The 125,876-nt window shown below is 37.7% G+C and overlaps 8 protein-coding genes across 9 annotated transcripts; 3 read left to right on the top strand and 5 right to left on the bottom strand.

The window, feature by feature from the left end:
* The first annotated feature begins 17,483 nt into the window (after window positions 1–17,483).
* On the top strand, window positions 17,484–46,370 carry LOC146166808 (creatine kinase S-type, mitochondrial-like). 2 transcript variants are annotated; one of them, XM_083390945.1, is made up of 9 exons: window positions 17,484–17,551; window positions 18,195–18,360; window positions 37,586–37,784; window positions 39,644–39,765; window positions 40,598–40,793; window positions 42,510–42,683; window positions 43,390–43,560; window positions 44,172–44,297; window positions 44,829–46,370. In XM_083390945.1, the coding sequence occupies exons 2-9, from the start codon at window positions 18,227–18,229 to the stop codon at window positions 44,928–44,930; spliced, it is 1,224 nt and encodes a 407-aa protein (XP_083247071.1). In that variant the 5' UTR covers window positions 17,484–17,551; window positions 18,195–18,226; the 3' UTR covers window positions 44,931–46,370. The 2 variants fall into 2 exon arrangements, with proteins under 2 accessions (XP_083247071.1, XP_083247072.1); XM_083390946.1 differs by having other exon boundaries at window positions 17,548–17,598.
* Window positions 18,867–31,038, bottom strand: LOC146166809 (uncharacterized). The gene is made up of 8 exons (XM_083390948.1): window positions 30,760–31,038; window positions 29,996–30,057; window positions 29,233–29,341; window positions 26,874–27,033; window positions 24,687–24,817; window positions 24,047–24,276; window positions 21,664–21,741; window positions 18,867–20,696 (listed from the first exon to the last, which is right to left on the bottom strand). Exons 1-8 carry the CDS (start codon window positions 30,872–30,874, stop codon window positions 20,517–20,519), a joined length of 1,065 nt encoding a protein of 354 aa, XP_083247074.1. The 5' UTR covers window positions 30,875–31,038; the 3' UTR covers window positions 18,867–20,516.
* Window positions 46,371–47,797: 1,427 nt separating the features above from the next.
* Window positions 47,798–55,639, bottom strand: LOC146166807 (uncharacterized). The gene is made up of 7 exons (XM_083390947.1): window positions 54,051–55,639; window positions 53,370–53,431; window positions 52,029–52,137; window positions 51,317–51,458; window positions 50,671–50,759; window positions 49,850–50,022; window positions 47,798–48,238 (listed from the first exon to the last, which is right to left on the bottom strand). The coding sequence occupies exons 1-7, from the start codon at window positions 54,190–54,192 to the stop codon at window positions 48,143–48,145; spliced, it is 813 nt and encodes a 270-aa protein (XP_083247073.1). The 5' UTR covers window positions 54,193–55,639; the 3' UTR covers window positions 47,798–48,142.
* A 2,962-nt stretch (window positions 55,640–58,601) lies between these two features.
* LOC146166806 (tetratricopeptide repeat protein 37-like) lies at window positions 58,602–88,276 on the bottom strand. The gene is made up of 30 exons (XM_083385016.1): window positions 88,187–88,276; window positions 87,037–87,284; window positions 86,361–86,556; window positions 85,736–85,952; window positions 85,279–85,510; window positions 84,920–85,094; window positions 84,449–84,613; window positions 83,585–83,740; window positions 82,809–82,980; window positions 81,589–81,757; window positions 80,897–81,032; window positions 79,921–80,002; window positions 78,998–79,115; window positions 77,302–77,461; window positions 76,146–76,301; window positions 75,394–75,480; window positions 74,229–74,408; window positions 73,054–73,144; window positions 71,976–72,117; window positions 70,608–70,781; window positions 70,355–70,493; window positions 69,418–69,574; window positions 68,608–68,770; window positions 66,594–66,854; window positions 65,957–66,073; window positions 65,137–65,302; window positions 63,974–64,117; window positions 61,436–61,719; window positions 60,654–60,783; window positions 58,602–59,737 (listed from the first exon to the last, which is right to left on the bottom strand). The coding sequence occupies exons 1-30, from the start codon at window positions 88,274–88,276 to the stop codon at window positions 59,669–59,671; spliced, it is 4,776 nt and encodes a 1,591-aa protein (XP_083241142.1). The 3' UTR covers window positions 58,602–59,668.
* Window positions 88,277–91,405: 3,129 nt separating this feature from the next.
* On the top strand, window positions 91,406–92,718 carry LOC146166805 (uncharacterized). Its single transcript, XM_083385006.1, has 2 exons — window positions 91,406–91,471; window positions 92,149–92,718. Exons 1-2 carry the CDS (start codon window positions 91,406–91,408, stop codon window positions 92,716–92,718), a joined length of 636 nt encoding a protein of 211 aa, XP_083241132.1.
* An 8,120-nt stretch (window positions 92,719–100,838) lies between these two features.
* Window positions 100,839–102,151, top strand: LOC146166804 (uncharacterized). The gene is made up of 2 exons (XM_083384996.1): window positions 100,839–100,904; window positions 101,582–102,151. The coding sequence occupies exons 1-2, from the start codon at window positions 100,839–100,841 to the stop codon at window positions 102,149–102,151; spliced, it is 636 nt and encodes a 211-aa protein (XP_083241122.1).
* A 2,367-nt stretch (window positions 102,152–104,518) lies between these two features.
* Window positions 104,519–105,800, bottom strand: LOC146166803 (uncharacterized). The gene is made up of 2 exons (XM_083390961.1): window positions 105,785–105,800; window positions 104,519–105,107 (listed from the first exon to the last, which is right to left on the bottom strand). Exon 2 carries the CDS (start codon window positions 105,105–105,107, stop codon window positions 104,538–104,540), a length of 570 nt encoding a protein of 189 aa, XP_083247087.1. The 5' UTR covers window positions 105,785–105,800; the 3' UTR covers window positions 104,519–104,537.
* Window positions 105,801–113,743: 7,943 nt separating this feature from the next.
* On the bottom strand, window positions 113,744–115,003 carry LOC146166802 (uncharacterized). Its single transcript, XM_083384985.1, has 2 exons — window positions 114,991–115,003; window positions 113,744–114,313 (listed from the first exon to the last, which is right to left on the bottom strand). The coding sequence occupies exon 2, from the start codon at window positions 114,311–114,313 to the stop codon at window positions 113,744–113,746; it is 570 nt and encodes a 189-aa protein (XP_083241111.1). The 5' UTR covers window positions 114,991–115,003.
* Between the last annotated feature and the right edge of the window lie 10,873 nt (window positions 115,004–125,876).

Genomic DNA, 125,876 nt, shown 5'->3' with positions numbered 1-125,876 from the left:
AACCTAAGACTTAAGTAATTTCGACACTGCAAATCATTTGAATTGCAAAAAATATTTTTATTCAGATTTTAATAGGTTTTTTTCTATACTAAAGCCCACAATGTCTTTGCCAAAAACTTAAGTATAAAAAATGGCACTGCTTACTAAATAAACTTCAAATTATCACTGTTTTACTTTTAGGTATACAAGTTTAATCTTATTTGTTTTTTATTGTTGGTAATTTTAAGGTAAAAAGGGGCCATCATTCTGCTTCTATTTAGAAAACGCTCCAACTAGTTAAATGCATTAAGGACTGTAAATCAAGTCTGAATGCTTGTACAATTCGGTGAGTTTGCAATGGCTTTCGGGGCTTACCATGTGTGATATATACTTTTTTAATTGATAGATTCGATTTTTTTTTACAAAATGAAGTAACAATACCAACGAAAGAAAATGCCCCACCATGAATCTTGTATCCATCGGTCCAACCCATCTCCTCTATGAGGGTTTGCTTCACCCAATTCACCAAGTCATAGATGATGTCGAATCGTAAAATTTCAACGTTCGCCCGGCTTGCTCGCTTTTCCATTGCTTCGCTGGTGGCCATGTTGAAAACGACAATCGTACCTTACACGTAGAAACAAAAGTTTAGGAAGTGCAAGAATTGTTGACCGGGGTCAATAACCCAGCGGTGTTTAAAGTAATTTGACTTGAATGACAAATTTTGACCTTCGGCCTTTTCTGGCAGTGACATGGACAGAAAATAAATGCATGTTTGTGAAAAAGGCGCGACTTGGACTTAATCCGATTTGCTTAATACTGTGTTAATATGGCAACAAGGAAAAATAGATAGGTTTTGTCAGGCATGATATATCAGCATATATAGTAGAAAACGTCTAATACTTTGTAATTTATTCCTATACCAATATTGTCGGCAAAAATACAGTTCACTTTTTTATGTGTGCATACTAGCCTAGCACTCTATTACTCCACACAATATGCAACCTCTGCCAAATTATATAATTAACGCATTTTTGATTTTGGTGCAAATCTATAACGTCTTTGCAATATAAATGCAGTGTACAATTTTAGCGCGTCATACAAACTTTTTAGGTAATTTTGGCGCAGCCATTTCGCTGTAAATTTAATAGTGCCAATCTTTTTATGTGGCCAATGCATCAAGCCTCCTTCTGAGAAACATTTTGCGAAAAAAATTGAAACCAAATAAAGCATTTCGTTTCGATCTCAATTTCAATTGCAAAATTGCGCACCAGTTCATTGGAAATAGCACGATTATTAAGATTAAATAAACCATGACGTAAACTGTAACATATCTAAAAAGAGATATTATCGGACATCTCTAATGGCCGTCGTGAAAAATGAGGACTCCTAATGCGGCGGCCAAAAGCTAAAATCTTGTTGTGCAAAGGGGATGTTTTTAGGTTATTAGACCAAAACATGCTTTTGCGTCAGAAACCTCAGTTACTCTCAAGCTTCAACTGCTTATTTAATATGCTGTGAAAAACTTGGGTAAAAATTCTGCATTTAATTGTAAACCATAGCCGAAATGCCCGATCAATTTGGCACCGAATTGGCACTAATACAACCATTAGTATCATAAAGCTATACCGGTGGTTCTCAACCGGGGTGCTGGAGCGCCCTGGTGTGCCATTTCTAATACTCACAGGGCCGAGAGGTATTTAAGAATTTTAAGAATCTGATTTTTGCAGAATTGGTAAGCATCTTGATTCTTAAGACAGCTTTTTTTGAACGTTTTTATTTTTTATGTTAGTTATTTTACTTTGTTTTATTTAATTTTTAATGTTTCTGGCTTATTCTTATACTGTTGCGTTTGTTTTTATTCAGATATACTGACGATGCCTTGGTTGGCGAAATATATATATATCTTTTAAGATCTGTTTATTGTGTCTGACCGGAACTGCTAGCTTTGCTAAAGCATTTTGCTGTTACTGATGGGGAATTAAGGTCGACATTTATCTTGCAAGGGTCAAGGTGATTTCTATTATTTACATATTCTGTGCAACATTGTGTACGATTAGAGACCATTATATCAGATGCCATTTTCTTACATGTTTTAAGTTCATACCAGTTCCATTTATAGTGACATTTCAGTAAAATACCCTAAGAAAATTTCAGTCGGGTGCTGAAAACCTATTTATTATTTTTGAGGGGTGCCGTAAGCCATGAAAGGTTGAGAATCACTGAGCTATGCTGTTACTTGGCATCTGCTTAGAACCGATAATGCGGGTTATTACTGAATACTGCTATATAAGAGTACAGACACTTACCTTGAAGCAGCTCCGAGGTCACTATGTCGTTCTCTTTAACGCTACCGACCGACGCGTCGAGAATATGCAGCTTGCACTTCTTGTGTTTGTCGTACGAGTTCAACACATTCATTATTGCATCTAGTGAACCGTCAACATCGGCTATGCAAGAATATACGACATTAAACATCACTTCATCCAACTATTTACAAATTAATATGTCCTGGTTTTTCACTGTTCAAAATTTTCTTGAAAACTTAATCTAAAAAGTCGAATTCAACTATACACAGGAGAAAATGTCACCGGCCTTGACAAGGAGAAAACATCATGTCTATGTGTATACTTACAATCTATATTACAACAGAGGCTAGGACCTTATCTAATATCAATGTCGCACTTACATCCACCATTAGTTTATATCTTTCACATTTGTATAAAAAAAATGAATCAGAAATAAAAAGCACCTACTTTTTTAAATCTTTCCTAAGTTTGATTCGAAGAAAATTATTTCAAAACAACGCCAGCGTACGAAAGCAATCAGACTCGATAGATTACTATGCATATTACAATTCGGAACAATCCTTGAAAAATTGGCTTACATGGATGAAAAATTGGCTTACATGGAGTAATGTGTACAGAAATATTTTTTTACAAAGACCACATTAAAATTGCAAACACTATATTCATTTAGGTACCTTTTACAAGGATGTTTACTTGTGGAAAGTCAGTCTTGGTGCCATGCAATTCCTGTGAGGCCTCACCCAGCTTTAACCTTCTTTCTTTTTTGAACATTATTGCTTGCCGCGTTTCGTTGTATAAACTGCAGGGTAAACATAAGACATAGTCAACTACTTTCCTTAGTTTGCTTGATTCATAATATGCAGTATACCATGACAAGAATAAAAATCGACCTACCATGATTTTCTGATCAGAAGTTAAAAAGAACAGCATTTTGTCTCAAACCTCAAACTACGTCACCCGATCCGTAAAAATTAGTGCATTTCTAAGCAAAAAGGTTTACGACGGGTCGGCAACCTTTTTCTAGTCGCGGGCCAAAACCAAAGCCAGAAAGGTCTTTGCGGGCCGCACAAAATGTTAACTAAGAATTCTGTTTGAAATGTTAAAACAACTGTGAATCAGGCGAGCCATGGATATTTTTTGCACATACAATGTGTATAATTACATTTACAGAGGCAGTAAAGTGTAAAAAAAAAACGCAAAACGCGAGAAAAGGATTTGTTTGGTTTAAAATTCGAGTTTACACCTTTCATCCATAATAATAATAATGAAAAGTGTAATAAAACTACTTTGAGGGAACGCGATAACATTTAAAGTTTAATCTAGCTCAGTGTTTGTTAACCGTTTTAAGTCAAGGCATGCCTCCTGGCAAGCGAAGCGATCGCGATTTTTTTTGGTATAGCGCTATTTCTATAAATTTCTTGTTTTTATTACATTCCCGAAAAAAAAAATGTTGAAAAAATATATGTTCAATAGTTTTGAATACATTTTCAGTTTTTCCGCGACGCACTTGGCAGCCTTCCACGGCGCAACGATAATTAACCTCTGATCTAGTTGAAAAAGCAGCATTAAACCGTAAACGCGAAATTTTTCGCAATTACGTAGTTAAAATAGTCAAAAAGTATGTGAATAGGAGCTAGCTCTACTAATTGAGATTTATTACAGTTAATTAGAACGAAAAACTATTATAAATATTTCAAAGCATTTTGGGCAACTAATAATGTTGCTTTGGCTGCACAACAAATATAGCAGTGGCCAACCTTAATATTAACTGCAAAAAGCATAATTTTTTTTTAGGTACAAGGGTAATTAGCTTCATTTTATACATTTCACTTACTCTTTTTCCCGCTCACGAACTTCAGACACTTTGGTATATACTTCTTCATTTGTTTCTATCTTTTTTATATTTTCTCTCCACTTTACTACTTCTTTGGCTCGCGTCTAGATAAATTTTAGATTTTTTTTGTTAATATAAGTATGCTATTTTTCAATCATGATTATAAATAAAATACACTTTTTATTGTTGGATTTTTATTTCACAATACTATACTGCACTTGTAAAATAGGATCGCCCAAACAGTAATAGAATCAGGTTTATAACTTTTAACATGAATAATTTTGTTTTTAGGTGAGGTATTTAGGCAGGGTTTACTATTTATTTGTGTGAATACCTAAAACTATTGCAAAAGTAAAGTTCTAAGGGGAATAAGTGAAAAAAACTAAACGCATTTATATTGGAAAAATGCAATTAGTATTAGGATCAACTTCCACAAATCATTATTCTATAGAATTAAAAAATATTCACTAAAAAAACTGCCAAACCTATATTTATATTAGTTACTTCAATTGCAAATATGACAAATTGTACCATAGCTTGGGAACCACTGCCGTAGAGCAAACCAGTGCTGTAATGACTTAAGTGAAACCACGTTTGGACAAATGACTTGACTTGCACTTAAGTGATTGAGTCAAATAACTTGGGTTTTCATTTAAAGGTTTTTATTTAACATTTTATAATAAAATTGAGCTGTTTATCGCAAGTTTTGCAAACAAAACTCTTAGATTGCTACATGTCTTTTTTAGTTGAATCAATGTTTATAGTCGAACGAATTTACCTGTTTTCGTGGTTTATTGTTTTATTTTTATATTAGTGGTTTGACTTGGAGATGACTAACTGTAATAATGTCTTAACTGGGACTGGTCTTGAGCAACTGATCACTTGGACTGGGACTTGACTAGCTACTTTTTAAAAAGACTTGACTTGGACTTAAGTTATTTTAAAAATTATTAGACTCAGACTTCAGTAATGATGACTTGTTTACAACACTGGAGCAATAATAACTTACTTCACTTGGTACTTGAAGCATAACTTCACCAACACTGGGCAAAGAGCGCCACCCTGTGATGGTAACCGGCGTGGCAGGTGCTGCCGAATCCATCTTCTTATTGTTTTCGTCAAAGAGACCCCGGACTTTTGCGAATGCAGTTCCGGCAACAAGGTACTAAAACACAGATTTCTTGTTGGGTCTATATAACACACTAACTTAAGCATTGCCTTAAGCATTGCCACATAAAGCATTTAAATTTTGGTTGACCAAATTTGACCTTGTTATGGATTTGTTTAATAATGTACAAATTATATTGTTTAAATATCATAAATCAACAAGACGCTTCTTATTTTTTGATCCAAAGTTAATCTTAGTATTTTCTACTTTTCCTCATGAAAAGTATATAATCAATTAGTTAAGAATTTTACTTTTATAACAGTTTTAGGCAGAGCATTAGGTTATTTTATGTTGTGGCGTCATTCTGCAGGTTAAAATGGTAATTTAACAGTTAAGAATTATTAAAAAAAACTTTTCTCTTGGCCAAACAGTGAATTGTCATAAAGGCGCCCAACTTAAAAAAACCCTGAGCAGTATTGCTCATTAGTTTGACAAAAAAATGAGAGCTCTTAGATAACAGCTGTTGCCTGTTATTACTGGGCCAACCATTTCGCATTTTAAAACTTTATATTTTGTCACCTTTAGGCTAACAAATTTCCATTGAGTGGATAAAACAGAACAATAATTAAAACAAAATGCACAAAACATAAAAAACATAGTTTGGGGATTTTTTAGCCACGAGCCTAAATGGTAATTCAAGAAGGTTTTAAATACTTTTGGTTAACTGATACTGCGCTACAGAAATTATTTTGCACATTTGTTGATAACTTGGTCGAATTCCAGGGCGTTTCGACTCCCTACGGGAAATCCAGGGCGTCTAAAAACACTCTGCACACCCACAGAGTCTGTGCGTATGCATAGAAGACTTTAGAAGTATATCAGCAGTACCATGCCTTTCTTGAGTGTTCCTTCCTGCACAACGACGCTTGCCACAGCGCCTCTCTCTTGACTCACTTGCGACTCCACAATTACACCTTCCACCCTGCAAGTCGGGTCGGCCCGGATATCTAACAGTTCGGCCTGGAGAAGAATGGCGTCAATCAGTTCAGGAATACCTGAAAAAAGGCACATCAAGAATTTCTTTTCAAATGGGCTAAATTATAAGTGCAGCCCAGGATTAAACATTGACAAAGTACACTGTATGCAGCTTTAGCGATTTCTCAAAGCTGATGAGTCTGTATGTAAAGCCAATAACAAAACTTTGTTACTAGATAAAACAGTAAGTCTAATTTCAAAAAAAATTTCGTATTGCTAATTAACTGTTCTTATTAGTATTTTTTAGATTATACAAAGAACTTCAAAGACATAAAACAATTTTTATCGTTTTGTTTTGAAATCTAAAAAATAATTATAAACAATTTGTTACAAGTAAACTGTCTATGTCGATCAAGGTTCTGTTAGAAGCGCTTCAAGTATGTAGACAGTTAAATGGCTGTTTAATAGTTTACAACTAAGTTGCTAAGTCAGTGATTCCCAAACTGTGTGCCTCGAGAGATTGCCAAGTGTGCTGCGCAACTTTTTGTAATTTGGGAAAATAGAGTTTTGTATTACCAATAGGCATACACGCAAGCATTTTAGACTTCAATACGCACTACCCATTATAAATTAATAATATATAAGCTATTGCTACCAGGCATAATATCAGGTTTGTAGAGCTCTTCTGGCAAATGTAATTTTTATTCCGACGTTGTATAGGACGTCGAAACGTCGGAATAAAAATTACATTTGCCAGAAGAGCTCTACAAACCTGATAAATTAATAATATTCAGGCATTTACACCCAATTGTAGAATGACTCTATTTTTGTTCTGTTAAAAGTGTGCCGCGAAATACCTAAGATGTTTTTAGTGTGTCGCGAGCCAAACAAAGTTTGGGAACCACTGGTCTAAATAAAATATATTACCAAATCAAATACTTGGCGGTATATTTTTAATGAACAATGTCTGTATCGCTCGACTTTGGCAATTCAAAGTACTTCTAAATTTTTTCAACTAATTTAAACTTATAAAGCAGAACAAAGAGTTAACCTTGTCCAGTTTTGGCAGAGATTTTTACAACCTGGGTGTCACCGCCATCTTCCTCTGTTTCCAAGCCATACACGGGAAGCTGCTGATTGACTTCTCGCTGAAAAAACATTGTATTGACTAAGTAAACAATGCCCAACCTCAAACTATATTTTTTGCCAACTTTTACAATGTAGATTGTAGATCAGTGGTTCTCAACCGCGTCTCCGAGACCACATGCGGCTCCTAACCGTCTTCCATTAGGGTTAAAAAAATAAAATGATTTATTAGAAGCATTTGCTCAAGAGTTCGCTCAACAACAGTAGGTTTTTTTGGTTTAATTGTTTATTTAACCAACTTTGTGAGGTCACACCTGAAAATTTTCATGCCCCCTAAACAAAAATACTGGACCTACCCACTGCACATAACATATAACGCGATGTCAAAACAACTTTAGAAGAAAGCTTGCCTTTTTAAGCTAGAAAATATTTAGAGCAAATGAGAAGACAAGCATTTTGCCTTCTTTGATGTGGTTTGTTGTTATTAATTTAAAATTTATTTTTAATAAACTGCTTGATCTTTTTGCGGCTCTTTTTAAAATTGACATTTCAAATTTGGCTCAGATGCTTACAAAGGTTGAGAATCACTGATGTAGATGTAAAAACTTTTTACTTTTTTTGTCCATTTTAAGGAATCAATTCTGCCCAAAGCCTGGTCATTACAGAAAATCGTGCTTATTTTACACCTTGGCTAGAACATAAGTATAGCAAATTTCCATGAGCATGCTACAACCTAATATGCAATGTTGATAAAGAGTCCACAGCATTAAGGATTCTAACTCTTGTTTAACCACACAAAACCTAGGTAGATTTCACAAATTGTTGTGCTTATGTTGCAGTAAATTGACATCCCTCAGGCGAAGTGAGTGGTAATTTACCAGCTAGTACTAAACTGGTAAATACTCTTTTGAACCTGGACAACACAGCGATTTCGGCTAAAAAAATACGCCCAGTAGCACACATAAACCTAATTTTGAATTTATTTGGTTTAGACGTAGCAGAAGGTATTATATTTAACAATGCTTGAAAAATAGTGATCATGTGGGCTCCAGGAGACAACTGGATATTGAATTTTGTAAAAAAGCAACATTTACATTTTTTGCTTGCACACTTCCATGAAAAAAAGCGAAGTGCTAAAAAATGTGCTTAGTTGGAACACTGGATACCAGCAAACTTGAACCACCTCCTTGAACCAATCATGCTGTTTTTAGTAAAAAGGTATATTTTAGATAATTCTCAACCAAATTAGGTCCTACTTGGAAAAGAACTTTCATATGTGGTGGTTTTTATTTATGCACAGTAGAGCTTGCTTTTGAAAAATAAGATAAACTTATATTTAAAAAGTCATAAAACTAGTTAAAACAACCACGACTGACCCATTGCGCCATTTTGGAGTCACATTTGTTGATGGCCACAATGATTGGCACTTTGGCCTCTTTTGCCATATTTATTGATTCAATGGTCTGTTCCATTATTCCGTCATCTGCAGCCACAATCAGGACAACAATATCGGTCAACTAAAAAACATGACTTATAAACATTTCAGTAATGTTGTTTTAAAAGAAATATACAAAAAAGTAGACAGCTCACAAAGTATAATCAACCAGAAATATTTGGTGTTAAAAGTTACACAATAGATATCAGTGAATAAAAGTTATATTATTCTACTATAAATTTCAAATTTAACTAGACTTTTACAACTTTTTTCGACTTGGTTTTAAATGCATTGATTTCTCACAGCACCATGACAACTATATCTGAAAAAGTTGTTTAAAGCAAAAAAGTTATAACCTGTGCCCCTCTTTTTCGCATTGCTGAAAAGGCAGCATGGCCAGGAGTATCCAGAAATGTTATATGTTGATCCTTCACTGGAACTACAAAAATCGAAAATATTGTTACAGTTGTGAGTTGTGACCAACTCAGTTTGTTGTGTAAATGTTTTTTAGTACAGTAGATCATACCTAAGCCTTTAAAAATTGGTTGCAGGAAACGAATCAAAGGTAGTTTTTTATTGCCAACGGCAGTAAAGCAAATCTGGATACACCCTAAACCAGCGGTTATTAACTGGGAGGGCTCGCCCTCCCCCCCTAGTGGGTGCTGAGAAATTCATAGGGCGACGTGAGCTCTAAGTTAATATTTGAATTTTTTGAAATGATTCAATTTGTTTCCTTTGGGTTGTACATCACTCCTACAGCACTGTTCCAACCTTAATTTTTCCAACTTTTTTAACATTGAAACTGCAAAATATTTTCGCACTCCGAATCTTGTGTTTTCTACTTTTGTTGACTGCGTGTTAGCCCAAAGTCTCTTTGAGTGCCTTTGCATGTTTTCATATCATCATATTGTAACGGTCCTATTTAAATAAAATTTTGCTAACTTAGATAAACGATAAAAGTTATCCCCATTTGAACTATTTTGTTATCCATATTGTATATATGATACCAGGCTGTTAGGGGGGCGCAAGGCATAGGAAAATTACCAAAGGGGGGCGCGGATGAAAAAATGTTAAAAACCACTGCCCTGAACAGTAAGATTAAGTTTAAAACTTATTTTTAGGAAATATGTCTTTACTTTAAAATATACTAATGCTGCTCAATTTGCACTGAAAATTATAATTCATTAGGTTAATCAGTTTAAAACAGATTTGATTTCCTTAGAGAAATTAGGAGAACCTTTTCTATGTGTTTTCCAGATGTGAAAACTTCCCTAACGTTTATCCAGGCTGCTGTTTGGCTTATATTTCTCATTCTATGTTTTTTAATTACTTATTGCAAAAAAATAACAAAAAAACTTACCAGAAAATGCTCCAATTTTTTGTGTTATCCCACCAGCTTCACCTGCTGCAACTGAGGTATTTCTCAAACAATCAAGAAGTGTGGTTTTTCCGTGATCTACATGACCCATAATGGTGATAATCGGAGGCCGTACAGAATGTAAACTTTTGTCTCCCTGCAAACTAAAAGCAAATGCATTTTGATAGCTTAACAAAAATCGCACACCACTTATACTGATCCCTCTGTCAAAGCTTTGGTAATTGTTCTACAAAAAATTGTAAGTTTGGAAATGTAGGCATGTTGAAATTAATTTCCTTTTTAGTGCCACATTACTGGTTACATACTTAAACTGAAAAAAGTTACATAATTTTGTTGCTGTTCGCCTATAGTAAGTTTAATGACCTGCAGTTTAAGCATATGTCACAATTTCATGATGTAATCAACACAAAAAAAAAAATCGTTTAAATTTTGGTATTTGTGAATGGAATCCTGCATGTGTGTTAACAAGCTAGCTGACAAAAAATATAGTAAAGTGTTATTTTTTTAGTGAAAAACAAACCTTTTGTATTCATCTTTATCATCAAACAGAGTCTTTTTTAGCTTGTGATTTTTGCTCTGCATTTTCCATCGAAAGCCACAAGCTTCTACCAAGCGGCGAATAAACTTTATATTTACCAAGTCTGTAATAGGCATAATTATTGCACCAATTGAAGTTGGCAACAACTTATTTAACTGAACTAAATACTTTATACTTCATAATATTTTCATATATATATAAAAGGAAAAAAGATAGAAAAAAAACGTAATGCTTAATTTAACGTAATCAAAATCACAAAACATTTTTTTCTGGCCCATACAATAAACACAAGATAAACCTTAGAAGTTGTTTAAAGTGCCTTTAATAGAAGATCCATTGAATGTACATACATATTTTTGTTGGGTTAGCTGAATAACTGACTTAAAAGTCTAAAACTTGATAAGCCTGCCGGAGTAGTTGTGTTTGTTATAGCATGCACAGAAATTCTTAATATGTCAAATAGATCACCAAAAAAATAAAAAATATTACAAAATTTTAGTTTATTTATTGGAAGCAAAATAGTTTAATCAATTTTCCAAGTATAATAAACAAAATATGTTTGATAAATTTAATTTGACCATTAAAAATATATATATTCAAATGAGATGGATTAATGGAAACAAACCCAAATTAGGTGGTATAGGCCTTCCAAAAACTGCTACGACAGTTTCTTGCATGTCTTCTGAAAAAACATAGACAAAAGTTTAACCACTGGCATAAAACTACGGGCCTTTGATGTGAATAAACTGTTATTGGAGTTGCAACCCTTTATGGGTTTTGTATTTTTAGGCTGAATTTCCAGTTGCTTAAATATGCATGTATAATTTTGTTACAAATGGTAACCGCAAAAAGCTAAAATAACATTTTTGGTCTTGCATGTTAAGAAATGCAAAACACATTTACATATGGGACCTAAGGGCCTGAAGTTGTTGTTAAAACACAAGTTCTGCACCAGCCTTTTACAGAATTTAGCTCATATGCATAAAAATCACAGAATGTATTGAGCTATTATTAATAAGCACTTACCAACTGACTTGCCACAGTTGGTCGAAATCTCATTGAGACTCATTCCTGCAGTGATTTCCACAACTTGACTTTTTGGATTATCAACATATTTTTTCCTTGTTTTTAATTGGTCTTTGAGTCGCTGTAAACATAAGTGCTGGTTTAGCAAGCAATTAAAAGTAAGGAAGATAGGCTCCAATGCATTAAATACCTTGTAACCACTTCATAGTTTTTGTGCCATATATCTATATATATATATATACAATAAAGTTGGTCAGCTTATCAAATTTATTTAGTTAGATTATAGCTTTTGATGTTTTAATAAGGAATTTACACGTGTAGCTAAGTAATTTAAATCAATGCACAATCACCAATGGCCGAATGTTTTGGAAAATTAGATTTCTTTAGTTAGATTATATCTTTTGATGTTTTAATAAGGAATTTACATGTGTAGTTAAGTAATTTGAATCAATGCACAATCACAAATGGCTGAATATTTTTGAAAATTAAATTTATTAAATAAGATTATATTTTTTGATGTTTTAATAAGGAATTTACACGGATATATATATATATACAGCAGAAGGGGCAAAAATACAATAAGAAAAGGAACTCCAGTATGAACAATAAATAAGTGACATTATAAAGTTGCTATTACATTTGAGCGCTGGTCTAGAAACCTACCACAGCGTTGAAACAATTATTGAAGCAATGCACAAAATTTAGGTAAGGGTGTCGGTTGGTGTTTGGGTGAGGGTGGGTCAAGTATTATTATTTAATAATATTGCTAAACCTACCCAAACCCGAAGGCCAACCCACACCTTAACCCAAATAATGTTTGTAGTGGTAGGATTTTAGACCAGGGCCTATATTTGTGTTAAGATTTGCATACTACAGTAATTAAGGGTAATCAAAACATCCTACTTTTGTTCTTTGTTGATTTTGCTTAACTCCCCTTTTTTGAATGGCAAGACATCCCTGAAAATAAAGCATATTTTACATGTGCATAGAATCCAACACCTGCACACTTTAAAATTTGGCACTGTGCACCCAAGATCTCTGTGTGCCATGAAAATGCAGACTGACTACTAAATGCATAGCAGTTTTCAAAATGTATGATAGACTCGAGTTACACAATAATGGACTTTAGCATTGAACATATTTTGTCTTAAAACAACAAATCTATTATGTTGGCCCAATTTTGGAGGCACTCGTCTCGGGAGTTGGTATCAATTAGCCCGTCTGGAAAAGTATGGTGGATTTTGACTAATTTTGAGTGAAATGTTCTTGAATTATAAAGCAGACCAGTGCCAAGTTGGAAAGTCATGTAGCAGCTCTCTTAGTAAAAATCTCAGTGAAATTCATTCGTCTGCGAAAAATTCATTGTCTGCGAAAACTTTAGTAGTCTCACTTAAGAGTTTTTGTTGGTAATTGATTTACAGAGGCACAAGCAGCGTTATTTTAGACAAAACCATCTCTACCAGTACTACCACCAGACAAAATCCTCGGGAAGTTTCAAATCTGGAATAAATGCAAAATCCAAACCTATTCTTGGGCTCTTGTCTAATTATTTGGGGGACCATATCTAAGATTGATCAATCTAATTTCAAATCACACAACACGGCAAATTGTACTCACCCCTACATTCAGGAAGCAATGGGAGTCTAATTCTACAGTTGGTATGGTGTGTCTTCTGCTGTAGTAATTAATACTTACAATAGAACTATTAAAGGAAGATAAGGAAAATCGACACGAAAACCTTTCAAGCGACTTCCTTACGAAGTATCCGGCCATTACTGCAATTAACTATTTTCAGGGTATTGTCATTTTGTTTTTTATAACCTTCAAGTGAATCGCAGCCGGTTATTGTAATTGAAATGTAAACAACGTGAAGTTTGTTACTCGTGGTTCGTAATTTAGAAAAATGAACGCCATTTTGGTACAAATATTGTTTATGACGGTTTACAGGTGTGATATGGGTAATACTTTTTTATACAGGTAGAATAACTTAAAGGCCTGAAAATATAACACTTAATTAAATATACTTAAACAAAGAAAATATAAATTATTATGCCAAAAAAAAGAAACTGTTGTAAACTTTAAAAATTGCTGTTCAGTTAAAATTTTTATTATAATTTAGTTTAAAATTGAACTCACAGTATTTGAACTGTATTCAATGAACACATGCATACACTTATGTGTGTTAACAACTGTCACCTAGCCCTTCTGAAGCTGCAAAGATTCAGGTTACGTGTCATGAGTATGCACCGAAACCGAAAGCCATTGCAGACTCACCGAATCTGTCGTTCAATGATGCAAGCAGGCTAGAAAAACACTTGACCTGAGGTCGTGTGTTCGAACCTTACTGAAGGCCTGTTGTTTTTCTAGCTTGCCCTGCTTGCATCATTGATTAATGGCTTTCGGTGTATAATCAAAATAGACTCCCGCTTATAGGGCAAAGGGAAGGAGGGGGACCACTAAATTTTCATAGCCGAATTTTCAATAGTGCCTCTCGGGGTTTAATGAAATGATTCGAGTTGGTCAGACGACTCAGACCTCACTATAGTGGCCCTGTTGAAATCAGTTTTGCTTATTTTTCTTTCTTAAGTGTCGTGTTAAAGCTCTCTATATTTTCGATGAATAATATCTTGTGTGGTTTAGGACCCATTGCGTAGCTGTTGCCTATTTTGAAAAAAAGCATGATCCGACATTGTCTACATGTCTTTAGAAAGAAAATGTGACAGGACCGGTAGAATTACCTCCGCGGACAGTAGTAATGGCATGACAAAACAAAGCTTTGCCCGTTATCATTCAGGGTGGCCTGCTGCCTTATTGACGTTTCTTTAATGGGGCCATTAAAGGCCTAATTACTCCCAATCGAAAAATTCTGGCTGGATGATCCAGGTCTGGTTAATTGTGACATAATTTCAATTTGGAGAAATGTTTGAAAACGAGTGTCTAAGAGCAGGACGCCTACCAATGTTGTAAATCGTTTTCAATAATGTGGGATGTACCGTAGCCTATGTTTTCAATCCGGATGTTTTTATTGAGGCTGCCATTTCGACAGCAATCATACAGTATTATTACACATGACAACAAAGCGTTCAACATCACAAAAAATAGAATAAGGCTTCGCGCATCGAAGGCCGTACTATTTAGACAAAGTCGGGCACGATGACATCCCTCGCACAAACTGCGTTTTTGTCATCTCTGAAGATGAAAATAAAAAATCTAGTTTTGTTTTATCGTGTTTTGTTGACGTTTTTAACACAAAAGCGCTTTGAATACTTTCGCATATTTTCCTTCTAACAAAACTACTTACACATATCGTCGAAAGTAAACAGATCCTATTCAAATTACTGTTTTGCCAACTACGATAAGAGTGACCCCCTCCCTTACTATATTTATACATCTTTTATATAATATACCTACCGGATATAGCGCAATAAATCAGCCTTTTTGTGTGAGTGTTTAATGTTTGTGCAATTATATGCCTTGGTATGTAGACTTGTATTTTGGCGTGCCGTCACATCCGTTTAAACACGAATACTGCAATGGTTAATTTTTGTGGTTCGGGTGAAATTTTTACGTAGCATAGTTTCTGCAGCCCTACTATGAAGTCAATGTACTTTCAACATATTTGTCAAAATTACGAATATGAATCTTTTGTTATGTGCCCAAGCGTAATGTGTCTCCTGAATTGAAGTTTAGCAAATTCAAACCAAACAAACCCCAATATTTTCGCTGTCCGCGCCCTTAAAAATGAATTTAAGTATTTTTTGGTTGTCTCACTGATATGCACAGAATGGGATCATATCGAATTACTTATGGCAGGGTGGTGGAGCATATTATAAGTATTGCCGGCTACTAATTGTATACTGCCAGCTTATTTAGTTTATTTCACAAGAGAAGGTCGCATAATAGAAGGAAAGCAAAGAGATCAGCAAAGGAGGCTGTTCTGGCCTAAGGTATAGTGACGAAGGCGGTCTCTGGGAAGACAGTAGATAAATAAACATTCAGCAGAAGCTTGCCATTGTGATTTATATTTCCGTTTCCGTGATTCAATGATAACCAAGTATGATAACTAAAAAAGTTCGACACAAGATTTTACATCCTGTCAGCGATCGTTATAATCCTTACAGTTATTAGGACCGTCAACGTCAGGTCTTAAACTGATCTAGCCTCTTATTTGAAATAATGGTAACCCCTGGCTTACTGTATGATAATATCAGAAGAACGGAAGGCACAGGACAATTACCAAACGAGGCACGGTAGAGAAAAAAGTTGTAAACCACTGCTCTATGCTTTACATTTGTGATAGGGAACTGATATGTCGGCCTACCAACCTAAGTCTGCCTGTGGTTTAGGATATTCGGTGTCCACGGATTTGGTATTTGTCCAGACTAGCTCTGCGAGGTATTATTTCAAACGTGTGAACGAAATATTCAACGGGAAATCTGTTAATCATTCGTAGATCGTAGACTACAAGCGTTCATAAACTTATCCTACAAGTTTCTCTTCGTCAATTCATGCTATAAACGCATTTCTACCGTATAAACAAAGTTACGTCACACTTATGTCCCATATATAGTCGAAACAAAACATATGTCCATTACTTGGAAGTCAAAATATTTTTGTGAGCGGGGAATTGGTGGTATAGGAGCTTATACGTTTTAAAACAATAGGTTATTTTCGATAGCTACAAGCACGATTGTGTGCTTTAATAAATAACAACGTTTTTCAACAAAACGTTTTAGTGCGTCGTATTTATGTTATCGTTTAGCCTATATTCAATACTTGCATAGGTCATTACTAAACGTGTTAGCAATGCGCTGTAGAAACTGTTTGAAACCGTTCTTTATTAAGGCAGAAGAAAAGTGAGGCCCATCCAGACAGATGGAATACATAAAGACACATCTCGACTTGCCTTCGAACAATAGTAACCTAAGAGAAGGGACAAACAGTCCGGCAAAGCAAATTGTTTCTTGATGTGCCTACAAAGTGTTTGCCCCCATAAAATTATTTATCTAAAAACTTAAGGGTATATAACATTTTCTTTGGACCTAGAGTGTAACCCTTATCCGTTTTTATTTTGGATTGTCGGCTTGTTGTTCGGTTGTTACTACAAAAATATAGGATATTACTTCTATGGCAAATGACATACACAACATCTATTTACTTTACATAAGCACAGAGAAAAACAGTTTTTTAGTATTAGCTTTTTATTTACTCCATTGGCGACGTCATAAAAGACATTATAACGACACAAACTTCATCAAAACAGAAATGAAAAAAAAACTACCTTTTTATGAAAACTTGATTAACTGTTAGGGTTTTCTGTTCATTCTATTGCAGTTAAGTTTAGTTCGAAATCATCTCAGCTTGTTTATTATCGACTAAAAAGGTACGTGATAAGGTAGCCTTATCTATTGTGTACATTAAACGATTTTTGTGACTTAAATTTGCGCGATATGTTCAAAAACAGTATTTAGTGTCGGCGCGTTCATGGTGACAAATAATTATGTCTGAGATATCTCTGGTGACAAGCCTACATTAGAGGAACGCGTCAATTCTGCTAGTTTGTCACCTCTGAATCTAATCAAGGTCACTAGCAGGCGACACCTTTATGTCTTTCTGGATTGACAGCAACCTATAAAAAGGAGCAACGTTGGTTACACTGTCGCAAACTAGATATAGCTAAACGGTGGTTGGGCAGATCGCGGCTTGTCTAAAAAACAAAAGTAACTTGATAGCAGCGCGACTCTCTCGCACCAGGATAACCAGGGAATCAAACTGTTCTTCGCCCTGTTTTTCCAAAGGTCGTACGAAAGTTCTGCCAGTTGCGCAAGTCTGTTAGAGGTCAGCTCACTTCGCCTTCGTTACTTCAACTGCCAACAGCTCAAGGTAATTCGTTTTTTAGACGCAGCTGTGCGATCTCGTTGCTTTGAGAGGTACCTAAATTTGCAATAATGAGCTCGGTTAATGGCATCAACGTGCTGTTTATATATCTTTGTTGATCTAGCAGAAGATTTTAAGGCGGAGATTCGAATACTTTAACCTAAAAGCTGCAGAAACTTTTATAAACAAGGTTAACTGGCAATAAAATAAATTTTAGTCAAGAAACGTTCCAACAAGCTTTGTTGTGCTGTACTGTCTTTACGAAAACAGTTAATTGACATGGTTGATATTTATATATAACGCAACTTGTTCTAATTTTAAAGTAGAACAATTAAGAACTCATTTTCGGGACAGGGCCGCCGACTGTGACTGGAATTTTGTGAAGATTAAGATTAAACTAGTTAGAAATTTGCCAGTAAAAACATTTTTCTTCGGCATAAAAGTTTAATACCTAATCTACCAGTTTTGTTTCCACCCCAAAAATACTTATTTTAGCTTGGTTGAAACAGAACTTACTGAGATTATGGGTAAAGTTGAGAAATAAATGAAAGTTACCTGAATACTTAAAAACAAATAACTGCGTGTTTGCTACTTAGAACATTTTGATCGACGTTTCATCGCACATTCGATTAACGCCGTCTCGCCGCAGGTTTTCTAGCAATCCCGAAATCGCCAATCGAGATGTCGTTCTTTTCCTGGACTAAAGTGATTCCGGCCGCCGCTTTGGCGCTAGGTGGCGCAAGCACCTACATCTACAATCAGCAGGAAGCCCAGGCCCGTCTCCCCCCGACCCGCGCCCTCAAATTTCCCCCGAGGTAAGTGTTTATTTCGTGTTTACGTGTTGTTAGGTATGTACGACTTCTGTGGGCTGTTAAACTTGGCCAGCTGTTAAGTCTATTCCCGTGGCCAGCCAGACAAACTCAGAGCGACTTTTTTTACTTTGTTAACTGCGAGGAGGAACACTTTACAAATGGGTAGAAACGAATTTCATTTCGCTTAGCTAGATTACTTATAACTTAAACTAACTAATCGACATTTTACATCCCCTCAAAACAATTACAACATGGGCGTAAGAACCGCAAAAAAATGAAAAGCCGCAGCTGGGCCATACCTATTCTAATTATTTTTGGGGGGTTTATGAACATGTCGGTTTTGAGACGTATTTTGAAATCTGTAAGTTGTCCGTAGAGTCCATTTGTTGTCCAGTTCTGCCAATTTCGTACGAAATGAGCTTCATTTGCCCACTTAATAACGTTAAAAAATGCTTCCGATTCCATTCAAAACACACCCTCATTCATAAATACTACGACTTGTATATTGCACTAATAGAGAAAGTAAACAACACATTCAGTTGCCAGACACGCCAAAACACGACACAAAACGGAGAAAAGCGTATACGCAAATAATGTTAAACGGGTGAAAGAAATTGGCCGTAAATTTACACAAAACGCGAATGCTGTGTTCTGCGAGATAGGGCAAGCAGAAAAGAGTCAAAAACGACGAAAATTTGTTTTGGACAAAATTACGTACCCCGCTGCTGGCTGTCATCAACAAAGTCAACAATGATTACCATAAATAAACAAATGTCTGTAAATACCAAAACGGTCGAGAGAGAATAGATAAAACCTTATGGTACATGCCGCCATTGTGTGGTGCTGTTTTGGCCAAAAAAGGTAAAAAAAGTCGTCATTATATCGTGTAAATATAGAGTCCGCACATTCAATAATTGTGTTATCCTTTCGATTTGCAAGGCTAACTGCGAAAATTACGCAAGTGAAATATCATGCTGGTATCCGCTTAACTACAAAAGGCAATCTATGTTATTATAAAAATGTAGAATATGCTTGCAAAATATAAGGCGAAAATGCTTCAAAATACTTTAAAAGTTTTAAAAGCGATCAGGAATATACATGTTGGAAACAAATTCTGCAAAAAAAAACACAGTTTACGTTGAAAAAATCAAATGAGATAAGTAGAGTGGAACTCAATAAAGCGTTGCCGCGTTTACTTGAAAGTAACCGTGTAATATTTAGGCGGTCTATTATATAATGAATTAATGCTGTAGCCTATACTCGAGCTACTTAGACAAGCCTTACAATTTTTCAAACAAAACGAGTTTAATGCGTGCAACAGTTCTCACACAAGTACTCGGATTTAATGTCAACTGTCGAATATTTTTTTACCGCTGGTAAATGTTAAAATTGTCGTCGAAAATAAAAAGCAAAATACCGGGAAAAATTTCTGTTGAAATATGACAAAAAAAATCTTTTGAATAAGGACAATATGTGCCATACAGATAAACAGATTGAGAAGTTGTGGCATTTTAAACGTTTGCCATCTACAAAGCGAAAACGACAAGTAAATGAACGAAGAAAAATATGTTTTATTCGAAACAAGTCAATCAATGATGAAAACTATTCTACAAATTTCGAACTAAAGGCAAATTTTCGAGCTCGCTATACTGCACACCCGGCCGAGTCGGACATCTCTAACTATCTAAGTATATTGATAAATGTTTTATCTAAAGTAGTGGTTCACAATCGGGAAATACCCAAGATTGCCTAGAGGCCCCTAGATATAAGTGTCATTTTATTTATTTTTCGCCAAATTGGTGAGCGTCTAGCTACGGTAGATTGTATACGGCAAGCGTAAAAAAAGCAAGATATATTTTCCTACATTATGCACAGTTGATTTGTGCTGGTCGTAATAGGTTTATTGTGGAATACCAGTAAACCGCATGGCTGGAAATTGTTGGACAGTATATCTATAGTTACTGCAGAGGCATACGAGCCAATTGGGCTCGGGAGTCACTAAACAAAATCTAAAGAAAGGCATCTAGCATAACTTTGGTGCCGCACTTTGAACCTCTTGTCCAAACGAAAATGAGCATAAATCCCCATCAGAATGGCGCCTGCGTTTGGTGTGTTTGCCCCTAGTAGCAACGCAATTCTTCAGGCTAACGGCGCGAACCTTAGGCGGTTTTCTTCTTGCTGACGAACACGACAGACACCACTATTATCACGATCAGTACGAGCAGTACTGCGGCCAGGCAGATCCATAGCTTCTTGTTCCGTAGCCACATCTTGCGCCTGATCTCGATCGTTTTCTTCTCGAAGATGCTGGCGCTCTCTTTCAGCTTCTGCGACTTGTCCTGGGTATAGAAAATTTACGGTGGAACAGGTTTACCCCAAAATTACGGTGTGACGCGCTTTTTTTCGAACGCGTTTTTTGAGGCATGCAGAACGCAGACGAAATAAGGCAAAATAGTTTTTTTTTATCAATTTTCTGCTAAACATAGTTTTTGTCTTCTGATGAGCCTTATGGATCTACAGCATAAGGAAAGGTTACCACGGAGTCTTTAAATCTTTAAAAGTTTTTGAATGTCTTTGTATTGATTTGCGTATAAAAAATTCTTCGAAAAAAACCTCATGTTTTTTAAGCGTCTTTGAATAGTCTTTATTTTATATGCAGCTTTAAGGTATGTGTTAAGTACGGTTAAAAAAAATTGAAAAAATATTTTAAGAGGTGTTGAACAAGGCATTTATACCGTTAATTTTGGAATTAGATTCAAAAAAACATAGAGCGACCCAATTTTAGGTCTTTAAATACCTACAATTTTTTTAATGTCTTTGAATTTTTATTTTTGGAATTGTAAGGCAACCCTGATAACCATATCATTCCGAGGCTGATATCACCATAGTCTATAGCAGTGTTTCTTAAACAGGTGAATGGTTCACCTCAGGGTGAATAAACTTTTTGCGCGGGTGAACCAACCAAAAGGGGTGAATAAGGGTGAACCGTCAAAATTTTTTATCATATCATAAGACAAGGGTGAAGGAAATCTGGAGATAAATGCTAGGGATGAACAAAACTAAAAAAAGTTTAAGAAGCACTGGTCTATAGTATAAGTATCGGTAATTCGCCACATTTAAAATGCGCATTTTGGTTACCACAAAGCACCCAACGAAACTTTTTCAACCTGTAGATCGTTAAACTTTCCGAGCTAAAGTCGCTCTAAACGCCCCGAGTAAAGCACGGAATAAAACAAACTCTCCGCAACAACCGTTTCTTATTTTGCCCCAAATGCGAGTTCTTCAGAAAGCGCTATGTAGTCTTACCTGCAGGTTTTCCAGTTTGTCGCAGCGCTCGTTTAGCTTGCTGCTGTTGTCTTTCATGATGTCGACCACCTTTTGCACCTGAAATCAACACAGAGGCGGGTTATTGAAGGAAAAACTGACAAAGTTCGGGCTCCTTATATCAGGGGCGGATCTAGGGGGACACCAGACCACGGACCTGTAACGATATTTTCGGCCAAAACTTTAATTTTGTTTCTAGTATGACGTAGTAAGAATATCAAGGCCCATAGGCTACAGAAGTAGATAGCAATTTGAACGTATTTTGAATAACTCTTTTATTTATTTTCAACATAGAAAAATGTATAAAACTATATTGAAACTAACTATGTTGAAAATGAGTAAAGAGTATATGTTTGACGATTTAAGGAAATCTTTTCAGGTCAAAGGCGCCGTGCCCTTTATGGCTAATTGCGCCGTGTGAACTAATGTCATTAAGGAATTTCATAAAAGCCCCTATAATTTGTGCCTATAATGTGTCATGTCTCCGTTTGAAGTATGATATTTAAACACAATATATATACGCTTTTTTCCCCCGCTTTGCATAATTAGCCTTGTCTTGACACTTATAGTTTCGCACGGGATTTTTAGGATTAGTTATTTCATGACGAATTTTATACCGCCATGTGTGAAAAATTGTAATGCTTTTTCATACCCCTCAAAACCTAAATCTTGAAACCACCCCTAAAAACAGGAGACAGCATTGTGACATGACGAACGTTGTGTGGCAGTGAATGCAGCGAAACGTGTGTTGAGACGCGAGTTGTTTTGTTTGCGTACAGGAAAAAACGATGCGTGATTCGTGTTTACCAAATAAACCCAAAATCAAAATTAGACGTCGGGCTATTTTTGCGTAACACTGATTTAGCACATTTTTTTACGCAGTGGTTTTTTCGGAGATGAAATGATGTTCAGGGTTAGTCAATGTTTATTAATTGTCTTCCTAAAACTCTTTTAGACCGATTTGGCCTTGTTTCTAAGCGCAGTGATATTTGCGGAAAACAATGTCTGCAGTCCACGACCGGTCGCTGCTATCTTTTGTAACTATATTGCTCCCCTTCAACTCTTTTCGACCGACTTTCTTCACATTGTTACCCGATCAGCAATTGCCCACATCCGACGTTTAATACCCGACTGGGAAACGCCTCGCCAACTAAAGCTTTTAAGCTCATCGCACGTACGCAATATGCCTATGCTCTATGGCCATGGAACAATGGCACCAAATACTGTTCTGCAACGAACTTTTAAAGTACTGGTGTTTGATGGGTATGGTGTTACTGGTGTTTTTTTTTAACAGATCACTCAGACTCTTTGTGATCAACGCCAACATTTAAGTAGTGGAATCAGGTATAGCACTATGTTACTGCAAATTGTATTGAATTCTTGCTTTCGGACAACCATGCTTCATCAGGCCATTTTATACATTTTATACTTTGACCTGATAAAGCACGGTTGTGCGAAAACTTGCCGAGAAGTCAATACAATCTATCTTTACATAGTGCAATCTGATTCCTCTATTTATAGTTAGACAAATACGGCGATTTACAAAGAAACACTTAAGGAGGGTGCTCGGACAACAGGATACAGAATATAGGTTGATTTCGTTCTAAATGTTGGGTTAGGTTTAGCGTTGTAATACTTGCTTTACTTCATACTTCAGTGGTAACCTTCATTAAATTGCGGACATAGCGCTACGTAGGGATTCCCGATAGTGCCGGATCGTAGCCGATACCGATAAAAAGTGATATTATCGGTACTCGTCCGATATTCGGGTGGTATCGGCGCCGTTTCACGTTTTGCGGTCCGAAGCAGCAATTTCTGCTGTGAAAGTCAAGTTTATCAGAAATATTCAATTCCAAACCGAAAACAAATGGGTTTCCTAACGGCAAAGCACATCTGCACCTAATACACTGAAAAGCATTCACATTGAACAATTTTCCTTATTAGACCATAGTAATGCCTGTGTCGGATAATGGGATCGGATCAGGTCGCAATTATTGTCAACCAAAACATAGGGTTTCGGTAACGGAGTAAAGTTCCATGTATCGGACATTCCGAACGCCGTAAAAATGGTAAAACTTTTTGTTGTCTTTGTCTTTTATTTTTGAATTAGGTAGCTGCGAAAACCAAATTACCTTAATTATAGGGTATCGCATTTTCCTAAAAAAAATCATAAAAATAAAAAAAGGAAAGCAATCCCGGCACTGAAGTAAACCGTCCTTTGAAAAACACCAAGCAAAAAACAAAATCCCCATCGCAAATACCTTAATTGGCCACAAGAGCACACGAAGTTCGCAAAAAATATGCGAAATGTTAAAGTGGCAAGACACGTGTAGTAATGAGACGCCAAGACGCAGCTGATACTTACCGCCGCGTCCATCTGCTGAAGGTTCGCGTTACTGCTGCCGCCTCCGCTTCCACCAGCCTGCTGTTGCGCCGACGAAGCATGGCGACTGGTCGAGGGTGAAGGGTCGCAGCTCGGGGCCAGGGGTTGGGCGGGGTCGCTTGGGGTGCGACCTAGTTCCTCATGCTGATGCTGCGGCGTTGACGGCGCCTGTTTTGGTGGCATTGTGGCGAACACTGACGAGGGCTCCGGGTCTGATGAAATATATAAGATAAAATTCGCTGTGAGGACTTCAATATTCGTCTGGCCGACAAAGGTGTTTAAATCCACCCTAAACGGAGAACAAATAACCAACAAATGTCGCTGGCGACACGTAGCCGTATTTTTTTGACTAATTTTGCTATTTGTATGAAATTTTGCGGATATACCTTGGAGAAAAACAACTTTTCCCGTGAAAAATGGCATAAAATGAAAAAAAAATTAAAAAAAAATTCAGCGATAGAACGTTGAAATATTTAACTCCGTTTTTAATTTTTCTACAACTGGTAATTTTTTACCGATAAAACAAAAAGGTTTTAAAAAACGGCCAAATTGTGTTGTAAAATGCTCAGCATATTCACGCTTATACAAGGCGGCTGCAAAATACTCCCAAAATACCACGGACCTTCGTTCTCCTTGGAATCCTCATTCAGGTATTCCATGGTGGCGAAAGGCACTTTTTCTTCGCCCCTTTCCCTGCGACCGTTTCCATCTCGGCCTCTGAACGTTCTTCGCGAACCCCGCACCCTTTGCATCCTGCAAAGTATAAAAGACACATTATGACCCTTTGACGCAAAAGAGGTCTAGCCCAGCGGTTCTCGACCTTTGTAAGCATCTGAGCCAAATTTGAACAGTTGATTTTAAAAGAAACCTCAAAGAGATCAAGCATTTTACTGAAAACAATTTTTTATTAATAACAACAAATTACAATAAAGAAGACATTGTGCCTTTTTATTTATAAGGAAATGTTTCGTTTTCCAATTACTCCGAATTGTCCTATTTTCTTGCTGAATAAGTCATGCTTTATTCGAAGGGTTGTTTTGGTATCGCGGTATGTTATGTGCAGGGGCGGATCCAGTATTTTTGTTTTGTGGTCATAAAAATGTTCAAAGTTACGTTATCAAACAATTGATCTTAAAACACCTGCGGTTGTTCTGACAAATCATTTTATTTTTTCAACCCTGTTGGGAGCCGCTAAAAAGATGGTTAGGAGCCGCGGTTTAGAACCACTGTTCTGTACGATCAAGACTGTTTGTAACAAAGAAAGATGCACACACATATGTGTGTTAACCACTGTAATCTAGCTCTTCTGAAGTTGCCTTTTGATAAACGATTGCGGCTTACGTATCATTAGTATACCGAAAGACTCACGTGAGTCTGCGATGGCTTTCGTTGTATACATTGAACTGTTTGAATATTTCCCCGTTTAGGTTTAGAAAATAAAGTTTTAATTGTCCAAGTCTGTAAATCCGACATCAACTCACGGCAAGCTGCTTTAACATCGTAAAAGCTCGTCCAAAAATCCCTTTATTCTGCCAGTTCTAATTTTCTAACCCGTGACACGTGTACTGACGTCACTGACCCATATAGAGGCGCCGTTACTAGTGTTTCCTGTTTGCGTGGTGGTTCTGCTTTCAATTATCTCACGGGATTTACCTTACCAGCAGATTGTCATATATGTACGCATTATCTTACGCGCGCCATAGTAACTATAGGTTACACGTAACACCGGCATAGGCAAAGCACAGCACCCAGTGATGATTTTATTGGGTCCCGACTCCGAAATGACCCTGGATTGGTCACCTACGTCACACGCCTTGTATAGAGTTGTGATTAATAGCAGACCGGAACTACACCACGTGACACGGTTCCGCAGTAAAATATACGCGCCAAACTTTAATAAACACCCTATACGCAATATGCAATATATATATAGGCTATATACAATATATATACGCAATATATATCTTTTTTAGAAATATGTTTCACGCAATGCTTTTTTTAAGCGCCAATATAACTAAACATTTTTTACAAAAAGTTTTTGTCCTAAATAGTTTTACAAAATTTACAAAAAATCACTAAAGTCAGAATTGTATCTAGTTTATTTGCCTTCGCAGAACAATTTTTCAGTTATGAAATGTATGGTGATTGGTTGACAAATAGAAGCTATAACCTATTCGGCTATACTAATTAATTAGTTTTCTGTTAATCAATATATATGAAATTTTCGCCGACTCCCTAATTCCCAGAAGCTCTATTCGTTTTTAAGATCTACCGGATTAAATTCTCAACTAAATTGCATTTCATTTCATGTTAATTGTTCTGCCACAACATCTTATTGTGGACAGCAAAATTAATCGTCCACAAAGTAAAAAAAAATGATATAAGCGAACCTAAACGTCTGATAAGCACTGTGGCTTAGATCAATTGGTTTACAGAAGGGGTTCCCAACCTGGGGGCCATGAAAAAAGATATCCAAGTCAACTATATCAATAGCAGAATAAATAAATTAAAATTTAATAAAAATACTAGTACAGCAATAAGCTACTTCTTGATCTTGAGTTTTCTTTCTTTATTTTAATTTTTAGATTTATGAATTTCGATTTATAAATAGGGGACCTTTGATTTCTCAAAAATTTGAAAGGGTGCCACGGTGTAAAAAAGGTTGGGAATCCCGAGCTTTTGTATCGTTTCCAACTGGTTCCCCGACCTCTTATAAAGCGTTCGCCTAACAAAACGATAACATGCCCTTCCCCTCTGCGATCTAAGATAAACAACAGCGCAAGCAAAACAGCAGCAAACCCAGCCTTACCCTCTGCCCGCTGGACTTAGGTCCTTGCTGCTCGGCGGCGAATTCTCGTTCGAATCTTTAGGGGCCGCGGCCGTCTTCTTCTTCGACTGTTTTCCCGGCGTTTTCTTGCACTCGGTTTCGATTTTCTCCCGGCACTTGTCGTGCACGTTGGCGCTGCATTCTGAAAGCAAAGCAGAAGGCACGCTGAAAAAGCGACTTAAACAAAATTTAGAAACAAAAATATTTTTTAAAATCGATATGTACATTGGCGTATGGTTGTTTCTCAACTCACTTCTCTCTGAGTCTGTGTATAGCTCAGTCGGTAGAGCGACGGTCCCGGCTTGACCGGAGGTCGTGAGTTCGAACCTCACTGCAGGCTAGTTATTTTTTTAGCCTTGCTTGCGTCTTCGATCGACATATTTCGTAAGTCTGCAATGTATTTAGGTGTCTATTGATACCTAGCCGTAATCGTTGGTCAAAAGGAGCTTTAAAAAAGTCTAGATTACAGCTGTTGAACGCCGCGTATGTGTGTGTATCTTTTATTGTTTTGAATTTTTGCTAATTGAAAATCTGCTGGTTATTTGAGTCTTGTTGTATTGGAAACCATTAGGAAACATCCTTGGGAATAAGGGATTATGGCGTCACTCGTAGAGATAATCCTATATTTTCTCATATAATATGTTGGTTATTTATCTCTTAAAATTTGTACCTTAAATTTGTACCTTAACGATAACGGCGCAATTTTTAAGCAATTTTTTTTTATTTTAACTTTACGCGGGTCAAAGTTGCGTTCTAGGTGTGAAAAATAAGGGGAATGATTTTTTTCTAGCTATACAGCTTTGCTTTGCGACCATTTTTTGTTATGTGGGCCCTAACCTAAGCTGCATAGACTATCGAGCACAAATGTGTGGGCGTATTGAACCTTTGCCTTTCAGTATACCAGTCTATCTGTACAATGCAAATTCCACCGCCGGATGCCAAACTTCCAAAGGCGCAGAAAAGGATACGCAAAAGGTTTTCAAACTGTGAACAGCCTTTATACACATTTGGTACACAAAAAAAGGAAAGAACTCACAGCATAATTTATGAATAGCATTGTATAAAATATATGTTTCTTTGACTTGCGAAAGTATAGTAAATGGCAAAAGTTTAGCATAATGGCCGTTTAGGAAATCGAGACCGTTATTGATCCACGTGTTGTGTCCAGGCTTGTATAATTTTGGTTATAATTAACCCGTTAACTGCTATCCAGGAAAAAACAGGGCTTTATGGTTAAAAAATACAAGATATTTGAACGTCCTCAGTATTTTTTTCGCTTTATATACTATATGCGTTATTTAGTTCTCCGAACAAATATTCTTGACATTCGCGTTACTATTTATTTATAAACACCATATGAACACAAAGTTTGCTTAAAATAGCCGATTCTAAAGCGAACCCGGTCGATCTATCCAGCACGCCGTAAGTTGAAAATACGCCTAACCGTTTAACTCTAAACAGAAGCTTTGAATCGTCGTCCCAACAATAAAAACGTTGGTATTAAAAAGTGCATTGGCGTGCAAAACATCAACATTATTCTGATTGAAACAGGAAGACGGGCTCTAAAATCGTTTTTAAAATGACTCATTTCAGGGTTGCCACATATATAGTCGTTTAATTGCTTTTATGTGCAGCTTCAAGTTTTATGTTAAGTAAGCGCAGTTAAAAACATTTTTTAACTATTTATAACTGTGTCGGTCATGACATTACTCTTATTTAGAATTATATTAAACATCGTGATCCAATTTTAGGTCTTTGAAAGGCTATAAGTTTTCTTTGAAAAGTCATTAAGTGTCTTTGGTGTTTTTCATGAAATTGTTTCAACATTGTATTGATTAGATACTGCTTCGTTAAATAAGCACCTGGCCGATATTTTTTTATCTTGTTTCTAGCACCGTGGCCATCCACGCAACATGTCGCATAAAAACGCAATTTTTTAGACACAAAGCGGCGGACAAAATTAGTTAAACACCAATTATGGTTAAAGCATCAACCGAAACGTTCGTTATATTGTTATGCGTCAACGGCCTTTTATTTTTGCGCATAGCTCTAGAAACGATCTTCCCAGACTTAAATAGGTTCCAAACAGTATCGTTATCCACTTCACCGCGTACTTTTGTGAGTCGTCATTTGACACAATTACTTAAGTCCGAATCAAGTCATTTTTTCCAAAACACTCAAGTCAAGTCGAGTCATTTTGGTCGAAAGACTTAGGTCACGTCAAGTCATTTAAAAACAGTGACTTAAGTGCACTGTATAATCAGTCATTAATCTAAGTCATTACAAAATCTCCGATTGGTGCTTAAACCGCACCTTATCGCAGAAACTTCGTTTGCTTTACCTGAGCACTTGAATCCCTGGTTGACAACTCCCACCAGCAGCTTGGTGCAACAGTCGCAGAAGGTCGGCTGCTTGTAGGTCTTTTCGCGAAAGTTGTGCTGTCCGACCACCTAAAAACGAGAAAGCAGTTGTGATGAGACAGGCATATGGGTGCATTTATTTGTTAAATGTTCGGTATTGGGAAGCTAATTTACTCGTTTACAAATATGGTCAGCATAAAAGTATATAACCCAGTTTGTAAACTGTTGCTACCAAGCACAATTAATCAAAAACGGCTCCTCTGGTGATTGTAATTAATTGCAATTACCAGAGGAGGCGTTTTTGATTAATATACACAATTTATTAGCTCTTTGTTCCAAATTACAACTGCTTAGTTGACGAAAACGCTCACAAAGGCGCTTTCTACATCCTTATAGATTAGGGTGCGAAACTTTTATGTTATTTAACGAAATACTGTTTGGCCAGCCCGTCTATACTTTTGATGAAAACTTGCCGAAAGTTTTAAACTTAGAACAGTAAAATAAATTAAACATTAGCGTAGACTAGTAAAAAAAATAACGAAACTAGTACCAAGGCCGAGTATACTGGTGTTTAACCATGCTGCACGACTTAACAACGCTTACTTGTTGAATTGTTAAACGCTTGGAAAACATTTTACGAAATTAAACAATTATAATATTCTTGCTTCGGGCTGTCATTTGTTTGAAGTGCGTTGAAACCGAAAAAATCTCCCGGAAACCGTTTGAATGTCGCTTGTCACTCACCATTTCTATGCAGCCCTTTTGCAAGTCCTCCTGGCATTTTTCGTGTACGTCCGTTTCGCAACCTGCAAAGAAAAACGGACAGATAACATTAACATTGCTATAGTTGCGATTAAACTGAGTTATATCTGAAATTGACACTCGAAAACTGAAAAAAAAATTCTAAAGCTTTTTACAATATGAAAGGTTTAAATTCCAACGGTTCGTTTCACATAGTTTGACAGCTAAAACTTTTCTTTTTCCAACACGTTTGGTGAATAGCGTTGCATTTTAATGCCCCTATAGCATTCCCCATTAATATCTGGATGTTTAAACATATTTTTAAGCAGTTAAGCGAGTTTGGGAAGTGGTTATGTAAAGGAGTAATGAATCGGAATTTAGTTAAAAGGTCCTACAAATCAATTTGGGGCAATGTATTCTTATGGCCGCAAAACTGAGTTTAAAAATTGTGTTGCGGTTAATCGCGATTTTAATTTAGTTTTATAGCTTGAAACCAAACAATTCAATTTATTGGTACACAACGGAGTTAAATTTGTTCAATCATAAAAACATGTTGCATAGAGCCACAATTTTGAGTTTTACTGCTGCCAAAAACTTTCTGAGCTTTATCGTTAATATACGCGTCGGTGGAACAGTAATCGACAAGCAGAAACCTGCTGCCAATGGTTTTGAATTTCATAATGACACGCCTTTTTACACAACAACCCCCAAAACGCTACAGTAATCGTAATATTCACCACAAGCGGCAGAAAATAAAAAAAACGTACGCTTGCATCGGAGTCCTTGCCGCATGACTCCCACCAGCAGGCCGCCGCAGTGCGCGCAAAAAGTCGGACGCTTGTAGTTGTGCAGCTGGAACACGTGCTGGCTGACTGACTGCATGTTGCCAGGCTGCTGAGACCTTAGAGGCTGCTGCTGCTGATTTTGTGGCTCTTCGAACGGATTGGTTGACGTAGAATCGGCCCCGAGCGACTGATAGTTGTCGTACCCCGGTGCACTTTCGGCGAACGGATTTGTTTCGTCCTGATCGGCGTCGAACGGGTTGGTGGACTGCGGATATACGCGCGGAAGCGGGCGCTGGTTAGCTTGGAGTTTGTAAATAATAATACACAAAAAAAATAAAGCCGCGTTGTTTTTTGTTTTTGGCAAACGTTGAATTCGGGCCGCGTGGGTTTTCGCTTGGAAACGCGTTCGTCTGAAACGCTTGCAATCGCGACCTTTTGACAAGTTTACAAGCTCGCTTTGAAAGCGCTCGGCTATATTTTTTTCAGTTTTGCCGCAATATTTTCATCCAAACGGGAAAACGAAGCTTTAAACATTTTTCAAAGCATAAAACCGCCCTGCAAACACAACTTACCCTTCTGCTCCGCGTTTACGATAAATAAGCAAAACTTTTAGGAAGTTTACAAAATCGTTTTTTAGCATTGGCAACGCACGACAGAAAACTGAACGATCAACACTGAATAAATTCGAAAACACAGCGGAGTTCACCGCCTGCTCAAAATCCAACACAAACAAACGCAATCTACAGTTACAGCTGTGACAACCAAAACTGACAACTCACCATGCTGATCGTCGGTATGCGAATCTTAAACAGAAAGTATCGCAAGAGATCCGAGAATGGCCATGGATTAAGTTAAGATTAACGCTAAGGACCTCTTTGGACACACACTATAGACCAGTGTGCATATACAGTGTACACAGGCTGCTGTTTCCAGCAGATACAATAATCCTGCAATTTGCGGAAACAAGCCGCTGCGTTTAGGCTGTTGTTGTCTGACCGCAACGAGGCTGGCGCGAATGCAGTAAGGATGCACCAAAACCTCTGTCTGGCATTGAAAACGAGCTGCAGATCGTACAAGGCGCTGTCCAAGTGACCCTGAAACTGATCGAAATCTAAAGGCGCGAGTATTTATTTGCGCAGTGTCACGTTGAAGCTTTAAAACGCTAATAGAGCGACTGCTCTGGCATTCCAGTCATACGCAGGCGTTTGTGAGATATCCGAACAATTCTTCGGTCCGAAGCGATCCCGATCAATTCACGCCTTACTATACTAACAAGGCGCCTTCTGCGGCTATGGGAGGAAGTCGTTCTTTTAGGAACAAAGGCGTGAGTAAAGTCTCGACGTTTAGCGCTCGTCGGCGCAACAAAGCGAGTTTCCTTGTCCCGAAAAGCTCTTGCACGGCCGAATATTGGTAGGTACGTCACCGCTATATGCGACGTGTACATCAACTAACGTGCTGTGACGCGATTTTGACGATGCGCAGACTTTGGGCAACAGCAATGGGCTATATACGTGTATAATGCCGGGGTGGGGCCTTGCAATTTGCGTATATATATATTCCCGATTGTATACGCGATTGCTGTGTTGACAGCGTTCGCTATAAACGTATAACCAAAGCTATACGAATGGATACGACTTGGCTGCGTGACAAAAAATGCCTACTAGATGTACGTTCAGAACACCGCAATCTTCTCATACAGGCACCGCAGTAGCTAAACAGCGTCGAAAAAACGTACAAAAAAACACCAAAACCGTTTACAAATTTTTAAACAAATTTGTTCGCGAGAAATAAAAAAATCGTAAGCTATACATAAATTATAAAAATATGCTACGCAATAAAAGTTTGATAGAATCTTGAAAAAATCTTAACTCTTACGTTGTAGCTGACAGATATTAAAAAACAAACAATAGCAACAGTTTCTTACGGCTAGTTCCGTTTACCGCATAAATCTTACCTTTGTTAAAAAACACTTAATGTATTGCTTTGGCCGCAAAAAGTCGTAAAAACCTCATCGTCAACTCACCTATATGTAAACTTCGTCGCTCTCTTGGGCAAATTTCTGTGCTTGTGCAACGGTAAGACGAGGACGCCTTTAGCCAGCTCGTGAAAAATCCTCGCTGAAATGAGAATCACGATGACCACGACAGACAATGTAGCGGCAGCACTAGTACCAATAGTAGTGTAGTAGTAGTGGGGAAACAGACTCCTGAACACGTGACGTAATGTTCGGGACCTCAAAAGTGTGCTGCCGATTCACACCTGCTAGAAATCAGTTCTGTGTGTGACTAACACTGCAGCGTGGGCCACTCACACATCACGAGTGGATTTGACGCGCCTAAACGTCTGCCTGAAATATCGAAATATGTAGTCGAGGTTAGTACTTTGCGGCGTATTCACTCGAAAATGCCATCATTCGGTTTACAAACAATAAAAACAGTCGAAAATGTGCCAAACGATGCGAAATTCTAATGCGTTGCAAAACTTTATACAGAAATATGTATTGGCAAGTTTCAGGCGGCTTGCCAACGTCAATCTCCGCCTCTGTCTATTCTACATCGACAGTCTTGCATTGTAGGCTTATATTCAAAGCAAGCCGGAATGGTGTTCAGTTTCAGACGCTAATTTCAAATCCGCGTGCCTGATTAACGGTATATGGCTTCGTTGAATCAACCTTTGCTTATATAACAATTTGATTCGTCGTCGTGGCTCATTGCGGGTTTACCTTTCGTGAAAGCTCCCCGGCAATTTAAAACTGTGGGGCCAGTCGTTATTGCAGGCCGATTCTTCCAATCGCAAAGGCAAATCAACCGTTGTCGATTGATATCAGTCACGTTATCCTATTGGACCTAGGGGCAAAAAATTGTCCGACACATTTTGTATTAACTCTATATGCACAGGAAATGAAGACTATACAAAACACCCCACTTAACAGCTAGTGAGTCTAAGAATTATCAACCTTGATATATATACTGAAAAATGTTCTTTCCTTCGTATTTATTTGTTTACCGACGTTTCGGCTGCCTAACCAGGATGTTTTATCAGGGAATGTAACAACGCCACGCAAAGTAAAACGAAACAAAAAAAGGAGATAAAATGCGCTAACCACGTTAAAATAAAAAGCAATAAGAGGACGACGCACAACTCAGTTGTTATCTTTTAACCTGGATATATTATTAGTTTGCCTATTATATATACATAACATGTTTTTCTATCTCTGGCAACGCCATATCCAATAGGCTACAAACTGACGGTTGTATTTGGCAGTCCCTTTAATTTGTATACCTTGGGCTACCACAGTTTGACGAACCGTTGAAAATTAGAAAAAATATAAATTCGTTTGCCTTCACAATCGTTACTTTGTTTGAATCAGAAGAAAGGGGGCATACGTCACATTTCTTTGAAATAAGAACAGTAATTTTCTTAGACTTACACCTCGAAAATGAAGACAAACTTATAAATAAAACAGTATAGCGGCCCTGGTTATACCGCATTACTTAAACTTATGGTACGGTGGATTTTTCTTAAACGTACAAGTCCTCACGCCCTGCTATACTGTCTCTAAACTCTGACACGCGGATTTAGCAACGTAAACGACTAAAGGCTGAATAAAGTCCCTGTCGTAACCACCAAGGTCGGCGAAACTGCCAACACGTCACCGCTTTGCTTATAATCGCGTTTGTGCTATGCGTGTCCTTCTCCTCTGCACAATGTTTTAGAAGTGCGTTTAGACCAAGGGCCCGCGGGTCGGGTCCGGCCCGCGACGGATTTTGAGCGGCCCGCAGACAGTTTCCGGTTGTGGCCCACAAATAATAGTGATTGCTATTTATTCTTTAGTTCTTTGTTTTCTTTGTGTTTTTAGAATCTTTGTTTTGTGTTAACATTATATTTCGAATTTGCAATAAATATTTTCCCATGGATTTACTAAGAAACGTAAGTTTGACGAAGAGTGTCGCGAATTTAACAAGGGTTGGATGTAAAAATACTTTTTCACGCAAGTCGGCAATAATCAGAATTTTCTTTCGAATAACAAAATCTGCCTGAATCCGAATGGTGAAAACAAACGATTATGGTTGCACATCAATCATAAAGAATGTTTGGATGTTATAAGATGAATATATTTCGCTACAAAGTATTGATGCTTTTAGTAGCGAAATATTGTTATCTTATAACATTCAAACTACTGATTTTTGGTTTACCAAGTTCTGTACTTAATTTATTTTTTACGTCGCGAAGAAAGCAGTATGTTTGATGTGCAATAAAAGTGTTGCCGTTTTTAAATAGTACAACTTTAGCCGCAATTATGCGCCAATACATGCAAGCTTTGGCAGTACTTAATCCGGCCCGCCAAGTACTTTATTTTCTCATATCTGGCCCGCCGACTGGAGAAGTTGCCCGCCCCTGGTTTAGACGCTTGTTGTTTTCCATTTCTTTTTACCCTGTTTCCTGCGGTACGCGGTATAGAACGGGAACCGCGCCTTAGGCAGCCTATAGCAAGATTGATAACGGCGAAAAAAAGCGCAAACGCGTCCACAGGAATAGGAGCCTGGAACTTTTCACGAACGTGGTTCCTCGAAGTATATATAGAACTGTTTTTCTTGACCAAAATTTGTGCTTCTGGGCTACCGATTCGCCACAGAATTTTTACAAAGAAATGCCGTTCGGCTTCCTGAAAAACCTTGTTGCTTGTCGGGAGTGATTAATATGCACATCGCGCCGATCAGCTTTTCCGCGAATTTTGTACCACTGAGCGTAGGCGGCTGGCTGTCTTGTTTTTAACAAACTTTATCATACATACTGTTTTTTTCCCACCTTTCGTATCTAAACCTCATCACGACGAAAAAAAATCGCCGATAGACAAAGCAACAAAAATAACGGACTCTTTACCTCGTTAAATTAATATATAAAATACATCGAGGACCCTAAAACATGGGCGGTGTAATGAATTAGATTGGAAGCGCTCAGTTAATTGCGTACATTAGGCATCTAGAATTCTAAGATGAAAGTCGAAAAAAAAACAACATAAAATTACCACTGTTAAATGTGTAACTTGTTGAATAAAAGTCAACCATATAATGAGTAAGATAGCGATTTGCGGTGCTTGCAATAGTTTTTTTTAGAAAACACGCTTAAAAGGACAAAGCAAACCATTTTTTTCTTACAACTAAATCGCTAATTTTTTCTTAAAACTAAATCGTTAAATAATTCTTACAACTAAATCGCTAAAAAATCACAAATTTCAACTCTGACGCGGCGTTTTTCTTAACTAACTGTTCGCCCGTGTAGCCCACTAAGCTAAGTTAGCTTTCTTCTGAACGTTACCAACCAATTCCCAGAAAAAGAAGCAGTGATGCAGATGCACTTTAGCGCACGGAGCGCTTGCCTTAACCATAATCGCATACCTAAACCGAATCTCATCCCTTGTCTGACATGCGTAACGCCGCTGCATTAAGTTAAGCCACGTCGCGGCCCCCGCATCACCCTTTTGTTTTTCACCAACGTTCAAAACAACCAAGGTACACCTCAAGACAGCGCAACACACACTACTACTTCCTCGTCGAGTGAAAAATCCCGCCTGAACCAGTCGACGAGCTCGACCCTTGATTGATTGCAATTGCTCGGCGTCGCGACAACGTCAGCGACTTATGCACCTGATGCTTACAGTGCTTGCGTTGCTCGTTTGCCTCCGGGCCTCGCGTGGCCACTTCAAAAAGGCCGGGCGCTCTTTTTTTAACCACAAATCTACCCCTGGCCAGTTTACGCGATCGCTTTCCGAAATGAGGCTCACTTTTTACGTCCTGGTTTCGTTTTAACTTATTGTGGTGTTAGGGGTGAAAACGCTCTGAAAGAAAGTGGAAGGAAAAAATAGAGCCGACTGCTATTACTGTGGCCATAAATTGTTGGCCATGAAGGCCTGTTGTTTATTTCCTTAAGGATTTTGCTGCCGTTGCAGGCTTGTCTGGTTCCTGGCGACAGGGTTCAGATCTGCTAACACAAATTACAAAAGCAGATATCTGGAGAGATTTGGCTGACAGCTCTCGCTAAACTGTGGCTTATGTTCTGGAAACATCCGCTTGCACATTCTATTTTAACTAGCACTGTTCAATACTCACTTATTTCCCTAAACAAGAGTATAGTAATATACTCTGGTGGTAAGAAATCATATCAATCGATTTTTTTTTAATTTGCAAACTATGTGATAGGTAGCCTGCTCTTGTGTTTGTCAACTACTTTCATCGTAAGCTTTATCAAAACATTATTCACGATGCGTGGTAGCTTTAGTAAGATGACTTCCTTTTTACAGACTGAAAGTCCGCCTATTTCTTGCACCATGTTTTCGCCTTACACCTAGCGCAGTCAAAATGGGGAATGGAAAAGGTTTTCCGACAATGTGAATTAATAAACCTAGCAAGCAGCCTATAGAGTCGGAAAAACTGGATCTACAGTTCCATATCATTGTTCAATAAAACATGCAAAAACAGTTTAGGATAGTGGTTCTCAACCGACGGTCCGCGTCAACTTTACTCCCGGTCCTTCAAATATATTACGATTTTTTTTTTCGCAAAATGGGACAGCAGCAAATTGCTCATTCAATGGAAGTTTCCATTATTTGCTTTAGAAGTTGCATACGTTTGTCGTAATTATATTTTGAGTTGATTGTGATTTTTGAATGTCCATCGGTCCGCAAAATTTGTTTTGAAAATGTACTGGTCCGCAAGCCAAAAAGGTTGAGAACCACTGGTTTAGAACACTTTCAGCTACAACGACAATCGGCGCTGTTTTCATGTTTTTTTGTTCGTTTTTTTTCCAGCGCCGACTTCCCCGACCTGAGCCTTCACCACAACATCATGAAGCGCCATCTGACGCCGGGAGTTTACGCCAAGCTGCGCGACGTCGTAACCCCGAACGGCTTCACCCTGGACCAGTGCATCCAGACCGGCGTCGACAACATCGGCCACCCCTTCATCGACATTGTCGGCCTGACCGCCGCCGACGAGGAGTCCTACACGGTTAGTATAAGGCAAATGCTTCGAACTTTGCCGATCGCGATAATATTTAAACCCTACCTATGGCATGCTCCATTGTAAATCAGAATCGAACGAAAGTTTCACACGTATTCCTCTAACTTTTTCCTACCACACGCTTTTGAAACAATAAAATACCTGTCGAAAGCACGCCTAGCACGTAATACACAAAGCAGCGGCCGATACAGAAACATGACGAAATTTTGTATATTTTGCTAAACTAACAGAGGTGTGTTTTTTCAATGAAGTAATAAGCAACGCCCAGTTATACAGACCATAGGTGATTTAGGGTCATATGTTTACCTATGCGACTTGTTTTTGAATTTTACATGTTTGTATTTTGTATAAAGTTTCCTTTCCCAACACATGTTCATCAAAACGCTACTTTAATAAAATATATAATTTATTTTTAGCGTCACTAAACTTTTTTGCAAGTGTCCCTTATCTACCTCGTTGTATTTTTGAGCTCAAATTCAAACAACAAAACCTGCACTACTAAATATACAGGCTTCAATTTAACAAAATACACTAATAACCACTATGCATTTTGTCAGAAAAATTGAAAAAGTGTCTATTCGTGACAAAAACCTGCCACTTAAACATGCCGGTTTACCCCCAAATTCCAACACTTGTTTGTATTTGCGCGCCACAAACGCCACCCAGTCCAACTCACACACGGTCCATAGCGGGCGTATATTTGGCGACAGGCGATTAGCGTGGCAATAAATCGCGAAAATGGGCCTAAAAATAAAAAAACGGCTCTTTGTCGAAACGCCGCCCGAATCAATCAGCCGCCGTACAAATAACGACACAAATACACCGAAAAAGATCGATATCGCGTTCCGATGGGCCGTTTAATATGCCGGCGTATATATTCTTCGCCCAACAGTTGCCCGTCGAAAAATAGCAAGGCGTTTCATCCGTGCTTCCACGGTCAAACAAACGACCTTCAACTATCCGCCGCGGCCTTTGCCGGGACTCGTTTCTAATTCGGTGCCGGTGTGCTTACTGTAAGTGCACAATAGGCTCGCCCCAAAGGTCGCCCGAGTCGTAGCCGCTTTGCCAGATTGTGTTTCTCCGCGTTATTGTTCCAACGCCCGGGGTGAATTGTTGCGTCGCTTGTTGAGATTCGCCGCCCCAGAAACGCCATGCCTTATGCCTCTTTTCGAGGGACGCCGCGACCGGAATAACTCGATACCCTTGGGACGCCAAAGTAACAGAACGCGTAAAATTTCTATCGCTGCTTTTTAAAAGAACAGGGTTTATAGATTATCAACAGGTTGTGGTTCTAAGCGCTGACCTTCAAGTAACGCCGTAGGTAACCCACACTTAGGATAATGAAAAATTCGATTGTTTATTTTTGGTGATTTTTTTTTCTTTCTTTTAAACAAGCGGTGAGTTTTAGAATATCGTTTCTCAATACCCTAACTACCAAGACTCTGTTGAAATTTGAAATCATATTCTTAAGGTTCTCAGTTGTAAAACACTTGTCATGATCTCAACTTAAGTATACTTGGCTAATGTAGAACCGTCCTAAACCCTTCGATGAAATGCTGATATGTCGATAACTCTGTTTTTTTGTTATTAATCGTGACACTAGCAACCCATATATATATATATATTATGTATATATAAAAATATTACAAGCATAGTGTGATTCTTAATGAGCTGAGTGTATTTGCTAAGCTACAATCAATACACGCTTTTGCTTTAAAGCTATATGCCGTTTTAATGAACTTTGAAGCCACTTCGCCAATCCACGAGCGTCATATTGTTTAAAATAAGCGCAGTGGAAAAAGAGGTGTCTTAAACTTAACTAACACGTTGCTCGTTGGTTTCCACAGGTGTTCAAGGATCTCTTCTACCCAGTGATCAAGGAGCGACACAACGGCTACGACGCAGAGACCATGGTGCACCCCATCGACCTCGACCCAAGCAAGATTGTCGGCGGAAAGCTCGACGAAAAGTAAGTGGAAAAAATTATTTGTGTTCACATTGTCAAGACGTATGCGTTTCTGTTTTGCTGAATGAAAAGGTGGTTAAGCTAGAAAAAAACATTTACGGATTTTGTACAAAAACAGGGGCGGCATTTCTGTTAAATGAGAGTATTTTTTTCGATGAAACACAGGTAACAAAACCTGGACACTCGTGTAGTTGAGACCGTTTCAAGGGTTTATTAACATACGCCAAAATCAGGGGATTAAAATGAAAATGGTTCCACTCTCATTTAAGCGGCGGAGTTGGATTTCATATTCCATTTCTGCATTATGGACGTAAATTTGCAAAAGGCCCATTTTTGGCAATCTTTTGCGGCTATTTATTTTAATTGGAACACTATATACGGATCTGTTCATAAGTTTAATGGTGAAAATAACGGCCCAAATAGACGTTAAAAGCGACATGCTTTATTTTCAAACGTTTCGGCAATTTCTAATGCCATATTTTCGGTTTGAAGGAATTTGAATTCTTGGTGTCGCATCAATTGCGCCCCTGTAAAATAGGTATAAGACGGAAACTGTATAAAACGGGTGAAAATATTGTGACGCTCGACTCTATTTAGCGCAAGTTTGCAGGTATTCAAGCAGATTTACAGGAATGCTGTATGTTTGCCACTACCCAATTACGGGAAGCTCTTTTCTAGCCGCGTTTCGTTGGCCTTCGTTGAACAAGAACCCACCTCCATCCTTTGCTAAACATTGTCGATTTTAAAGTGAAAGAACGGTCCACTTTTGTTCTCTGACGCCGGGCATTTCGTAAAAATCACCCCCGTTCCCTCACCTTTGCCGTATTTTCCACAGATACGTTCTCTCGTCTCGCGTCCGCACCGGTCGCGCCATCCGGGGAATTCCCCACCCACCTGTGTGCTCGCGTGCCGAGCGTCGTGAGGTGGAACGCGTGGTCACCGATGCACTCAAGGGCCTCAAGGGCGACCTGGCCGGAACCTACTACTCCCTCACCAACATGACCGACGCCGAACAGGAACAGCTAATCAACGTGAGTCAATAGTGTTGTAAATAAGTCATTTTGAAATGATTAAAGTCCAGATCAAGTCATTTGTAAAAAAACTTAGTCCAAGTCAAGTCATTTAAAAAAATTCAAGTCCCTGTCAAGTCATTTCTAAAAAAAAACTTAGTCCAAGTCAAGTCAATTTTGAAACAACTTCAGTCCAAGTCAAGTCAAGTCATAAAATTAAACGTTCAACTATTAAAATTGGTAAAATAATATGATTATGTGCAGTAACTTAACTAAAAAATAACACAAAACGCAACAGTAAATTGTTTTACGTGGAAAACATTGGATAACCAAATTTTACAATGAAAAATGCTTGAAAACCCTTCATTTGAACCCCCAAGTCAAGTCATTTTAAAACAGTGAAGTTGGCCAAACCGAATGTATTAATTCTCAAGTGCCTTTTTTCTTTGTTACATACGATCATATTTTCCACTATAAACCAACAACTTATCACTGTTAACCTACTACATACCAAACATTCTGTTTCCAGGAATTATTTTTTCATTGCCACAAAAAAAGATGCCAGCAGTAGTTATCTCGTGATTTGCTCCGGTGGTCCGTTCCTGTACTTCGAAACAATATACACCGTATTGTGATGGCCAATATTACGTGGACATAAATTCGTTAAATCGTTTCAAATGCGAAATTACAGCGCATCCCAGTAGCTCAGTAGAACCGAATAAAATTCCTTTTTTTCTGGAAACTCTTTAGCGATTTCTAGCGGAGGTGCTTCACAGCAAATCGCCGCAAATTAATACAACGACCTTGCAGCAGTTTTCGGTTTGTGCACCGTGGTAAAACAGGTTGGTCCGCGCATCAAATAAACCAAACCTTGCTGCAATTTGCTGAACGGATCCCATCGAACGCCCCGAGAACCGCAAAGACACGAGAAAAATCAGGCCGAGTCATCGCCTTACACTTGGCGAACAAAACGGCTGACTCGAATTTAAATATTGTGACCCGAACAAGACAGAACAAACTGCCGCGACCCGCCGAGAAAGCCGCAAAGTCGCGGCCTTGTAAAATTTCCTATAGCACGGCTATAGGAAAAATCCGCTATCGAATGGAATTAACGCTCGAAAAAAAATTGTTTTGCCGATGATATGTTTGGGCGCCGCTTTTCAGAGATTTCTTATTCGTGATTTTATATAGTTGGTATTACGCCCCGGTATATTACAGTGACTTGATTAATTCGACATTTTCAAACAAAACATATTTCCTAAAAAACGATCCTCAGCCAAAAAGTGACTTTTGTGGCTGATGTGTGTCTCCATAGGTTGCGCTTTGCTGAATGGACTTTAAAAACCAGATTTTTACAGTTTTTTTTTTCGATAGATTATTATCACAACAACTTATTAAGATAAATTCACAATAAATTTGTACCAAATCAATATATTAATACTATACAAATAGAAATGGAAAATTTCGTATAGCCAAGATTTGCGCGTTTTATTGTAGAATTCACCAGTGAACGGTTTATATCCTTAACAATAAAATAGAACAAATTTACCATGGTAGATTTAATAAAACAACAAAAACATTGAATTTGATTCGTCCACGCATTCCTCTAATTAAAATTTGGACAATTTGTAAAAGTACTCCAACCATTTGTGTAAGCGCCACGATTGCCGCGCTCATTTCATAAAATCACCCCTGACGTCATGCAAACTTTACCTATGACGTCATCATCCCTTCCAGGACCACTTCCTGTTCGACAAGCCGGTGTCCCCGCTCCTGACGTCGGCCGGCATGGCCCGGGACTGGCCCGACGGCCGCGGAATCTTCCACAACGCCAAGAAGAACTTCCTCGTCTGGATCAACGAGGAGGACCACTCGCGCGTCATCTCCATGGAACAGGGAGGCAACATGAAGGTGAGAGTTGCGCTTATCTTAACGGTTTTAGAGGCGGCAACGATTTTTCCCCTGTCATTCTACCTTAAAATCTTACGCCACAGTCTTTTCATGCTTTGTTGCCATATGACTCATTTTATTATAAGACTCCCGACAGTTTCGGTGCGATTAGAAAAACAAGCGGTCGTCTTCTATATACAGTAACCATGTCTTTGCCGTAACTATGTTGTTGTTTGATTAACCCATCTCATCCAAAGCTTGGTAAATTATAGACAAAGCTACGAATAATTGTCACAAAGTACAAATTCACTCCAATAAGTTTTGATTTGATTTTTGTAAAGAATTAGTCGAGGTTAATACCATTAACAAAAAATGGAAACGATACACCATAGTCAATGACGAAAACCGCACGCATACCAACAGTTCAACGTATTTTATTTTGTCGGCTAAATATTTCATATTGGTTGCTAAAAAAGCAAAAAAGGGAGAGGCGATATTCGAACTTTCAACAATGGCTCTTTAAAAGCCTATTCATTTTATCACCTGGCATTTTCCTAGTTTTGTATTCCCATCGCTCATTCGGCGTTGCATAGAGTGCACAAAAAATCAGCGCTTCTTCGCCATAAAAAGTATGACCGGCGGTTAGATTCGAACCAGCGACCTCGGCCCTTACGCATCCCATAGATTCCAAGCGTCACTAATCTTAACCTTTTTAAATCTCCTATAGTCAGTGTTCGAGCGCTTCTGCGGGGGCCTGAACGAGGTCGAGCGCCTGATCGAGGCGCGCGGATGGGAGTTCCAGAAGAGCCCCAACCTGGGTTACATCCTTACCTGTCCCTCCAACATCGGAAACGGGCTGCGATGCGGAGTCCATCTTAAGATCCCAAAGCTCGCACAGGTTCGTGATTTATAATGTAAAAATTTAAATAGAAAGAAACTCTAGAAAAAAACGTCGACTCCCTGTTAAAGCATTGGGTTGGTTTTAAGGCATGTATGCCGTTCTCCACATTATACACGTTCAGTTGTTCAGACCTAAAATCGAGTAAGTTCATCTTGTATATTATTTAGGGAACCTAAATCATGGCGAGGTTGAGTTACTTTTTATGTTTAATAACTTTCTATTTAAAGTCTTAAAGCGGAAGAAGGATTTCGCAGTGTTCCTGATATGATTTCCTGATAACCTCAGTTAAAAAAAATATATTTTGTTAATATAGAACGCCAACGCAGCTGATGTACTGCATGTCCAGAGGTAAATACCTCGGGTTAAAAAACGATGACAATACTCTCATTAAAAGGCAAACTGCTTGTCTTCCTTTACGACTCGACTTGAGCAATTGATCAATTGCGCAAGGACTATAGCTTGTGTGCTAAATTCTCACAGCAACCTTAGCAAACCTGTCTCCTTATCAATCGCAACCCCAAAAGCCGCCGCTTCCATCCCTGTTACCTAGCCGTTCGCCGCCCTTAGCCGTGCGACAAAATTTTTACCGGTCGTTACTTTCCACGCAGGAGCCCCGCTTCAACGAGATCCTGCTTAAACTGCGCCTGCAGAAGCGCGGAACTGGTGGAGTGGACACCGCTGCTGTGGGAGGAACCTTCGACATCTCAAACCTGGACCGACTCGGCAAATCCGAGGTGGGTGCCGCTCGCTTTATTGCCTTTGCTCGCAGAACTGACAGAGATGTGTGTAATAGAGTCGCAATGCTCTAGGCATCGTGGGTTATTTCGCAGCTATGGACACGAAAGTCGGTCGTGAAAGGTATATTTGGTAGTTTTGTATCCTGGAACACGCTTTTAACAGTTCTGTGATCGCGTTTCAAGTGATTTGTAACCGTCGGCCACATTTTTTAGTAATTATGTTGATATCAAATAAACAATAGTTAATATATGTATTTAGGTCACAATGGATTTGCTGCCTTTTTTTTCGTTTCATTTTTGTGTAGCTTTATAAATTTCCAGCCGTAACCGTGGCTTCATCTGAAAAACCAAAAGACTATTAGCCACTACGTTGCCCTTTTCAGCCCTAAATCGCAACTCGTTTCAAAACAAACAGCGTGCGCGCGCACACACACAAAGAAGAACGGCCAAACAATGGCCATTGTAGTTGTTGTTGTGATTTAAATTAGCGAGTTAGCCACTGACCGCTTACGTTGTGCATTATTACAGGTCGAGCTGGTGCAGCAAGTCATCGACGGTGTGTCGCTCCTCATTGACATGGAAAAGAAGCTCGAAAAGAGACAGAGCATTAACCACCTGATCCCCAAGTAGAAGAGCAAGTTCTAAACATCCAACCCTCACATTTTTTGTCCAAATTTTGTTTTTGTTTTTAATTTGTCCTAATTTTTTTTTCAAACCTTTGTAATATATGCCGCTTTAAAAAAAAACAATTTCAGTAAAGTTCAGTCCTTTTTTTTACTGTTAACCGTAAACTTTTTGCAGAACAACCCTCTCTGTATAGAAGTAGTGCGCCACTTTAACCGGCATAAATAGCTTGTGTGCGGCGCTTTAGAGATTTTCGAAAGAGATTATACGTTATAGGGCCGCGCTTAGGAAATTCCGCTGTACATATAGGCGAGCCCGCGTTTGCATTTTTACCGTTTCAGTATTACACACAAAGTAGTTTGCGTCAAACGTGTGTGCCTTTTGCACGCGCGGTTCGATGTACGCCTACTCTTGCCGTTCATTAGCATAATGTGTTGCACAAATATATATATTCGAGTGTGCTAGTGATTTTACATTATTTTTTGTTCTTTCTCCTGCACAGACGTGATTGGACGCTTTGCACAAAAGTCCTGTTCCGCATACTGAGTTCCAGTAGATTTTATCTATCATTATACATATAGATATATATATTCTTGTACGTTTTCAGCCTAAGCGGCGTCATATACATTTGTAGCTAACCTCCCTTTACACCAAAGCACTCCGTTTTGTTTAAAAGCGCCGTATCCTTTTGAATGGGCGCCGATTATATTAGTGACTATAGTTGGATTTCGGCGCAGCGCCATAGTTTTAAACATCCCCCCTGTACATAGCGTGTCTTGCTTGCTTCAGTGTGCCGTGCCTTTTTATAGATCGGGACGTTTAAAGTTACTGCATCGGCCGCCAACACCCACACACTAGTTATTAGAGCAAGGCGGAAAATTAACACACACACAAACTAACACATATAGGACGAAAGCCATCCTCTCGTAGTTGTGTCATCATCACTGTGACTTATACCGTTTTCTTGCAACATAACCACTTAAGCTGGGATCCACGAAGCGCTATATTTTGTAATTTCCTAAAAAATTCATAAAAGTTGTACAGAACAGCTGAGATGATTTGCATCAATCTTTCCAATCCTTCGATTTCATATGCACCCTGGGTAATTTAATTTTCGTTCGGTTTAATACTTGCATTATGAAAAAATTGTAAAGGTAATTTTGTTTTTTTATAAACAGACGCATTTCTTGGATCCCGGTAAACATACCTTGTACATATTATACATATAAAAAGTAGATTTTATTGCGTTTTCAAACGCACACAACGTAGTTTCCATGCCAGAGCTTACTTTACCTAATGTGTTCACATTCAGTAGATGTCAATTTATGTATAATATTTATAAGCCGACGCAAATGGACCCTTGTAAACTGTACATTTAATAATGTAATACTTAAAATTATCTTCCATGGACGGTTATTTTGGCTAAAAATGGTTGCCTAAGGTGAACCTTTGATTTTTTGCATTTACAAAAGGCCCATTCGCGTTTTTTGGCTCCCTCTGTACATAGAAATCTTATTTCATTTTTTTCTCGCGTTTTATCACTCAGGGGTAAATCCCTTCGCGGGTGGCTCCATACAAAGCCCCAACAGGCTCGTCACTGTGAAGAGAGAAGTAGCCGTTTGTTTCTGCTGAACTCTTTGTTAGTTTTCGCATCACATATAGCCGTTTGCGTTTGGTGGAATAAAACAAAAAAACGTCAAAATCGTTGTATGCTCGCAGGCAGACTCTCTGTATTGATGAATCGATTTTCGTTCAGCACAAAGAAATACGCACAAGACAAAATAAAGCTATTTCGGGCTGCTAAGCGACCTATTGTCAAACGATAGGCTTTCGATGTTTACTTTATATAGAATTAATTTGACATGCAGGTTAAGCAGATTCGTGCTATACTGAGCTTAAATTACGCAATGACGTCATACTTTTAAAAGCAGGGGTGAATGAGCTTAAATTACGCAATGACGTCATACTTTTCAAAAGAAGGGGTAAATGAGCATAAATTATGCAATGACGTCATACTTTTCAAAAGCAGGGGTAAAAATATTGAAAAACAAGGAACGAGTGCAAATAAATCAACATGCTTTAAAGCAATAAAACTTAGAAAAACGTTCAGTTTTAGAGCGTAGACGCACGGAGACAAGACAATTTTGTTTCGTGTGGTCATTCGTCAAGAATAGAAGACCTATTACATACACCCTTTATTAATAACACGACAAAAGGGCGTTTCAAAGCGCACACAAGAAAATCTACAAGGAACGTCCACAAAACCTTTCCAGAATATCACGCGACAGGCTGTGGTATTTATCCGGGCGAAATTTCTAAAAAAAAAAGAGTAAACAAAGCTGACCTTCGCTTTGCGCAGTCCGTAAAGCAAGATTTATTTCGAGAGTCGATAAGACAAATGCTAGCCGAGGCGAGTCATTTTCGCCTTAAAGGGCGTAACAACAAAAAAGCGAACGCTGACATTAGGGCGCGGCATTTCGCCAACGCGACAGTTTTGTTTTTGGAGTAGGCTACGAATAAATATTCACCGCAGTCTGGGAAGGCTTTCTCGTCGGCGATTGAAAAATGTATGCAAATCAGCCGAGAGCCTGGAATCTTTCTTAATATAGATTGCAGTTCGCAAACGGGCGGCTTTTGAGCACGTGTCACATATATACAGCAAAACTGCCAACGTTTAATATTTGGCTTTACTCTACATGACTTTTTAAGCCAAAGGCACTGGCTGTATATTTTTATCCGACGGGAAGAAGTTAAAAAAAACTAAAAAGCAACACATTTCTCGTAGCAATTACTTTATTAGTTCGATACACCTTTAATAGATTTTCTAATGAAGGCGGTTCGTAAAAATAACTACAACACGCGCGAGTCTTTTTCACGCGCGATTCGACTTTTCGCTATTTCGTCGCTCAGTTTTCGCGTGTTAAAAACGAAAATCGGACGAAAAAATTGATATCTCTGCCTGTACTCAGCGTTTCAATCAAAAGGTTTAGCGCTACAGGCTTAAGAAAGAAAACGCGAAAGCAATGATTTTCGCTCGCAATAAAAACAAAAAAAATTCGGCCAGGTTCGAATTGCTGCAAACCGAAAGTTAGATCTAAAATGAGCTTCGTTTTAAAAGAAATGACTGTTTCGCGTTCCGCCAAGCGTGATATAGCACTTTCATCCTTATCAACGCAAGTCAAACCAAACGAGACTTGTCAAATTCGCCGCCCAATCTGCTAGCAACAGCACCACGAGCACAGCTTTTCGTCTTCTTGGCCTTTGTCTAATTCCATCAAGATCCTAGCTTTTTCGTCCATGGTTTCCGTGGTTACCTGATATACATGGTTTAGTTATAACTGGCAACTTGCGAAACCATCATAGCGTTACGCTCATAACCAAATTGCCTAAGTCATTTTTTACTGATTTTCAAAGTTTTTGATTAAGTTACTCCTTAATTGTTACCATCCCCATCCATAGAAAAAGTGCTTAGGTCATTTCCCACTCGCTTGTGCAAAAAAATGACTAAAGCACTTTTTCTATGGATGGAGATGGCAACAAGGAGTGACCAAAGCAAAAACTTTGAAAATCAGTAAAAAATGACTTGGACAATTTGGTTATGAGCGTGACGATAGCCTACGTTACAAAATATGAAAATATGAAAATAATAAAATAGAATATCGTTTCTTGTATAATACTGAGGTGGTGGAACCGCTATTGATCGGATACCGGTACCTAATTAATACAGGATTTTTTTTGCTTTGCGCAAAGTTTTCTTTCAGAAGTGATTCTTTTTTTGGGGGGTGGAAGCATATTGGGCTCTATAAAGTAGTTTCATTTTATTTATTTGACCACGGTTATAACTTTATTTGGAAACAGTTAAAATTATTTGGTATCTTGCATGAGTATCAAAATAAACAACAAGAATCGAAAATATCAAGTTGCATAAGTTGTAAGCTATCAGCTTTAGTTACAACCTTGTTTCGAAACATTTCAGAAAATTAACTCAAAGCAGTCATTATGGATTTAGCCCACTATAGTAAACAAGGTCTTGGTCTCAAGTTGCGATTGAGAATTTCAGTTTTTAAAGGCGTTGTGAGTAGGCCCAATAAATTATCTCATTTGGGATTGCAGTTACAGAGTGATATTAAGAGAGGCTGCTACTTTATTTACAATGTAAGTGGAAATTGCTTAAGGTGCTATACTTTATAAGATTTTTTTATTATTTTCTTTTTTCGCTGCCTAATAGTTAAACCGTGTTTTGTAACTTTCCGTTCTAGCCTGGGCTCAGTACACAATAAATATTGAATTTACACTTGTGCTCAGCGAATAGGGGAAACGTTGTTGATCTAGGAAAATGATTAATTTAACTTTTCGAAGGAACGCGTTTACACCCTCCCAGACCTTAACAAAATAACATAACTCTGTTGAGTTGAAAGCAAGCACCCTTTTCCTTGAACTATAGGTCGACAATGTGTAGCCTATAAAATACCCGCGACTGTATTGTCAAGTTAGGCTTGATCTTTAAAAACTTCAAAAAAGAGTACTAGGGTAAACATGTCACCTGAAGTAAGGCGGCAAATTTCCTGGAACTAATTTGTAATGTAATAAAATCTATGGAAAAGTGCCAACTGTATATAAACCAAAGAGCTGACCCAATGACATTGTGGCGTAAAAACTTGTGTACACAATGAAACTAAAAAAAAATTAAGAAAAATTAAAGCCCATACATTTTGAACGTTTCGAATAAATCTTTGTTTAGTTTCAACATTTATTAAATTTCAAAATTTCAAAAATGGCTTCGATATTCTTACTACGTCTTACTGCAACCACCAACCATTCGCTCTTAAATACTAAATAAAACTTAACTTCGGGGAAATTTTAACTTTCGGGAAACAAGACGATAAAATATTCCGGGCCATTTACGGGCCGAAACAATTTCTTACCGAAGCACACGACGACGGGGTAGGGGGGTATCGCGTCACCTTCGGCGAGGGCTTGGGGGAGGGATGGGGTGAGGGCCTCGGACTGGGATGCGGAGAGGGTTTGGGGGTGTCCGCTTTGTCTTCGATTTTTTCCATCTTGTGGAACACGTCCTGGTTGGTAGGCTCCATCTCCACTGCAAAGCAAGGAAGGGGTTACTGGCGTTCTTATAAGTCTCCTGTTGTAACTGATAATCACGGGCGTTATCACCCAAAGAAAAATGTACGATTAACTTCGAAACTATTGAAAGGTTAATTTGTGTTTTTTGCTGTATTATTTATATAACCACTGGTATAGTTAGTCATTTGCTTTTTCACTTAAAAGCAAGAAAGTCTTTTTTACTTAAAAAGTCTCCAGTTGTAACAAATAATCACAGGAGTTATACTTCTGAAGAAAAATAAACGACTAATTGTAATGGTTGAATATCGATGCCCTCCTGGGAGGCCACGGGCATGTATTATTTAAATTAAGATCTATTAAAGTTAATTTTGTGGAATTTACTGTGTTACTTAATATAACCACTGGTATAGTTTTACGAAGCTCATTTTCGTACGAAGATGAACAAACTTGGTTTGGTCAAGTTTATCTCAGGTCTCATTTTATTGCTGATTTACTTTTCAGTATCCAGTATTGTACAGACGTTGTGTAATTTATAAACGTTTTTTAAATGTTATAACCAGATCTAATTAAATCAATACAATTAGTTGTTACTTGATCCTGGTACAAAAACTAGAAAAACGAAAGCGGAACGTTCACAGAATGCTATGTACATTGTACTACTTACTTTTGTCAAACACGGCTGGCTTTTGTGGTGCGTTCGACGCAGACAAATTCTTGTCTTTAGGCCGCTTGATAGAATCCCTGCTGGAAGAGCTAAACACAGAATACAGTGCAGAGCTTGTTTAATTGCTAACATATATACGCGTAAACGAAGCTAGCCGTTATGTGTTGTTGTACACCAAGTAGGAGAACGTAGAACAAGTCGTTTTTGAAATGACAAGTCCCAGTGAGGTCGTTTATAAAATAACTTTAATCCAAGTCATGTGCAAAGGGTGCAGAAATGATGTAGGTGCAAAAATGAAATAAGCCAATTTAGATAAAAACATGCCTTGAAAACATTTGATTTCAACCCAAATCATTTGTCCAAACGACTTTAGTCGAGTCAACTCAAGTCATTTTGCCCCAAAATAAGTTATTTGAAAAAGTGTTCAAGAGATTTGGAAACAACAAGTCATTGACTTAAGTCATCACTGGGTAACAAGTTACTTTTTCCAAAATAAAAAAGTGTTTTACTAGGGGGTTAATAAGTTCGAAATCAATTTCGCACAATTCCGATTTTACAAGTAGAACTTCCAACAAATAAATGCGCAAATGACAATGTCCTTTTTAAAATTCGAGGTAACATCTAAAACACCCTAAAATGAGGCTACCTCGATTTCGAATGGCTCCTTGTTTTCTTTTCGGCGTGTGATTGGTGCTTGGCGAGCTTGTCCTTCTCCAGACGTGCTTTGGTCTTGGCGCATTGCACCTCAATTTTGCCCTGGCACTTCTCGTGCACGTCGGAACCGCATTCTGCGTTCAATACCAGGGTTGTTAAGACTGAATTCGAGGACACCTTGTGTTAAGTTACACTGGATGCCACAGATTCCACAACAATAAAAAGGCTAAGCAAAGATAATACAATAATGTTTGCTTGGCTGATTAACTATCGTCAGGTGCTAGTTTTTAAAATTAAATCTTAATTCTCTAAAATGCAATATATTTAGCCTATGACGATGGTTTGGGTTTCTGACTTATTAAACAAAACATGTTCAATATTAGTTATTTCGAGTTGTTTAACATAGTCATGTTCCCCTATACACCCTATGCTGTATACAACATTTGAAAAACGAAAGCAGAATAGCGCACCGTGCGAATTTCAAAGCATATCCTCAACCGAAATTTTTGCGACAGATGCTAAGGTTTAATAATCTGAGCTTGGACTTCTGCTTGCGTGAATTTGTAGTCAGCTTTAAGCTCGTAATAGTAGGGTTACAGACAGTGGTTAATTGCTTTTATACGGTTAACACTTTCATTGTTAACTTTTGGTCAAAACGGTCAATAGAAGTGACTGTGGGCAGTGAAATTATAAAGTGAACGAACCTGAGCAATGCAGTCCCTGGTTGATGACGCCTGCCAGCAGCTTGCCGCACCAGTCGCAGAACTCGGGGCTTTTGTAAGTGCGCTCGAGAAAGTTGTGGTGGCCCACGATCTGAAAAAAGCAACGCCACAAATTCAAAACAGTCCGATCAATAACCGTAAGTGGGATGGGGGCTTTTGGATAAATGATTGAGGTGGTTAACAGCCTTGAAAGACCGATAAAAGGCAGGCTCTATAAGACGCTGATACCAGGTAGCACGTTAATCGCTAGTAATACACCGGGGGTTTTACGCCTCATACGACAAGGAAATACACAATACCGGCTTAGGAAATTCATCAAAGCACGTTGGTAACTGCTGGAATCAACGCTATGGTGTACTAGTCGGTTCCTTTTCTGCGTACTAATAATACAACTTTTTTGCGTTGTTATATTAAACTCGGCACAACAAAACGAGCGGAAATAACTGGAACGGGTCAAAGTGGTTTTCTTGCCGGATTTGGTTGTAGGCTTTAACTTGCCGATTGCGATCTTTTCCGCTAACCAAGTGTTATACAAGTTCGACAATATAGCGTCGCCAATGGGTTAATTCATATTCTGGACGCGTTCTTTGTTAAGGTCTTCAAACCAGGATTTATATATACGACTTTGAATGAAAGATTTTATCACATCGGCAATGGATCTCCATTATTCAAATCTCATGTTTCACGAATCAACCTCCATAAGACTATTTATTTGGTAATTTGATCACAAAACCCCCCCTTTACAACAAAACTAGGAAAGTACTAACGGTTAATACTCCTGGCTATTAAAAACTATTTTTTTCTAAACAAATTCGAAAATGTTTTATAAAGTTACCGCCTTGCTGGAAGTCAAGTACTTGGATTTCGTTGAAGCTAAATATTCTTATTCATATGATAGCGTTTAATATACATTTCAGCTTCAAGGCATTATGACCACATAATGCATGTTACATAAATATGAGTCTTTTTAGGAGGGGTGACTGCCAATGGTAACTAAAATGCATTTGCCTGTAACTTTAGTATGATGAAATTGCGCGTGAGTCTGATTGGATTCACCTGGCCGACGTGGTACATTACTGTATTGAACTATATTTATGTGGAAAATTATAAGTGGAAATTATCGTTTTACAGAAATTTTAATTTCAGTGGTCTCATTTTTATGCTTTAATAAAATGGTTTGAAACAGGAATCGCAAACAAAATTCGATCCTCAGTCAAACTAATATTCATGTCTGCGAGAGAACAAAGTACGACAGTTACGGGGGAGGCAAATGAAAACCATTTTTAAGCAGGGAAGACGGAAAAGAAGCGCGTTTCCTCTTACCACTTCGATGCAGCTTTCCGTAACGTCTTCCTGGCACTTTTTGTGGACGTTGATTTCGCATCCTAAGCAAAGCAAAGTAGAAAGAACAAAGGCTTATGCGCCAGTCAACTGTCAAAACGACGCCAACAATGCACGTTCCAATATTAGAATCGTGCCATCACGCATTATTAGAGTCTTTTGGTGCTGCATTTGCGCTTGCAACATTAAAGTCAAGTTAGCTGATTATCATGTGAAGTGGTTGTTCTGCAAAACACAGCCGTATTTCTTAGGGTTTTTTGGTCCTATAAAAACGGTTTGGCACTTTGGCTGTGTTAACTTAACCTACAACTATAAACGCATTTTGTTATTAACATTAAGAAAAGTATTATAAAGTTTAGCAGCATATGTAAAGTAGATTACTTTATATAATTAGTTGCAAATTGTAACAATGTTAGGACTTGAAACTTAAAAGTTCAACATTTTTTTATGCTATTTTTTAAATAATTTGACTTTCTATGGAAATAACTAAAACTTGCACCAGACATGGGCAACAAATAGGCCTACCTTAGACTTAAACTTGTTATTAATGGAAATAATTTTACTTGGGGCGTCATTTGAAACGACCTGTTTCCAACACTGGTAAAGCATTCTCATGTAGCCTTACATGCCGGCCTACAAATATTTCAGGCTAAATTGACTTACTTTTGCATTGTAACCCTTGCTTTGTTAATCCAACCAATAGGTTTTTGCAATGCGCACAGAAAGTCGGCTTTCTGTAACTGTGCACTTGGAACACGTGCTTCGTTGCAGTTTTTAGCTTCGGTTTGCCTGTGAATGAATCCATATGCACCGCCACAAAGTACCTAGATCATTCTACATTCGAAAAAAACCTTTAGTGAAATCAAAGAAGGATTAGCATTTCCTTGTATGGGTAAAAATGCAAAAATAAAAGTTGGACATATGCTGAGAGAACTAGACTGTTTTGCACCACACAACGTCACAATGAAGAATTGTAATTGTTAACTGCTAGAGAACATTAATGCAGCAGTATTGGCAGTAGGCTGTAACACTTTTAGAAAAAGTAACCAGGGATAGACTGGCCACGTAACCGGATGTACACTTTGCACAGCATACCGAGATTTCGTTATTCGTAACGTTTTTGAAGGTTTGTGCTTGAAACGTGACTATTTAAGTACCGTGCTAGCCACGCCGCTTCGGACACCGCATTTTGAAACACAAGGCTCAATTGTTTTCAAATCAGCACTTCCCCGCCGCTTGGCTTACAGGCGCACGGAAGACGGAAGTTATAAGGTTACACTTTTGCTTCTTGCCATGCAAATTTCCCGCAGTTCAGCGGTGGACAATGTGAGAGGTTCAAACTCGAATCTGTGATACCTTCTCTCTGCCTTTTCTGCTTACTACTTGGCACATTAACATATCCACCGATTGACGTAGAAGCCCTCTAGTTTTAATGCAATTTGACTGCATTATTTTTTGAAAAAATTTCATAAATGATTCCAGCCATTGCTTAAGCAACTACTTAAAAGAGTGAAAACACAGTACATAAAGATTATTTGCTTGGGCATTAAATAGCCCGTCACATCTTTAACATGGAAATCGCAAAATAAATGCATGCGTAAATAAGCAAAACACACACCGACAGTAACCTGCTAGTTAACAATGTATATGTTGCTATCCATATTTGATTTCCAATTTACACTTTACCCCTCTTAGCTACAAGCCATGAAACTTGTTTTCCGATTCCAGTGATACCTGAGAAAATCCCCGATTACGTAAGCGCCAGGAATATTTCGCCCTCAACGATAAACAATGCTAAGTCTGTCCTTTCAGTAAAGAAACTACTTAAACCCCCTGTAGAACAGCAGTTAACTTTAAAGGTTATATAGATGTTAAACAAGCCATTACCATTGCCGAATTTTGGTTCAAGTACCCGTGTAAAAACACGTTATCCTGTGTTAGCGTTGGCAACATCTAATGATTCTAATCCACCGAGGATTTTTACCAAGGCGACTGAGCTTAGTTTGAAATCCCTTAATGCGCCGGCTTTTTGTTTTATGAAGCAGCATTTCACTCTCTAAAGATTCTGATCTTTCGGGCAGAACTTGCTGAAACAATATTGACCGGCGCACAACTCAAATACAGAACAGCGCAATAAAAATTCCGCAAAAGAACTAAGCGAAACGCGGCCTGTCCAACAACATACGCACAGGTTGCGACAAATTGAGATTTTAGACTCGGCATCATGGCAGAGCTTTCGCGACGCTGCTCAGCAAGCACTATTTTCCTGCAGGGTTAACTGTCGGCTGCTCCAAGAAGCTCTGGACAAAGCCGTCGAGCGACTTATTAGCTTGCATTTCCTTGGACGCGCGCGAAAAGACGTCGCAGATCTATGGCCCCGGTTTCCCGCAATAGAAACCCATGGGCTTTGTTGAATCGCGGCGAGGCGCGCTCTGCTAGAAACACAGGAAGGGAGGAATGATAAGAACACCCACATAAAGCCTCGGAGGGCATGGCAATATGGCCGCTGGCGCGCGCCGTCACTGCACGTCTTCTTACTATCTCACGTCGGCGCGAAAAAAAACAATTCTGTTTGAACCCTGTATAAGGCTATACTTTTCAAGAATTGCGCCGAATCCGACGCCCGACAACAATCGCTGGCTGCAGTTTTAAATACTCCAATGTGACAACATCGGTCTACAATCAAATAAAAGGTTTTTGGGGCTACTCGACCAGTCAATGCCATTTTTCAGGTTGTTTCAGATTGGGCCATACAATTTAGCCGACACAGAATATGTTGACCTTAAATATTCTAGCTTACCATTAAAGGCTAAATATTAGGGTTGTTGGTTAAACAAAATGAAAGTTTTAAAAAGCTCGAAGGGTAGACGGTTACCGTGCTAAGCAATTTTTTGGGGAACTTCTGGGAAACAGTTACTTTATAGGTTCATAGTAATTACTTCAGTTCCTCCTCTATTTTTTGTTTTCGCCCTAAATTTGTGCCCTATTTCTGGCAAATTTATTTCAAAAGCGAAAATTTTTCTGCAAAATATGCCTATTTAGTTTTGAAGAATCGATTAAGAAATATTTTGAACATGGGTTGCTAACATTCCGTTTCAATTTCAGGGACGCATTAATAAAGCAATATTATTTGCCCTTTTAGTTTTATAGAGCTTCGCAATTCGTGAACCGTAGCAAATTTTCAAATAGCGAAAGTAGTACATATACCTTGGCACTTGTTATTATCAATGCAACGGGCAATTAAATCACTAAATTCCCTGTTGTATAGTGGCCAACGCACGGCCCTGTTGTTTGGTATCCAACACATAAACAAACTACAAGGGTAAATGTATGTTTATTTATGACCGTAGAGAATCCAAGCATATAATCGACCAAGCCGAATCCACGTCTAACGCTAATGCACGAAAAAAAAAGGCAATACCAGCTAGCCTAAATTCTAACTCCTACTTGAAATAGAGATTTTGTATAAAAATGCAAATATGGAGCCTATGTAGCAAAAGTAAATGATAACCTAAAGGCCTATTATTTCGTCCTTTGCTTTAAACAGGCATTTTGTATCTGAAATACAATTTGACTCAATTACCTCTGATGAGGCTAGCCAGGTCTCTCATAATGTATTCTCAAATAAACTGATTTTGTAAGGCAGTTATAAGTTTTTAGCTTAACTTATTATGTAGCCAACAGCTACTTCGTAAATCTGCTGCAACGCCTGACTCTTTTATCCCTTGTATTACCAAAACAATTCTTTTGGTTTCTGCAATCAAAACAAGCTGAAAAGCTTTGATAGTGAAAGTGCTACGACTATTTAACTATAACAGAAAATCAGGCCTCAAGCAGGGCTTTTTGATTCGCAACGAAAAAGTCGAGGACACAAACCATTGGTAAACAGTGGCCTGCTGCTGAGCAAACAGTTATCTGAAATGCCAAAGCAGAGAGAGGAGTAGCTGCGCGCAATTCTTCCCTAATGCCATCTCCGGTTCACTGAAGCGGCGTCTCTAACCTTCGAAGCGCCAAGCCTTTTTTCGGCTACATTTGTCAATTTTGCAGGACAACTTGGAAGCCTTTGGGGTTGGTCTTACGAGGGCGATTTTAAAAGTTTTATCACTCGCTTAACTAAGTTTGTCCTTGATAACGTTCGATTTGTAGGTTTTACATAATATTTTGCACGGGCGGGGTGCTCTTGAAAATACCTTTGTAATATGTGCTAAAAAAAGTTTCCTAAATAAATAAGTAAAGACATAGCTGCGAGTTATAAGTCTAATACGGGTGTTTTGTGTCAGACAATAGACAACCGAAAGACGTCCCAACGTCAAATCAGCTCTTTCAATAAGTTATGTATCTGATAAAATTTGCAATTAAAATCTTTTTCCATGCAAGAATTCAAGGCCTTGACGTTTTTCGAGACTATATTTATGTAATCTATGTGAGTGTGACTATCTTAAAATACACCAACTTTTGAGTTGGCTTATTGCCTCACGTCTTTGAACGATACTACGACAATATTCTAACAAAAATTTAGACTAAGCTGAAACAAAAAACAAAACAAAGCCAATTAAATTCAGTGAAAATAAAATATATTTTCCTATCCTGACATTTTTCACTCCAGTCCGCACCCCGCAGTCCACCGCTGCTACGTGGTTACTGCACGGAATGCCTAACGTTCAACTGCAGTTGGCCGTGGTGTCCGGCAGACTGAGGCCAACCAGCTCAGATCTGTGATTGCTACAAACACGAACCTTCGGTGCGGTTCAACTGCGACAAGGACAAAAGGTTTGATCAGCGCACGCGACCGTCCGCGCTGTTAGATCAACCCGAACGAAAATATGTAAACTGCTGTCAAGAGGCAACAAAGCGAAACATCAACATGGTCATTGAAGTCGGTTCATGCCATACCCACCATCTTCTGTAGTTTGATGCAATAATTTTTTTCGTTCGATTCATTCGAAATAAGGTGTAACAAGTAATATTAGTTTCAGGTATGTTACGCACACAAAGTCTAAATATGCCCTTAATATAGCACGACTGAGTGCCAGGATATTTTGCAACATTGATCCAGTTTACAAACAGCCATCTAAAGAGATTTTGGAAAAACTAAAGCAAAAACCATATTACAAAAACAACTACTTTGTCAACTACTATCCTCCAATGTACGATATTGATTTTTAATAAAATAACTGAGACACCTTGTACTACATGAGGATGAACATTTGAATTTTAAGGAATAATTGAAGACAAAAGGCACTTAAAAGAAAAGGTCGTGAGAGCAATTAAATTCACGGCAATAAAAAAACATTTAAACAATTTTAATTGTAATTATTTAAAAAAAGTCTGTTTTCAGTATGGCTTCTGAATGTAACCTACACCGCAAACTTTCTCTTGAGTGTGTATGGCTTCAGCAGTGTATGCAGCCAGTTGAGCTACCTTGCTTTTATATTTTTTGTTTTCGGTGTGCTAAAGGTACTGCTTTACAAAGTAGGCGGTGTGTTCCAGGTGATTTTATAACAAATTCAAAAAAGCCAGATGTCTTATTCTCGTTATATTTACCTTTTTTGTGAAATACCGTGGTCTATTGGGCGGTAGCCTAGTAGTTACCTATAAATTACCACGTGCTTTACAACACCGCATTTATCATTCGAATCTAGCGTCGTTTTAGTATTGTAATAACCCGGCTGGCATACTGCCTGTATACGTAACTTAATTTGGTTCATTGAATTGAATTGTGCTTGAGCATTGTCATTGTGTTATACCCAGTAAGGGTTTTTGTGCACTACATTGAAAAACTTGCAATGACGGCAAAACAAAAAAATTGATGCAATGAAAACACAGTAGAGATTTGCTGCTTGTCGTTTATTGAACTTTGCGTTTTCGTAAGCTATTGCACCAATGCGCTACAACAGGGCCGTACAACTCTTCTGTTTTAAGGAGGCCTTTAACCAATAAAATCGCTCTAACCAACATATTACTGTAGAACTATTTGAAATATCACTGGTTTGGGATTAAATACAGCAGGTTACAACGCACATTATGTGCTTTTGCACACGACCAAATGTACGCGTTAATAAAGCATTTGAGTTGGAAAACCCTGCGCTACGAAAATCACCATAATAAATCCGCATAGCCGCCTATTGCCTATCTAACAGGCGTGCGATCGCTGGTTTTGTCTGCCTCGGACAAAAGTCGATTTTTGAGGAGCACAATAGTTAACAACCGGCATGGGCCAGCGGTAATTTGCGTGGCCAAGCATCCAGCTTTTTTTCTGCAACCCTACGGCACTTGTTTCTTTAAAGGGCCGGAAGGCGTTTCATTACGATTTTCAGCAACGGGTCATCCCTCCAGCCTTCTAGAAGTTTCTGTAAACACATGATTTCTAAGTCATTTTGTTGTTTCACAGCAGTGTTGCAAACAAGTCATTTTAAAATGACTCAAGTCCAATTTAAGTCTTTTGCAAAAATAACAAGTCAAGTCCCAGTCCAAGTCATCAGTTGCCAAGGTCAAGTTCCAGTCAAGTCATTATGAGAGCAAGTCAATTTCAAGTCATGTCATTGACATAAAAGTAAACTGTTAAACTATTAAAATTGGTAAATTGTCCGATTACAAGCAACAATTTAACTAAAAAATAACACAAACGCAACATACAGAACTAAAAGTGTTTAATGTGCAAAACTTCAGATACATTTTAATAAAAAACACCGAATTTAATCCCAAGCTATTTAAGAAGATGACTTAAGTCAAAGTAGAGTCATTTGTCCAAAAGACTTAAATCAAGTCAAGTCATTTTGATCAAAATATTTTTTTCAAGCTATTTGAAAACAGTGACTTGCTATTTGAAAACAGGTTTTGAAAAAGCTGACTTTTGTGAAGCAAGTTAAGAGTATTTGGGATGACTAAGTTTATTTCTGTAGTTTACCGATTGTTTGCGTTTTTTGTTGCCTAAACTTTATCAACAATAGCCCATGCTTGTTTCCGTAGTTTAATATTTGCTTTAACGCCGGTAAATTGCCTTGCTTATTAAAGAGGTTTAGGCTGAGATCTGGCTTGTATATCCTACCTTTAAATTAGCTGTTAGCACTTATCTAATTTTAAAAGGAATTGCAAAAAAATGAGAACCCTAGATTTTTGTTTTCAGATGTTGAGTAAGTAACAATTATAATATTAATGATTCAACGTCATGCCAACCTAAACTAAAATTTGAAACGACATTCGAATATATGAGCCTAATAATAGCAAGTTATACCCTTTTTAATATAAAAGCGTTATTTTAAGTACCTCAATTTCAGTGATGTCGTTACGCTGGTGCAGAATCCTGTAGAGGTAACATGCCGCCATACTCTTGTCCACGCCCCATGGCGTCGGGGAAGCCCCGTTTAGCACCTTTGTCAGGGCCACGCGACATTTTCTGCAGCAAAGCGAAACCCTTTTTGTTGGAGACACATTTAAGCACTACAAACGGCATTATGGACAACTTAACAACTGCGAATTGTAGAAAAACATCAAAAACATTTATTCATTATCAAGGTGCAAGTTTATTTCATTTTTAGCTACGATTATATTTCGTGTTGGCCCAAATACCAAATCTGAGTGGAAGAAACAAGAAATGTTATAAAAAGTAAAAATGGACTCTTTCGTTTTACTTGGTGTCGTTCCATTCCCCGATGAAGGCTTCCTGCATAGGTAGCTTAAACGCTGGTAAACAAGTAAAAACCATAAGAACATTTTTTTCAGTATATTGCCTCTTTTATCAAGCGACAAAGAACGAGGTCTAGCTGGGCTACAAAGATTATTAAAAAACAACTATTTAAGACTACGTCAAGAATAAAACCGAGTTTTTCCGAGGCGGAACTACCAAAAATATGGTGTACTGACTACTTTATGCGATTCTACTGTATACGTCTGATAGGCTAGCGGCTTGAATCACCTTGCTACGTTATCGTTTGTACTGAGATTTGTGAATATACACTGAACGAGCAATGTCAATTCAAAAAAACAAAAAAAAAAAAAATGACGTTATAAGAATCAGCCGAAACGAAAAAAAATCGCGGCGTGCATACCTGTGATTTTTCTCCAAATAGCGGCAAAGACCTTCTAACAAATTCAGGTTGGCTGATTCCCCCTCGGCCTTGACGGCGCCCAGGGCCTCCGCGGCGAGGGCCGGCCACTTGGCGGCAGCACCGTCGCCGTCCGTGAAAATCTGCGCGCCCTTCCAAGCGACTGCGAACATACGAATGGCAACGCGCCGTCTCTCGCCGCCGTTTTTCACGGCTCGCAGGATGTCACGCAGCAGCGCGACGGCTTCGTCCAGCAGCGAACAAGAGGCGAAGATGTGGACGGCGATCTGTTGGGATTTTCAGAGGCGTGAAAAAGCGTGATAAAAAATAGTTGGACAATCAGATCAGGTTTCGAGAGTAAAGGACGAAACAAATCTTGTGAAACATTTCCATTACAAGAACTATATGTGTTTACTAAAACTAGCACAACATTGAATAAACAGTATAAAATATAAAGAAAAACCAAAAAACCTACTCACCATAAAAGTTCTTGGTTACTTAGGCCAATACAATCTTAAAACTTCTGCAAACACTTAGTATATCAGCAGAGGCTTGAAAAAGTACGAATAACTCTATCAAACACAAAGCTCAAAATCAAACCGAAGGGAAAGACTAAAACAAGCACCACTATGTGGAGAGTGATAATAATCCAAGAGGTAAGGTAAAATAATGCAAAAAAAAAATTGAAAGAAAAAAAGAGAGATCAGATTTAGAATATATGGGATGAGGACGACTATTAGACACCACTTTTATTTTTAATGTATTGTGTACTTATTATTTTAATGTATTGTGTACTTATTATTTTAATGTATTGTATACTGCTTCTTTGTCCTCGGTAGTCTACGCATAAAATTCACCTTAATTTTTTTAAAAACAAACTACTATTGATCGGTGGGATCCACTTTTGGGATGCATACCTTTTTGTGGCATAAAAACGATTGCCCCTAACGTTTGTAAAGGCCGCTTTACAGTTTCCTATTGCCATTTAAGAAGCGCAATATGGACATGATTAACTCAGGAAAAACTTTGACGCACATCGAAACTAGAAAGTAGAGGGAAATTCCGCATGTGGCGTGTTTTCGTCACGCGTCAATGCAAACGGTACTTCCAGTGGCATACGTTGAAAATTTAAAGCATTTAGTAATGTTTATGGCGGGTGCTACCTTGGCAGGAAGTTTAACAGAGCATGTTTAGCCCTGTGCGACGGTTTATAGTAATGTTTTACTAGGTATAGCGTTATTTATAAAATGTTTTTTTGCTGCACAAGACAATTAATTAACAAACCTCTGACATTTGGGGTCATTTTATGGGATTTGTAAGTCACCAAACACAAGATCACATATTTCGACCTTTTTTAATTTCTAGCTGTGTATGGTAGCTTAAATCTTTTTTTCTTCTGAAGGGTCAATTACTGAATGCGGACTAATTATTAAAATCAGAGCAGAAAAACTCGGGCCAATAGTTATTTTAATTTGTCATATCTAGAAAACTCTAAATTCAAACTTGTGCTCTTATTAAACTCGGTTTAGATTCTCATTTTTATAAAAATAATTTTCGTGATTGATCAGACTTAATTGCAAAATGAAATAGAATTGATAAAATGTAATCCCACTTCGTCAGTAATCTAGTTTTTCTTCTATTTCCCGCAAATTCGGCAGTTATGGTTTCAATACGAAATTGAGAAATCTGAAAAGCTGGAACTTCAATTCGAATTCAATTCAGCCGAAAAAAAGCAACAGAGAACAAATTAGCAACTAAGCGGTAGCCTTTATTGTTCCTGATGACAATGAATACGAAATTTCCAGAATCATGGAATATTTAACTGCAGGACAATGTCATGCGTCAAAACAGACAGACGCGATCCTATCAGATGGCAAACAGTAACTGTTTGAAAATCATTAGAGGCTGCAGACTTTTGCTATTTTTATCAGGCTGTTACATGCGTTTTGTTTTTAACTTTTTTGTTACAATGATCTTTGTGTTTATCGTGCTTTCTACATTGGGTGGGAATGTTGAAGCTTTGGAGTAAAACACAACAAGAGCTGTTCTGTTAGATTAGGCCAGGGGCCGGAAACCTATGGCTCGCGAGCCATTTATGAGTCTTTTGAGGATGCCGTAAGGTTATTTTAAAAATGTAATCTCGCTCGAAAATAAATCCAAGCTATTATTTCTTGTCATGGCTTGAATGAAACTCCACGCGGCCAAGACCCTTTACAAACTGTATTTTTTTAAACAAGGAAAAATAGCAAAATGTCCGCGTTCGCGCGAATCCTGTTTGTCCTTTCGTGGTTGTTAGGCGATTTGCTGAAATCCGTTTGCATATAAAAGGCCCTGTTTGTACCAATCAAGGTTTTGAAAACTTTAGCCACGGTATTTTTGTCTTGCATACTCTAGAATTAGATGTTGAAAAATATAATATGTCTCTCATGGAAATACAACCAAAAATATTCGGCTTTTATGGCTGCCTTAGCTAAAAAAGGTGCCGAACCCCTGCTACATTAGACAATACCACTGGCAGCAATAATTTATAAACAGAATTACCATCTTGTCGGACAGCGACGTTCCCCGGGATGAGGCGATGGTGCGAACTTCGTCCAACGCGGTTTTGCTCAGCTTTCCTTCGTCCTCGAATTCCTGAGCGCATTCGGCCAGAGTGGCCAGCATGTCGCCCCCGTCTCCGTCAAACTAAGCGTGCATTTGCAGAGTAATTTCACCAGAGTTAGGAGTGTCCGGTACCGATAGATTTTGGGTTTAAAAAAACTGCTATCCGATGATGCCCCGTGGCTTCAGTACTATGGTCAAATAAGCCAATTTGGTGCAACTGAGATAATCACTCTGGTTAATAAACCCAATTACCCTCGTGCTCCGAAGTTTAGCTATTCGAGTACTTAACAATTTATTCTAAGGTCGATAATTTAGCCTTGAATCGCAACTCATGGTTAAAATACCAATATTAATTATACTATTCCAGTATCGGGCGAGTAGCTAGTAGCTATACTTCAACTTGGTATCGTTTCGATCTAAAATTATTCGATATTTGTATGGGGAGAGTATACGTGTGCTGGTTGGATACCAATCTGGTAAGGGCAATTCGGCCTTGTTTTGCGACCACGGAGCATTTATTTTTTCCGGGAAATTCAAGTTGCTTAAAAAATTGTAGTTTAACAATTAAACGTAACTGAGATTTTTAACTATAAAAACAACTTTGGCTTATCAACTTATATTACCATTCAACAGGAAAATATTACCTTTCAACTCTTCCATTTTGATTAGGTAAAACACGGCAGCGTCCCATTAAAAAAAAAATAAATTCGATTGCTTTGATATATCTGAAATGTTTTGAAAACACCATTTTATTATTTGGTGTCCAAACAAACCACTCAGCTAAGTCTCGCATTATCAGACGAAGCCCGGAGGTTACAAAATCTATTTAATTAAAACTTTTAAAAAATGTTACATACTTGTACGTCATATGTTGTGCGCATATTTGTTTGCTTGTTTAACGTCTATTTTATTGCATTAATAAAAAGGCCTTAAAATGCCAGCTTATCCTAGTTCAGTGGTTCTCAACCTTTTATGCCGCATTGACCGGCCAGTGCTTCGGAAATAAACAATTCCATCTAAAATCGGCGTTATGAAAAGCGATACGAAGCGGCAAAGTGCCATCAAAACATTGCGAAACGCGGGGTTAAAACAATACGCACCTCCGGAGCTAGTTCGGCGACCCCACTGTAGTCACGTGACCCGACGAGCGAGATCATGCGCTGCTTGAGCGCCCACTGGCGGATCGCCTTCGAGCTGGATTGCTTCGTCACGAAGGCGGCCAAACGCTGACATTCGGCGGTCAAGCGGGGCGGAGCGCCAGCGAACCTTAAATTATAAACGTGATATCAGTGGCTATATAAATATGATAAGAATCACTATTTTTTTTATTTTGAGTAAGTTTTTGCATAATTAGGTCAGAAGAAAACAATACACTGAGAGCCTGCTTAATTTACGTAAAAAGCTTTCCACTGTCCCAAATTTAGGTAAAAAATCACTCCAAATCTGGTCCACGGCCCAAAGACTTAAAAACTACAGGGGTGCACGTTAGTCAAGTGTACTCACGACACTTCAACGGATAACTAATTTAAACTTGCACCAACATTTGAACACACCGCGATTAGGTTAATTTAACTTTTCTTAATTTGAAAATCGCACGTTTTACTGACAACAAACAATAAAACTCGAAGTTGAAAAAACGAGTAAAACCGGGATCAGACATTTTTTAAGGAATATATATATTTCGCCCATACCGACATCTTCAGTTGCTATAAGTAAAGTCAAATACATATTCATAGCAAAGTCATAAAGAAATCAATAAAATAGTCAAAAATTTTTGTCTCTTAATAAAGAATAACCAATAGTGAAAGTAGGGAGAAAATCTACTCTCAGAATCGACCAAGGATTTGACCGGCGTGGTAAGAAAACAAAAAGAATTAAAAAATGTTGCAGCACACAAACTAGCAGCAAAGTAGCTAATACCTGGAGTAGACGTCGTTTGCGTGACAAGCGGCCGACACCATCGCCCACGAGGGGGCGCTGTAGGGGTGGCAGTGCGCCAATCGTTGTGACTCCTTCAGCGCATCTCGCGCCTTCGTCCTGATAAAACAACATCAGTGGCCGTGTCAAAAGGTTTTATCAACTTGTGAACTGGTTACTTTAGGGCCATTGATTTGGTGACCCCTCAGAAATGTTAGGAGAGCGGAATCATTTCATCTAAGTATATGTAAAATTATCATAGCTGCAGTTTGAGATACCGTTCGATAAGTTTAAGACGCCGTTTCGGTCCTTAAAAACACCTTGATAAAACACTGCCTGTACAAGTGTACAACTGTACGTACATATTGCCAGGTCAGTTTTATGAACACTTTAAGATATGACAGTTTACATATTTACGCCTTTTTGCAACTTTACTAATTACTATGTTGCTTTGGAAAAATCTCGGCAAAAATCTAGATCTAATCTAAATGCTTTGGATTAGAACACTAAAATTATCTAGTTGAGCAAGTCTGCTGGAACAACTCAGAGTGATTTAAAAATCAATCGACACGATTATTATCATATTCAGGTGTTTACTCGGTCCCTCACTATTTGTTATTAATTTTTATTTTGTTCTTACCTCTTACTGCTCCCAAAGCTGTGGGTACCGCTGCTGAGCGCCGCGCCAGCGGTAAGCATAGAAATCAGCTGGTGCTCTTCTCGACACTCGGTGCCGCTGTGGCGCAGCAGGGCGCGCTTTACCGAGCTGCTGACGTCATCAGTGACGAAGGCAAGTCGGGCGCTGGCGGCGAGCGGGGGAGAAAGCGAGGGGGCAAAGTCGAATTGGCGGTCCAGCACCAACTGGCAGAGAAGGGCGCGAAATCGCCAATCTCCGGGAAACCTGGAACATTATTTCAGCTTTGAAGCATAATGGCTGGAGGTTGTAGTAAGACGTAATAAGAATATAAAAGCCTATAGCGAACCAGGTTGCATTTTGAACGTTTTAAATAACTATTATTTCATTTTCAACATCAATATCAATGTTGAAAATGAATAGGGTTATTCGAAACGTTCAAAATAATACCTTCTTCTGTATGGGCTGTGATTTTGTTGTTATGTATTAATTCAGCTGAACGACGAAAAATGCTACGAAGTACGCAAAGACTGGAGTTAAAATTAGGATTTATAAATAAAAATAAAAGATTAGAACAAAATTGAATGGATTTTAGTTTGCCGAATTTGATTTGGAGTATAATTACCGAGTTCTTAATAATCAGATTTTTTCTTCAAATAACAGAATCTGCCTGAATCCGAATGGTGAAAAAAAATGGTGAAAAACCAAATGGCGAAAAAACAGAAGAAAACCGAAGTTTAGTTTTTTGGATGTTATATGATAAATATAATTTGCTACTAAAAGCATCATCAGCATCTAAAAACAACACAATGTAAATCGAGTTTTAAATAAGACAATTGACTATTGTTTTAACTAAAATACAGTTAATTAATTCACAATTAATTTTGTTGAAATTGCGATTTATTTTCATTAGAATGTGAATCGTAAATATTGATGTGCTGATATTGGTACTTTTCACGTGTTCTACGCCTTTAAGACTTAAATCCACCTGGGAGTGGTTTTGACAAGAGTTTTAATTCAAATTCTTTGTTTCGACTGAGATACTAAAAATGCCGTTGGACAAAGAAGCATTTTTTGTAGACGCGAATTAAATTGAAATTCGAGCTTGCAAGTGGGTGAGGTGCTAACGTACAGTGTTAAGCTATGCTTCCGTACTTAGCACGTGAAGTACCAGACTATATGTCCATAATAATAGGCAAAGTGCTAAAGTATGTGTCTGTTAGGCAAGTAAAAGTCAACGACAATCAACGACAGAGTATTCTGATCAAAGAACTTTATCTAGCATGACCTACGAAGACAAATCATCATAATAGCAATAAAAAAATATAGGATAACAACATAAACAGTATAGTTACTTTTTGTAAATCGTTTTTTAATTAAAGTTTGGAGTGAAAGGTTCATCTTTTAAGTTAAGGCTAGTGGTTCTTAACCAATTTTCGTGCTGCAGCTCTTTTAAGTCACCAAACAGTTCACGCTCCCCGAATTGTTTAAATAACAAAACTATTAAAATGTTTTCATAGAAGTAACTGATAACACACTAACACAATACCAAAATGTGAATGAGTTTTACATTTAACTGAGCAAAGAAATAAATTACAGTAGTACATTTTCTTTGTCTGATTAATCATCCCCACACCCCATAGGAACAATTTCAGCACCCCTGGTTAAGAAACTCTTGTTCAAGACATCATGGGGGATCGTAGCATAGCCTCTACAGTTCCAGGCGTTATTTTGGCCATTAAGGTCTTATTCCGATGAATTTAGGACGTATTTCGGCAGATTTAGGTCTTATTCAAACGATTTCGATCTTATTCTGTATTGGATATTACTGCGCATTTGGCTTTATCATGTCGTTGGTCTTAATACTATAGCTTCATGGTTTTTTCTGCTTGGTATTGTTGCTTTTTAGGTCTTATTGTGTGTTCCCACTCTAATTTACTTTGAGAGTTTAGAGAGAAAGGTTCGTCTTATAAAATTAGTACATCGTGGGGGATTTTCTGAGACAAAACAAAACGCCGACCTGTTGATGTACTTTTGAACCACGCGGCATGCCTCGGCCGGATCTCGACGCAACAGAGCGGCGGTTGTGATCAAACAATCGCGCATTGTGGCGTCACGATCGGTGGACGTCAGGTCGAAGAGTTGCGACGAGTCAAGCGTGACCGCCGTGTTTCCAGCAAGCTCTACAAAGCATTAAAAATTGAAAAAAAAACTTTAATAAAGTTAGGTACAGTATGCACGGATCTGTAACGTATCTTGATAATTAATTGCGAAGCCAAAAAGATCGAGTAGATTGACATCATCTTGATTAAGACGTTTCGATACGAGCTTGGACATTTGACTAATGGTGATACAATTTTGTATCGAAAACACCTTAATCAAGATGATGTCGATCTACTCGACCTTTTTGACTTCGTAGTTGATTAATGTGGTTGTTAAATGGCGATTTCAGCGAAAAATTGGCTTCACATTGTTTTACTTACATTAGTATGATTATTCGAAGATAAGCTGATATGGGTTAAAACGCGTTATTTATGGTAATTTTTACACACGCACGCACACACAGTCACACACCATAGTAAAGGCATTGTAGTTGTATCCGCTATGTAAAATTGTAGACGTTCATGGAAAAGTGGTTGCAATGCAAATAAAAAAAATATATAGATATATTTCAAGTTTGTTTCTAATTTAATTTAACAATTGTTTGTGCGGACATGCGCATACAGTACACGCACGTTTAAAATGCTTCTTCCTCAATGTGTAATTTAAATAATGTCATCTTGCTCATATATGTATAATATAAATATTATATAACCTTCAATAGGCTTACCAATGGCAGCTTGCACTTGTCGAGCCAACAAGGAGATTTTAAGCCAGGGCTCGAGAAGTTTCTTCCCCTCATCCGCTTTCCCGAGTTTCCACGACACTGCTGCCATGGCAACGGCTACCTGGGCCTTTTTCTTGTCGCTAGAGGTCAGCTCTGAACACTGAAGATGAAGATTTGGACAGAATCACGTAGAGGTATATATAACAAATTTTCGCCTTAAAGGCATCACTACAAATAATTTGTTTTTAAAAACATAAGAGTTGCGTGTATAAATCACGATAAAAAAAACAGAATCAGGCATTTTTTCAAGGGATACATAATAGGCCCTTACGGGCATCGTCAGTGACTATACGTAAGTACTTATAAGAACTGACGATGCCAGTATGGACGAAACAAATATTCCTTGAAAAAATGTCTGATCCTGGTTTTAGTAAGTTTTTAAACTCTGAGTTCGGTTGTTCATATACGCGTCAGCGGTTCAGTGATCGACGAGCAGAAACCTGCTGCCAACGGTTTTGGTTCCATTAGGCCCTTATAGTTGTGTATAATATAGTTACGCTGCATGTTGTCAATGATTGAATGCACTGTATTATACAGTGTTGTAAAATGTAGTAAGCTGTGATTTTTACCAAAATTCTTTGAAATTTTCAATAAATAATAAAGTATTAAAACTGGGTAATTTCAGGCAGTGTTTTGCATTATCAACATCGATAAAAAAGCGAGGAGTTTTATGTGTGAAAAATTATGTTTAAGTCCGATTTGCCAAACAATAACTCAACAATCAACCAAGTTTCAAGTCAAACAAATGACATTCGGTAGAGTTAAAGTTAATCTATATCACAAATACATAACGAGGAATATATTTTCAGAAATGTTATCTATTCAAACCAAAAAAAAAACATTTTTAAGCCATGTTCGACCATTAAGGTATGACACTTACCCGTGTGTAAGTGTCCATTGCCTGTTTGTAGTCTCGAAGCTTTTCTTGAGTCAGCGCAAATGCACAGAGTTCGTGAAAATCGTTTGTCGGCAGATCTCCGTTGTAAATCGCCAACGCTTCGTTAAACTCGCCGCATATTCTGCGAGTTTTTCGTAGAAGCACGTTATTTTTGGAGTTTTAAAATTGAAAACAAACTTGGCTTTCCTTGGTACATTATTTATAAATAAAAAAATTCCGGTAGCATTTCAAAAACCTTAGCATCCGTGCGTAGTTTCCTTTCGCCTTGCGCAGAAGAGCTGTAAAGGACGAGTCGCCTGAATCCAGTTTTGACCGACAAGCGTCCACCGCACGGCGGTAAACATCCAGCGCAGACCGGTTTAAACTGGATTCCTCCAGAAGATAGCCGTATAGGGTCAGAGCCCAGGCACTAGAAAGTAAAAGAACAGGCTGCGTTTGTGACATGGAGGTTGGAGCTTTGCAGTACTAGAGCAATATTTTATTTTCGTGTAAATTCAAAGTAGTATTCTTAGTTGGGCAGTGTTGTTTTCTTAGTTGGGCAGTGTTGTAATGACTTGAGTGCACTTAAGTCACTGTTTTTGTAAATGACTTGACTTTTGGATTTTTGGACAAATTACTTGACTTTGGTCATTGTGTCAAAAACCTTTAGGCGTTTTTTTTTAATATTTTGCAATAAAATTGGGTTAAATTTATTTAAATTTTTGCATCTAAAACAACTTACTTGCTATAGATTTGCGTTTTTTTTGTTCAGATATTGCTCATACACAGGCGAGTTTATCAGTTTCCTAGTGAAAGGTTTTATTTGTATGTCAATGGTTTTATTTTTATATCAGTGATTTGACTTGAAGTTGACTTGCTTTAATAATCACTTTATAGTTAGGACTTGATTCGGGCAACTGAACAATTAGTTGAAGTGGAGCTTCTTGACTCGTTCGTTTTTGCAAAAGACTTGTATTGGAAATTGAAATTAAATGATTTGTCTGGGACTTCAGTAATTTCAGAATGACTTGATTATAATATTGGTTTGAGGCACTTTTACAATGATTCTAATGCACATAGCTCCCTGATAACTATCCGAAAATAAACCTAGCGTTATTTTTTCACCCCTTTAAGTAAAACTACTGGTAACGACGATGCCCTCGAAAAGGCTTACCAAAATCAGTCGGCTAAGTCAGGATAAGGTGTACCGTTACCGTAAGTCAGTACGATTCCAGATATGCTTGATCACAGAATATACACATTTTGTGAATGTTTCAGCTACTATAGTAACGATAATATATGCCTAATCTATATTTTCAAGTGAAAATTTAGCTTTCTTTCGTAAGTCGATAACTTCTAAAAAAGCAAGAAAAAGCCCATACCAAATGAATTTCACTGAAAAAATATGGATTAAACATAACCTGAAATTTTGTATTTTAATCCAATTTTGCAATTTTTGGCAAAAAATTAACTCAATTTTCGGTCAAATGGACCTAAATTTTGTATACGACGGTTTTGGGTTTTTATCTATCAAAATCTATTTGAGGCAGATGGATTTAAAAAAAAGTGATTTCGCGACCCGCCCTGTAATATATATACAAAATAAACTTGGAAAGAAACGTACCAGTCTGGCTTTCGCGCGCAGAACTTGGACAGGTGAGTGAGGGCCGTGCTGACAGCGTTAACATCGTGTATTGAGTCCTTGTACTGTGGGCTGGAGCGATCCACGCATTCCGACAGAGTTTGGCAAACCCAATAACCGTAACCTGGAGATAAGTTTGGGAATTATTATTTTTAATGTGTTACAATTAAGTAACAATAGACAATAAAACTCAAAGTTTAAAAACCAGATCAGGATCAGACATATTTTAAAGGAATATATATTTCGCCGATACCGGCATCGTCAGTTCCTTAATTTTAAACTTTGAGTTTGATTGTTAATATACGCGTCAGCGGAACAGTGATCGACAAGCAAAAACCTGCGGCCAATGGTTTTGGATTCCATAAAAACACGTCCTTTGTATAAAGTAACAATAAAGTAACAATAGAAAATTTTCAACATTGAAAATAAAAGTTGAAATTAAAGATAATCGAAACGTTTTATGGGCTTTACTATTCTTACTACGTCCAACTACAACCTCCAACCATTGTGCTCCCAAAATAAAACAATATATATATATATATATATACATTTTGGCTAGATTTAGCAAAAAGAGAAAAAAACAAATAATTTATTTTCATGCTATATTGCTTAACATTTATAAAGTATTTACGATACCAAATATCTTAATGGTTGCTTTATCACATTGGTAAATAACCTTCTATAGCTATATTTAGGAATAACAAAACAAATCGCACTCGACTTGAACTACATTTGACGAGGATATATTTTGGAACAAAGCCAACGTAATTAAACACAATTTAGCATCCGTGATTAAATACGATTTTCAGCTGACACATAATCTTAGTTTTAATTTTTTTTTGCTCAAAATATTTAAATCTTTAGACAACAACACAAAATAAAACCTATCACAAATCGGTGAGGGCTAATCCTGTTTTTTTTTTTCCAGGAGCCTAAAAACGCTTTAATTTCTTACTTTGGCGAGAAGGTCAAGTCGATAAAAGTTTCTTATTCCATTACATTGAAAGAGTGTGGCAGCCCGGCATGTAAACAATAGCACAGCGCTGCTGTAGTATCTCACCTGTAGCAGCTTGCACGTGCAAACCAAGTTCAGTTGCGTGCCGGAAAAGGTCCATCGTCTCTTCGCTACCGATGCTCTCAGCCACCAACGCCTGAAAGAAAGACAAGATGTTATAAGTATAGGAAATAATGCAGGGAAGGTTTTTTCAATGTTAAAATTTAGAAGGGGGTGGACGCTTGTGTGTTAGATTGGGAATATTATGTGTTAAAATGTGAATTTTTTAAAAGGCTAATCGTTAAAAAGATAGCAATTGTCTGACACAAGGAAAAAGATGCACAACGGTCTTATTGTTAAATTAATATATGATTGGGTTTAGCTTACGACGAAACTTAGTAATATTATTAAACGGAGTGGAACGGGAAGTCTTTATTATATTACGATTAGCCACGCGATGATCGTTAAAGGCTCTTCTAATTAGCATACAACAATAGATCACTTCTAATTTAAAAAAAAAACTAAAAAAACGGCCAACCACGAATATAACTTTTGAGTGGACGTGAAAAAAATTTAACAGATTTCTAAAAATTATATAAATGATGTATCGGTTAAAGAAAGAAAAAGCTTGATTAGTAAAGCAAGACCATCATCGACGAATGGATCCAAACACCATTTGGCTACTCTTGGCCAGTTTTAACAGCAGACTGAAATCAGTAATCTAGTCGCCAAGAAAATTAAAAACTACAAAGGGTTCTTTACGGAGGTAAGCTTAAGTTTTTAGGAACGAACATAACATAACTAAGGCAAAAAACAAATGAGGATTACTAAACATTTGCTGTCATAGTTACAGAAATACGCGCAATGACTCTAAATATGACAATAGTAAGGTGTGGACTACGGCCACTACCTGAAAAATAAAAGCTGCTAGTTAACTAAAACAACACGATTTACTAAAAAGAACGCGTTACTTCTAACATCACGTTCAAACGTCTAACCAAGCGGTTCTTAAAATGGAGTCAATGGACTCTTAAAGGTACGCGTTAAGGAATCTCATCACGACATAGTGGTGCGAGTGCATAATTACAAAAATCGTTTTTTTAGTTGCGCATATCATCGACCTAAATCAGCAGGTTTCCAAAGTCTACTTGTTTATTGACGCCATTTCTTAGAAATTTCTTGCCAACATTGGTCCAAGTTAAAAAAAAGTTTAAGAACCCCTCTTCAACATTATATCTAACCTGCCCGATCCAGCTGTTGGTGAAGGACGGTTCTAGGCTCTGTGCGACCTTGAAGGCTTTATGTGCGAGTTCGACTTGCGAGTGCAGCAAGTAGAGGCAGCCAAGGTTGCTCCATGCACCCGAGTTGTTCGACTCGCACTCGATCGACTTGATAAAGGCGTGCTGAGCCAGAGACCAGTTCTGCGTAAAGTCGAGTTGTTAATATTTACGTTACGTTTAATTGGATTTACCTAATCCTGTCTGGACCATTTTATCGCTCCCCCTCCTAAGGGTTTCGATATACTTACTTCCTAAATGCTAAATTTATCCCCTGTATATCCCCTTATGCTTGAATAACTTTACGCAATACATAACACATCATATGTGCTTGATGTGTACCTTAAGCGTCACGTTCAGTTGGGACATACTTTTTATTGATGTTTTCCTTAAAAAAGTAGTTATAAAACAGAATTTTTGGTATTTCACGGTTTTCTCCGTTTTGTTTTGCTTCAACTTAGATTTGCTGTTTGTTCACATCTTAACTATGTTTTTGAGTTTTACAAGCTTCACGATATACAACTTGATTTAAATGTTCGACCGCATGGGATAGACGGGTTAAGTTTATAATATGCTACGTGAGTGCAGCCAGACTTAGACAACTAGATTATGCTAGTGTTTTAGTTCAATGAATCAATGCGGCTTGTTCTAATTCTAATCTAATTTGTTAATTGCTTGTGGTGTCTAATTGCAGTTCTAATAATTCAGATGTTACCAAAATGCTACTTTGTCCAACAGCATTTTTCTTCTCTCGGTCATAACAATGATTTAGATTATTACGCTTTGTTTGAAACGACTGTTTGGATTTTTAGTCTGAAAAGCATATGCTATGCTAAAACACCTAAAATCAACACACAAATATTAACCATTTATATTCTTATAAGAATAAATTGCGATTTAAATGAAATTGATCGTGCATAATTAAATGTACTTCTAGTTCAAACTCTAGTTTAAATTCTGCTTTTCAAGAATGTGGTAATATTAATTCTAATTTGAGAAAACAAAATTGATCTTATTTAAATTTTAGACTAATTTGGAAAAATTGAAATGCTTTAATTTTAATTCTAATCTAATTTTAAAAAGCTAAAATAAATCTAGTTGTTCAATTCGAGGTGCGATATGTGCATACCTCAATGTATTTGGAGGCAGCTGTCACTCCAAGGCCGTTCCAGAACATGTAGTTATCTGGATCCAGGGTCAGCGCCTTTTGTAGAGTCTGGAAACAACATGTGGACCATTACACAACTTGCTTATCAACAAACCAGAAGGCAAGCGTTTAACAAAACATATAAATAAGTACTTTGTGTATGTTAAAAAAATAATAATTTTCGCCGTTCTTGGATGTTTTTTAATTTATGGTTGTCACACAAATTTATGAAAAATATGTAAAAACATTTAGAGACCTTTTTTTTTATTATTTTAGAGACCTTTTTTTTTTAATTTAGAGACCTTTTTTTAATTTAGAGACTTTTTTTTTTAATTTGAAGGTTTTTAAAGACCTTAAATTTGATCGCTTAACGTTTTAAAGTATAAATTGAAAACACAACAGTATCGGTGCCAAGGTCAACACAATTAAAAATAAGTTTTTTTGCAATTGTTTTTATTGTACCTTTCGAAACAAATAACTTAAGCCGGACATAAAACAAATTCAAAGACTTTTCAAAGACTTTAGGAAAAACATGGGATGTTTTAAAGACTTTTTAATAACAGGTGAATCAATTGAAAGAATTTTAAAGATTCAAAGACTTTGTGGTAACCCTGCATTATAGTTACATGAATAAATATATAAACAATTATTCAATAAACTTAAATCGACTCAGAAAAAGAGGTTATTTTGTCAAGAAACATCTACTGAAACGGAAAGCAAAACAAAAAACAAACCAGAATCGACTTTTCGGCCAGTTTGGTGGCCGTAGTAAGGTCGCTCTCTGCTGTCGCCTGGCGGAAGAGATTGACGCCGAGATCGTACCACAAGCTGGCGCTCTCGTCAAGGAGCGAAATTGACCTGGAGTAGCACTTCGCTCCCAGCCGCAAAGTCTGGGCAATTTACTCAAGAGGTTATTCAATGCAAAATGCATACTGCACAGTCGCACATATGTGTGTTAACAACTGTGATCTAGCCCTTCTAAAGCTGCTTTTTGACCAACGACTACGGCTTACGTATAATTAGTACATCGAAAAGTTATCGCAGACTCACCGAATCTGCTGATCAATGATGCGAGCAAGGCAGGCTAGAAAAACAGCATAGCCTGCAGTGAGGTTAGAAGTCACGACTTTCTTAGGTTAGAAGTCACGACCAGCCATACCGGGACCGTCGCTCTACCAACTGAGCTAGTACTATACATAGGCTCAGAGAGGAGGGAGTCGCTTGTGTTATTGATCGACAGATTCGGTGAGTCTGAGTTTTCGAGGTTTAAGGTATTCTGAAAATCCTTTTACAGCAGCTTTTGTTGAACTGGTTTGAAATTTTATTACTTCTTGTGTGGCTCAAAAATGAAACTGAATGGGGTAGCACACGGCTAGGTTATCTCAATAAATTATATAAACACACTCTTTCAGTTGCGGTAACCCTTAACATGTTTTTAACACAGGTTTTTGTCCCTAACAATAGCAACAACTATTATACTGTTGCAAGCATTGTATCAAGTGTAAAATTGTTCTTCCGGGACTTGTATTTATTTAATGTACTTTTTAATTTAAGACAATGATATTGCAACCATAGTCTTGTAAACCGTGTTTCATTGGGTTTTCTTTATTGTTTGACTCCTATATATATTTTTCGCCCAGTTGCAATATCATCGCCCTAAAGAAAATTCCGTATAGGTTATCCTAATAAAAAATATTTTTCGGAAGAACAATTTTAACAACAGTAACAATGTTTGCATAGAATAAAATACACATTCGACAACTCGGCCAACCTGTGCCAGGCCACGTTAAGGGGAATCCAGTATTTTTTGCGCAACGTTACATTTCACAAACTCAGGCTACCCGTCTCACCAGTCACACATTACCGGGTCAAGACCATATTTCGACTTACTTCTGACTTGCCGAGTATGATTGTGCCTTGCGAACTTTGTTCGTTGTCGCGTTGAGGACATAGAGCGACCGGTATGCTCAGCTGCACTTGGCTCGCGTGGAGCGGATGAACCGTTGTGAAACAGTCGCCGAGAAGTTTCCAGAGACAAGACATTTCGCCGCTGTTGGCGCACAAGAGTCGGTTAAACGCTCTGAAGCTTCAAAAGTGGCTGCGGCCAGACTTGGACAACTAGATAATTCTAGTTTGCTAATTCAATGAATTAGAGCAAAAAGCGGCCAATTGCAGTTCTAATCAAGTTTGTTAAATGCGTGTGTGCTCAAATTCTAGTTCTAATCTAATTCGGGTTTCACCAAAATGCTAATTGGTCCAACGACAATTTTAGTCTCTTATTCAACACATAGTATTTGACTTTATTAAACTCTTTGGTTGGGATGCAATTTTCAGTCTAAAAAGTATATGCTATATGCTAAAAGGCCTAAAAAATAGCACACATGTATTTACCATTCATATTCTTAAATACTTCTCGAAATAAATGTAATTGATTGTGAATAATCAAATGTAATTCTAATTCAAATTCGTTGATTTAATAATTCGGTAATTTTAATCTAATTTGAGAAATCACAAAATGATCTGATTTTAATATAATTCGGAAAAACGGAAATGCTCTAATTTTTATTGTAATTTAATTTTAAAAAGCTAAAATAAATCTAGTTTTCCAAGTCTGGTTGCGGCGGGTTTGCCGTGGCTTTTGCGGTGCGTTAAAAGGTACAACAACGTTATAGGTCTGACATTATGCGGGACACTGTACAACTTCAGAAGAGTTAATTATACACACACACATTTTTATGGCAGGGATATGATCCAATATAATGTAATTGAGACTGGGATGAAAATATGCCGTTCGGTTAGTCAGATAAATTCACAAGGTCATAACCGTAGATACACAGAAATACTCTTATGCGCAGCTGGTGTTTACATTTTTGATCTAAAGGTGCAAAGCAGGGATGTCCAACTTGCGGCCTGCGGGCCACATTGCGGCCCGTCTGAAATTTTTGTGCGGCCCGCTAGTCATTTTCACTCCCTTTCATTTTCAAGTAGTATTTTAAACTTTCAATATTAGCCTAATTAAAACGTACCAGTAAGCTTTTAGGGGCGCACTAATAGTATAGTATGGGTAATATATATATATATAATTATAAAGGTCCGTTATACTCTAAAGAGCAATACTTAATCTTGAAACTTAATAGGTTCTGCGGGCCATTAAATTATTTTAAGTGTCAATGCGGCCCACTATAATAAAATGTTGGACATCCCTGGTGTAAAGGGTAATGTCGTGTAAAAAACAAAAAAAAAATATAGTTTAGAAAGGCCGTAGGCTTTTTGGAATTGTCGTCTTAACTGGGTAAGGGATCGAAAAAGAAACATAAATAAACAACTTGAGGCGGATAATTTTAAAGTGTCTATGTATACTCACTAAGATGCTAAACCAGTCTTGATAGTATACAAGCTATGAAGATGTAAACATGTTGCTATATAATTAAACATAATTTGCCGAAAACGGCGGTTTGATTTTTTTTAGCGATACGGCCCTGTTCTTACGCTACACGACTAGTATTATGCGTCGACCGAAAAAAAGTACTATGCGTCGACCGAAAAAAATAACTATACATCAACATAAACTCAGACTTAGCCAAACCGTGATGTGGCGGCCTTTACTAGGCAAACAACGGCCGCTTCCAGATGATCGAGGCAGGTTCGGTCTCTTCCCTCGCACAACATTTGACGGGCGATTGCCAGGTGACTCTCCGACAAACCTGAAGGATTTTAACAGAATTTCAAAAACAGTTATCGAAAACTGTCATACGCATTTAGTTTCATTGCCTTCGGGAGTAACACAATTTTATATATTTTACCTCGCTTTTTTACCATTTTTTTTTATTCTTTCTCTTGTAGCGACACTAGACCGAACCGGATTTATAAAATCGTTGTTTTGCCGTTTGCTTATTTTTCTCATGCCTTTTTATCGCAGGTTCTAGTGTGGTCTTTTTTTACTGCAGTAACAACGAACTAACTTAAAAACTAAGTATTATAGCCACTTGTCATAGACAACACTGTTATCTAATACCGTTTGGTTGAAATCGAGTATAAAGAAAATCGTGCTAAAAAGTATTAAAATAAATATTTATTTAAATTTAGCAATAATGGATTCGAATCGGGTCTAGAGAATAATAATGTGTTCGACGAGTCTTGGGTAAAATCGTGGCTTTCATTAACCAAGGATCACAATTTTTGAGCCTGGTAACTGTAAAGACTGTAGCAATCGCGGGACGGCTTTAAACTTTTGTGCCGAACTTATTTAGCTTTATTAGAATTAATCAAAGAAAACCATAAAGTATTCCCCATATTCTAAAATGCGCTTCATGTAACCGTCGAAGTTTACTTTAAAGTTTCATCAACATTTAGCGTGGATTTGCACCCGATAAACTTTCCCATTTATAAACCATTAATAACTGTATGTTGGGTCCACTATAAAATGTGCCACGAGCCGGATGTACTACATTGGCTGGCCGGATTGGGCTCGCGAGCCGTAGTTTGGTGACTCCTGCTATAAGCGGTTACCTTTCAATGCCGGAACGTAGTCGGCTACCAAGGTGAGAACGTCTTCAAACTCGGAAACCGCATCGCAGTGTTGACCTAGAATCTGAAATTGTATGCTTTGATAAGATCGGCTTTGAACTGTGAAACAAATGCATGTCCGATATTGACTGTAGCCTATACACTACACCAAGTGGTAGTTGCAGTACTTTTCGGATACAGATTAGGTTTCGTCGCCGGGCCGATACTTAGACAATAGTCACGGTTAGTAATCACACTTGGCGATATCTATCTTTGATTAAAATGTTATCAGACGCGAGTGTATTAATGTTTTTAAGGACCAAAAAACTGTAGTTTATAAAACCAATTGGTTAAATGGCCTTTGGATGTCCCAAACTAACCTATCGATTTAATTGGAACTTAGTATTCGAGCAAGACGAATGAATTTTTCGAATGAAATACAAATAATATGGTGACATAATTATAAATATTCAGGGCCGTGAAATATAAATTGAAATTGAAGGCAAATAAGAATGAAGCAGTTGTGAATGGAATTATTGAATGTCGACCAATGGATATTTCGCCTTATTGATTTACCTGCTTTGTTGACACAAGCCAAAATACGCCACAAGCTTAATTGGCGATGTTATAATTAGTAAACCTACTAAAAATTGTTTCTGTCTTTCACTTCTTTCTAAATGGGACAAAACTCGACAACATAAAATTGAATTTATGATAAAACATAAAATTGAAATACCTTAACCAGGGTTGCCACAGATTTTTATGAAATCAATTCGAAGACATTTGAAGACGTTTCAAAGAAAATTTAACTGTTTTTAAAACCTAAAATTGGATCACTCAACGTGTTTCGAATACAATACGACAACAAAACAGTATGAAAGTCATGGTCGACACAATAACGAATTGTTCAATATTTAAAGACTTTAGTTTGTTCAAACCCTTTTAATCGTGTTCACTGTTCAGTATACTGACTACTAACCTGCTTGACTGAGGCCATCTGGTAAACGCTGTACACCGACGTAGGACAGAGCTGGTGAGCTTTGTTGAATGCCTTCCAAGCGGCTGTGTAGCTTCCCCTGTTCATGTAGCCCTCACCCAAGCACTCCCAGCAAATACTGAAAGCAGTGAGAAATTAACTATTGCTCTATCGAACAGTGCTTGCCAAAGTGGGCCTGTGAAGCAGTTTAATGGGGGTTCGCAAAATGAAACGTTTTCAACACAAAATAGAAAAAGTACAGAATAAGGAGAAGCAAGTTAAACTGTCTCAATAAACTTTGTAATCTATTGATCAGTTTTTGTCGTTTTACACAACTGTTTATGTCGGTACCGTTTTCGTTTATAAGTTCATTCTATTACAAGGGACCGCAATTATCCCAGCTATGTAATTTTCTATAGTGGCATATATATATATAGAAAACAACAATTAGCGGTTTCAATTATCCGGTACAAAATTTGCAAGTGGACTGGAATATTTTAGAGTTAGAGTTAATTGTGCTTGCATTATCTATTTCAAAATGTGCGCACATTCTGAAAAAAGTGCGCATGTTTTGAAGGCATTTTAAAATGTGCGTAAATTTTTTGCACAATTTCGCGTGCACATTGTGCAAAAAACGTTCGAATCCCCGTCTCCAGACACAAACCCTCAATTTTACATTTAAGATTTGAACTTACTGGTCTTCCGAATCTGCCCTCAGTGCAGCTAGAAAGCACTTAATGGCCGCGCTTGCGTCTTTCGTGTTAAGGCGACAGAGTCCGAGTCGGAGCCACGCCCACTTGCAAGTTCCGGGCGGGGCCGAGTTGGTGACGCCCTCGTACAGGGAAATTGCCTCGGTGTAATTCCCTAAAATGAAACACGAGTTTTTGAAAGCCAGTTTTCAAGTTGGATACCCAGCAAAAATGCACTCAGCAAATAACGCATAGAGTGGTTTGTTTTTGTCCATTGCGTTTTAGATTTTCTCCCAGCATTTATAGAGCTCTTAAACATAAGTATAACTTTTGGTTAGCTTAAAAAGCGGTATCAGGGTAAACACCATTAAACTTAAGGATGCCATTTTTGTTATTTTTGTGTAGTCTGAAGCTATGAAATGTTTATTTGCTCTAGCTTAAAATAATTTTAAATTGCTCAAAATTTTAACCAAGGGTGCTTTCGACTTGTTAAACGCCAGTGTTGTAAACAAGTCATTTTGTGAAATTGATTATTATAAGCAATAATTCAACCAAAAGATAACAAAAAAACGTAGGAATCTAATTGTTTTATGTGTAAAACTTCACATAAAGAGCTCAATTTTATAATAAAATGTTAAATGAAAACACTTAATTTTAAAATCAAGTCATTTAACCAAAACGACTTAAGTCAAGTCTAGTCATTTTACCAAAACAACTTAAGTCAAGTCAAGTCATTTTACCAAAACGACTTAAGTCAAGTCAAGTCATTTAACCAAAACGACCTAAGTCAAGTCTAGTCATTTAACCAAAACGACTTAAGTCAAGTCTAGTCATTTTACCAAAACGACTTAAGTCAAGTCAAGTCATTTTACCAAAACGACTTAAGTCAAGTCTAGTCATTTTACCAAAACGACTTAAGTCAAGTCAAGTCATTTTACCAAAACGACCGAAGTCAAGTCTAGTCATTTACCAAAACGACTTAAGTCGAGTCAAGTCATTTACCAAAACGACTTAAGTCAAGTCTAGTCATTTATCAAAACGACCTAAGTCAAGTCTAGTCATTTTACCAAAACAACTTAAGTCAAGTCAAGTCATTTACCAAAACGACTTAAGTCGAGTGAAGTTATTTAACCAAAACGACTTAGGTCAAGTCAAGTCATAAAAAACACTTGAGTCAAGTCATGACTTAAGTCATTACAACACCGTTAATCGCTGTCCACCCTTACCTTCATCAACGTATACATCAGCTAGGGCAGCTCCTGTCTCTTCGCTTTCCATGTCCAACGCCCGCGCCTTTAGATAGCACTTCTTTGCTCTGCTTGCATCATGCGCCACATCCTTATAGAAGTGGCCCAAGTGAAGGAACACTTCGCTGTTGTTTGGGTCCAGTTTGGCCGCCTAAAGTCAGAAGTGATTTTTTTCTATTTATTTGGTGTGTTTTTGGAGCATGAAGGTGGGGGAGGTTTTGGTTAGAAGTTGTAAGAATGTGAAATCTTATAAAGTCGGTAGCATTTTCAACTTCCGTATATCTCTAAGAGAGGTGTTAAAAGTCAAAAAAAAAATATATAAAGTAAAAAGTGATTTTTTTGACATAATGGTTGGAAGTTTAAGTTTGACTTAGTATATGAAATCCTATATAGAAGTAGGTAGGAGTTTGAATATTTCGATTATGAAATTAAAACTCAAAAGAGAAATTTTCAGAGTCAAAAGTGATCTTATCTTACATAATGGTGGGAGGTTTTAGTTAGACTTACTAAGCATGTCAAATATCTTTAGAAGACATTATATTTTTATATTGGAAACGTTCAAAACTCTACCTACTTCTATTCGGGCTTTGGTGTTTGTTTTCAAACATAGTAAATTTAGCTCAAGTGATCTAAAGTCGGTGGTTCTGAAACCACTGGGAATCCGTGTGGAAGTTTTAAGGTGTTCGCTAAATCTTTTTAAAAAATTCATGAAGATTTTATGTTAAACTGTTTGTTTTCAACTTTTCAAGATGTACCTTTAAGAAAAGGGTAAGGCACTTGGTCCTGTCGTTTCGATAAGCTTGGTCGTGATCCCACATTAGCTTGGCGCAGAGGAAAGTGGCAATGTACGAAGCTGGGTGAGCCTCGCAGATCTGCTGTAACTCACATATGGCTTCTTCCTTTTCACCAACCTGAAAAAGACCACAAAACTATGTTAAGGGTTCTAACCAAGGCTTGCGTCAATCTTTCAAACTTTTGTGCGCCGTATAACAGAGCGGCAAACGGTTTAATCCGTGTTTATATCTGCGAATGAAATCCAATGCATCATTATGCGCGAAGCAAAATAATAACTAACGTAGGGATGCCAAACAGCAAACCTTGTTTTGTTTTATGGGTTTAATCAGAATTAAACAATTCGAAATGTAAACCTGTAAGGTCATAAAGATTTGTTGGTAGTCGTATTTGTCTAATAGGAAACCTATAGAGATAACTTATACTTTTTCAAAAAATGACGCCTGATTTCTAAAGTAATAAAGGTTTCTTACTTTTTTTAACAATTTAATAATGAAATCACTGGCGTCTTTAAACAAAACAAATAGACATTTAAAATTCAAAAACAATAATACAGAAATACTAAAATGCATTAGGGTAGTGCTGTAACTTAACTTTAAATTCAGTTCTATTTATTAGGTAAGATTGCAATTTGCAATGCATAAACTTTGGTGAAATTAAAAGGAATGCTAAAATTTTAAAACCACAAAATAAAATCAATTTACGGCATAAAGGTGACCTGAAAATTGTTAGGTTTTATAGCAGTTTAAATTAATTCAATTTACAGTAAACATTAAACAACAGTTAGTAGGAGTAGTGATTTTAAATAGAAAAAAAGATGGTTTCACCATGAATCGATGATAAGCTGACCAACTGAGAAAATCTGGATCATCGCCATGAGACTTCAAAGCAACCGCTAAAAAAGATTCGATTCCTTCAAGATTGTTCAGTTTTTTGTTAACGTTGATTAAACCGAGAAGAATAGATGCTGAAGACGCTTCAAGTTTTAAAAGCTGAAATGAATAAAAAGATAGTATTTGACACAGAGCATTTTGCGAACCAAAACAGAATAGGTGGTTTTGATAATGGTGGTTTGTAATTGTTATTTGAAGATTGTATAAATAAATATTAAAAATGAATTTATATGCTACTCTAAGAAAAAAAACTATAGTACCATGCAAGCATTTTTTTTATCAATGAAGGTATACATTTTTTTTAATATTAAAAAATTTCAACCTTGAAAAAAGCTGACCAATTTTAATATCTAACCCACAACTGCATTTTACCTTGACTATTTCATACAGGCGAAGGCAACCTACCTTCTCATAAGTTGACCTGGCCAGCTTCAGAGTTCCAGGGTCGCTTTGCATAGCCATCGCATGAGCCAGGCATTTGGTAAGAATAATCTTCAGCTCACTTAAACACTGATTGCGAACAAGCCAGGTCCGTTGCTTGGTCTCATTCGTCAAGGCTTTGCATTCTTGCAATGCTGACCTGGGAATAGGTATATCAGCAACTGCCTTAAAACGTAAACTAATTAAAAAAAGAAATGCTTCGGATTCAGATTCATTTGGCAATCTCAAAAAGCCAAAGTAATAAAATAGGCGTTATAGAACAAGATCACCATTAAAAACTTTTATTAAACACAGAATGTTGCGTTGATATTAATGCAACTCACTTTGCAGATTTTTCTGCTGGTATTGCTTGACGTAGCTTGAGCTGTGCTTGGCAAAGCTTAACCCAACCAGGGATATAGTCTGGTGCTTTGCCAAGGCCTTCTTGCAAGTTGGCGGCAGCTTGCTGGAAGAGTCCTTTTGCAAACTCTTCAGATCCTTTTAATATTTGCTTGTATGCTCCACTGTATGACTGCAGTAGAGTTGTGACTATCTCTTCATTGACTAATTGAGAATCTAAAAGGATTATGAATAAACAACTTGTTTTGACAAAGTAAAAAAATACAAGTGAAAAACAATTAATCTATTGAAAATATAAAAAAACTGTTAACAGAGAATATATTAAAAAAATTTGCTAAATCAGGTTTTTTTAAAGGTAGAAATTTTCAGGTCGTTATTTAACACAAACAATTTTCTTGAATACCATGCTTTATGCTTATTTAACACAGCATATTGGGGTACCTGTTTGCATGGCAGCTTGTATGAGAATTTCTGCACAGACGATGCTGTTTGGGTGAGCCATAACGAGTTGTTCAGTTAGTTTGCAAATGGTTGATAAATTTTGCTCGAGAAGAGGTTGATGACAATTGACATACAACAATAAGGCACCTAGGCATTCTTCTTTTTCCTTTAAATCAACTTCTGGGAGCTGGCAATACGCTTTGGAAAAGTTCATTATCTGCAAATTTATGGTTAGGTGTTGAAAAGAATACATCGTTCAATTCAACTTTGTTAATCCTAATAAAGACGTAGGACAATTAACAACTTTACCTTAAAAAATTAATGATATTAGATTTAAGTTAGCTTAAAAATGTCCTAATCTTCCACAAAATTATTTTAAGGTAAGAAATCTAAAATCACTATATAAATAAAGACATGTAAAACCATTATTCACATAATGCAAGGGTTATTCAGGATAAACTGTCCGTAATTAGCTTGTAACATTGCAAAATAGTAAATACAAACATAACCACAGATTGTGTGTCCTTGTCACATTTTTACTTTTTATAAAGAGTTTCCTTAACACAAATAATTTGTAAAGAATGTCAGAGCATAATTCAGACATTAAATAAAATATGTTGTTTACCAATTCAGAATGCACAATAAGCTTGACATGGTCCAATGCAGCCTTTTTCAGAACGTCAACTGCCAACACCAAAAGCGGCAAATTACTTTCCTGGTCAAGTAATTTTTTTAATGGGACAAAGGCAAGTTCATACTGCTCATTGGAGCAATAAGCTTTTGTCAAACCGGTTTCAAGATCCTTGAGCTTGGTAGTGTCACTGTAAAAAATGTTGTTCACAACATTAGGCGATAAAACAACCTTGCTGCAAAAAATTGAATAACAAATGTAAAAATAAATAAAAATATAATACCGTTTTTTTTATAAATAAAAGTAAATTAAAACAAACATTGCATTTGTCAGTTTGACTATATAATACTAAGTTTTACTTAGTTTTGTGTTTAAAGGTTACCTGAGTAATATAAGACCTCAGAAAAAGTCTGCAAATTCAAAATGTGACATGAAGTTTTATATTATACCCCTTTTAATTAATATAGTTACTTAAATGTCAGTTTGTTAAGGTTGAAAACTAAACCGGTTGTATTAAGCGAGCACATAAAATGCTTGGGCACAACTGACTTACAAGAAGAACCTAGCTCAGTTTTGCCTATTTTGTAAAACTAATATAAGGAAAAGAGATTTTGTACAAAAAAACTATTTCACCATCTTGGTGTTATTGCAAAGGTTTTTTGATATATACCTGGGGCTTAGGTTGACTAAACTGAGATAAGCATTGATTAGCTGCTGATGCTCAGCTGTTGAGAGATTTTGAGACTTGTGCTTTGTGTACAAGCTGACAATGCCCTGATAGGCTAGCAGTTGTTCAGGATTCACATTGGTGGCTTTGTTGTAGGCATCAGCGGCAAGTTCGAACTGACGAAGCTCTGATTGGCAGAGCCCACTGAATACTAGTGCATTGTAGCTGCTTTCATCTGTTTCAAGAGCTGCCTAAAGTCAAAATTGAAGGATCAATTTAGTGTCCAGGTCAGTCTGCCCTTCAAAGCACTGTTCACTAAGAATTTAGGAGTGTATGCTTAAAATTTTTGTTTTTGCAGGGTGCACAGTCACACCAAAGGTTTGAATCAGAACACAAGCCCAACCTGATACAAACAAAGTATATTTTTTCCAATTTGATGTGTGCAAATTATATAATCAGATTTTTAAACCGCATTAAAACAACTTTAGTATACACCTGCCACAGAATGCAGAATTGTGTTCAGGAATGGTATTCACTAATGATGTTCTCTGCAGTACATACCATTTAATCATGCTGGCTATCACATTAAAGTTTTAATATATGCAAGATGGCCATAAAATATAATCTGATTCTGGTAACACAGTGATTAAAGTAAAGTTTCAAACTAATCTTAGATACACATCAAATACAGTCTGCATTTTATGGTGTGCAGTCAAGTCTAATGCACAAATGATCCTTATTTGAAACTTACACTTTAGAACTTTGGCGCACCAATCACCCTCATGTTTTCAGTTAAATATGTTCGCAAGATCGGCCAGCCATACCTTGCAAAATGCAAACCATGACAGTAATGTCATCTGACGTTAAATATCACCTTTAAAATGAAAAATAGCAGCTTTATCACAATTCCCTCTGGGGGTTTATATTGCTAACATTATTTGGGTTACGGTGCGAGTTAGCATACGGGGTTAGCGTTTGGGCTAGGTATTATTATTAAATGATGAACATAATAATACTTGACCCACCCTCACCAAAACACTAACCGACACCCTAACCCAAATATTGTGCGTTTAAAGAATGTGGTAGGATTCTAGACGAGCGCCCAAAACTTTGCTACTTTGATTTGTAAAAAATACAAACGAAACTTTCAAACCTGACAAAATTCCAAAGCCTTCTTGAAGTCTTTGGCTTGGATGCACTGTTTGGCATTCTTCAGGTTTATCTTAGTGGCTTTACTTGTCATTTTTGTTTTTATGTTAGTCACTGGTTAGTAACTAATGACTATAAGAACATCTAAATGCGCTAAACTTTTATATAATAAATATTTCAGAAAAACATTGTGGGTATCGTCAAAGGTTTTCCAGTAGGGGAAGCCCCTGTATATTTCGGTAAAACTCAAGAATTGAAAAACACAATCTATGACCGAGAACAAAATGTAATGACATTACCTAGTTAAAGACGCGTGTAACAGTAGTTTTCGCTGTTACTATCAAGTGCCTTAAAACACAAAAAACATATGCACAATGAAGGGCAGTATTAGGCACAAACAGTTAGCAAGTAATTTATTTTATACCACGGGCCAGAGGCCTACCAATCACCATGTTATGTGTAGTAGATTGCAGGGTGTACTGTACACCACACCTTATGCCTAACCCTCGAGTCTAGTAGCTAACGTTAATTCCTCGATTTAAGTCAGTCTTTACCTTTAAATTTCGTGATTTTTACAGTTACTTGTATCGCAAGGTAGGCTACAACATGTTTATTAAAAAGCGCGTATATTTATTTGAAGTAAAGGTAACAGCGACGCATGTCCGATTGTTTGTGTATCTAGGCTACTTTAACTTGTAGCGTGTGCGCTTGACGGTAAAGTGTTCAAAATTTTACGTTGATATCATTTTCCTTGTTGGGTCGGTCTGGCTTATCCAGTAAGCAACAGACCAGCTAATCCTTAACGCAGTCGCTTCATGCTCTATCATATTCACGCAGCTGATGTTGAAATACACAACTTTTATATTGCAATAATTACACGACGTGTTTTGCTGCGCTGTGAGACACGTTTAAAGCACAAGTTATGCGGAATTAAATCTGGTATGGTTGCTTACAACGAGTTGCGTGGGTACTGGCGCAAGTCAAGGACTTTTGTTTGAAAGTTCATAGAAAACATTTTGAGAGATAACATCACAGAGTTTAGCCAAAAGCGACGTGTTAAAGTTTTTGGTCGAAGAGGTGCAACTTTCATCACAAAAGCTGCATTACACACACTTTATCGATTTGCGCAAAGCGATAAAACAACCTTAGGCCTAAATCGTTTAATGCACTTAAAGTGTAATTTTGAGAGATGGGTTATGACACGTACGACGCTTTGGGATAATACATACGCAAGTGTTCCTTGTCAAATATAGTGAATACATTTAATACGGGAACGTACGGTACATCAAGGCAGGTATATACTCTGAGTGTAGGCCTATGTACTATTCTGGGACAGGTAAAAACTTTTGCACATCTTCACAAGTCAAAATTCTCTACTTATCTCAAAATAAACCTGCTTTCCAAGCGATAGGGTGCCACAGGCCACAGCTATAGCCTACATTAATGGTTTCAATTTTACAACATAGCAGACATTTACTATAGCCTACGCAAAAAAACTCATTGCAATACATAAGTAAAGTTTAGCCCCATTTGTCCGTTATTGCCCCAACACGCATTGGTAATTTATCTTGCTTAATTGGTCTCTCGAAAAACAATTTATGACAAAAAAGTACAGAATACAATATGTAGGGGTAATAACCACATGTTTCGGGTTTTAAGGCAGTGCTACCGAGTCGGGTAAAAATAACCCGAGTTCGATAACGTCCAAAAAATGAACCCGAGTCCAGCTCTCAAGTCCCGAGTCCGTATCTGGCCAAATGTGCGTTTTGATTAGTGCCGAGCCCGTCTCTGACTCAGCTCAAAAAAGTTCAAAAATGTTACTGAGCACTGATATACACCGGCTGAAAATGGTTAACGATATTCCAGCATCATGCTTCGAAATGTTTAATCTTAATAACATTTCCTTATCTATTGGCATGACAGGAATTAAAATTCAAACGAGTTGGTCTTGTTCAATTACAACCAACCTTGTTTGATACATTCATGCCTGATTGTATTTTCAAAGAAGCTTTCAACGTTTTCAAATAAAAGAATATAATGGATGTGACTTAAAGGATATTCTCCAATTACGCTGAACTGTGCGGATATTTTCTGTTTTTACTTCCTCTATCAATTGCGCAAAAAATAACAAGTAAGTTTAGGTGACAGTTTCTTTCTTATAAACACGTGTCAAAGGGGTTTAAAATGTGATCTGAGTTTGTATCCACGTGCAAGGGTGTATCCAGGGAGGAAGCTAAATCCCCCAAACTATATTTTTTTACCGATTTTATTTAAATAAGCTCAAACACTTTTTTAGCTTTGCGCGAATCTTATATGGTTTTTTACTTAGTATACTACCTTTTAATTATTTCGGGGATAATTTTTAGTACAGCTGCATTTGGGAATGTACAAACATTTATCGTGTACCCAATGCCTTGCATCTAGTTCTAACATAAAGGTTTTGTCAATTTCAACCATCTGATCTCAATATTTTTGCGCTCACGCTTTATCCCTTTTCAAATATATACATTGGACCAAGTATCGTAGATGAACGAGTTCGACCGGACATAGGAATTTCTAAAGGTAACTTGTATCATGACGTCACGTTATGACGTAACTTTCGACCCCTACGTTAAAACAACGCCGGGAAGATATTTGTACTCTAGCGTGGGTTTATTAGGTAGGTTATAATTTGAAAAAAATGTACAGAATATATCCGTTATTTTAAGCTTTTCCGGGTGAAAGAGTAGTGTGTTCCAAACGCTACAGTCTATTCTCCATAAAATGGCACAAATTATTAACTTTATGACACTTCTCTTCTGTTTTATTTTGGTATCGATTGTGGGACCAAGCTTTCGCTTGCCCAAATAGTTTTTTCGAAAAAATAGGCTTTATTTAATTACCAAAACCCCAGAAACGCTCATATTGGTTCTCTCACTGAATTTAAAAGCAAATATATCTAAACAACTAAACCAAAAGATGATTATCGGTTTCTTAATATATCGGAATAATTAATCTTAATACAGTTTAGAGGCGATTTTTTGTAAAGCAACATTGCAAACCAGAAAGGTGGTAATGCTTATTGTTAATTGTAAAACCCGAATAATTTAGCCGGGACAATATTCAACGTTATCTGCCACGTTTAAAAACAAACATCGTTGCGATACGACGAGGAAGTTAGGAACGATCGGTCTGTAAGTTTCGAGGAATTTCGACGTCCTAAAACCACAACGCACCTCGCAAAATGCTATATAAACGCGACGAAGCACGTCCCAAATCACACTTTGCACTCAACAAGCAATACTACAAGGTAAGTGATATTAAAGTACAAGTGTAAGTTTAACTATCCTAGTTTTTGTGTCGCCGAAGACCTGCTGGTTTTGTTCCTCTGGAGCAACTTTTTAACGTCAGACCGCACTTGTGTATCTAAACACGTGGTGGCGCACCTATAGCGCAAATTTTATGTATACCAATATTTCTCTTGTACTGGCTGTAATTTTTGCTTTACATACGCCTCGTAGTTGAATTATGGCATTTGAGGTACTGTGGGCCCAATGAGCTAAGCCAAAGTATTAAGCAAAAATGGTAAATAATATATGTTGTACTTTTTTTCGTTGGCCCGCGGGCAGCGGTTGGGAAATGCTTTTTTTGGGATTTAAGCCATATTAATTTAGGACTGATGTGACCCTTGATAAATTAAAATAAGTAGGTGTTAATGGATATAAAGGGGGTAGCCACATGGATTAACAAACGTCTTGGTGCATTTATTTAGCAACCTAAAACTATTGGTAATTATTTTTATTGGCTTGCATTACGTATAGATACTCAGCACCTACATTTGTTGATTAAAAATTTGTGATGGTAAAAAGTAGGCGTCATTACTTTCTTTCTATCTGCAGTGTGACTTGTTTAGTCTTATCAACAACAACCGACATTTCTTTCATTTATATTTAGACATTTGACCTGAGCGAAAACTTTTTTTTGCAGATGAACAGCTGCATTTTGATTTTGTCCGTTTTGGTTCTTGTCGTCGCTTTCAGCGAGGCGGCCGTGCTGCAGAAACGAAACAAAAGGCAGATTTTTTACAACGGACCAACCGGCATCCATGGTAATGGTGCCGCAAGTCTTGGATTAGCACCTGGAGGATTCCAAGCCCAGGCATTGGCCAACGCAGGACTTGGAATTCATGGATTTGGTGGAGCCCAAGCCGCGCTTGGCGGAACTGCCTCGATCAATAAGGAAGGGTTAAATGCCGCCGTTCAAGGCCAAGCAGGTATCGGCATTAATCACTTCGCAGGTGTTGCCGCGAATGCAGGTGGGCAACTTGCGATCAATCAGCACGGAATAGGCGTCGGAGCTAACGCAAATCTTCAAGGAAACCTTGGACCAATTCAAGCAGGAGCTAATCTCGGCGGCGTTGCTCAACTCGGACCAAATGGATTGCACGCCGGTCTTCAAGGTGGCTTCAGCCTTGGGGATGAGTTGAGGGCTGCAGAAGGCAGGTTCCTCGAAAATGACGGAGTTTTTAACTCAAATTGGATCATCGGTGCTCCCTAAAAAGTAGAAGCGATCATCTTTACAGCCTAATCGCAACAATAGTCATTCTCATGTTTACATTTGATGGTTATTTGTCATGGCGGTCAGAATAAAAGTTACAGAAATGTATAAAACAACCATGTTAAGGTCAGCAAACTGTTTTAATCGCTCGAAAAACGATGTGACTGAACAGAATCTTATACATTTTAGCAGTTAGATCAGTTCATCAACCAACCGATTTTATACATTAAGTTCTAGAAATTGGTGTATATGTGTGTAAGCTAGACCAGTGGCCAAAATATTTGTTCTCGAGACCTCCTTTAAGATATTCCATAACTTACGCGAGACCCTATTTTAGTAGATTACACGTAAACCAGAGGCAATTAGAATCATATTCAAAATGGCAGTTCGATTAATTGTCAGAATGGGTTGTTTCACTTTGCCAAGAATGTCGTCAAAACTATACAAAACTAACTAAAATCAAGGTATAACGTTTATTCGGGTCATTACGACTTGAATAGAAAAATGTATTGGCCGCTCGTGAAGTAACAATGAAAATCGGTTTATGGAAACTCGTAATTAACCAAACAATATAGTGATTGTTTTACTATTGTATTTCAAAGTATAAAGCAGAAGTCTTGAACTTTTTTACCAGTACACTTTCGATTTGTCTGCATGTAAGGTGTATGCCATCAGAATAATTATCCCAACTGTTCACCTAAGTGTTAGCAACAATTTATATTCTATTTAAATAAACTCTCCAGGTCTAGGGCAGTGTTTCTTAATCAGGTGATTGGTCCACCCCGGGTGAATAACATTTTGCAGGGGTGAATCAACCAAAAGGAGTAAATAAGGGTGAACCGTCAGAAATGGATGATAGCTTGCGAGCAGGGTGGTATTCCGGGTGTTCAACCTGTTTAGTGAACAGGTGAGAATTTCCAAAAACTAAATTAAGTTTTTTTATCAGGGTTAATAGAATCTGGAGATCGATGCTAGGGGTATACAAAACTAAAAACAGTTTAAGAACCACTGCTCTAGGGTATCTGCGCAAATTTCTCTCGCTTACTCCTGTCACTTAGAAGATTAGGACTCCTGGTCCTGGTCTAAACTGTTTTAAATATAAAATAAGACGATATTTTTTGGAAGTGATATTTTATTGATGGGTTTGTGATATTCTATTTTTCTCTTAAGTATTAAAGTAGGACAATGCTGTTGCATATTTTGATCCGGTATCGCAAAACGTGGGCATACCCTAGAGCAGTGTTTCTTAAACCTTTTTTAGTTTGTTTACTCCTAGCTTCAATCTACAGATTCCATTCATCCTTGTGAAAAAACTTAGAATTAATTTTGTTTTTGGTAATTCCCACCTGTTCACTGAACACCCGGAATATCCGCCTTGTTCGCAAGCTATCATTCATGTTCTGACCGTTCACCCTTATTCACCCCTTTTGGTTGGTTCAACCCTTAAAAAAATTTATTCACCCTGGGGTAAACCAATCACCTTATTAAGAAATACTGCCCTAGACCTAGAGAATTCATTTTAATAGAAATTGTTGCTAACGCTTAGGTCAGTGGTTTTCAACCAGGGTGCGATGAACCCAAGGGTTCCTCTAGTACAGGCCAGGGGTTCCGCAATTTCTAAATTGTGTAGCTAATTGGGGGTGTGTTTATTACACTGGGGTTTCACGAGCCAGTGAAATTATTGCACTCGGGTTCCTCGAGCCAGTGAAATGTTTCCATGGCATTCTACTCCAGCAAAAAGGTTGAAAAGCACTGGCTTAGGTGAACAGTAGGGATAATTATTCTAATGGGATACACCTTACTTGCAGACAAATCGAAATTGTACTGGTAAAAAAGTCAAGACTCCTGCTTTATACTTTGAAATACAATAGTAAAACAATCCTTATATTGCTTGGTTAATTACGAGTTTCTATAAACCTATTTTCGTTACTTTGCGAGCGGTCAATGCACTTTTCTATTCAAGTCGTAATAACCCGAATAAACGCTATACCTTGATTTTAGTTAGTTTTGTGTAATATGATTCTAATTGCCTTTGGTTTACGTGTAATCTACTATAATAGAGTCTCGCGTAAGTTATGGAATATCTTAAAGGAGGTCTCGAGAACAAATTTGGTCACTGGTTCTAGCCTATATGTATATACACCAATTTCTTAAATTTACAGTATAAAATCGGTTGGTTGATGAACTGATCTAACTGCTAAAATGTATAAGAATATGTTCAGTCACATCGTTTTTCGAGCGATTAAAACAGTTTGCTGACCTTAACATGGTTGTTTTGTACATTTATGTAACTTTTATTCTGACCGCCATGACAAATAACCATCAAATGTAAACATGAGAATGACTATTGTTGCAATTAGGCTGTAAAGATGATCGCTTCTACTTTTTAGGGAGCACCGACGATCCAATATTTGTTAAAAACGCCGTCATTTTCAAGGAACCTGCCTTCTGCAGCCCCCAACTCATCCCCAAGGCTGAAGCCACCTTGAAGCCCGGCGTGCAATCCATTTGGTCCGAGTTGAGCAACGCCGCCGAGATTAGCTCCTGCTTGAATTGGTCCAAGGTTTGCTTGAAGATTTGCGTTAGCCGCGGCGCCTATTCCGTGCTGATTGATCGCAAGTTGCCCACCTGCATTCGCGGCAACACCCGCGAAGTGATTAATGCCGATACCTGCCTGGCCTTGAACGGCGGCATTTAACCCTTCCTTATTGATCGAGGCAGTTCCGCCAAGCGCGGCATGGGCTCCACCAAATCCTTGAATTCCAAGTCCTGCGTTGGCCAATGCCTGGGCTTGGAATCCTCCAAGTCCTAATCCAAGACTTGCGGCACCATTACCATGGATGCCGGTTGGTCCGTTGTAAAAAATCTGCCTCTTGTTTCGGTTCTGCAGCACGGCCGCCTCGCTAAAAGCGACGACAAGAACCAAAACGGACAAAATCAAAATGCAGCTGTTCATCTGCAAAAAAAATTTTCGCTCAAGTCAAATGTCTAAATATAAATGAAAGAAATGTCGGTTGTTGTTGATAAGACTGAACAAGACACACTGCAGATGGAAAGAAAGTCATGGCGCCTACTTTTTTACCATCACAAATTTTTAATCAATAAAGGGAGATGCAGAGTATTTTTACGTAATGCAAGCCAATAATAATAATTACCAATAGTTTTAGGTTGCTAAATAAATGCACCAAGACATTTGGTAATCCATGTGACTAACCCCTTTATATCCATTAACACCTACTTGTATTAATTTATCAGGGGTCACATCAGTCCTAAATTAATATGGCTTAAATTACAAAAGAAGCATTTCCCGACCGCTGCCCGAGGGCCAACGAAAAAAAGTACGACATATATTGTTTACTATTTTTGCTTAATACTTTGGATTAGCTTATTGGGCCCACAGTACTTTAAAGACCATAATTCAACTACGAGGCCTATGTAAAGCAAAATCTACAGCCAGTACAAGCCAAATACTGGTATACATAAAAGTTGCGCTATAGGCGCGCCACCACGTGTTTAGATACACAGGTGCGATCTGACGTTAAAAAGTTGCTCCAGAGGAACAAAACCAGCAGGTCTTCGGCGACGCAAAAACTAGGATAGTTAAGCTTACGTTTGTAATTAAATATCACTTACCTTGTGGTATTGCTTGTTGAATGCAAAGTGTGATTTGGGACGTGCTTCGTCGCGTTTATATAGCATTTTGCGAGGTGCGTTGTGGTTTAGGACGTCAAAATTCCTCGAAACTTACAGACCGATCGTTCCTAACTTCTTCGTCGTATCGCAACGATGTTTGTTTTTAAACGTGGCAGATAACGTTGAATATTTTCCCGGCAAAATTTTTCGGGTTTTACAATTAACAATAAGCATTACCACCTGTGTGTTTTGCAATGTTGCTTTACAAAAATCGCCTCTAAACTGTATTAAGATTAATTATTCCGATATATTAAGAAACCGATAATCATCTTTTGGTTTAAATGATTAGGTATATTTGCTTTTAAATGCAGTGAAAGAACCAATATGAGCGTTTCTGGGGTTTTGGTAATTAAATAAAGCCTATTTTTTCGAAAATACTATTTGGGCAAGCGAAAGCTTGGTCCCACAATCGATAGCAAAATAAAACAGAAGAGAAGTGTCATAAAGTTAATAATTTGAGCCATTTTATGGAGCATAGACTGAAGCGTTTGGAACACACTACTCTTTCACCCGGAAAAGCTTAAAATAATGGATATATTCTGTACATTTTTTTCAAATTATAACCTACCTAATAAATCCACGCTAGAGTACAAATATCTTCCCGGCGTTGTTTTAACGTAGGGGTCGAAAGTTACGTCATAACGTGACGTCATGATATTTCCGGTCGAACTCGTTCATCTACTATACTTGGTCGAATGAATATATTTGAAAAGGGATAAAGCGTGAGCGCAAAAATATTGCGATCAGATGGTTGAAATTGACAAAACGTTTATGTTAGAACTAGACGCAAGGCATTGGGTACACGATAAATGTTTGTACATTCCCAAATGCAGCTGTACTAAAAATTATCCTCGAAATAATTAAAAGGTAGTATACTAAGTACAAAACCCTAAAAGATTCGCGCAAAGCTATAAAAGTGTTTGAGCTTATTTAAATAATATCGGTAAAAAATATAGTTTGGAGGACATACCTTCCCCCTGAAAACACCCTTGCACGTGGATACAAAACTCAGATCACATTTTAAACCCCTTTGACACGTGTTTATAAGAAGGAAACTGGCACCTAAACTTTCTTGTCATTTTTTGCGCAATTGCAAGAGAAAGTAAAAACAGAAAATATCCGCACAGTTCAGCGTAATTGGAGAATATCCTTCAAGGCACTTCCTTTTTATTTTATTTTTAAAACGTTGAAAACTTCTTAGAAAATGCAATAGGTCATGAATATGTCTAAAGGGTTATGGTTGAAATTGAACAAGACCAATTCGGATGAATTTTAATTTCTGTCATGCCAATAGATAGGTAATGTTATTAGGACAAACATTTCGAAGCATGATGCTGGAATATCGTAAACCGTTTTCAGCCGGTGTGTATCAGTGCTCAGTAACTTTATTTAAATTGCTGAGTCAGAGACGGGCTCAGCACTCATCGAAATCGCACAATCGGCCAGAATCGCACTCGGGACTCGAAATTCGGACTCGGATTCATTTTTGTGGATGGAGTCGGACTCGGGTTATTTTTGCACGGCTCGGCAGCCCTGCCTCAAAACCCGAAACATGCGGTTATTACCCCTATATATTGTACTTTTTATTTTATTTTCTTAAATTGTTTTTTCGAGACATCATGCAAGATAAACTAACAATGCGTGCAGGGGCAAAAAGAGCCAAACTTTTTTTTATTTATTACAATGTTTTTTTTGCGTATAGTAAACGTCCGCTATGTTGTAAAATTGAAATTGTTATAGTAGGCTATATAGCTGTGGTAGGCTACCCTATCGCTTGGAAAGAAGTTTTATTTATTTCAAGATAAATAGAAAATTTTGACTTGTGAAGATTTGCAAAAGTTTTCGCCTGTCTAAGAATAGTGCACACACATTTAGAATACCTGCCTTAATGTACATTCCCGTATTAATTTTATTGACTATATTCGACAAGTTACACTTGGGTATAATTATAAATACGTTGATGACTGTCTTAAGTTAGACAATATTACTATCGTTAATATTACTGTGGTGTTTTTACCTAAGACGTATTTTTATTTATTCTTGCAAACGTTTTTAAAATAGTAAGTCGTGAACAATATAGTCAATGTGTTTTACAAAGTAGAGAAGTTGTTTGGGCTCTTTATAACCACTATCAAATACATTTGGCGCTATTCACTGTTTTTCTAACCATTTGTCTTTCAATGACACTTGTACATAATGCGAAGCAAATATAGAAAAAGTAATGTAGATGGTCTCGCCCAAAAAGTCAAAAGCGACGTGTTAAAGTTTTTGGTCGAAGAGGTGCAACTTTCATTACAAAAGCTGCATTACACACATTTTATCGATTCGCGCAAGCGATAAAACGACCTTAGGCCTAAATCGTTTAATTTACTTAAAGGGTAGTTTTGAGAGATGGGTTATGACACGTACGACGCTTTGGGATAATACATGCGCAAGTGTTCCTTCGAAATATAGTGAATAAATTTAATACGGGAACGTTTATAGTACATCAAGGCAGGTATATACTCTGAGTGTAGGCCTATGCACTATTCTGGGACAGGTAAAAACTTTTGCACATCTTCACAAGTCAAAATTCTCTACTTATCTCAAAATAAACCTGCTTTCCAAGCGATAGGGTGCCACAGGCCACAGCTATAGCCTACATTAATGGTTTCAATTTTACAACATAGCAGACATTTACTATAGCCTACGCAAAAAAACTCATTGCAATACATAAGTAAAGTTTAGCCCCATTTGTCCGTTATTGCCCCAACACGCATTGGTAATTTATCTTGCTTAATTGGTCTCTCGAAAAACAATTTATGACAAAAAAGTACAGAATACAATATGTAGGGGTAATAACCACATGTTTCGGGTTTTAAGGCAGTGCTACCGAGTCGGGTAAAAATAACCCGAGTTCGATAACGTCCAAAAAATGAACCCGAGTCCAGCTCTCAAGTCCCGAGTCCGTATCTGGCCAAATGTGCGTTTTGATTAGTGCCGAGCCCGTCTCTGACTCAGCTCAAAAAAGTTCAAAAATGTTACTGAGCACTGATATACACCGGCTGAAAATGGTTAACGATATTCCAGCATCATGCTTCGAAATGTTTAATCTTAATAACATTTCCTTATCTATTGGCATGACAGGAATTAAAATTCAAACGAGTTGGTCTTGTTCAATTACAACCAACCTTGTTTGATACATTCATGCCTGATTGTATTTTCAAAGAAGCTTTCAACGTTTTCAAATAAAAGAATATAAAGGATGTGACTTAAAGGACATTCTCCAATTACGCTGAACTGTGCGGATATTTTCTGTTTTTACTTCCTCTATCCATTGCGCAAAATATAACAAGTAAGTTTAGGTGACAGTTTCCTTCTTATAAACACGTGTCAAAGGGGTTTAAAATGTGATCTGAGTTTGTATCCACGTGCAAGGGTGTATCCAGGGAGGAAGCTATATCCCCCAAACTATATTTTTTTACCGATTTTATTTAAATAAGCTCAAACACTTTTTTAGCTTTGCGCGAATCTTATATGTTTTTTTACTTAGTATACTACCTTTTAATTATTTCGGGGATAATTTTTCAGTACAGCTGCATTTGGGAATGTACAAACATTTATCGTGTACCCAATGCCTTGCGTCTAGTTCTAACATAAAGGTTTTGTCAATTTCAACCATCTGATCTCAATATTTTTGCGCTCACGCTTTATCCCTTTTCAAATATATACATTGGACCAAGTATCGTAGATGAACGAGTTCGACCGGACATAGGAATTTATAAATGTAACTTGTATCATGACGTCACGTTATGACGTAACTTTCGACCCCTACGTTAAAACAACGCCGGGAAGATATTTGTACTCTAGCGTGGGTTTATTAGGTAGGTTATAATTTGAAAAAAATGTACAGAATATATCCGTTATTTTAAGCTTTTCCGGGTGAAAGAGTAGTGTGTTCCAAATGCTACAGTCTATGTTCCATAAAATGGCACAAATTATTAACTTTATGACACTTCTCTTCTGTTTTATTTTGCTATCGATTGTGGCACCAAGCTTTCGCTTGCCCAAATAGTTTTTTCGAAAAAATAGGGTTTATTTAATTACCAAAACCCCAGAAACGCTCATATTGGTTCTCTCACTGAATTTAAAAGCAAATATATCTAATCAACTAAACCAAAAGATGATTATCGGTTTCTTAATATATCGGAATAATTAATCTTAATACAGTTTAGAGGCGATTTTTTGTAAAGCAACATTGCAAACCAGAAAGGTGGTAATGCTTATTGTTAATTGTAAAACCCGAATAATTTAGCCGGGACAATATTCAACGTTATCTGCCACGTTTAAAAACAAACATCGTTGCGATACGACGAAGAAGTTAGGAACGATCGGTCTGTAAGTTTCGAGGAATTTTGACGTCCTAAAACCACAACGCACCTCGCAAAATGCTATATAAACGCGACGAAGCACGTCCCAAATCACACTTTGCACTCAACAAGCAATACTACAAGGTAAGTGATATTAAAGTACAAGTGTAAGTTTAACTATCCTAGTTTTTGTGTCGCCGAAGACCTGCTGGTTTTGTTCCTCTGGAGCAACTTTTTAACGTCAGACCGCACTTGTGTATCTAAACACGTGGTGGCGCACCTATAGCGCAAATTTTATGTATACCAATATTTCTCTTGTACTGGCTGTAATTTTTGCTTTACATACGCCTCGTAGTTGAATTATGGTATTTAAGGTACTGTGGGCCCAATGAGCTAAGCCAAAGTATTAAGCAAAAATGGTAAATAATATATGTTGTACTTTTTTTCGTTGGCCCGCGGGCAGCGGTTGGGAAATGCTTATTTTGGGATTTAAGCCATATTAATTTAGGACTGATGTGACCCTTGATAAATTAAAATAAGTAGGTGTTAATGGATATAAAGGGGGTAGCCACATGGATTAACAAACGTCTTGGTGCATTTATTTAGCAACCTAAAACTATTGGTAATTATTTTTATTGGCTTGCATTACGTATAGATACTCAGCACCTACATTTGTTGATTAAAAATTTGTGATGGTAAAAAGTAGGCGTCATTACTTTCTTTCTATCTGCAGTGTGACTTGTTTAGTCTTATCAACAACAACCGACATTTCTTTCATTTATATTTAGACATTTGACCTGAGCGAAAACTTTTTTTTGCAGATGAACAGCTGCATTTTGATTTTGTCCGTTTTGGTTCTTGTCGTCGCTTTCAGCGAGGCGGCCGTGCTGCAGAAACGAAACAAAAGGCAGATTTTTTACAACGGACCAACCGGCATCCATGGTAATGGTGCCGCAAGTCTTGGATTAGCACCTGGAGGATTCCAAGCCCAGGCATTGGCCAACGCAGGACTTGGAATTCATGGATTTGGTGGAGCCCAAGCCGCGCTTGGCGGAACTGCCTCGATCAATAAGGAAGGGTTAAATGCCGCCGTTCAAGGCCAAGCAGGTATCGGCATTAATCACTTCGCAGGTGTTGCCGCGAATGCAGGTGGGCAACTTGCGATCAATCAGCACGGAATAGGCGTCGGAGCTAACGCAAATCTTCAAGGAAACCTTGGACCAATTCAAGCAGGAGCTAATCTCGGCGGCGTTGCTCAACTCGGACCAAATGGATTGCACGCCGGTCTTCAAGGTGGCTTCAGCCTTGGGGATGAGTTGAGGGCTGCAGAAGGCAGGTTCCTCGAAAATGACGGAGTTTTTAACTCAAATTGGATCATCGGTGCTCCCTAAAAAGTAGAAGCGATCATCTTTACAGCCTAATCGCAACAATAGTCATTCTCATGTTTACATTTGATGGTTATTTGTCATGGCGGTCAGAATAAAAGTTACAGAAATGTATAAAACAACCATGTTAAGGTCAGCAAACTGTTTTAATCGCTCGAAAAACGATGTGACTGAACAGAATCTTATACATTTTAGCAGTTAGATCAGTTCATCAACCAACCGATTTTATACATTAAGTTCTAGAAATTGGTGTATATGTGTGTAAGCTAGACCAGTGGCCAAAATATTTGTTCTCGAGACCTCCTTTAAGATATTCCATAACTTACGCGAGACCCTATTTTAGTAGATTACACGTAAACCAGAGGCAATTAGAATCCTATTCAAAATGGCAGTTCGATTAATTGTCTGAATGGGTTGTTTCACTTTGCCAAGAATGTCGTCAAAACTATACAAAACTAACTAAAATCAAGGTATAGCGTTTATTCGGGTCATTACGACTTGAATAGAAAAATGTATTGGCCGCTCGTGAAGTAACAATGAAAATCGGTTTATGGAAACTCGTAATTAACCAAACAATATAGTGATTGTTTTACTATTGTATTTCAAAGTATAAAGCAGAAGTCTTGAACTTTTTTACCAGTACACTTTCGATTTGTCTGCATGTAAGGTGTATGCCATCAGAATAATTATCCCAACTGTTCACCTAAGTGTTAGCAACAATTTATATTCTATTTAAATAAACTCTCCAGGTCTAGGGCAGTGTTTCTTAATCAGGTGATTGGTCCACCCCGGGTGAATAACATTTTGCAGGGGTGAATCAACCAAAAGGAGTAAATAAGGGTGAACCGTCAGAAATGGATGATAGCTTGCGAGCAGGGTGGTATTCCGGGTGTTCAACCTGTTTAGTGAACAGGTGAGAACTTCCAAAAACTAAATTAAGTTTTTTTATCAGGGTTAATAGAATCTGGAGATCGATGCTAGGGGTATACAAAACTAAAAACAGTTTAAGAACCACTGCTCTAGGGTATCTGCGCAAATTTCTCTCGCTTACTCCTGTCACTTAGAAGATTAGGACTCCTGGTCCTGGTCTAAACTGTTTTAAATATAAAATAAGACGATATTTTTTGGAAGTGATATTTTATTGATGGGTTTGTGATATTCTATTTTTCTCTTAAGTATTAAAGTAGGACAATGCTGTTACATATTTTGATCCGGTATCGCAAAACGTGGGCATACCCTAGAGCAGTGTTTCTTAAACCTTTTTTAGTTTTGTTTACTCCTAGCATCAATCTACAGATTCCATTCATCCTTGTGAAAAAACTTAGAATTAATTTTGTTTTTGGTAATTCCCACCTGTTCACTGAACACCCGGAATATCCGCCTTGTTCGCAAGCTATCATTCACGTTCTGACCGTTCACCCTTATTCACCCCTTTTGGTTGGTTCAACCCTTAAAAAAATTTATTCACCCTGGGGTAAACCAATCACCTTATTAAGAAACACTGCCCTAGACCTGGAGAATTCATTTTAATAGAAATTGTTGCTACTGCTTAGGTCAGTGGTTTTCAACCATGGTCCGATGAACCCAAGGGTTCCGCTAGTACAGGCCAGGGGTTCCGCAATTTCTAAATTGCGTAGCTAATTGGGGTGTGTTTATTGCACTGGGGTTCCTCGAGCCAGTGAAATTATTGCACTCGGGTTCCTCGAGCCAGTGAAATGTTTCCATGGCATTCTACTCCAGCAAAAAGGTTGAAAAGCACTGGCTTAGGTGAACAGTAGGGATAATTATTCTAATGGGATACACCTTACTTGCAGACAAATCGAAAGTGTACTGGTAAAAAAGTCAAGACTCCTGCTTTATACTTTGAAATACAATAGTAAAACAATCCTTATATTGCTTGGTTAATTACGAGTTTCCTTAAACCTATTTTCGTTACTTTGCGAGCGGTCAATGCACTTTTCTATTCAAGTCGTAATAACCCGAATAAACGCTATACCTTGATTTTAGTTAGTTTTGTGTAATATGATTCTAATTGCCTTTGGTTTACGTGTAATCTACTATAATAGGGTCTCGCGTAAGTTATGGAATATCTTAAAGGAGGTCTCGAGAACAAATTTGGTCACTGGTTCTAGCCTATATGTATATACACCAATTTCTTAAATTTACAGTATAAAATCGGTTGGTTGATGAACTGATCTAACTGCTAAAATGTATAAGAATATGTTCAGTCACATCGTTTTTCGAGCGATTAAAACAGTTTGCTGACCTTAACATGGTTGTTTTGTACATTTATGTAACTTTTATTCTGACCGCCATGACAAATAACCATCAAATGTAAACATGAGAATGACTATTGTTGCAATTAGGCTGTAAAGATGATCGCTTCTACTTTTTAGGGAGCACCGACGATCCAATATTTGTTAAAAACTCCGTCATTTTCAAGGAACCTGCCTTCTGCAGCCCCCAACTCATCCCCAAGGCTGAAGCCACCTTGAAGCCCGGCGTGCAATCCATTTGGTCCGAGTTGAGCAACGCCGCCGAGATTAGCTCCTGCTTGAATTGGTCCAAGGTTTGCTTGAAGATTTGCGTTAGCCGCGGCGCCTATTCCGTGCTGATTGATCGCAAGTTGCCCACCTGCATTCGCGGCAACACCCGCGAAGTGATTAATGCCGATACCTGCCTGGCCTTGAACGGCGGCATTTAACCCTTCCTTATTGATCGAGGCAGTTCCGCCAAGCGCGGCATGGGCTCCACCAAATCCTTGAATTCCAAGTCCTGCGTTGGCCAATGCCTGGGCTTGGAATCCTCCAAGTCCTAATCCAAGACTTGCGGCACCATTACCATGGATGCCGGTTGGTCCGTTGTAAAAAATCTGCCTCTTGTTTCGGTTCTGCAGCACGGCCGCCTCGCTAAAAGCGACGACAAGAACCAAAACGGACAAAATCAAAATGCAGCTGTTCATCTGCAAAAAAAATTTTCGCTCAAGTCAAATGTCTAAATATAAATGAAAGAAATGTCGGTTGTTGTTGATAAGACTGAACAAGACACACTGCAGATGGAAAGAAAGTCATGGCGCCTACTTTTTTACCATCACAAATTTTTAATCAACAAAGGGAGATGCAGAGTATTTTTACGTAATGCAAGCCAATAATAATAATTACCAATAGTTTTAGGTTGCTAAATAAATGCACCAAGACATTTGGTAATCCATGTGACTAACCCCTTTATATCCATTAACACCTACTTGTATTAATTTATCAGGGGTCACATCAGTCCTAAATTAATATGGCTTAAATTACAAAAGAAGCATTTCCCGACCGCTGCCCGAGGGCCAACGAAAAAAAGTACGACATATATTGTTTACTATTTTTGCTGAATACTTTGGATTAGCTTATTGGGCCCACAGTACTTTAAAGACCATAATTCAACTACGAGGCCTATGTAAAGCAAAATCTACAGCCAGTACAAGCCAAATACTGGTATAAATAAAAGTTGCGCTATAGGCGCGCCACCACGTGTTTAGATACACAGGTGCGATCTGACGTTAAAAAGTTGCTCCAGAGGAACAAAACCAGCAGGTCTTCGGCGACGCAAAAACTAGGATAGTTAAGCTTACGTTTGTAATTAAATATCACTTACCTTGTAGTATTGCTTGTTGAATGCAAAGTGTGATTTGGGACGTGCTTCGTCGCGTTTATATAGCATTTTGCGAGGTGCGTTGTGGTTTAGGACGTCAAAATTCCTCGAAACTTACAGACCGATCGTTCCTAACTTCTTCGTCGTATCGCAACGATGTTTGTTTTTAAACGTGGCAGATAACGTTGAATATTTTCCCGGCAAAATTTTTCGGGTTTTACAATTAACAATAAGCATTACCACCTGTGTGTTTTGCAATGTTGCTTTACAAAAATCGCCTCTAAACTGTATTAAGATTAATTATTCCGATATATTAAGAAACCGATAATCATCTTTTGGTTTAATTGATTAGGTATATTTGCTTTTAAATGCAGTGAAAGAACCAATATGAGCGTTTCTGGGGTTTTGGTAATTAAATAAAGCCTATTTTTTCGAAAATACTATTTGGGCAAGCGAAAGCTTGGTCCCACAATCGATACCAAAATAAAACAGAAGAGAAGTGTCATAAAGTTAATAATTTGAGCCATTTTATGGAGCATAGACTGAAGCGTTTGGAACACACTACTCTTTCACCCGGAAAAGCTTAAAATAATGGATATATTCTGTACATTTTTTTCAAATTATAACCTACCTAATAAACCCACGCTAGAGTACAAATATCTTCCCGGCGTCGTTTTAACGTAGGGGTCGAAAGTTACGTCATAACGTGAAGTCATGATATTTCCGGTCGAACTCGTTCATCTACTATACTTGGTCGAATGAATATATTTGAAAAGGGATAAAGCGTGAGCGCAAAAATATTGCGATCAGATGGTTGAAATTGACAAAACGTTTATGTTAGAACTAGACGCAAGGCATTGGGTACACGATAAATGTTTGTACATTCCCAAATGCAGCTGTACTAAAAATTATCCTCGAAATAATTAAAAGGTAGTATACTAAGTACAAAACCCTAAAAGATTCGCGCAAAGCTATAAAAGTGTTTGAGCTTATTTAAATAATATCGGTAAAAAATATAGTTTGGAGGACATACCTTCCCCCTGAAAACACCCTTGCACGTGGATACAAAACTCAGATCACATTTTAAACCCCTTTGACACGTGTTTATAAGAAGGAAACTGGCACCTAAACTTTCTTGTCATTTTTTGCGCAATTGCAAGAGAAAGTAAAAACAGAAAATATCCGCACAGTTCAGCGTAATTGGAGAATATCCTTCAAGGCACTTCCTTTTTATTTTATTTTTAAAACGTTGAAAACTTCTTAGAAAATGCAATAGGTCATGAATATGTCTAAAGGGTTATGGTTGAAATTGAACAAGACCAATTCGGATGAATTTTAATTTCTGTCATGCCAATAGATAGGTAATGTTATTAGGACAAACATTTCGAAGCATGATGCTGGAATATCGTAAACCGTTTTCAGCCGGTGTGTATCAGTGCTCAGTAACTTTATTTAAATTGCTGAGTCAGAGACGGGCTCAGCACTCATCGAAATCGCACAATCGGCCAGAATCGCACTCGGGACTCGAAATTCGGACTCGGATTCATTTTTGTGGATGGAGTCGGACTCGGGTTATTTTTGCACGGCTCGGCAGCCCTGCCTCAAAACCCGAAACATGCGGTTATTACCCCTATATATTGTACTTTTTATTTTATTTTCTTAAATTGTTTTTTCGAGACATCATGCAAGATAAACTAACAATGCGTGCAGGGGCAAAAAGAGCCAAACTTTTTTTTATTTATTACAATGTTTTTTTTGCGTATAGTAAACGTCCGCTATGTTGTAAAATTGAAATTGTTATAGTAGGCTATATAGCTGTGGTAGGCTACCCTATCGCTTGGAAAGAAGTTTTATTTATTTCAAGATAAATAGAAAATTTTGACTTGTGAAGATTTGCAAAAGTTTTCGCCTGTCTAAGAATAGTGCACACACATTTAGAATACCTGCCTTAATGTACATTCCCGTATTAATTTTATTGACTATATTCGACAAGTTACACTTGGGTATAATTATAAATACGTTGATGACTGTCTTAAGTTAGACAATATTACTATCGTTAATATTACTGTGGTGTTTTTACCTAAGACGTATTTTTATTTATTCTTGCAAACGTTTTTAAAATAGTAAGTCGTGAACAATATAGTCAATGTGTTTTACAAAGTAGAGAAGTTGTTTGGGCTCTTTATAACCACTATCAAATACATTTGGCGCTATTCACTGTTTTTCTAACCATTTGTCTTTCAATGACACTTGTACATAATGCGAAGCAAATATAGAAAAAGTAATGTAGATGGTCTCGCCCAAAAAGTCAAAAGCGACGTGTTAAAGTTTTTGGTCGAAGAGGTGCAACTTTCATTACAAAAGCTGCATTACACACATTTTATCGATTCGCGCAAGCGATAAAACGACCTTAGGCCTAAATCGTTTAATTTACTTAAAGGGTAGTTTTGAGAGATGGGTTATGACACGTACGACGCTTTGGGATAATACATGCGCAAGTGTTCCTTCGAAATATAGTGAATAAATTTAATACGGGAACGTTTATAGTACATCAAGGCAGGTATATACTCTGAGTGTAGGCCTATGCACTATTCTGGGACAAGTAAAAACTTTTGCACATCTTCACAAGTCAAAATTCTCTACTTATCTCAAAATAAACCTGCTTTCCAAGCGATAGGGTGCCACAGGCCACAGCTATAGCCTACATTAATGGTTTCAATTTTACAACATAGCAGACATTTACTATAGCCTACGCAAAAAAACTCATTGCAATACATAAGTAAAGTTTAGCCCCATTTGTCCGTTATTGCCCCAACACGCATTGGTAATTTATCTTGCTTAATTGGTCTCTCGAAAAACAATTTATGACAAAAAAGTACAGAATACAATATGTAGGGGTAATAACCACATGTTTCGGGTTTTAAGGCAGTGCTACCGAGTCGGGTAAAAATAACCCGAGTTCGATAACGTCCAAAAAATGAACCCGAGTCCAGCTCTCAAGTCCCGAGTCCGTATCTGGCCAAATGTGCGTTTTGATTAGTGCCGAGCCCGTCTCTGACTCAGCTCAAAAAAGTTCAAAAATGTTACTGAGCACTGATATACACCGGCTGAAAATGGTTAACGATATTCCAGCATCATGCTTCGAAATGTTTAATCTTAATAACATTTCCTTATCTATTGGCATGACAGGAATTAAAATTCAAACGAGTTGGTCTTGTTCAATTACAACCAACCTTGTTTGATACATTCATGCCTGATTGTATTTTCAAAGAAGCTTTCAACGTTTTCAAATAAAAGAATATAAAGGATGTGACTTAAAGGACATTCTCCAATTACGCTGAACTGTGCGGATATTTTCTGTTTTTACTTCCTCTATCCATTGCGCAAAATATAACAAGTAAGTTTAGGTGACAGTTTCCTTCTTATAAACACGTGTCAAAGGGGTTTAAAATGTGATCTGAGTTTGTATCCACGTGCAAGGGTGTATCCAGGGAGGAAGCTATATCCCCCAAACTATATTTTTTTACCGATTTTATTTAAATAAGCTCAAACACTTTTTTAGCTTTGCGCGAATCTTATATGTTTTTTTACTTAGTATACTACCTTTTAATTATTTCGAGTATAATTTTTAGTACAACTGCATTTGGGAATGTACAAACATTGATCGTGTACCCAATGCCTTGCGTCTAGTTCTAACATAAAGGTTTTGTCAATTTCAACCATCTGATCTCAATATTTTTGCGCTCACGCTTTATCCCTTTTCAAATATATACATTCGACCAAGTATAGTAGATGAACGAGTTCGACCAGACATAGGAATTTATAAATGTAACTTGTATCATGACGTCACGTTATGACGTAACTTTCGACCCCTACGCTAAAACAACGCCGGGAAGATATTTGTACTCTAGCGTGGGTTTATTAGGTAGGTTATAATTTGAAAAAAATGTACAGAATATATCCGTTATTTTAAGCTTTTCAGGGTGAAAGAGTAGTGTGTTCCAAACGCTACAGTCTATGTTCCATAAAATGGCTCAAATTATTAACTTTATGACACTTCTCTTTTGTTTTATTTTGCTATCGATTGTGGCACCAAGCTTTCGCTTGCCCAAATAGTATTTTCGAAAAAATAGGGTTTATTTAATTACCAAAACCCCAGAAACGCTCATATTGGTTCTTTCACTGAATTTAAAAGCAAATATATCTAATCAACTAAACCTGCCACGTTTAAAAACAAACATCGTTGCGATACGACGAAGAAGTTAGGAACGATCGGTCTGTAAGTTTCGAGGAATTTTGACGTCCTAAACCACAACGCACCTCGCAAAATGCTATATAAACGCGACGAAGCACGTCCCAAATCACACTTTGCATTCAACAAGCAATACCACAAGGTAAGTGATATTTAATTACAAACGTAAGCTTAACTATCCTAGTTTTTGCGTCGCCGAAGACCTGCTGGTTTTGTTCCTCTGGAGCAACTTTTTAACGTCAAACCGCACCTGTGTATCTAAACACGTGGTGGCGCACCTATAGCGCAACTTTTATGTATACCAATATTTCTCTTGTACTGGCTGTAATTTTTGCTTTACATAGGCCTCGTAGTTGAATTATGGTATTTAAGGTACTGTGGGCCCAATGAGCTAAGCCAAAGTATTAAGCAAAAATAGTATACAATATATGTCGTACTTTGTTTCGTTGGCCCACGGGCAGCGGTTGGGAAATGCTTTTTTTGGGATTTAAGCCATATTAATTTAGGACTGATGTGACCCTTGATAAATTAAAATAAGTAAGTGTTAATGGATATGAAGGTGGTAGCCACATGGATTAACAAACGTCTTGGTGCATTTATTTAGCAACCTAAAACTATTGGTAATTATTTTTATTGGCTTGCATTACGTAAAAATACTCTGCATCTCCCTTTGTTGATTAAAAATTTGTGATGGTAAAAAAGTAGGCGCCATGACTTTCTTTCCATCTGCAGTGTGTCTTGTTTAGTCTTATCAACAACAACCGACATTTCTTTCATTTATATTTAGACATTTGACCTGAGCAAGCGCTTTTTTTCGCAGATGAACAGCTGCATTTTGATTTTGTCCGTTTTGGTTCTTGTCGTCGCTTTTAGCGAGGCGGCCGTGCTGCAGAAACGAAACAAAAGGCAGATTTTTTACAACGGACCAACCGGCATTCATGGTAATGGTGCCGCAAGTCTTGAATTAGGACCTGGAGGATTCCAAGCCCAGGCATTGGCCAACGCAGGACTTGGAATTCATGGATTTGGTGGAGCCCAAGCCGCGCTTGGCGGAACTGCCTCGATCAATAAGGAAGGGCAGGTGGGCAACTTGCGATCAATCACAATGGAATAGGCGCCGCGGCTAACGCAAATCGTCAAGCAAACCTTGGACCAATTAAAGCAGGAGCTAATCTCGGCGGCGTTGCTCAACTCGGACCAAATGGATTCCACACCGGTGTTCAAGGTGGCTTCAGCCTTGGGGATGAGTTGGGGGCTGCAGAAGGCAGGTTCCTCGAAAATGACGGAGTTTTTAACTCAAATTGGATCATCGGTGCTCCCTAAAAAGTAGAAGCGATCATCTTTACAGCCTAATCGCAACAATAGTCATTCACATGTTTACATTTGATTGTTATTTGTCATGGCGGTTAGAATAAAAGTTACAGAAATGTATAAAACAACCATGTTAAGGTCAGCAAACTGTTTTAATCGCTCGAAAAACGATGTGACTGAACAGAATCTTATACATTTTAGCAGTTAGATCAGTTTATCAACCAACCGATTTTATACATTAAGTTCTAGAAATTGGTGTATATGTGTGTAAGCTAGACCAGTGGCCAAAATATTTGTTCTCGAGACCTCTTTTTAAGATATTCCATAACTTACCCGAGACCCTATTTTAGTAGATTACACGTAAACCAGAGGCAATTAGAATCATATTCAAAATGGCAGTTCGATTAATTGTCTGAATGGATTGTTTCACTTTGCCAAGAATGTCGTCAAAACTATACAAAACTAACTAAAATCAAGGTATAACGTTTATTCGGGTCATTACGACTTGAATAGAAAAATGTATTGGCCGTTCGTGAAGTAACAATGAAAATCGGTTTATGGAAACTCGTAATTAACCAAACAATATAGTGATTGTTTTACTATTGTATTTCAAAGTATAAAGCAGAAGTCTTGAACTTTTTTACCAGTACACTTTCGATTTGTTTGCATGTAAGGTGTATGCCATCAGAATAATTATCCCAACTGTTCACCTAAGTGTTAGCAACAATTTATATTCTATTTAAATAAACTCTCCAGGTCTAGGGCAGTGTTTCTTAATCAGGTGATTGGTCCACCCCGGGTGAATAACATTTTGCAGGGGTGAATCAACCAAAAGGAGTAAATAAGGGTGAACCGTCAGAAATGGATGATAGCTTGCGAGCAGGGTGGTATTCCGGGTGTTCAACCTGTTTAGTGAACAGGTGAGAATTTCCAAAAACTAAATTAAGTTTTTTTATCAGGGTTAATAGAATCTGGAGATCGATGCTAGGGGTATACAAAACTAAAAACAGTTTAAGAACCACTGCTCTAGGGTATCTGCGCAAATTTCTCTCGCTTACTCCTGTCACTTAGAAGATTAGGACTCCTGGTCCTGGTCTAAACTGTTTTAAATATAAAATAAGACGATATTTTTTGGAAGTGATATTTTATTGATGGGTTTGTGATATTCTATTTTTCTCGTAAGTATTAAAGTAGGACAATGCTGTTACATATTTTGATCCGGTATCGCAAAACGTGGGCATACCCTAGAGCAGTGTTTCTTAAACCTTTTTTAGTTTTGTTTACTCCTAGCATCAATCTACAGATTCCATTCATCCTTGTGAAAAAACTTAGAATTAATTTTGTTTTTGGTAATTCCCACCTGTTCACTGAACACCCGGAATATCCGCCTTGTTCGCAAGCTATCATTCACGTTCTGACCGTTCACCCTTATTCACCCCTTTTGGTTGGTTCAACCCTTAAAAAAATTTATTCACCCTGGGGTAAACCAATCACCTTATTAAGAAACACTGCCCTAGACCTGGAGAATTCATTTTAATAGAAATTGTTGCTACTGCTTAGGTCAGTGGTTTTCAACCATGGTCCGATGAACCCAAGGGTTCCGCTAGTACAGGCCAGGGGTTCCGCAATTTCTAAATTGCGTAGCTAATTGGGGTGTGTTTATTGCACTGGGGTTCCTCGAGCCAGTGAAATTATTGCACTCGGGTTCCTCGAGCCAGTGAAATGTTTCCATGGCATTCTACTCCAGCAAAAAGGTTGAAAAGCACTGGCTTAGGTGAACAGTAGGGATAATTATTCTAATGGGATACACCTTACTTGCAGACAAATCGAAAGTGTACTGGTAAAAAAGTCAAGACTCCTGCTTTATACTTTGAAATACAATAGTAAAACAATCCTTATATTGCTTGGTTAATTACGAGTTTCCATAAACCTATTTTCGTTACTTTGCGAGCGGTCAATGCACTTTTCTATTCAAGTCGTAATAACCCGAATAAACGCTATACCTTGATTTTAGTTAGTTTTGTGTAATATGATTCTAATTGCCTTTGGTTTACGTGTAATCTACTATAATAGGGTCTCGCGTAAGTTATGGAATATCTTAAAGGAGGTCTCGAGAACAAATTTGGTCACTGGTTCTAGCCTATATGTATATACACCAATTTCTTAAATTTACAGTATAAAATCGGTTGGTTGATGAACTGATCTAACTGCTAAAATGTATAAGAATATGTTCAGTCACATCGTTTTTCGAGCGATTAAAACAGTTTGCTGACCTTAACATGGTTGTTTTGTACATTTATGTAACTTTTATTCTGACCGCCATGACAAATAACCATCAAATGTAAACATGAGAATGACTATTGTTGCAATTAGGCTGTAAAGATGATCGCTTCTACTTTTTAGGGAGCACCGACGATCCAATATTTGTTAAAAACTCCGTCATTTTCAAGGAACCTGCCTTCTGCAGCCCCCAACTCATCCCCAAGGCTGAAGCCACCTTGAAGCCCGGCATGCAATCCATTTGGTCCGAGTTGAGCAACGCCGCCGAGATTAGCTCCTGCTTGAATTGGTCCAAGGTTTGCTTGAAGATTTGCGTTAGCCGCGGCGCCTATTCCGTGCTGATTGATCGCAAGTTGCCCACCTGCATTCGCGGCAACACCCGCGAAGTGATTAATGCCGATACCTGCCTGGCCTTGAACGGCGGCATTTAACCCTTCCTTATTGATCGAGGCAGTTCCGCCAAGCGCGGCATGGGCTCCACCAAATCCTTGAATTCCAAGTCCTGCGTTGGCCAATGCCTGGGCTTGGAATCCTCCAAGTCCTAATCCAAGACTTGCGGCACCATTACCATGGATGCCGGTTGGTCCGTTGTAAAAAATCTGCCTCTTGTTTCGGTTCTGCAGCACGGCCGCCTCGCTAAAAGCGACGACAAGAACCAAAACGGACAAAATCAAAATGCAGCTGTTCATCTGCAAAAAAAATTTTCGCTCAAGTCAAATGTCTAAATATAAATGAAAGAAATGTCGGTTGTTGTTGATAAGACTGAACAAGACACACTGCAGATGGAAAGAAAGTCATGGCGCCTACTTTTTTACCATCACAAATTTTTAATCAACAAAGGGAGATGCAGAGTATTTTTACGTAATGCAAGCCAATAATAATAATTACCAATAGTTTTAGGTTGCTAAATAAATGCACCAAGACATTTGGTAATCCATGTGACTAACCCCTTTATATCCATTAACACCTACTTGTATTAATTTATCAGGGGTCACATCAGTCCTAAATTAATATGGCTTAAATTACAAAAGAAGCATTTCCCGACCGCTGCCCGAGGGCCAACGAAAAAAAGTACGACATATATTGTTTACTATTTTTGCTTAATACTTTGGATTAGCTTATTGGGCCCACAGTACTTTAAAGACCATAATTCAACTACGAGGCCTATGTAAAGCAAAATCTACAGCCAGTACAAGCCAAATACTGGTATACATAAAAGTTGCGCTATAGGCGCGCCACCACGTGTTTAGATACACAGGTGCGATCTGACGTTAAAAAGTTGCTCCAGAGGAACAAAACCAGCAGGTCTTCGGCGACGCAAAAACTAGGATAGTTAAGCTTACGTTTGTAATTAAATATCACTTACCTTGTAGTATTGCTTGTTGAATGCAAAGTGTGATTTGGGACGTGCTTCGTCGCGTTTATATAGCATTTTGCGAGGTGCGTTGTGGTTTAGGACGTCAAAATTCCTCGAAACTTACAGACCGATCGTTCCTAACTTCTTCGTCGTATCGCAACGATGTTTGTTTTTAAACGTGGCAGATAACGTTGAATATTTTTCCGGCAAAATTATTCGGGTTTTACAATTAACAATAAGCATTACCACCTTTCTGGTTTGCAATGTTGCTTTACAAAAAATCGCCTCTAAACTGTATTAAGATTAATTATTCCGATATATTAAGAAACCGATAATCATCTTTTGGTTTAGTTGATTAGATATATTTGCTTTTAAATTCAGTGAGAGAACCAATATGAGCGTTTCTGGGGTTTTGGTAATTAAATAAACCCTATTTTTTCGAAAAAACTATTTGGGCAAGCGAAAGCTTGGTGCCACAATCGATAGCAAAATAAAACAGAAGAGAAGTGTCATAAAGTTAATAATTTGTGCCATTTTATGGAACATAGACTGTAGCGTTTGGAACACACTACTCTTTCACCCTGAAAAGCTTAAAATAACGGATATATTCTGTACATTTTTTTCAAATTATAACCTACCTAATAAACCCACGCTAGAGTACAAATATCTTCCCGGCGTTGTTTTAACGTAGGGGTCGAAAGTTACGTCATAACGTGACGTCATGATATTTCCGGTCGATCTCGTTCATCTACTATACTTGGTCGAATGAATATATTTGAAAAGGGATAAAGCGTGAGCGCAAAAATATTGCGATCAGATGGTTGAAATTGACAAAACGTTTATGTTAGAACTAGACGCAAGGCATTGGGTACACGATAAATGTTTGTACATTCCCAAATGCAGCTGTACTAAAAATTATCCTCGAAATAATTAAAAGGTAGTATACTAAGTACAAAACCCTAAAAGATTCGCGCAAAGCTATAAAAGTGTTTGAGCTTATTTAAATAATATCGGTAAAAAATATAGTTTGGAGGACATACCTTCCCCCTGAAAACACCCTTGCACGTGGATACAAAACTCAGATCACATTTTAAACCCCTTTGACACGTGTTTATAAGAAGGAAACTGGCACCTAAACTTTCTTGTCATTTTTTGCGCAATTGCAAGAGAAAGTAAAAACAGAAAATATCCGCACAGTTCAGCGTAATTGGAGAATATCCTTCAAGGCACTTCCTTTTTATTTTATTTTTAAAACGTTGAAAACTTCTTAGAAAATGCAATAGGTCATGAATATGTCTAAAGGGTTATGGTTGAAATTGAACAAGACCAATTCGGATGAATTTTAATTTCTGTCATGCCAATAGATAGGTAATGTTATTAGGACAAACATTTCGAAGCATGATGCTGGAATATCGTAAACCATTTTCAGCCGGTGTGTATCAGTGCTCAGTAACTTTATTTAAATTGCTGAGTCAGAGACGGGCTCAGCACTCATCGAAATCGCACAATCGGCCAGAATCGCACTCGGGACTCGAAATTCGGACTCGGATTCATTTTTGTGGATGGAGTCGGACTCGGGTTATTTTTGCACGGCTCGGCAGCCCTGCCTCAAAACCCGAAACATGCGGTTATTACCCCTATATATTGTACTTTTTATTTTATTTTCTTAAATTGTTTTTTCGAGACATCATGCAAGATAAACTAACAATGCGTGCAGGGGCAAAAAGAGCCAAACTTTTTTTTATTTATTACAATGTTTTTTTTGCGTATAGTAAACGTCCGCTATGTTGTAAAATTGAAATTGTTATAGTAGGCTATATAGCTGTGGTAGGCTGCCCTATCGCTTGGAAAGAAGTTTTATTTATTTCAAGATAAATAGAAAATTTTGACTTGTGAAGATTTGCAAAAGTTTTCGCCTGTCTAAGAATAGTGCACACACATTTAGAATACCTGCCTTAATGTACATTCCCGTATTAATTTTATTGACTATATTCGACAAGTTACACTTGGGTATAATTATAAATACGTTGATGACTGTCTTAAGTTAGACAATATTACTATCGTTAATATTACTGTGGTGTTTTTACCTAAGACGTATTTTTATTTATTCTTGCAAACGTTTTTAAAATAGTAAGTCGTGAACAATATAGTCAATGTGTTTTACAAAGTAGAAAAGTTGTTTGGGCTCTTTATAACCACTATCAAATACATTTGGCGCTATTCACTGTTTTTCTAACCATTTGTCTTTCAATGACACTTGTACATAATGCGAAGCAAATATAGAAAAAGTAATGTAGATGGTCTCGCCCAAAAAGTCAAAAGCGACGTGTTAAAGTTTTTGGTCGAAGAGGTGCAACTTTCATTACAAAAGCTGCATTACACACATTTTATCGATTCGCGCAAGCGATAAAACGACCTTAGGCCTAAATCGTTTAATTTACTTAAAGGGTAGTTTTGAGAGATGGGTTATGACACGTACGACGCTTTGGGATAATACATGCGCAAGTGTTCCTTCGAAATATAGTGAATAAATTTAATACGGGAACGTTTATAGTACATCAAGGCAGGTATATACTCTGAGTGTAGGCCTATGCACTATTCTGGGACAGGTAAAAACTTTTGCACATCTTCACAAGTCAAAATTCTCTACTTATCTCAAAATAAACCTGCTTTCCAAGCGATAGGGTGCCACAGGCCACAGCTATAGCCTACATTAATGGTTTCAATTTTACAACATAGCAGACATTTACTATAGCCTACGCAAAAAAACTCATTGCAATACATAAGTAAAGTTTAGCCCCATTTGTCCGTTATTGCCCCAACACGCATTGGTAATTTATCTTGCTTAATTGGTCTCTCGAAAAACAATTTATGACAAAAAAGTACAGAATACAATATGTAGGGGTAATAACCACATGTTTCGGGTTTTAAGGCAGTGCTACCGAGTCGGGTAAAAATAACCCGAGTTCGATAACGTCCAAAAAATGAACCCGAGTCCAGCTCTCAAGTCCCGAGTCCGTATCTGGCCAAATGTGCGTTTTGATTAGTGCCGAGCCCGTCTCTGACTCAGCTCAAAAAAGTTCAAAAATGTTACTGAGCACTGATATACACCGGCTGAAAATGGTTAACGATATTCCAGCATCATGCTTCGAAATGTTTAATCTTAATAACATTTCCTTATCTATTGGCATGACAGGAATTAAAATTCAAACGAGTTGGTCTTGTTCAATTACAACCAACCTTGTTTGATACATTCATGCCTGATTGTATTTTCAAAGAAGCTTTCAACGTTTTCAAATAAAAGAATATAATGGATGTTAAAGGATATTCTCCAATTACGCTGAACTGTGCGGATATTTTCTGTTTTTACTTCCTCTATCAATTGCGCAAAAAATAACAAGTAAGTTTAGGTGACAGTTTCCTTCTTATAAACACGTGTCAAAGGGGTTTAAAATGTGATCTGAGTTTGTATCCACGTGCAAGGGTGTATCCAGGGAGGAAGCTAAATCCCCCAAACTATATTTTTTTACCGATTTTATTTAAATAAGCTCAAACACTTTTTTAGCTTTGCGCGAATCTTATATGGTTTTTTACTTAGTATACTACCTTTTAATTATTTCGGGGATAATTTTTAGTACAGCTGCATTTGGGAATGTACAAACATTTATCGTGTACTCAATGCTTTGCATCTAGTTCTAACATAAACGTTTTGTCAATTTCAACCATCTGATCGCAATATTTTTGCGCTCACGCTTTATCCCTTTTCAAATATATACATTGGACCAAGTATCGTAGATGAACGAGTTCGACCGGACATAGGAATTTCTAAAGGTAACTGGTATCATGACGTCACGTTATGACGTAACTTTCGACCCCTACGTTAAAACAACGCCGGGAAGATATTTGTACTCTAGCGTGGGTTTATTAGGTAGGTTATAATTTGAAAAAAATGTACAGAATATATCCATTATTTTAAGCTTTTCCGGGTGAAAGAGTAGTGTGTTCCAAACGCTACAGTCTATGTTCCATAAAATGGCACAAATTATTAACTTTATGACACTTCTCTTCTGTTTTATTTTGGTATCGATTGTGGCACCAAGCTTTCGCTTGCCCAAATAGTTTTTTCGAAAAAATAGGGTTTATTTAATTACCAAAACCCCAGAAACGCTCATATTGGTTCTCTCACTGAATTTAAAAGCAAATATATCTAATCAACTAAACCAAAAGATGATTATCGGTTTCTTAATATATCGGAATAATTAATCTTAATACAGTTTAGAGGCGATTTTTTGTAAAGCAACATTGCAAACCAGAAAGGTGGTAATGCTTATTGTTAATTGTAAAACCCGAATAATTTAGCCGGGACAATATTCAACGTTATCTGCCACGTTTAAAAACAAACATCGTTGCGATACGACGAAGAAGTTAGGAACGATCGGTCTGTAAGTTTCGAGGAATTTCGACGTCCTAAAACCACAACGCACCTCGCAAAATGCTATATAAACGCGACGAAGCACGTCCCAAATCACACTTTGCACTCAACAAGCAATACTACAAGGTAAGTGATATTAAAGTACAAGTGTAAGTTTAACTATCCTAGTTTTTGTGTCGCCGAAGACCTGCTGGTTTTGTTCCTCTGGAGCAACTTTTTAACGTCAGACCGCACTTGTGTATCTAAACACGTGGTGGCGCACCTATAGCGCAAATTTTATGTATACCAATATTTCTCTTGTACTGGCTGTAATTTTTGCTTTACATACGCCTCGTAGTTGAATTATGGTATTTAAGGTACTGTGGGCCCAATGAGCTAAGCCAAAGTATTAAGCAAAAATGGTAAATAATATATGTTGTACTTTTTTTCGTTGGCCCGCGGGCAGCGGTTGGGAAATGCTTTTTTTGGGATTTAAGCCATATTAATTTAGGACTGATGTGACCCTTGATAAATTAAAATAAGTAGGTGTTAATGGATATAAAGGGGGTAGCCACATGGATTAACAAACGTCTTGGTGCATTTATTTAGCAACCTAAAACTATTGGTAATTATTTTTATTGGCTTGCATTACGTATAGATACTCAGCACCTACATTCGTTGATTAAAAATTTGTGATGGTAAAAAGTAGGCGTCATTACTTTCTTTCTATCTGCAGTGTGACTTGTTTAGTCTTATCAACAACAACCGACATTTCTTTCATTTATATTTAGACATTTGACCTGAGCGAAAACTTTTTTTTGCAGATGAACAGCTGCATTTTGATTTTGTCCGTTTTGGTTCTTGTCGTCGCTTTCAGCGAGGCGGCCGTGCTGCAGAAACGAAACAAAAGGCAGATTTTTTACAACGGACCAACCGGCATCCATGGTAATGGTCCGCAAGTCTTGGATTAGCACCTGGAGGATTCCAAGCCCAGGCATTGGCCAACGCAGGACTTGGAATTCATGGATTTGGTGGAGCCCAAGCCGCGCTTGGCGGAACTGCCTCGATCAATAAGGAAGGGTTAAATGCCGCCGTTCAAGGCCAAGCAGGTATCGGCATTAATCACTTCGCAGGTGTTGCCGCGAATGCAGGTGGGCAACTTGCGATCAATCAGCACGGAATAGGCGTCGGAGCTAACGCAAATCTTCAAGGAAACCTTGGACCAATTCAAGCAGGAGCTAATCTCGGCGGCGTTGCTCAACTCGGACCAAATGGATTGCACGCCGGTCTTCAAGGTTGCTTCAGCCTTGGGGATGAGTTGAGGGCTGCAGAAGGCAGGTTCCTCGAAAATGACGGAGTTTTTAACTCAAATTGGATCATCGGTGCTCCCTAAAAAGTAGAAGCGATCATCTTTACAGCCTAATCGCAACAATAGTCATTCTCATGTTTACATTTGATTGTTATTTGTCATGGCGGTCAGAATAAAAGTTACAGAAATGTATAAAACAACCATGTTAAGGTCAGCAAACTGTTTTAATCGCTCGAAAAACGATGTGACTGAACAGAATCTTATACATTTTAGCAGTTAGATCAGTTCATCAACCAACCGATTTTATACATTAAGTTCTAGAAATTGGTGTATATGTGTGTAAGCTAGACCAGTGGCCAAAATATTTGTTCTCGAGACCTCCTTTAAGATATTCCATAACTTACGCGAGACCCTATTTTAGTAGATTACACGTAAACCAGAGGCAATTAGAATCCTATTCAAAATGGCAGTTCGATTAATTGTCAGAATGGGTTGTTTCACTTTGCCAAGAATGTCGTCAAAACTATACAAAACTAACTAAAATCAAGGTATAGCGTTTATTCGGGTCATTACGACTTGAATAGAAAAATGTATTGGCCGCTCGTGAAGTAACAATGAAAATCGGTTTATGGAAACTCGTAATTAACCAAACAATATAGTGATTGTTTTACTATTGTATTTCAAAGTATAAAGCAGAAGTCTTGAACTTTTTTACCAGTACACTTTCGATTTGTCTGCATGTAAGGTGTATGCCATCAGAATAATTATCCCAACTGTTCACCTAAGTGTTAGCAACAATTTATATTCTATTTAAATAAACTCTCCAGGTCTAGGGCAGTGTTTCTTAATCAGGTGATTGGTCCACCCCGGGTGAATAACATTTTGCAGGGGTGAATCAACCAAAAGGAGTAAATAAGGGTGAACCGTCAGAAATGGATGATAGCTTGCGAGCAGGGTGGTATTCCGGGTGTTCAACCTGTTTAGTGAACAGGTGAGAATTTCCAAAAACTAAATTAAGTTTTTTTATCAGGGTTAATAGAATCTGGAGATCGATGCTAGGGGTATACAAAACTAAAAACAGTTTAAGAACCACTGCTCTAGGGTATCTGCGCAAATTTCTCTCGCTTACTCCTGTCACTTAGAAGATTAGGACTCCTGGTCCTGGTCTAAACTGTTTTAAATATAAAATAAGACGATATTTTTTGGAAGTGATATTTTATTGATGGGTTTGTGATATTCTATTTTTCTCTTAAGTATTAAAGTAGGACAATGCTGTTGCATATTTTGATCCGGTATCGCAAAACGTGGGCATACCCTAGAGCAGTGTTTCTTAAACCTTTTTTAGTTTTGTTTACTCCTAGCATCAATCTACAGATTCCATTCATCTTTGTGAAAAAACTTAGAATTAATTTTGTTTTTGGTAATTCCCACCTGTTCACTGAACACCCGGAATATCCGCCTTGTTCGCAAGCTATCATTCATGTTCTGACCGTTCACCCTTATTCACCCCTTTTGGTTGGTTCAACCCTTAAAAAAATTGATTCACCCTGGGGTAAACCAATCACCTTATTAAGAAATACTGCCCTAGACCTAGAGAATTCATTTTAATATAAATTGTTGCTAACGCTTAGGTCAGTGGTTTTCAACCAGGGTCCGATGAACCCAAGGGTTCCGCTAGTACAGGCCAGGGGTTCCGCAATTTCTTAATTGTGTAGCTAATTGGGGGTGTGTTTATTACACTGGGGTTTCACGAGCCAGTGAAATTATTGCACTCGGGTTCCTCGAGCCAGTGAAATGTTTCCATGGCATTCTACTCCAGCAAAAAGGTTGAAAAGCACTGGCTTAGGTGAACAGTAGGGATAATTATTCTAATTGGATACACCTTACTTGCAGACAAATCGAAAGTGTACTGGTAAAAAAGTCAAGACTCCTGCTTTATACTTTGAAATACAATAGTAAAACAATCCTTATATTGCTTGGTTAATTATGAGTTTCTATAAACCTATTTTCGTTACTTTGCGAGCGGTCAATGCACTTTTCTATTCAAGTCGTAATAACCCGAATAAACGCTATACCTTGATTTTAGTTAGTTTTGTGTAATATGATTCTAATTGCCTTTGGTTTACGTGTAATCTACTATAATAGGGTCTCGCGTAAGTTATGGAATATCTTAAAGGAGGTCTCGAGAACAAATTTGGTCACTGGTTCTAGCCTATATGTATATACACCAATTTCTTAAATTTACAGTATAAAATCGGTTGGTTGATGAACTGATCTAACTGCTAAAATGTATAAGAATATGTTCAGTCACATCGTTTTTCGAGCGATTAAAACAGTTTGCTGACCTTAACATGGTTGTTTTGTACATTTATGTAACTTTTATTCTGACCGCCATGACAAATAACCATCAAATGTAAACATGAGAATGACTATTGTTGCAATTAGGCTGTAAAGATGATCGCTTCTACTTTTTAGGGAGCACCGACGATCCAATATTTGTTAAAAACTCCGTCATTTTCAAGGAACCTGCCTTCTGCAGCCCCCAACTCATCCCCAAGGCTGAAGCCACCTTGAAGCCCGGCGTGCAATCCATTTGGTCCGAGTTGAGCAACGCCGCCGAGATTAGCTCCTGCTTGAATTGGTCCAAGGTTTGCTTGAAGATTTGCGTTAGCCGCGGCGCCTATTCCGTGCTGATTGATCGCAAGTTGCCCACCTGCATTCGCGGCAACACCCGCTAAGTGATTAATGCCGATACCTGCCTGGCCTTGAACGGCGGCATTTAACCCTTCCTTATTGATCGAGGCAGTTCCGCCAAGCGCGGCATGGGCTCCACCAAATCCTTGAATTCCAAGTCCTGCGTTGGCCAATGCCTGGGCTTGGAATCCTCCAAGTCCTAATCCAAGACTTGCGGCACCATTACCATGGATGCCGGTTGGTCCGTTGTAAAAAATCTGCCTCTTGTTTCGGTTCTGCAGCACGGCCGCCTCGCTAAAAGCGACGACAAGAACCAAAACGGACAAAATCAAAATGCAGCTGTTCATCTGCAAAAAAAATTTTCGCTCAAGTCAAATGTCTAAATATAAATGAAAGAAATGTCGGTTGTTGTTGATAAGACTGAACAAGACACACTGCAGATGGAAAGAAAGTCATGGCGCCTACTTTTTTACCATCACAAATTTTTAATCAACAAAGGGAGATGCAGAGTATTTTTACGTAATGCAAGCCAATAATAATAATTACCAATAGTTTTAGGTTGCTAAATAAATGCACCAATACATTTGGTAATCCATGTGACTAACCCCTTTATATCCATTAACACCTACTTGTTTTAATTTATCAGGGGTCACATCAGTCCTAAATTAATATGGCTTAAATTACAAAAGAAGCATTTCCCGACCGCTGCCCGAGGGCCAACGAAAAAAAGTACGACATATATTGTTTACTATTTTTGCTTAATACTTTGGATTAGCTTATTGGGCCCACAGTACTTTAAAGACCATAATTCAACTACGAGGCCTATGTAAAGCAAAATCTACAGCCAGTACAAGCCAAATACTGGTATACATAAAAGTTGCGCTATAGGCGCGCCACCACGTGTTTAGATACACAGGTGCGATCTGACGTTAAAAAGTTGCTCCAGAGGAACAAAACCAGCAGGTCTTCGGCGACGCAAAAACTAGGATAGTTAAGCTTACGTTTGTAATTAAATATCACTTACCTTGTAGTATTGCTTGTTGAATGCAAAGTGTGATTTGGGACGTGCTTCGTCGCGTTTATATAGCATTTTGCGAGGTGCGTTGTGGTTTAGGACGTCAAGATTCCTCGAAACTTACAGACCGATCGTTCCTAACTTCTTCGTCGTATCGCAACGATGTTTGTTTTTAAACGTGGCAGATCACGTTGAATATTTTCCCGGCAAAATTTTTCGGGTTTTACAATTAACAATAAGCATTACCACCTGTGTGTTTTGCAATGTTGCTTTACAAAAATCGCCTCTAAACTGTATTAAGATTAATTATTCCGATATATTAAGAAACCGATAATCATCTTTTGGTTTAGTTGATTAGATATATTTGCTTTTAAATTCAGTGAAAGAACCAATATGAGCGTTTCTGGGGTTTTGGTAATTAAATAAAGCCTATTTTTTCGAAAAAACTATTTGGGCAAGCGAAAGCTTGGTCCCACAATCGATAGCAAAATAAAACAGAAGAGAAGTGTCATAAAGTTAATAATTTGTGCCATTTTATGGAACATAGACTGTAGCGTTTGGAACACACTACTCTTTCACCCTGAAAAGCTTAAAATAACGGATATATTCTGTACATTTTTTTCAAATTATAACCTACCTAATAAACCCACGCTAGAGTACAAATATCTTCCCGGCGTTGTTTTAACGTAGGGGTCGAAAGTTACGTCATAACGTGACGTCATGATACAAGTTACCTTTAGAAATTCCTATGTCCGGTCGAACTCGTTCATCTACGATACTTGGTCCAATGTATATATTTGAAAAGGGATAAAGCGTGAGCGCAAAAATATTGAGATCAGATGGTTGAAATTGACAAAACCTTTATGTTAGAACTAGACGCAAGGCATTGGGTACACGATAAATGTTTGTACATTCCCAAATGCAGTTGTACTAAAAATTATACTCGAAATAATTAAAAGGTAGTATACTAAGTACAAAACCATATAAGATTCGCGCAAAGCTAAAAAAGTGTTTGAGCTTATTTTAATGATATCAGTAAAAAAATATAGTTTGGGGGACATACCTTCCCCCCTGGATACACCCTTTCACGTGGATACAAAACTCAGATCACATTTTAAACCCCTTTGACACGTGTTTATAAGAAAGAAACTGTCACCTAAACTTTCTTGTTATTTTTTGCGCAATTGATAGAGGAAGTAAAAACAGAAAATATCCGCACAGTTCAGCGTAATTGGAGAATATCCTTTGAGTCACATCCTTTATATTCTTTTATTTGAAAACGTTGAAAGCTTCTTTGAAAGTACAATCGGGCATGAATGTATCAAACAAGGTTGGTTGTAATTGAACAAGACCAACTCGTTTGAATTTTAATTCCTGTCATGCCATTAGATAAGGAAATGTTATTAAGATTAAACATTTCGAAGCATGATGCTGGAATATCGTTAACCATTTTCAGCCGGTGTATA

Source organism: Ascidiella aspersa, chromosome 1, assembly GCF_963924565.1.
Source record: "Ascidiella aspersa chromosome 1, kaAscAspe10.2, whole genome shotgun sequence".
Classification (NCBI taxonomy): Eukaryota; Metazoa; Chordata; class Ascidiacea; order Phlebobranchia; family Ascidiidae; genus Ascidiella; species Ascidiella aspersa.
This window is presented reverse-complemented; position numbering and strand designations above follow the sequence as displayed.

Bases quoted from the DNA above. Each gene is read 5' to 3' on its own strand.
- LOC146166808 (XM_083390945.1), top strand. From the start codon at position 18,227: ATGTCGTTCTTTTCCTGGACTAAAGTGATTCCGGCCGCCGCTTTGGCG. The intron at 37,785-39,643 runs GTTAGTATAAGG...TGGTTTCCACAG, and splicing joins CCGACGAGGAGTCCTACACG to GTGTTCAAGGATCTCTTCTA. The intron at 40,794-42,509 runs GTGAGTCAATAG...CATCCCTTCCAG, and splicing joins AACAGGAACAGCTAATCAAC to GACCACTTCCTGTTCGACAA.
- LOC146166809 (XM_083390948.1), bottom strand. From the start codon at position 30,874: ATGCAGTCAGTCAGCCAGCACGTGTTCCAGCTGCACAACTACAAGCGT. The intron at 29,342-29,995 runs GTGAGTGACAAG...TCTCGTTTTTAG, and splicing joins AAAAGGGCTGCATAGAAATG to GTGGTCGGACAGCACAACTT. The intron at 24,277-24,686 runs GTCCGTGGTATT...ATATTTCATCAG, and splicing joins GGATTCCAAGGAGAACGAAG to ACCCGGAGCCCTCGTCAGTG.
- LOC146166807 (XM_083390947.1), bottom strand. From the start codon at position 54,192: ATGGATTCATTCACAGGCAAACCGAAGCTAAAAACTGCAACGAAGCAC. The intron at 53,432-54,050 runs GTAAGTCAATTT...TGCTTTGCTTAG, and splicing joins GCAAGGGTTACAATGCAAAA to GATGCGAAATCAACGTCCAC. The intron at 51,459-52,028 runs GTTCGTTCACTT...TATTGAACGCAG, and splicing joins CCAGGGACTGCATTGCTCAG to AATGCGGTTCCGACGTGCAC.
- LOC146166806 (XM_083385016.1), bottom strand. From the start codon at position 88,276: ATGACAAGTAAAGCCACTAAGATAAACCTGAAGAATGCCAAACAGTGC. The intron at 74,409-75,393 runs GTATGCACATAT...GACTTTACGCAG, and splicing joins CTGCCTCCAAATACATTGAG to AACTGGTCTCTGGCTCAGCA. The intron at 72,118-73,053 runs GTGAGATACTAC...ACTTATCTCCAG, and splicing joins GCACGTGCAAGCTGCTACAG to GTTACGGTTATTGGGTTTGC.
- LOC146166805 (XM_083385006.1), top strand. From the start codon at position 91,406: ATGCTATATAAACGCGACGAAGCACGTCCCAAATCACACTTTGCACTC. The intron at 91,472-92,148 runs GTAAGTGATATT...TTTTTTTTGCAG, and splicing joins TCAACAAGCAATACTACAAG to ATGAACAGCTGCATTTTGAT.
- LOC146166804 (XM_083384996.1), top strand. From the start codon at position 100,839: ATGCTATATAAACGCGACGAAGCACGTCCCAAATCACACTTTGCACTC. The intron at 100,905-101,581 runs GTAAGTGATATT...TTTTTTTTGCAG, and splicing joins TCAACAAGCAATACTACAAG to ATGAACAGCTGCATTTTGAT.
- LOC146166803 (XM_083390961.1), bottom strand. From the start codon at position 105,107: ATGAACAGCTGCATTTTGATTTTGTCCGTTTTGGTTCTTGTCGTCGCT.
- LOC146166802 (XM_083384985.1), bottom strand. From the start codon at position 114,313: ATGAACAGCTGCATTTTGATTTTGTCCGTTTTGGTTCTTGTCGTCGCT.